The following is a 144,179-nucleotide window of genomic DNA, read 5'->3' on the forward strand; positions in this document are numbered from 1 at the left end:
CCCAATCAACATCAATGAATACCTGCAAAGAGAAATTTCCTTTGTATTCATACCATAATCCATAATCAATAATCCCTTTTAGATATCTGAAAAATTCTCTTCACTGCCACCATGTGAGTCTCTTTAGGACTCTTCTGAAATCTTGCTACAATACCAACTACATGAGCAATATTCAGTTTTCTATGACCAACATAATGAATTTTTCCAATCATAGATCTATACTCAGTTTCATCCACTGAGTCTGAATCATCTTCTTTAGATGATCTACAACTTGTAATCATAGGTTTTCCAACCAGTTTAGAGTTTTCCATCCCAAAGGTTTTCAATACCTCCTTCACATACTTGGATTGACTGATAAAGATACCACCTTTCATTTGTTGTACCTGCAAACCAATGAAAAATTTAATCTCACCTATCAGAGACATTTCAAACTCTTTCTTCATTTCTTCTACAAAATTTAGACTCGTATCATCATCTCCTACAAATATGATATCATCAACAAATACTTCTACAATTAATATCTTGTCTCCTTTAGTCTTCAAGTAGATATTGTTATCCTCACTGATTCTCTAAAATCCAATCTTTATCAGATGCGAATGAAGTCTTTCAAACCATGCCCTTGGTGCTTTCTTTAGTCCATACAAATCTTTATGCAGTTTGCATACCATATCCTTGTCTTCAGTCAATGCAAACCCATCTAATTGTTCAATATAAACCTCTTCTTCTAGAATCCCATTCAAGAATGCAGATTTCACATCCATTTGATAAACTTTGAATCCTTTAAACGCTGCAAATGCAAGTATCATCCTAACTCCTTCAAGTCTAGCAACTGGTGCAAAGGTTTATCCATAATCTTCGCCTTCTTCTTGTGCATACCCTTTGCAAACTAGTCTAGCCTTGTTTCTAACCACCTCACCATCTTCATTCAATTTGTTTATGAACACCCACTTAGTACCAATCACATTTTTATCAGATGGTCTAGGGACAAGTGACGAAGTGTTGTTCTTCTCAATTTGATCAAGCTCTTCCTCCATAGCCTTTATCCATTCATCATCCTTAAGAGCTTCTCTTACAGTCTTCAGTTCAACTGTGGAAATCAAATAAGCACTTTCTCTAATCTTTCTTCTTGTTTCTACTCTAGCATTCTTGTCACCAATTATTTGATCTGCAGAGTAATTCAACTTCACATATCTAGGTATAACCGGTTCCGATATAGAAGTCTCTTCTTGTTCTTCTTCATCTTCTACCGATTGAGTAGTATCTTCCACACTGTTTTGCTCAGCGTCAATTTGAATCTCATGTTCAATGATCACTATCTTTTTTTCTTCAACTGCATCAGAATTGTTGGTATCATCATATTTATCAGAGTATTCATCAATTTTCACATTAATGCTTTCCACAATTTTCTTAGTTCTTTTATTGAAACACTTGAATGCTTTGCTCTTGATTGAATAACCAAGGAATATTCCTTCATCACTCTTGGGATCAAATTTACAAGTATAATCGTCTCTCTTTATGTAACACCTTCTTCCAAAGACTTTGAAATAACTGAAATTAGGAGTATGACCATGCTATAATTCATAGGGTGTTTTATCATTACCTTTCTTAACCAATACCCAATTCATTGTGTATACTGCAGTGTTGATAGCTTCTCTCCAAAACATATTAGGTACATCTCCTTGTATCAAAATAGTTCTAGCTGCCTCAACAATAGTCTAGTTCCTCCTTTCTACAATTCCATTCTGTTGTGGTGTCCTTGGTGCAGACAATTGTCTCTTGATTCCATCCTCATCACAATATTTCACAAATTTTGTAGATGTGAATTCTCCACCTCGGTCAAATCTTAGGCACTTAATATTCTTACGGATTTCCTTTTCCACTAAGGCTTTGAATGCCTTAAACTTGTTGAAAGATTCTGACTTCTCCTTCAAGAATGTAACCCACATCATTCTTGAGTAATCATCAGTAAATATCATGAAATACCTATCACCTTGAAAACTTCTAGTCCTCATAGGACCGCATAAATCAGTGTGCACCAAATCTAAGATATTCTCATAAGAAAATGATTTGCTCTTAAAAGAAGAAGTAGTCATCTTACCCAACTGACATTCTTTACAAATCACATTGTTTGGTTTAACTAATTGTGGCATAACTCTAACTATATTTGACTTGCTAACCTTAACCACATTATCAAAATTCACATGACAAAATATTCTATGCCATAACCAACTGTCTTCAACTTTAGAAACCAAACAACTGTTAACATTAGTATTCAAATGGAATAAATTACCTTTAGTCTGTTTATCAATAGCAATCAGTTCTCCTTTGCATCCTAAGATCTTGCACACTCCATTCTTAAACTCAAGATGATAACCTTTATCATTCAACTGACTAACACTCAACAAGTTGTTCTTTAATCCTTCAACCCACTATACACCATAAGCATTACTTTTACCATTTAGAGAAATAGAGCCTTTACCTTTTACCAAGCATGGTGAATTGATACCAAATCTTACTACTCCACCATCAAATTGTTCAAGGGAAATGAATTTGTTCTTATCACTAGTCATGTGGTGTGAGCAACCACTATAAATAACCCATTCATCATTGTTGTCAATATGAGATACTAAAGCCTTCTTATCGGACAGATCTTCCTTTACTGCTACAAAAACAATCTCCTCATTGTCTTCATCCTCACATTCTTCATTGGTAACACCTTCATCAACTGCAACATAGAATTGTTTCTTACCTTTTCCTTTATACCTTCTAAACTTTTCCTTTTGATCACTGTTAGGACAGTTTGCAGCAATATGTCCTATTTTGTTACAAGAGAAACACTTAGAGAAAGCTTGCCTTTGTACTTATCAATGCCTCTAGGAAGTCTTTTTGCAAGTAAAGCTTCAAATTCCATCAGGTTTCTTTCATCATCCATTCCTTCATTACTACTGTCGTGATGACTTGACCTATACACATCTTTTCCTTTTCTTACCGGTGCATTAGATACAGATGCTTTGAAGGCAGATTCTTCCTTAGGAACATTATTATCAAATCTATTTAACTCAAAAGCAATAAGTGTGCCTATCAAATAATCAATAGTAACTTTGTCTTTGCTAACTTACCTCAATTCCTGAATAGCAGAAACTCTAATAGCATAGGCAGACAATAAAGTTCTTAGCATTTTACTCACCATTGTACCTTCAACAATGGTTCCACCAACACTTTTGATTCCACCAACAACCTCTTTTATCCTCTGTCCATATTGTGTGATGTTCTCTCCTTCCATCATCTTCATGTCATCAAACTTACCTATAGGACTCTCTTCCTTGGCTTTTTACACATGCTCGTCTCCACCATAAATTAACTCCAACTTCTCCCAGACTTCATAAGTTGTTTCAAGATCATGAACATCAATGTACTCAAAATCAGAAAGTGTACTTACAATGGCTTCCAGTGCTTGAATACTCTCTTGTTGCTCTTTAAGCTGATCTAGAGTCAGTATACCAATAGGAGTTGTGTACTTATTTTCAACATGCAACCAAAACTGTGCCCCCATTCCTTTGATATAGATCTTCATTCTGTCACTCCATATTCTGTAGTTGTCCTTTGTGATTTTAGGACCCTCCTTCATCATCTTTGGATCTTTACCTCAAGCGGTTAAGCTTCTGCACAAAGAGGACCAAATGCTCTGATACTAATTGTTATTATGGTGATCTAGTTATTACTAAGAGGGGGGGTGAATTAGTAATAAGATAAATCTACTAAACTTCACAAACTCTTCAAAAACCAATACCGGTAACTACTCAAATAGTCACTTAAATTGATTTACCAACCATTCACATAAGTGTTCATCAACATTCACATAAAGTAAAGATATCAAATCAACACATAAACAATGCATCAACCATATGAACACAGAGATTTTTCATGCAGAAATCCAAATGGGAAAAACGGCGGTGGGAATTGGCACCCACAAAATATTTGCACTCTTTTGGAATGTGCCTAGTTAAAGGCCTAGCCCAATTAGGAGCTTTACAATATGTCTAGTTAAGAGCAGACCATGTTAGGAGTCACCCGGTGAAGGGATTTCAACCTTAGCTCTATTAGGAGCTCTACCCTATTAGGAGTAACCATGCTAGAGGATTTTCAACTCAAACTAATGAGCCACCCGGTGAAGGGATTTACAAATAAGACATGTTAAAGTCTACCTGATTAAGGGATTTCAAACTATTGCAACTGTTAGGAAACAACAAGTAAATGATCTAGTCTCAACACTTCCTTGCTTGGTTGTATAGATTCTTTTCAGTTCAATTCTGCTTCTCACATGCAGGCTCTTCAATCGTGTTCTTAAATCACCGACACAAAAACCCTTCTCAAACTAGACCTAAATACACTTTACAATTAGGTCAGTTACAAAACCCTAGCAACATGCAAAATACATTGAATTTATATCAAGTGTGACAAAACAATCCGCCAAACACATTACAGATCATTACAACAAATTTCAAGACAATTTAAACCATTGAATGATCACTGCACATCACCACACATCGATTTGATAAACAATCAAACCCTTCTCACATTCTGCTAAGCACTTCGTTGTTTCCCAAGAAATTTGATCCTTGTACAAGCTCAAAAAACTTCTTAATATTTCACATGGATCCTGACACGTCATCACTAACTTATGAACATGATAAGATTCACCGCCAAACCATAAATCATCACGGGTCAAAGATTTGTCACTAGTATACATTCTTCTTCACAGAGTTTATGACAGTCAATCATAACTCACTCAATATGCCAAATTTGTTGATGTGGTTCCAATCATAGACTCAAACAAATGTTAGGCTTTACTGGTAGGTCTAGATGACCTAGATGACTAAACGAACATGGTTTCCATCAATGACAACACAAACAAAGTCATCAAACAACTTAACATCATCATCTAGCCAACAATCTCTGTCATGACAACATATCAAACTAACAACTTGACCAGTTCATCTTCACATCTCATCATCTCATTCATCATCTCAGTTATGTTCAATGCCAATATTCCATTAATGGTCTTAACCCTCTTAGGAGAAGGACTTGCCACTATCACATGGATGTAAGGTCTCTTAGGCCTTTGTGGGGCTGCAGGGACGTCAATGACATTCACAAACCCTTCATTTTTGTATGAGGATGTCGTGGAGGATGACTCGCCCTTTACATCTCTTTTAGGAGAAGTTTCTTATCAAAGGCATCGAACTCTAAGAGGAAAAGATCTGACATTAAGCGTTCACGTCGGGTTCACCAAAATGTAGGGGAGGATATTTGCCCCCTTCCAAGATGATGAATCTTAGAAGGCAAATCAGTCTGTCGCTACCTCTTCGAATTGGCACTAATATGAGCCAGGGGATAACAACTAAACTAACTAAAACCCAGGATTACAATGCAAGAATAATAAATATACAAAAACTAAGTTTATAGAATAATGTAATACCAAAAGAAGATTATACCTTCTATTTGGGGAGCTCTCGGGTTTCGAACGCCAGCGCAGGGCACGGACACAAGCACAGCACGCTGTTGTTCGTACAGCCTATGGACAGAAGGAGCAAAATCCGGTTTTGTGCAGAGCGCCCTATATGAGGAATCTTATCGTCACCTGCACACATTGAAACGGGGAAAATTGTTGGGGTTGTATAGGGGCCTGCCTCAATCAGACCCCCGTTTAGGTGTTTCCACCACTACGAACAACCAGATAGATAGATTGGAAAGATAAATTGGAAACTTGGTAAATTGGAAACTTGGAAATATGCAAGTAGAAACTATGCTACACTTAATGGAAGCAAACCCCTATTGCATGCATTAAATATTGAAAATATTGGAAATGTGAGAAATAATGAATATACCTAGATGATAGATATAATCAACAATGCAAAGAACTCATTGCATGTAAGTAAAATAGATAAAAGAGAAGACAAGGCATGAGGCCGAACCCCTCCTTGTTTATGATACGAGCGTGAAGAAGCTTACAATAGTGTTTGTTGGTAAGAGCCACCACAAGATGGTCGTAGCATGATATTGATAGAGTGTATGTCCAAGAGCATGAAGAGAGCAATATGATATCAAGAGTGCAATAAGAGCTAAGAGACAAGAACTCAAGATGGGAACCCTTCAAAATGAGATAGGAAGGGTTCTTAAACCCGGAAAGGGGTTCGGAGAGCCGTTATAGAGAAACATGAGTCAAGGGACACGTGTCGGCCAGTGTCCAACTCACTACTAGATTCAAGATTCCGTCAGCTTTTGGGGATGTTAGCGGAGCACACAGACATCCCCGTGTCACGATTCTGTCCATCCAAAAGTAGGCCCAAAGGGGCTTTTAAGGCATTCTAAGGCACTTTGTCTTTTGAATCCAAGATGCCAAAATAACATAATTTTGATCATGGATTTGTCATAAATGCACTAGGCGTCATGTGTAAGCGTCATAAATGCATCGGGCGCAATTTAGGACACTACAAATCTCTTTTAGGGTATATATATATATATACACTCACATATATTGTATTGAATTGTATTGGTTTCTCATTTTTTCACTACATACATACATACATAGATTCATATATATGCATTCTTTTTCTTTCATTTAAATTACATTTATATGTATATATATTAATATGTATACATGCATACATATAGGTATGTATATATAGATACTTGTATATATACATATTTATGTTGTTTTCTCATTTTTTTTTTGTGTGTGTGTGTTTTTGTATCTCATTTCCTTCTTTTTGGTTTCCTCTTTCTTTATTCTCTTCTTTTTATTTTGGGTATAGTTTTTGGTCTAGAATTTATTGTTTTTATTTATCTTTTTTTATCTCTTTTACTTTTCCCTTTTTCCATCCTTTTTATTATTATTATTGTTATTTTTATTTTTATTTTTTCTTATTTGTATTATTATCATTTATAGTTTTTTTTCTCCCCTTTAGTTCCTTCTTTCATTCCTCTCCTTCCTTGCACTGTGTGCTCCCTTTCCACATCCCTTTTCTTTTATATTGCCTTTCCTTAGTCTGCAATCTATCTTCTATCTTTTTAACAACTCTCTCATCTTGATGATGGATCATGGAGTGTCATATGAAACATTGATGCAAAAAAAAGCTCACACAGTTGAATCCAGAAAGACAACTACTATCATTATGGAATATGTAAGTCTAACATCTCAAAATTTAAAATATTTCAAGTTTTTTTATTCATTTACCTAACAATTATTAATAAGCTAACATTTTGATAACTTTTAGCTTATATGTAAGAAAAAGTGACAACAATTTTTCTCTTTGTCATTAGAGTATTGGGATGAATGGTTTTTATTGAGATGAAGAAGTTTTTATGCTTATCACCAATTCTTTTGGATAATACTTTGTTGTTGATTCAGCCACTAAATTCAAAAAGTGTCTATTGTTTACTAGATTTTGTATGCTTATGGAGAAAGAAACAAATCCTTACAAGTATTAACTTATTTTCACAACTCAGTGATTGGGTGAAGTAAATTGAACTTAAAAACGCTTAAATAAATTTCCTTTGTTCCTGTGAATGAAAAATTCACTAGTATGTTTCCACACACCCCCGAGTATTTTCCTTGTTTTGTGTTGGACTTCGAAAATTTGATTATATCGAGCAATGTGGTGTTGTGGTGGATTTTGTGGGGCCCTTTTCTAGTGAATTTGCATCGTGTGTCCACGTGTTCGATTCCCACTTCGTGAACAGCACTCCTTGAGCTCCTAATAGTACATAGTCCATGTGGCTTCCCCAAGGGACTCTCAAGGTTTTCAATGAGCGGAGCATCTCTTTTCCATGTTGTGTTGCCACATGTTCAATGGTCGGTGTCATAGTTTTATTTTTAGGGTCTGCACCTTTGCCAAGAATGGAGATTGTTAGCAACACCAGATGATAAGAGAGAATTAATGTATGATGTAGACAATCAATTGAAATACCATGGAGATGCACAAACTTCAATTGCATGTCCAAACACATGTATGGAGGTTAGAATTTGTTGAATGCTAAAGGGGAGAAGGCTTCCCACAAGTCACACTCAGAAACAAGTTAACATGGCATATACATGAGAGAAAGCCACAAAACATACACAAATCTTCAAGAGAAGTGAAAGAGCATAGAGTAGCTCAAGCCAACAGGGAGAACCCTATACAATGACGCTTAGCATCCTATATATAGAAAATTGGTCACACGGAGGAGACCATTGGTCAAAGAGGGGAAGCCTTGAACCTAGCATATGTAGAGGAATGTTAGTCCAAAAAGGTGGGGAAATGTACAGATCTGACATGGAGGAATGCAAGACACTCATCCATACCCCTGACAAGGCAATCCCAAGAAGGAAAGCACTTCTATCTAAGGTAGATTGTCTAACATTCCAAAATTAAAGCATGTAGACCAATGAAGGCCATTAAGTAACCATAAATAAGAATGGCCTTGGATTCCACTTGATGGCAATCCTACAAAAAACATTAAATGTGCCCTTGTAGCTCCATGAATGAAAGTAGACAAGTTGTAGGGTTTGGTTGAGCATTAAGAGCCTTGAGTATTGATCACGTCATCTGGAAGTGTCACAAGTCATCGGAAGTCGGACGTCAGGTCATCAAGAAAATGCTTGAAGGGGAAAGGTTCCAAGATTTTGGGGTTTGAAAGGAGGGAGGAAAGGGAGGAAAGGAGGTCCAAAAACCTAGGGTTTTGAGATTCCAAGATCTGGGAGGAAGGAGGAAAGGAGGTCCAAAAACCTAGGGTTTTGAGATTCCAAGATCTGGGAGGAAGGAGGAAAGGGAGGAAAGTAGGTCTGGAAACCTGAGGTTTTGAGATTTCAGGGTCAGAAAAGAAAGGAGGAAAGGTCTGGAAACTTGGGGTTCAGAAAGGAGGAAAGGGAAGAAAGGAGATCAACTCGAATTGCCTCCTGACAAGATAACACTTAACATTTCACGATTCCATTGGTTTTGTCCTTGATCAACTGGGGTAGTTCTAGTCCATGGAACATATCTCTTATCAGTTCTCACTGATGGACCAAGGGTGTCACAAAATAACAACATTTTAGCGACCTCTACAAGATGCTTGCTTCCTAAGCATGAAATCCAAAAGCCTTAAGCATCCATTGGGCATTAGGTCACTGGATGCCAACACTTGGAGAGAAATTAGAAAATAGAGCATACATTCTCTTAAGGAGAATGCAACAGGTGCAAAAGCACTTATGAAAGAAAAACAAGCTCTGGTCTAATATTTACATTGTCATCAAGACCCTCTTTAGGAGTAAGGCTTGAGATGAATCCCATTGAATGGGATTGCAAGAACTTCACCATCAAACCTAGAGATATGAAATGCATTAGTGTCCTTGCAACTGGTGATGACATATGGACCACTCCAGATAGCTCGAATTTGGAGTCTTGTCCAACTTTGGTTATGTCTGCATCCCACTTGAGAACTAGATCTCCCTCTTTGAAGACCCTATTAGTAGCATTTGTGTCAAATTTTCTTTTGACCTCCTCTTGATGAGCCTCAAGCATATGCATAGCCTTACTTCTAACCTTTTCCAACTCCATTAGTTCAGCTAGCCTTACTGTTGTGGCATCATTCTCAGTCAATTCCAATTGATGTGCTAGTTCAAGAGAGGGTAACTCTAGGGATGATCAGAATCTTGATTCCTTCCCATATACCAGAATGAAAGGGAAGTTACCAATTGCCCTCTTGGATGTGATTTTGTCAACCCATAAGGTTGTTCTCAACTTAGCATGCCAAGACCTCTAATTATCTTCAATGGTTCTTGTGATTATCCTAACGAGGTTCTTGTTGGAAGACTCGGCTAAGTCATTACCCTGAGGGTAGTAATTTGATGATGTCTTTAAGTATATACCATGATTAACTAACCAAGCACTGATTTGGGTTCCAACAAATGCCTTGGTATTATCTGATATGATGGTGGAGGGGACATTGAATCTTGTCACAATTGCATCAAGGAATTCCAACACTAGAAGGTGGATTTATCATGTCAATCAAATCTAAACCCCATTGTGCGAATGGATGATATTCTTGAATAGGGTGGAGAGTCGGAAGGGTGGCTAGCCTTTGCTTTCAAGAGAAGAAAGCACATTTCTTGGAATTCCTCACCCATCTATGTGAGTCACTAAATAAGTTTGGCCAGCAATAACCAACCCTCATTAATTTGATAGCAATAGCCCTTACAAAGAAGTGCCCCCCCGAAGAGTCATCATGATATTCTTCTAATAATCTGCTGACTTGGTTGTGCTCAATACACCTTAGTAAGACTCCATTAAAGTCTCTTCTAAAAAGTGTGGCATCCATTAAGACATAGGAAATGGATTGCAACCTGAAATGTCTTCTTTTCATCCTATCTAGACCCTAGGGATATCTACCTTCCATTAAGAATGTGGTCATGTCACTCACCCAGCTGAATTGAGTGTTGCTGCTAATTGGTTGATCCTCTTGTAATACAAAGGTGACCTTTGAAGGAGTCTCAAAATATGACACAAATCGTTCACATAGACCCTTGCCTCTTACAAGTTTGGTGATCTTGATTTGGATGTCATATTCCATGACCTTTCTATCCATCCAACGCTCTTCTCACTTATGTCCTTGTTTAGAAGGAAATCCTTGATGCTTGCATGTGGAACTAGAGTTGGATCCTATTGTTAAACAACATGTATCTAAACTTCCTCAATGCTCTTACAACTATGAAAACTTTCTTTACTACATAGCTATACCTAAGCTCGTAATTCTTTAATCCATCACTGAAGAAGGCAATGAGCTGCTCCAAATTATCAGTGTTCAGTTATGTCAAGAGAACTGAGATATTGGATTTTCCTTCGAAGGTATAGAGGATAAAATCCTTTTCATAGTTAGGATTCACAAGAGTAGGGGCCTGAGTAACTACTTGCTTAACTTCTTCAAATCCATCATTCCCTTCCTTGGTCCATCTAAAATCCAATTTTATCTTTAGCATGGAGGTGAGGGGTTTTACCATGGTGGCGAGGTTGGGAATGAACCTCCTCACAAAGTTGATCCTACCAAGGAAACTCTATAATCTTTTCTTGTAGGGAGTAGACGGGAATTAATAGCCTCCACTCACTCTGGATCAATGGCTAAGCCTTCTTTAGATACAATGTGTCCTAAAAATCTTCCTTGATCAATAGAAAATACACATTTTCTTGGGTTCAAGGATGCACCATATTCCCTACATTTCATGAACACCTACTCAAGATGACCAAAATGATTAGTTACATGCTTTGAATAAACAGTTATATCATCAAGGTATATAAGCACAAACTTTGCTAATGCGCCCTTGAAAGCCATGTCCATTGCTCTTTGAAATGTGGCACCTGCATTGGTTAGCCCAAAAGGCATATTACAATAAGCATAGGTACCCCACTTAATAGTAAATGTAGTCTTGTATTGGTCTGACTCTTGGACCAAAATCTAATTGTAGCCTAAATACCTGTCCAAAAATGAAAATCTTTATGAGTTATTGACCCTTTATAGAATTTATTCCATGGACGGAAGGGGAAAATGATCCTTAAGGAAGGCTCTATTGAGATCCCTAAAGTCTATACATAGTCTGATTTCCCCATTCTTCTTCCTTACAAGGACAAGGTTAGCCACCCAAGAGGAGTGTTTGATAGGGAAAATGATATTGGCTTCTATGAGTTGGTTAATTCCTTTCTCATTAGTGGATCAATTTTGGGGTTTATCAGCCTTTTCTTTTGTCTAACTGGTTTTGCATCCGAGTTTAGTTATATAGTAAGGGGTGGCCTAGGGTCAAAACCCTTCAAATCTTCGTAAGTCCAAGAAAATATGTCATCATATCCTTGACAAAGCTTAACAAAGGCTTTGTATTTTGTTGAGGAACATACCTTTCCCAAATTTAGTGACCTACCCTCAACAACAAAAAATGGCTTTTAATAACCCTTTTTGGTAGCTAGGTTCATCTTCTTCTTTAGTTGATCATTCGAGTTGAAAATGCCTTCCAAGGTAAATAAACCTTTAGGCAACTTGTTGGATTTGATCTGCATGATCTAATCTCCATATTGGTCTTGCAACATAGATTGGTTTCTAGTGGAAAATTCTGCTTCATTTTGCAAGAAATTGACATTATGTTGATCACTTTTGAACACCTACCAATTTGCTTGATTGTTTAGGATGGCAGGCCTTACAACAAGCTTGATGTATTGTTCTTTCCTACATGCAACATGCGATGTTATGTCAAATTGAGCACGCACTATTGCAAGCCTATTAGCATGCCTATTCTGAATCCTAGGAATGCTCTGGATGTTGAAGGCCTCAAACCCTTCAATTAAATCCCAAACCATGTTTTTCTATTATTTGAGTAGATTGTTCTTTGTTATGTTCTGAGCTATGGTGTCATTAACAACTAATCACTATCCCCAAATACTTGCAAAGATTTTATCTTTCTTTTTTGAGCAAGTTGGAGACCTTGAACTAGGGCTTCGTACTCAGCCGCATTGTTGGTGCAACCAAATGAAGCCTAAAAGAGAAGAAATATTTCTCCTACTTCGGAGAAACAAGAATTACACCAACATGCTCCAAAACCCCCTAAGGTCTTCTTGTGTCTTGATGAGGTTAGGAATAGGAGTATCATCATCATTAATACAATAGGTGTCAAGCTCGGTCTCCTCAATCTCAACTAATGGATCAAACTAAAAAGAACTGCCCCAAACATCTAGTAAGAAATTAGGGACCTCCTCCAAAAGAGTAGCAGGTTCACAGACAATACACTCCTCCCCTTCTTTGCACAAAGTGCATTTCATGTTTATAGGGATGGGGGTGTAGGGTGGTTTTGTGCAATGGGATTTGCTTTTATGGTAACCTTGGTATCATACCTTGTTCAAAATAGCATGTGGGACCAATTAGAAGACAAGTATCCACCTATCTTGGTGGTGAAACCTCTAGATAGATAAATGGCCAAGAAGGCAGGGAGGTCAATGACTGATATGTCTTGCAAGTCAATGCAACCAGGGCATGCATGCAGGGTTAACTTCATTTTTTTAACAACCCCTACTATCTTAATAGAAGTGCTATCCAATTGGACAACCCCCTTAGTCATAGGTTCATATTCTATACTAACAAGGTCAGCTACCTCTTAGGCATCACTGAGCTATTAGCTCTTGAATCTATCATGCAATTGTGAACTAAGTTATCTCCTATGATTAAAGAGAGATAGAAGGGTTCTAGGAGGCTTACTTATTTTGCTTGAATCTTCTTCCTCCTTGGGTTGTACCAAACCGGTGGAGACTGTCTTCTTATTGACTGCCGCATCATTACTTGATTGATTGATGTCCTTCAATGCCTCCTTAAAAAAATTCATTTGAGATGAGATGGAAAGGGCTTTCCACATAGTGACATAGAGATTTGCTTTCTCCATTTGGTCAACTATATTGGAAGGAACACCAATTGATTTTGAAGGCCCCTTCAAAGCAACAAGGTCTATCCTTGTTCTTGGGGCGACTTGGGGCTCCTCTTGCCTATTCTGACTCCTTTGAATGGTATTTTGACTTGTATCCTTGACAACTACTTTGGGCGTTGGAGTTGGGGCTACTATTGAAGTTGTGGCACTTTCTATCGCTCTCTTTTTTGTCCTTGTGTATTGTAGCATTGCATCACCACTTGTCTGGTTTATACCACAGAATTCTGCCTCTTTCCAATTGACAAAAGTAGAATCTCCTTGTATGTGAGCCTGATTACCAACGCTCAACTGATTTGGATCATATTGTTGGCCAGAGGTGATTGGCTCATTCGGCACTACTAGAGCTTGGACAAACTCTCCATTTGGTGTGCACTTGATAGTGTGGTCAATTGCATGGTTGACACCAATCCTACCCTTGGGCAAGATTGTTTTGCATTAAAACTATTGCCTTTGAGTTACCTGCAACTATAGGGCTTGCACTATTCAAGGCCTAGCATTATTCCATTGGTTTTGCCCTTGAAAGGTGGCCTATTATGTTGGTAATTATTATTTTGTGCTTGATAAGGCTTGCTATGTTTAGCCTAATGCCTATTTAGTGTCACCAACTCATTGCCAAAGTTATTCAATAAAGTCTTGACCTCATGGAGCTCGTTTGGGGATGAAGTGGATGTGGATGGCTAACATGTAGAGGCGACTGGAATAGAAGCCAAAGTGGGTTGTTGGGTAGGAGGAGCTTTTGGGAATAGAGGCATTGGCGGCCTTGGAGCTATCTTCCCAACCTATATCAAACATTTTTTTTCCCTTATGGCTATGTCATACACATCTGGTAGAGAAGTTTCACCCATTGATTATATCATGACAGCTACATCACTATTGAGAGCTCTTAGATAATACAAGAAGGCACGATTGGGAGATGGCTTTAATAGAGTCGAGATTCTATTCCATGTCTTTTGGAATTTGAAATTGAAGTCTCCCATGAATTCATGAGGTGCCCTCTTTATTGTAGTTAGTTGTTCAACAAGTGATAGGTGATCACTTTTGTCTTCAAAATGGTCACACAATTTCTCCCCTAATTCGTCCCAATTGTGAATAGAGTTAGGCAGTAACCCTCTATACCACTACAAGGCTTTTTCTTTCAAGGATGTGGCCAAGAGTCTAACAACAACATCGTCCTTGATGACATTATGGATAGAGCAAATGTTTGCAATGTCTTGAATGTGCGCTATGGAGATAGTGGTTGTCTCACCAATAAAATAGAGTAATTTTTTAATACAGCCACTGGTATATCATTTCTTTGGGCTAAAATGAGAGGACTCCCCCCATTGAAGGTAACAAATACTTGATTTCTAGCCATGTGAAACAATGGTCTATTAATATGAGTAGTGGGAGCCCTACACTACAATGGTCTTGTAAATAGAGGGGCGGAATGAGACATGGGTGATGGAATGCTTACAACCTTAAAACCCCTAACTGGTGACAATGAAGGTCTACCTCTGCATCTTCTAGAACTTGAAAATGAGAGTTCTGAAAATTGAAAATTACCTCTAGAAAACGCTCTTGTATGAATTCTAGGCATGAAATCAGCAACAAGTCATGAATAAGAAGTTGGATATGTGAGCAAAGTCGCCAAGTGCTTGAATGATGACTGCCTTCAAAGGCTGAGATGCTAAGAGAAGCACTAAATCCTTAGCATGAAGGTTGAAAGTTTGTCCCACAGGGTGTGCCAGAAACTGTTGTCACAAAAGTTTGCACCCTTGTTGAGTTATCAACAACTCAACAACCTTGTGAAACATGGAAACAACCCTGAAGAGTGGGATCTTGCGCAATGGGGTTGAATCTCCAGAAAAGGTTGACTTCCTTCTCAATCCAGGTGCAAGTATTGAACCAACTCAACAGTTCAAATTCTACTTCTAAACTTATCCTAACAGCTTGCAGAAGAAAAGGGATGAAGGAAATGCTAAAATGAAAGGAGGTGATGCACCAAGATAAGAGATGTTCCTCTCCCCACCCCAAAACAACACAAAGAATCAATCAAAATACTCTAAGATGCACAAACCTCATTTGCATGAATGATCTCAAACACATGTATGGAGGTCAGAATTTGCTTGATGCCAAAGGGGAGAAGGTTTCCCACAAGTCACACTCAAAAACATGTTAACAAGGCATATACATGAGAGAAAGCCAAAAAACATAAACTTATAATGAGGTAAGGAAACATACACAACATGCATAAGTTGAAGAGGCAAGAATGATGATTTCAATTCATTCTCAAGCCAAAAACCAAACTTATTGTTGTAAAAATGCAAGAAAATATACAAATCTTCAAGAGAAATGAAAGAGCATAGAGTAGCTCAAGCTAGCAAGGAGAGAACCCTTTATAATGAGGCTTAATAGCCTATATATAGCAAACCGGTCATGGAGAAGAGACCAATGGTCAAAGAGAGGAAGCCTTGACCCTGGTGTACGTAGAGGAATGTTAATCCCTAAAGGTAGGGAAGTGCACAGATCTGGCATGGAAGCGTGCAAGACACCCATCCATACCTTGACAAGGCAATCCCAAGAAGGAAAGCACTTCTAGAAGGTAGATTGTCTGACATTCCAAAGTCAAAGCATGCAAACCTGCCATGAAGGCCATCAACCATAAATAAGCATGGCCATGGACTCCAATTGATGACAATCTTGCAAAAAACATTAAATGTGCCCCTGTAGCTCCATAAATGAAAGTAGACAAGTCGCGAGGGTTGGTGGAGCATTAAGAGCCTTGAGTGTTGATCACGTCATCTGGAAGTGTCACAAGTCATCAAAAGTCAAACGTTGGGCCCTCAGGAAAACACTAGAAGGGGAGAAGTTCTGGGATTTTGGGGTCTAGAAGGAGAGAGGAAAGGAGGTCCGAGAACCTAAGGTTCTAGGATTTCAGGGTTTGGAAGGAAGGAGGGGAGGGAGGAAAGGGAGGAAAGGAGGTCCAGAAACCCGAGGTTCTGGAATCTCGGAGTCCAGAAAGAAAGGAGGAAAGGGAGGAAAGGAGGTCCGAAAACCTAGGGTTCTGGGATTCTAAGGTCCGGAACAAAAAGAGGAGAGGGAGGAAAGGAGGTAAGCCCGAAACCACCTCCTGACAAGATAACACTTAACATTTCATTATTCCATTGTTTTTGTCCTTGATCAACTGGGGTAACGGTGATCCATGGAACATATCTTTGATCGGTTCTCACTGATGGACCAAGGGTGTCATAAAATGACAACAGTAACCTCACTTGTTCACCAATGCTGAACTTGGAAATCATGATGAATTAGCAAAAATGATAGGCATTTTTGAAATAACATGCCCCTAAATAATCCAAAGGTCTCTAAAAGTATAAATTATAAAAATATATCAAGAATCCAGAAATTTTTGGAAATGCAAAACCTCTGGATTTTGAGGAATTTAATTACATTACAGATTTTTCCAACTTACGATGGATCCTTTATGACACGGATTTTCAGATTCAGTCCAAATTGCTTCACTTAAAATTAGCATTTCTTTTAAAACTAGCTGGTAAGGAATTGTCAGTTCGCTGCAAAAGTAAATTTTACTAGTTTCACATCTCTTCTCAGAGATTGATACCTTCTTGTTAGGGACAAATAAGTGAAGACAACAGATTTAACATCTTCTTAAATTAGGCCCATAATTATAAAAGATGCCCAAGGCAATGAATTGTTGTCAGTTTGTATGACAGCTATAAGACCCTCAACCACCATGGACCTCTCTCCCCCATTCGACACCTTTATATGTCCAGTTAGAAAATCATTTAACCATTGCCTGCCCATGACGACTCCTTTGGTTTTTAATGCAAATTTATAACAATGAGCAATTCAACTCCCGTCCATACTTTCTGAACTTTAGAAACCATAAAAACATAAATATTTGCTTGATAAGAATCTAAGTTGCCAGTTCATATTCAGGTTCAGATTCGGTTTGCGGATCCAGTTCAGCAGTTTGAAAAAAAATTAAAAAATTGGATTATGTTCTTTTACTATCATACACTTGGGCCTCCTACACTATTACTTAGGTATGGAATTTCGATAGCTTGACCTATGGACGTTGGGCTGAAATTATCAGCTTATGCTGATTCACTGATAGCAAATGAATCAATATTCAGACAATTGCTCGGTAGCTTGATTATTCTTATATCTGTGTATGTTTTGTTGTGAGCTATGTTTCTTGGATCTAATCACAATCAAAATTAGCTCAATAGTAGGGAGCAAAACAAGTACCACAATATGCTAAAGGCACAGTTGATTATGACATATTCTACCTGGCATCTGTGGAGTTCAGGGTGTCAAAATACAGCCTCTAATTGGGCTGGTTCTATTGACACTTTGTGATCGACTAGTGGACATATGTTTTCCATGAATTCAGGTGTTGTATCTTGTCAAAGAAAACTTTTCTATACAGTTTCCTTGTCTTCGACTAAGACAGAGTACAAGGCAGCAATAAGAGCAAGTTGTGAGGAAGTGTGATTAAAGCAGATTTGTTTGATTTGTAGTGGGACCCAAGTACGGTTACTCCGCTGTTGCAATAGTTTGAAGTGTTTTGAAGTTAGTGAAAAAACCAGTGTATCATGCCCATACCAAACATATCAAGGTCCATCTTTATTGTATTTGGCAGCTGATTGAGAATGGTGACTTCATTATTGTGCTACTCAGGGCACAGATTGCTGGTATAAAGAGTCAACAAGTTGGATCTAATAAAGTTTATCGAATTTCAAGGCAGGTTTGGGGTTGTATATACTAGTTTAGTTTCTAGGTAGATATATTAAACTTATTAAGTTATATTTAATTTTAAATGTTAAGTTAGTGAATGCCATTTATAGTTATGTAACTTTAACAAAATGTAAGTTACCGATCATTGAATATAAACACATAATGTTTGTGTCTCTAACTTTCATTACATCTCTGTTGTATATGTCCACCTTCCCCTTACTATTAACAAATGAATATCAACACATAATGTTTGTATATCTAACTTCATTATGTCCCTGTTGTATATGTCCAATTTCTGAAAACATATTATATCCAAGGTCAGTGGAGTTCAGGTTGTCAATATACAGAGTCTGTTTGGGATGATTTTATTGACACTTTATGATCCAGTACTGGCTATACGTTTGCCATGAATTCAGGAATTATCTCATGTCAAAGCAAACTCCACTTTACAGTTTAGTCGTCTTCTACTGAGGCAAAATACAAGGTATCCGATAGTGCAGGCTTTGAGGCAGCATCCTTGCAGCAGATATAATTTGATCTGCAGTTGGGCCTGAGTACATCTACTGCTATATCGCAGTAATTAAGTGTTTTGATGTTAGTGAAGAACCTAGTGTATTATGCTCACATTAAGCACACCAAGGTCTTTACTATATTCATCAATTGATTGATAATGATGACATTTATCTTCAATATTGTGTTACTCAACACTTGGAACCAATATAGTTATCAAATTTCTACACAAGCTTGGGGTTGTATTAAGTTAGTTCCTAGGTAGGGGTATAATACTTATAAAGTGACATTATTGTTATCCATTTTTGTCCATGAGTCAAAATGGCATCAAAGAGTTTTATTTCACTTGGCTCCCTTGGTTAGGTCAAGACAGAATGTATGTGTTTGGTGCTAGTAGTTTCCTACATGTCATCATGATCTATGTATTCCAAATGATTAAAGGCCTTATTCTTAATTTAAAATTCCAAAATATGCCTTTATATTGTTTATTCCTTGGAATGGTTTTAAGAAAAACAAAAAGGGAAATTACATAATCCTTCTTTAGGAGGGAATTAAGAGTTCTCTTTTGTTCAAAGTCTTTTTCTCCAAGCCCTAGCTCGTAGTCAAAGTAGATGTCAAAGGCTTTCAGGTTTCTGAGAGTTCAGTTTCATATTGTACTCTTCTAAAGTAGCCAAGAGAATGAGATTTCAGTTAAACAGAAGCTTCTCATAAAAGAGTAGTAGTTCTGGAAAGTTGCACCATGCTCTTTGAGTTTGCCAGGCAGTGAACAAAGTATCGAGTGCAGTTTTGAGTGACTGGAAAGTAGCCTCACTCAGTTAAAGAAGCAAGAATATCGGATAGGAGCCATGTTCTCAGTTTGCAAGTACAGATGCAAGGAGTTCACAACAGATTTTGATGTGAAGAAGGTGCAGCAATTAAAGCCCACGTGTTGAGCAATATTCAAAGAGGTTTCAGTTTCAAACTCCATGTACAAGAGAGGTTCATAGCACATATTCTCTTCTTTGGAGAGTTTTGTTCATGGGAATGACTTGATTTCTTGGAAAAAAGGCTCTATGGAGTAGTGATAATCATTTCAAGATTTGTATTACCTTTTTCTTAGATCTTGTTCCAATCACCGTTAGGATTTTGCATGAGAGATGTTTGAATATATAATCATTTGTAGCACTGGCCAAATATCCTATTTAAATCATTAGTAAGTTGTGTCTAAGTTGTGTCTACACTTTGATTTGAAAGATATCTTTAGCAGCCGTGTATTCCTAGGAAAAGTTGTTTGAGTTTGACGGGGCTGTCACAGTCATGTCACTATATGATAGAGGCAGAGAGAACATGTTCTAGTTTGATAAGAAGCAAATCCATAATAAGAACAGAAAGACAGTCACGGGTCAAAAGTAGAGCAACAACAAGTGCGGCTTCATTGAGTAATCCCAACAGGATCAATATGAGAGCAAAGTCTAAGATCAAAATGAAGGTCTGTCCACTATATGTAGGTGTATATCACCCAAAATTTGAAGTCATTAGCCTTGAGAGAAAAGTCTAAGATCAAAATGAAGGTCTGTCCACTACATGTAGGTGTATATCACCCAAAATTTGCAGTCATAAGCCTCGGTTCATGAAAACAGTAATGTCAGACACACTGAACTCAGAGATTGCAGCCTAAGGTGTAATGAATAGGGTTAGGACAGTTTTTGGGGAGCATCATAAGGCATGACAAACAAAGTAATATGAAGCTACAGCAACAATGATAATTAAGTCATTTTCATTAAGGAATATTCGAAGAACTCTTTGTCATCACAATACAACTTGTCATGTCAATGGAAGGATCAACATAGTTAAGAAAAGAGAGTTTGATTGCTTTAAATCCAGTAGCAGCCATCCAGACACCATTCACAGTTACAAAGCTTTTCTTCATGAGAAGTCAAGACCACCATTAACAGTAAAGGCATCCTGAAGCCATCATCTTGAGCCTAAAGCATACCATAGATGGGGGTTACAACATTATCCAAACAGCCAATGCTTGAAGGCATTATGTATAGCAGTCTTAGAAAGATGAAACAGTCAGAAGACACTACACAGAGAGCTCTACGCATGAAAAGAATATGAAGACTCATAGCAGCAATTGAAGACACAGGGTTTTGAGGAAATCCAACACCATAATAGCTTCAAAATAGTGACTGTCCTGGCTTTTGACAGTGAATACAAAGATAGAGCATAGCGAGGATGCCATAGCCATTAATGATCAAGGATCAAAACAGCCAATGGGGATAGCACATGAAAGGGTTTATGACAGTCAAAGAGACTTAAGGAACAATGACAAGTGGCTAAGAGTATAACAGTCAAGGTAGAGTCACAGGGCAGTAAAAAGAAAAAAATATTTGTCTCAGTCATCACAAGGCCAAATGATTCAGAACATTATGACAGTGGGCAAGAATGCGTCTCAGGTCTACTAAAGTTAAAGACAATCATGAATGGAGCATATTCAATGAGTTAGTGAGTTATGGAGACTTTTTGTCATCAAGCAAAGTTGATGCACGAAGAATAAGAAATACAGTCATATTCAGTCAAAATGTAATCTCAGATTCAAGGAACAGTAGACAAAGGATATATCAATGAAGGTATGAGAAGATACTTGAGAAGACCATAGAAAAGGACTGTTACAGAGGACCACACAGTAGACCAGCTAATCCGGCAGTTAAGAGTCAAGAATATACAATGACATTATCACAGATAAGAGCAATCAAAACAAAGAATAGAGTTGAAATCACATTGGCCATCAAAGTGATAACACAGTAGGAAAGGTCAAACCTGTGGCAGCATATTTTAACAGTTAAATACAAGAGCAATCCTCCAAAAGAACAGTGATAGCATTATAGACAGTTAATAAACATCAATGTGCAATATTTGTCCTCAAGCTGGGCTTAAATACTATCATGCATGCTATAAATTATAGACCTCAAGTTTGCAGTCTATATCCATGGCACGAAAGATGTCATCCTCATGTGGAAATGAAGTGAATAACAGTCATAGTAGAGAGACAAAAAAGAGTTTGAAGTCTTGAAATTTTTGCTTCAAGAGATTCATGACAGTGTATGAAGAAGTTTGAGCAGTCAAATAAGCAGTGTTGTGAGCATTTGTGAGGACAGTCACAGGAACAAGAAGGTAGCCTTATGATACAGTCTTCAGTGTACATGATTTAGGGGTCTAGTTTACTGTCAAAGGCAGTCCCTAGCCTTTTACTAGTAATGCAATATGTGTAAGAAGAATGCATAGCTGGGAGTGGTAGTCATATAGGCACCGTGAGCACATTATACACTGGAAAAGAGAGCAGGGATTTGACAGTGATTTAGAGCCTTGAAGAATTACATACACAGTCCAAAGGATGATTAGGGTGCACACACAGTGAGCAGCATAATAAGGCATTATAGCAGCAATGAAATAAAAAGCCATCAAAGAACAATGTAGAGACTGCCACAGCAAAAGGTACAGTTAAAAGACTGTCATAAATGAAGTTTAAAGGTTGTCATAAAGAGTCATTTGCATCCCCAAAAGACACAGTATAAAGTATCAAGCAAAACATTGAGCTAAGAATTTTTGGCAAGACACAGTCCATAATAGACACTGAGAATCCCAGCCATGTAAAGGAGCCTTTCGACGGTTATCACAGTGAAAAGACAATCAAAATCCAAGAAAGGGTAGACACAAGAATAGTATCACAGTCCCATAAAGATCAAGCTAAAAAGTGTAAAGTTAGCCATAAATAACTGGAACAGTCATTATAAAGACAATAAGCCATATCTCAGAGATCATGAGCAGTGCTAATAGTCAATATCGTCAGTCTCATGAGAAAGTACTATGAATGCAATGCCTTGAGGTTACAACAATGACAGTTATGAAGAGATATTGCAGAGCTGAATCAGATCACCAAGAGTATAAAGGTACACCCAATGCAGAGTCATAGTTACATGTAAAATACAATGGCCTTTTCTTTGGTATCAGCAGCAACTCAGTGCTCAGTTCATAAATGGTGAGCATACTTGTCATAGAATTATCAGCAGTCCCTTAACAATCTCATTGCAAATCAATGACCAATACATTCATGAGCAATATAGGGATAGGTTTCAACTAATGTCATAGGGCTATGAATGAGGAGCAAGGTTTGAATTTCAAATTCAAATAAACATTAATGCATCCCATGTTCAGAATTCAAAAGAAGCCAAAGGGGGTCGCCTGAGAACAAAATCCCTTGATTTGAGGAGTATTTATAGGCCAAATCAGCAGACTAACCCCTATTTTGAGGGCCCCCAAGGGTTGTCTATCAGTCTAGGGGAGTTTTGAAGCGGTTAGAAGCTACACATCTTCAGTTCCAGCCCCATTTTGTAGGCCTTTCAAGTCTGCTCGCCCAGCAAGACTATGATTTCAAAATCAACAGCCAGTTGGACCTGATTTCAAGCACGAGGAGCTGTCAACATTATCACAACTCAGTCATGAGAAGTCAAAGACAGCAAAGGATTCAAAATTCATATTTTTTGGAGCCTTTTCTGATATAAGTCAACCTTCTCTCATTTTTTTCTCAGTTCTTTCCTTTCTTTGCGTACTCAGCAGTGAATTGAGTATTGTAACTCACTTTTTCTGAAAATTTTCCGAGTTCTTTGATTTTAAATTTTTAAATGTAATCAGCTGTGTTACAGCTTGTAACCTCCTATACATGAAAATCAAAGTTGTTCATATATGTGTTGTAATCAGATTCTTTTGAAAGTCAATGAAGAATACTGTTGCTGTTCCTACTCATTGCTTGTCATTTATATTGTATTGTGCAAAGCAGTCACTGTGATTTGTCTTTGAATCCTTTGTTGTTTTATGCATCTGTATAGTGTTTTAGAAAACACCTTTTGATTTGACCAGGTTATATATAGTGCCAAATATTGTGTTTCAGCTTGTAAGATTGTGTGGTTTATATCATCTTTCGTACAAACTGAAAAGAATGGCCTCTATATGAAGTGCTTATGATCATCATAGGGATCAAATGAGTTGTGAATCATATGTTTATTTTCATCGAATCAATTGTAATCAGTCAGTTTTTAAACATCAGGAAAACAAAACATTTTGGGTGCATCACCACAAGTTAGTAGTAGGATTTCATTTTCAAAGTTTCCTTGTCCCTTTTCTTTGTCAAAAATTAGTAGTTTTAGGAAATTTTAAAGGGAACCAGCCCTTCATCTGGAGGTCTACTTCCATCATAGGGTACCCACAACCTGGAAGTAGTCCCATGTGTCAAAGGTTAGCTGAGTCTAGGCTTAGCTAGGGTGCAGACCTTAGTAATAACAATTATATTTTTAAATACAAGGTTAGTGAATGTCATTTTGTAATATATCTGTGTACCTTAACAAGAAATAAATTTCCATCTATCAGCCGTAAATAACTTCTTCTGGTTACTATTAATAAATGAAGATCCACTCTCAGTGCTTGTGTCTCTAATTTTGTTACATTTTTGTTGTTTTATATGTCCAATTTCTACTAACAGTTAGGGGAAAGGACACAAAAAAATGGAATCTGAAAAATTCATTTTGCAGGTGCTGACAAAGTTCCTAAGAATTGGAGAACAAATCATATTTTTGGATACCTTATTTTTATTTTTAGTTGCTGTACACATCTTCCCTTTGTTGTGCAATTTAATTTTTAAATTTGGAAAACCTCAAAATACCTAAATCTTATAGTTGCAGGACATCTTAATGCCTTGTAAACCAATTAAATTTACTATGAGTTTGGGAATTGTCCTGAAAGAGTGCCCCTTGTTTTGCTAATAGATTTGTAATGCAGAGCTGAATTTTTTCAGAAAAATACTTTCTGAAATCTCTCGAGTTGAGGTAAACAATGGTGAAGACAACCCTAATTTTTTTTTGAAAACATACTTTGTTCAAAAATTCTGTAAGGAATCAGCGAATGTTTATGTTTCATGAAATTTTTCTACCATGCGTCTTACTGTTTTTTCCCCCTCCAAGAGTAAGCCAACCAAGAGCGAAGAGGAAGGGGTTTGGCAGGTGGTGGAAAGGAGGAAGACTAGACGTCGGAGGAACGTCCATCATGTCCTTACAGGCCCTAATTCAGTACCCCTGGGGGCGACGACCTACTCTACATCCTCTTCCATCCCGTTGCTCGGAGGCACTAAATACGCCTGCTTTCCCCCTTCCTTCCCTCCCCCCGAAGGCCATTTCAACAGATCGGTGGGTCAAGCCAGAGAATTTAGGAAGGTGTTAAATCACAGATGGCTCAAGGCGAATCCTACATCACGAGGCTTTTCATGGCAAACAACAACAAACAAATACAGGAGAGCAACTCCCCCTCACTCTGCGAAGCAAGAAGATTGGTCGCGGTCATCTCTACCAAACCCTAAAGGACGAAAACTTGAGATTAGGTTGAATTCAAAAATTCTCTAGCAAAACATCATCTTTTATCAAAGCAATAGCTTCATTGCTAAGTGGTGAGGTTCTCATCATTCCTTCGAAGATGTCAAAGGTTGGTGGGAGACTAAATTTCATAACCTAGTAAGTACCTTCAATTTGGGCTCTCAGTGCATTCTAATTACATGCATTGACTCTAGTGTTAAGCAGGATCTACTCAGAAGCAAGGAGAAATTGCTTAATGGTTGTATTTTTCACTGCATTGACTGGGTTCCCAACTTTAACCCTAAAACCCTTGTATTCAATAGCAACCTACATTGGGTCAATATCGGCCCCCTTTCCTGTCGAATTTCATGTCTCAAAAATAATAGAATCACTTGCGATAGGGCTAGGGAAATGCCTGGCTATTACAGGTATACAGGATAAAAAATTTGAAAGAGACATAAAGTTACTTATCAATCTCAAAACTACTAACCCTAACTTGAGCCCTTTTGAATTAATTACCTCAACAGGGAAATGGGAGATCATCCCTTCAATCTATAATGGAATTATTGATGCTTCTGAAATGGCTATCTGTCATAAAAGCAACACAATTAAAGAGACAGTAATCAATCATAGCTCTGTTTATAACAACCAAAACATTCACATTAGGCAGCCAATCTCAACCCCTGAGTCTCACCCCAAACCTCCCCCAACCGCACCCTCAGTCGGCCCGTCTCCTAATAAAACCAGGGCTAAGTCGTCTTCCTCTGTACCACCCTCTCACCCCTCAGTAATGGCATCCAAGAAAGCTAAAACCTCACAATCTACTTCAATTAGCAAAGGAGAACATATCTCCCCTCTTAGGAATCCACTTTTAGACCCATCTCGCTCCCCCTTGGACAATCGGAATTCGAGCCATCCTTCTCCTGTCAAGCAATATCATCCCAACATAGTCCAGGTTAACAACAATTTGGACAAACAATCTATCTCCCTTAACAAAGAAGCCCTTAGCAACCTACTTGAATTCACCAATGCCTTGAAAGCGGATATAGCAGAACAAATAGAGATTGTGGAACACACCTTGGCTGACGAAGATGAACTCAGAGGCAAAGACCACATTTCAGATTTAGGAGGCCCAAAGGATTTCAACCTCAGGGACGCTCAGTTGGATTCAGTAATCAATACCTCTCTGCCTCCACCATCACTTCGGTCTTTGACTAAATTTGAGATTCCTAGAGAAGCCTCCCTTGATCTTTGTATTGAAACCCCTTTGGAGGTAGGCCCGCTAGGTCTAGCTCTTAATTTGGTAGGCAGGAATAAGCCGGACTGTGGATCTTCTCAGAAGAGAAGGAGAAGATCAAATTCGGAGCTAAGGCTCATGGATGGGAAGGCTCTGGACCAATCTAAGTTAACAGACGTTTTCAATGTAGGGAGGGGGAAGTTCCCTCCCACATCGCCATGAAGTTAATAACTTTGAATGCTAGGGGCATTAACGCCCCTAACAAGCACCGCATCCTCAAACGCTGAATCTTCAAGGTTAAAGCTGAAATAACTATTATTCAGGAAACAAAGCTAGACACTGATGGAGGAGAAACTTTTGGCAAATGTTTAAGAAGATTCAATTGGTCAGGAATCCCTGCGGTAGGGGCATCTAGAGGTCTAGGTATTATATGGGATCCCAGACGTATCTCATTAGTAGCTTTAGAGACTAATAGATTCTGGATGGGATTAGAAGTTAAATGTATTAGCAATAACCTAAGTTTTAATCTGATCAATGTTTATGGCCCCACCCCAAATGATTTAAAGCGAATAGTCTAGGGGGAACTTTCCTCTTTCATGAATAAATACAAGAACAGAAATTGTATCATAGGCAGAGATTTTAAAACCATCTGCAATCTCGCTGAGAAATCAGGTGGTTGCTCTAGAGAACCTCAGTCTTTGGTAGATTTCAGAAACTGAACCTTCTAGAATAACCTCGTGGATATTCCTACAGACAATGGAGACTTTGTGTGGACCAATAGAAGATCTGGATTCAGTATGATAGCAGAGAGACTAGATAGGTTCCTTATTAAGGACAACTTAGGCACCCTCAACAACAACCTAGTTAAGGCTTCCATACTACCTATCTCAGGTTCTGATCACTTTCCGATCCAACTATCCATAGCCGAAAACCTAAAGCCGATGAACTGCCCATTCAAATTTGAGCTCATGCGACTGAAAGAAGAAAACTTCATTGGCATGGTAGAAAAATGGTGGTCATCATTTAAGGTTTCTGGATCTAAGCTTTTTTGTTTTGTATCTAAGTTAAAAATGATCAAACAATCTCTCCTAACATGGAATTGTGAAAAAATTGGCAACATCTTTGATACTAAACCTAAAATTGAATTAGAGTTAAAAGAAGTAAACAAATCTGTGATTAAACTTGGAATGGATCAAGACCGATATATGCAAGAAAAACTAATTATGAAAAAATATGAAGATGTCAAAAGAGGAAACCTTCTAGAAACAAAAATCGAGAGAAACCTGGCCACTTGATAGAAGATCCCGAAGGAATAGCCAAATTAACTGTTAACTTCTTTCAACTCCTTCTCAACTCGGAATCCTCCAACCTTGTATTCCAAGAAAGTCTTCTTCAGAACATTCCTAAATTAATCACTCACGAGCATAATATGTCTTTAAATAGAAGTTTCACAGCAGATGAAATTGAGAAAGCAGTTAAAGAAATGCACCCAAAAAAAGCACCTGGGCCGAATGGCTTTCCAACTGCCTTTTTTCATTCGTGTTGGCATTTTATGGGTTTGGAACTAGTGGACACTCTTGAGGGCGCCAGAAAATCTGGCAGGCTCCTACGAGAGATTAATAATACCTTCATTGCTCTCATTCCAAAAAAGCTTCAGCAGCAAACCTGGAAGAGTTTAAACCTATCGCCCTCTGTAATACACTTTATAAAATCCTTACAAAAGCACTAGCTAATAGACTGAAAACCCTCCTCCCAATTATCATCTCGGAAGAACAATCTGGTTTTGTTCCTGGCAGATCTATTTTGGACAGGGTTATCCTCACTCACAAGGCAATCCATTCCTCTCAAATAAACTCCAGTCCTTCAATGCTCATTAAGTTAGATATTAAGAAAGCTTATGATAAAGTGGACCGAAGGTTTTAATGCAAGTGCATGGCAGCCTTTGGTTTTAACAAAAGTTGGGTCAACCTGATATTCGAATGCATCTCAACTCCTCATTTCTCAATTTTGGTAAACGGTTCCCCCCATGGCTTCTTCACAAGCTCCCGAGGACTGAGACAAGGGGACCCTATATCCCCCTTCCTCTATATTATTATGACAGAAGCCCTAGGTAGGACAATCCAGAAGTCTCAAGAGCTTAGCAACATAAAAGGGATTAGAGTCACTAGTAATGTCGATCCAGTAACTCATCAGCAATTTGCGGATGATACGCTTCTGCTGGGTAATAGTTCCCTTACTGAAGCCAGCTTCCAACTAAATTCTAGATTGGTATACAAAAGCCTTTGGACAGGAGGTGAACAAAGAAAAAACCAAGGTTTTTTTCCTCAACACTAATGAGAAACTAGAAAAGGAGATTCTTAATCTTCTAGGCTTCCATTCAGGAACCCTTCCATGTATTTATTTAGGACTCCCATTGGACAAAGGGGTTAGAGCAAAAAAACTTTGGGACAGTGTGCTGTCCAAACTGGATTCAAGATTGCAATGATGGAAAGGTAAATGGTTGTCGCTAGCAAGAAGAATTGTCTTGATTCGTTTTGTCCTCTCAGCAATCCCACAATACTACATGTCCCGCCTGCAACTCTCAGGGGGTATTAGGGACAGACTTACTAGGATCTTGAGGACCTTCCTATGGCATGGTTTGGAAGATAAGAAAAAGTTTGCATTAATTGCATGGGATAACCTGTGTTTACCTAAACCTAATGGAGGATTAGGCTTTCAAAACCTAGAAAGTCAAAATAGGGCACTTTGAGCCAAATTAGTATGGAGAATCTATAAAGAGCCACAATTGAAATGGGTCAAAATAATTAAGGAAAACTATCTGGGCAATTCAGACCCATCCAGCATCTTCAAAATTCCTTCCTTCCCCAAAGGTTCTAGAATTCAGAACTTCATTTCCAATTGCATAGGAGTCCTCTCCGATCAACTATCTTGGAATATTGGGTTAGGGGACAAAGCACTGTTTTGAGAGGACTCCTGGGGTGGGTATCCCCCTATCAGTAGTTTAATCCATGATGACTCCCTGAAACAAGAATTGGTAAACTCTGTAGGTAAGTTCGTCAGAGATTACGTCGCCTTCTCCAACTTGGACCCTGCTCTAGGCTGGAGTTGGAAGCCTTTAATCGTATCTTCTCCTAATCAAAGAGGGTTCTCTCAACTTCTTTCTATTCTCCAGTCTAGAAAGCTCTCTTTCAACTCAAGCCAAGATAACCTAAATTGGCTAGGTTCCCCTAACGGAGAATACAACGTAAAATGGGGCTATAGGATCGCACATAAGTTAGAAACTAGAATGATCTCCAACCTTCCCTTGTCCCTCTGTTGGCATAAATCTTGTTCTCCAAAAGCTGGGACCTTTCTCTGGGCTGCTCTGCAAAAAAGAATCCTTACAATGGATTGGTTCTGGAAATTGGTCTATGCTGGCCCCTCTAGGTGTCCATTATGTTGCAAAAGGGATGAAGATGTAGACCACCTATTACTCACCTGTGAATTCATCACATCTTGCTGGCATTGGCTCTTTAACAAACTTAATTTAAGTGTGGCCTGTCAATAGGACCTTCTTTCCTTCCTACAGAGTTGGCCAGTCTCCCAAAATTTCGACTACTACGAGCATATCTGGATCATTTCCCCTTCGATCCTCCTCTGGGAAGTCTGAAAAGACAAGAATAGAAGAATTTTTAAGGAGAAATCCCTCAATTCTGCAGCCCTTCTTGTTAAAATTGAAGCATCCATTATAGAGATTGCTAACAACTATATTAGAAAATACCCTTTGAAGAACTCAAAATTTTCTCTTAGGGACAAAGCCATAAGGAAACGCTAGGAAGGTATCATTCTTCCCCTGTATGTCGGTTTAGGGGAAAACAATAACTTGTTGGCTAGAAAGCAGTGTGTTTGGGCCCCTCCGCCTCCCGAATGGTTCAAACTCAACTTTGATGGAACCTCCCGGGGCAACCCTGGCACAGCAGGTGTAGGCTGTGTTATCCTCTCTTGGACGGGAAAGAGGTTGCTGCACTCGCAAAACCTTTAGGGATAGTTACTAATAATGTAGCAGAAGCTAAAGCAGTAGTAGAAGGTATGTTGCTCTCCCACAAGCTAGGAATTCAAAATCTAGAAATCGAAGGAGATTCTGCGATCATCATAAACTCTCTTAGATCAGGAAAATCTTTCAATTGGAGAATAAATAATTTAATTAATAGGGCCAAGGATTTACTTCCACACTTTAATTTCGTCCTCATCAATCACATTTATAGGGAAGGTAATAAAAGAGCAGATGAACTAGCCAATGAAGGAGCAGATGGCAAGGAATTCGAGAATCAAGGCATAAGTTAGAAGCCCGGCTTGTTTAGTTTTCCATTTACTCTCAAACCTCTTCTCCTTCATCCTTTAAGAATTCGCATAAATCTACTCTCAGATATTATTCAGAGCTTAAAACTATATCTTGATGATAGGAATATGGATATATATATGGATAGGAATATGGATGTCATATATATGTACATATATACATATGCATTCCTATATTTACATACACGTATATACTCATATATACCTATAACAAATTTTCATAAGCCGGATAACCATGGTCACATATAGAGCCATACATATTTAACTTAAAACATGTAGTCACATTTCAGCTAGACATTACACTTAAATCAATAATACGTATATATATATATATATATATACATTCATAAGCATAGATTTAGATAAAATTGTTTCTCCATATATTCATAAATATGCAATTTTCATAGATTCTCAGTATTTCATAACCAGTAGAAAAATACATATAAATATCCACACTTTTAGTTTACTATATACATTATTTTCTTCTCCACATAGATATATTCTACTCACATCAGTATATACAAATATTCTCAACATTCACTCACAACCAATTCAAAATCCTTCCCATCTCTGGATATTTAAATTCATCCATTCATTAATATAAAACATAAATACATATTCACAAAATATACTCATGCATATTCGTAGTTGTGCATATATTTATAATATATACATATAAATATACATTCATATATATATATATATATATATATATATATATATATATATTAGTATTCATATAAGCATATATATAATTATGTCAATATATATATATACTCACACATATCCTCTCTTTCGCTTATATATTATTAGATCACAGATACATATTTATACCTATATTTTTTACATTAGATGATCTCTAGCACATTCCCTATTTCTATAGGTTAAGATCACAGCCTTATTCACCTGCTAGTTAATCTAGAGCTAGAAACGTATAGGAGTATTAACTCCCATTCAATATCTCATTAACATCCTTTGTTTAGTATCCTAATCTCTTACCTTCCCCGTCATTTCCCGTCTCTTCTTCCTCCTGTGTTCTTCCCTTCCGCACCTATAACCTTGAATTCTCTTCCTTTCACGGTGAACTCTGATGACCTTATCCTACCGCCATGCATTTATTTGTCTCGAATTTTGGAAACTCGGTGGTACCTGCCTCGATATTATTTCTATCTTTGGCTGCAATGCTTCAAACATTCCTTCACACATGCCATTCATGCAAGGTTTTAATTATACACTAAGCATGTGCGGCACCGGATGATGGGAATTATGAGAAGGTAATGGCAATCATTTCTCTGCGATTTGTTACTTGGGCTAGGTTGTCAAGTACCTTAACCCAACGTTTCATAATGAAGGATAATCATTTCGGCTCAAACTAAATATTCACCATCGCATCTCGATTTTCTATCTCCTCAACCGACCCTTTGGCTTTATAAAGGCTTCTCCCCTAATTGCAGCATTTAACTTTGACAAAGAGCGCAATACAAGAGATATGGACACGGTCCTAAAGCTCAAATGCTCCAAGAGACAAATGGTTGTAATTGGTGAGAAGGCAGCCCAATTGAAAGGTATTGTCAATTCTCCTCATGACCTGGTTATTAACGCCATTTTACAAATCCTAAGGGACGATTTCATTTACAATGAGGATAGAACCAGAGCAAACTTTGATATCTCCTCCATGTTTTTAGCAGTAGTGTTTCATTTTGAGCCTAACAAGGAGTTTATCAAGAAGCTATGCTTAAAGTTCTTTAAGCACAGCATCCTAGGAGAACTTGACCGAGTAATGGTAAACATTACCAATGATCTTCTGGTCCCTAAGCCCCGGCATTATGACATTCTAATGTGGAATAATCGTCAGGTTTCTCGGTTCCCAATTCTGGCAATCGATAATACTGCAAAATTCGCAAACAGGCGTCGTATCATTCAAAGGAATATCAATTTCCTCATGTGGTGGCTTCATGTTGAATCTCCTCCCTACAAGCACTGGCTGGCTGTATACCTCCAGGATGAAGGACTAAACATGGATTTGGTAAAAGGAATGGAAAAGCCTGACCTGAAGTCTCCAACCTCTCCGAAGAATTCACCATCGGATCATGCAGGGATCCAAGGGAAAGGATCCGCCACTTGTAGTTAGATTTGTGAAGATGATCTTCTTTTAGACTTTTCGTTTCTCAGACTCACATATACTTTAATTATCTATAGTTTGCTGCTGACTTTTTTTTGAAGTTCAGAACCTTCCATGGTGTTCTTCGTAACTATATAGCTGCCTCCTTTGTTAACATATCTACACTTGGACTCATAATAGATATATACAAATATATGCTTAATTACGCCCTATTTAGATGCTTTCTCTTTATCAAATTATCTTAATTATGAATTGGGATATTTTCAGAATTACATTACAAATGGGTTTTCATATATGTAGGCATATACAGATTTGTATTTCATTGGTATATATATATATATACCGACATACACATAAACACATAGATGCAGGTGTGTATATATACTGCTCTACAGAGATATATACACATCTGAATATATGTGGATATATATATATATATATATATATATATATACTCATGTAAATATACTCCCATTTCTCATAAGCACAGCTATAGACACTTACAGGTTTTATACTCTCTGCCATTTTCAAATATATTTCTGGTGGCCCAACCCTAGTTATATCTTCATTAAGAGTTAACTATTAAATTGGATTAGTTTTTTCATCATTAATCGGAGAACCTATAATTTATTCTACCCTCGATCCTTGCTATGTTGGTTTCCCTTATAAAAAAGAATCCTCGTCCTATATTGCAAGTTGGCTTATTCTCCATGTTGTTCTCTCTCTAATCTTCCATTCTATTCTCCAGTGGTCCACGGCTGTAATGGCCCTGGTCTGTTTTTTCTCATATAATCTTTGGTTTTAGGCTCTTTGACAAAATGCCAATACAGGTTTCAGCCTCTACACTTATTTTCAGGTTCACTTGATAATGGCCAGTTTAGGGCCAACAAGGAGCATTAAGGACACACGACTCTATGTCTAAGGTTCGCTTTATGAAGTTGGGCAGGCTTTTTACCTTCCCTTGCTTGTCAATTTATACATATTTTCAATTTAATTCTTCTTCAAGATTAACTTGATCATCCAGGTTGCAGGAGAACCATGTTTCAGTGATTCGCAGGTTCCATAGATAATCAGGTACCCACTTCCTGATCAGAGCAACCAGGCTTGAAAGCATTTCTTCTAGATACTGCAGATCAACTATTCTTAATTGGCAAGTCTCTATCTGTGATCTGGAATCTCATCACAAAAGGTCAAGTTTAAAATCGATGTCAGAGGGACTAATGATTTATGTAATCTCCCAAGCAGCCATCCATTGGCTATTTGGCTCTCTGGGATATGTATTGTTATTCTAGGATTTACCCTTGGGCAAGACCGGAGGTTTTCTTCGTTCGGTTCTTTCCTACCGGTGCCCACACCGAACCAAACTTGTATTAACTTGTAATCATTTATTTTAATTAATAAAATATACGGGTACGGCCCATTATCGATCAAAAAAAAAATGAAGACAACCCTGAAAAAAAATGATGCGGATGTTTTGCAATCCGTAATCTTGAATTTGATGTACTAAAAACTCTTTAGCTGATATCTTTGTGATTTGGCAATAAGATCCAACATATTGATATTCTTTGGAATTGACTTTTCAGAGAAAAATAACCCACAACAGAAGATTTTTGAAAGAATCCTGCAGTTTCTTGCTACAGTTAAAAGAATATTTTGATCAGTTGCAATAACCTAATAAGCTTCCACTTTTGTGAAATAGTTGGCAGGCCCTGTTATGCTATCGCTTTGCACATCATTCTAGTACCTTCATATTTTTGAGAATATTCATACACATAAATATCTTCACTGTAAAAATCAGTGCCTGATCTACAGTGATATTCATGTTCCAATCCTCTTGTTAATCAACTAAACACCATGTCTCCAGTGTTAATTTTAGACTTTCAGATAAATACAATGTTCAGAAAATAGAAATCTATCTAAATTTTAGATTAATGTCGAATGTTGTTAGGATTTCCAAAATTAAGCATAAGTAGAGAAATAACCAAAATGAACTCACAACACACAAGTACCCTGGGAAAACCTCCTAGGAGGAAAAACCCAGCCAAAAAGATCCTCAGATCTGATTATGAATTAAACAAAGTTTTCTGATTAAAACTTATCTCTTAGGCCTTTGGTGACGCAGTTCACTTAGCAAATAGGTCAGCACACAAGCTGCTCCAATAGGTCTGTAGTTTGTTGTCCAGGTCTGCACTTCAACAATCAGATCTGATCTTTCAATATACACAGTCTGCTACAGATCTGAGATTACATGCAAGGGCCAGCACCTCTACTTGAATGGAATTTGCACTTTCAGCAGCAGAGATGATGAAGAAGGAGGAGCTACAAAGTTCGCAGTGGACTGGAGAAAATTCGCACCTTTCTGATGTATTTCGCATTAGCTAATGGCAGACTGAATTTCACAAATGATGTGTATTTTGCAAGTAACTAATGTTTCACTTTACATCTTTATTTATACCCATATCATTCTTAATTAAGTCGGCCTTTGAATAAGGTAATTTCGGTGCCAAAGGTGTAGCGTGTCTTTTAGGAGGCTGGGCCTATTTGGGGTTGGCATGTGAGAAAGGGCCCAGCCCTATTTGATGATGGTGTGTGGGAAAAGGGGCCCGGCCCTAGAGAGTGGCGTGTGAGAAGAAGGATCCAGCCCTAAAGGGTGGATTCCAATGTTGCCTTAGGCAATTGGACTCCGCTCTTTTCCCTAATTAAAACCAACATCCAGTACACTTTCTTTTTACTAAAAAGTAAAAAGGCCAAATCAGTACTGAATATTTATTTTTTCTGCACATAAAATGTCAACAAGGGCTTTACAAATATTTGGCTACAAACAGTCATTTCATATGGCAGTGCCTCTTCATAGGCATCTAACCATGAAATTTCACAGCCCTTACGCATAAATGTGACTAACATTCTTGGGTTTATGATTGCTTTCTTTTCCTGAGAGTTTGATCAAATGTATCTGCGGTTCTTAGTCTTCACATCTACTTCTAGTTCATTTTACTTGCTTTGGAACCTGCATTTTTATGATTTTGCAAGTAGTTCAATTTTATAATGGGGAAATTTATGGTATGTGGTCCAAACAAGGGGAAATGATCTAACTCTGTTCAGCATGAATGGCTCCAATTTTTTCCTAATTTGGATGATATGCTCATGTTTGAATTGTGTGTGAGATTTACTATTATAAGGAAGATGTCTCCTCTCGGTCCATGTTATTGATCCTAACTATTTCAATTGCTGAATCACACTTATTGAGCCTTGACTTCAGTTGATGACTTTTAACGCCAAAGGAACCATCACTTGGTTTCGAAAGCAGTATATCCTGTGAAGATTGTTGGATATGCTTTTCAAAATGAAGTGTTAAGGCAAAAATACACCTCTTGCACTGAAAGCCCTCTTTAATAGCCTTCTAAAAGAAGGATTAGGTTTCTAAAGTGGGATTGACAGAACTCTTACTTTGCTAAGAAAGTAATAGCAACATCCCATTTAAATTTGATATCTCTATAACATATTACATTTATCCTCATAAATTTTCACTTCGGGGTATCTGATTGCTTTCGCTACTTAATTTGGGTTGAACAGGATAAAGGGTAGCTGAGATGATATATCCAGCAAAAGTAAAATCTGTGCTCTCCGTCAAACTCTCAATCAGTGTCAAAATCAAATTCAAAAGGACAAGCAAACAATGATAATACATTATCTGATTATCATACTCATCTGAAGGTCCATCCAATTCTAATTTCCCTCATTCTTTGGCCAAAGTTGAGCTTGATGACAAGAGCTGTCTCTATGAAAGGTTGGTGGTAAGGTTCAAGCTTCCTTTATTGGACTCATTCTATTGATTCTTTCGAGTGGCTCTTTGTTAAGATACTTAAAATGATTTTATTTTAACAAGGTAGTTCACATCACACTGCCACTTTTTAAACTATGTGCTGATTTAATACTTAGATTGGAGGAGATGGTGGGCGTTCTCAGGTCCAGTCAATGGCAGGCTTCCAAACTAGTGGATGGGACTACAAGCAGCATGCTCTTATTTGCACTGTGGACCTTGACACTAAAAACCAAACTACATGGCAGAGATTTTTACCAACTGGTCCTCTGGCACTTCTGCCTATGGGAAAGAAATTCAGCAATATTGCAAGGTCAACTACTCCAGAACAAGCAGCGCAGCTTAAGGGAATGACTCGGAATAAATTTGTACAACAAGTGAACAGCACTTTACAGCATGACTGCAGACCTCATCTTCTGTCACAAATCTCTAGAGTTCTAGACAGCACACCCTTGATATCAGAAACTTTTCAGATCCCTCCAAAAGTGTGTTCTACAGACCTGAAGGTACTCAATTTTGTTTCTTTCATACAATTCAGCTTATCACCATCACTGCATTAAAGCATGGGAGCTTACTGTTATATGAGGCCCAATTTTAATGTGGGAAAATGTTTTATGTATTCCTAAATTGTCATAACAACCTAACTGGTAAAACTATTGAATCTATAATCTTGCTGAGATGCCAAAATTTATAAATCATTATGTCCACAATCACGGCCATGTGATTTTACACAATATTATAGCCTCATTATGTTCTCATTTTCAGGACATTGCATTTTTTATAGACACAAGTAGAGCATGTTGTTGATTTTATTTTATTTTGTACTTTTTCTAAACATTGAAAATTCCTATAATTTTCAGGACATTGCATTTTTTATAGCCTCATTATGTTCTCATTTTCAGGACATTGCATTTTTTATAGACACAAGGAGAGCATGTTGTTGATTTTATTTTATTTTGTACTTTTTCTAAACATTGAAAATTCCTATAATTCTAGCAAATTATTTCAATCGCTTGTATTAAAGAGCTTGTGTAGTTAAATAGAGCAAATAATATTGTATATTTTTAAGGTTATATTTTTTTATTAGATATCCGCATTAAGCGCTTCTGGAGTGTATAGTGTGTCCTATATTGAAAGACTTAACTTCCATTTAAAAATGACTATCAAATAATTCAGTGACTAATCAGATCATTAACTTGACATAAAAATGATAAAATGCATCAACTCAGGATGTTCAGATGTCAAATGCCCAATGGAATGGCAAGGACGCTTGATGCAAGGAAACATTACTATTTGCTATGAAACCTATGATAATATGGTGGAATGTGTTGAAGAATAATCTGTAATTGACAGGGAAATTTCAAGGTTCCTTCACATGGATTTAACTTTACTTAGTGCTGATCCAATGTAATTTGCCACTGAAAGTGACAAACATAGTAGGGAGGGGAGAAATTGATGCTGTTATATCTATGGGCTCCCATTTACATCTTTCATTCAAATTACCATGTGTACATGCTCAAATTCATGCCTATGCTACTAAAAATCAATCTCATATACTTGTGTGATATCCTCATACTCAATGTTAATGGTGTAAAACTGATGTAAAAGCCGATTGCTGCTTTGAATGAAGAACAAACTTAAAATCAATCAATCATAGATTTTGGTAATTTGCTTACTTGTTGGAAATGAAAATGGCTGAAGCAAGGAATGAACAATCGAACAAGTGAAGAACAAACAACTTCACTTAAGAAGAGGAACATAAAATGTACCTTTGAGAAATCCAATGTCTGTGATCACTCTAGCTAAGTGGGGTTCTGCTTCCTTATATCAACTGAATTAGAAAGATTACAAACAATTGCCCTTTTTTGGAGCCAATAAGGAGACCATGGGACTATGTTCACTTCTGCATTGCCTCTTCCTTCTTGCTTAGCTCTTACACTCAGGTAGTGGCATTCAATGTTACTGGAGCCAATACCAAATCAACTCTAGATTAAGATAGCTGGCATTGCCATCTCCCCTTCCCATCTTTGAATCCATGTGAAATACATATGTATAATTTGCAAATATGTCCATTCACTCACTCACATTGACTTTGGAGTGAAGTTCTGGATACACAGTAAAGCCAATAGATGGGGATGTGAAGCGTTTTTATTGCCTGTGACATCCTTGCTTCCATTTCTTGTTACAGTGATGTGTTCAGGCTTAGATTATACACAACCTCAGCTCAGACAAGACGTACCTTCAACGTGAAAAACTTAGAAGATAATAGATCAGTATAGAATTTTAATATTAAAGTAAATACTTTTTCAAAACTTGAGATAATGATTTGAAAGATACAAGGCAGGGAGTTAATGGAGACCATAAAGTTCAATGAGGAATCAACCCTTCTATTCAGAGTAGTTATTTAAACCAAGACAATACAACAGATCAAATATAAAAATAAACCAAGCCAATTATGCAGGCTCCAAGAAGAATCGCAAATTCTGGTTGGATGAAGCTTGTATTCCCTTTAATCTGACTGTAATCAAATAAATTACTCAAACCAGAAAAGTGTGGTGTCAATCTTCTAATATTCTCTGCCTTAGAATTTTTTCTGCATTTCCTGTTGATATTTTCCTTATTCCATATTGTCTCAAGTATTTCAATTTAGTCCCATCCTTTCCATCTTTCACATCTGAAGATGGAGCAGATAAAAATTTTCGTAAAAGCTCTACATCAGCAGGTGGCATGAGAAGTAGCCGTAAAGAATCACTTAGAAGTAGAAAAAAACCTGCAGGCCGAGCACAAAATGGCTTAAAGACTTGGAATAACGCATGCACATCAACCTTGAACTGGGAACCACCATGATTGGAAAATGTAATATTGCTTATAGGAATGTTGGTAAAGAGTAACTGATCTAAACTACTAGCTAAGCTTCGCCAAAGTTCCATGAAATCCACTTCATTCAGAGCCCCTTTTAAATTCTTTAGTTGACCATGCAGGACATCCAATGCCTCAACAAATGCTACAGAAATAGAAACTTCAGAATTTGCGCACTGTGTTCCACTCTCATCAATTTTCATGGTCTCTTCTGGCATATCCATGCTTTGTAATTCCTGCTTGACAACTTTTTCCTTCCATTGTTTCTTGTTGCGTAAATATTCTCGGCATCGAGCATCAAATCCTCTTAAAATAACAGCAATGAGCTTTCCAAGCCAGTCTCCTTGAAACTTCTTAAAGTTCTCAATTTCTTCATCAAAAATAGAGCCACACAGATTGGAGCTGTTCTCTATATTCCTTACCGAATCTATACCAGCCATTATGTCAACAGTTTCCCTCCCTTCTGACTCTCGCGCAAGTTGAAGCTCAAGAAAAAATATATCCTCGCACCATTCCTGCAGAATGCATTCACAATACCTAGCAGCATTAATGGAAATGGCAACTTTTAACATGGCCTCATCATCTGCCAGAGCAGTCAAGGCTTCAGCTTCCTGACAACGTTGAAGCAACAGATCTAGATACCCTGCTAAAATTGGAGCAGCAGCGGTCCTGATAAATTGGAAGCGCAAAAGAATATCAGGTAAAGTACGACAGCGATTTACCACAGCCCATGTAGTTGAAATTACAGATTCTGCCCCTGAAGGAGCCTTGTAATCCTCCCAAGTAGAGAGCACAAAACTTCCACGAGTGCTTCCATTAGTCAACTGACTATTGAGACCAGATAAGAGATCTGTCTTCACATTGATTCCCCAGGATCTTTCTGTTTCAAGCACACCTTTCAGTTTTTCCTGCGCATCCTTCAGCTCTATGTCAGCCCAAAGTTCTAACCAGTCAGGACGGTCACAAAATACTGTCATACATGACATCCTAAGTTCCAAAATATTTGGGGAGATTCCCAAGGTCTCTGTATCCTCAACATGAGAGGGTGTGACCCCTGACCTCACTACAACCGCTTGCATTCGCCTATCAAATGCAATAATAAGGTCAACAAGATGAAGCCATGAACTCCTTGCCTGAGCAGATGCTTCCTGCTCCACCAAACTTGTCAAAAGGTCAGGAAATATTTGCTTTGCAAGATAGGTTGTGATCATGGATACCGTTGCAGAAACCCATTCTTCTCTTGCACTGTACCCTACAAGCCTTGCCCTATCAAGAAGGGGCTGCAAAACATTATCAATAGTATCAATAAATTCTTCACTAATTCTGTATCCAAATGCAAAGATCAATTCGGGATTTGCAGTCCACTTTGCGAAATGATGCTCTGCCCTTGACATAACTGGTGAAACCAATTCTTCTATAGTCCAAAGTGCTTCATGCAAATTCAGCTTCAACTTAGCACTCTTTCTTTTAATCGCAGAAGTGTCACTACCTTGTTCAAACTGATTGAGCTGACGCATTCTACGGTGCAACTGAACCGATTGCAGCATAGACAAGGCTAAAAAGCTCTCACTGTATCTTTCTTTAACATTTCCTTGCATTTCAAAAAGTGGGTTCGGCATTCTTATGTTTTTACCTTGGTTGTCACTTCCAAGATTTGTTGTTGCCAGGGAAGGCGGCCATCCAAGAGAGGTTAAGAGTGCACGATGGTCTGCAATAGCCAGAGGCCTCAGGGCAGCTATTGCCCGATCCACCCTGATATCCACAGCAGTCAGAAGACGTTTCCACTGGGGCCTTGACTGTACAATTCCATCTAAAACATCCTCTATATCCTTAAGAGCCTTTACAGCCACCAATTGCTTCTCTTGGGGTCCTGCAACAATCTAAAGCCAAAACCAACACAAACGTTATTGTACAATTGCACATTGCAATATGATTTCAAAACAGCAGGCAAATCTTACTAATATATTATATATATCTCTACAAATGCTCAAACTTCCTTGAAGGAAAGTTCTGTAGAAGAACAAATGATCAAACAATGCTTATTTCCTCAATATACAAGATAAAGCTCAGCGGCTGAATATACATCAAGCCATATTAATTACAGCAAGCAAAAATGATAAGATTTACAATTCCAATCTACATATCCCTTCCAACAAGGGCACAAATTCATCCCTTCCTGGCAATCAAGAAAAATGCACAATAACAAAGTAAGTGTCTACTGTTGTATTTGAAAATGTATCTAATTTCCTAGAATATATATTTTGTTTCCTCAAACTGAACATTATTTTATGTTAAGTCTGCTTCTTATATTTCCTTATTTCGACACGTTAGTTTAAGCAGCTTATTATGGATGTGCACCCATAATATGCACTATCAAGTAGTCATTTTCGAGACAGTTACTAACCTCAGAATCACTCAAATTCAAAAGCTTTCTAGAGGAATACTTTCTCGACTTCCCAGCCATGGCACTGGAAACTGCATCTTCAAGATCCCCAACTAAAGCCTCCAACTGTATTGCAGTTTCTGCGAACAAATTAATTTCAAAATTCCTCATAAAAAATTAAAGAGATCAATTGAGTTGCAGTACTAATAATAATTAAAGAAAAAAAACAGGGAAAGTGGTGGCAGAGATTCTGGGTCCATACCTGCATAGATTCTAACTTTCTCAACACTTGCTACCTCTCTTGCAAGTTGTGGCAGCTCTTCAACCAGAATTTGTTCATTTTTACTTGATGTTTTGAACCCAATTCCCTCTGTTATCGTAAATTTAAACAAAACCCAAATCATGTAAGTATCCGCGAACCCTAAAATCAGCTGTGCGTGTTATAAATCTAAGTAAAGGTCTGGTTATAAAACTCTATAAACCTACCTGGGCTCAGGTTGGCTTCGATTGTGTGAGTGAGATCTTGAAGTAAGCTTCTAATTTGATGGGAATGCGAAGCCCATTTGAAAATTGCTTCTGTAGTTTTGCTGTCAATGGTATTGAGATTGCTCTCTAGTTCTAAACATTCATTTTCCAAACTTGAGGCCAATTCAGGAGCCTTTACGAAATCATCATATGTCTGAAATTGTCGGTCCAAATAGTCCAAAGCAGAGGCTGACAACTTGCTCGGATCTGGCAGTGATTCAGAGGCTTCCATTGTGAAAAATTCTTTAGTCAAATCATAATCAGCTTGCCTTGTCCATTCAGGTGTCGGGTGATATTTTCAGACTTCGTTCTCAAAATACAGGAAGAACACAAGGATTATAGGGTTATTGGGCCTGCAATTTTACGGAAGCCACCATTGTTGGCTGCTATGGCATCACTTCTAGCAACCCTTAGCCGCTCCCTGACTTTTCATGGACCCCTGCTCCTTGGCTTGTGTTGTGCCCTGAGAATGAATGAGCACCCAAATCCTTTCCATTGCCAGGACCATCGCTGTCTTTTAACCGAAAGAATGTAAAGCTGCTACTCACAGACAATTTATCAGCGTTGTATGGAAATACAATTTTTTTAGTTTGATTTAATTTATGAAGGTGTATTATATCATGCTCCTCAAATATTGTACTATTTACTTATTATTAATAATATATGTTATTTTTTAATTAAAAAAATATTGTAGTGATTATTTTATTTAAAAAATAAATTCTACAATGGATTTAAAAACCTAAGGTTTTCATTAATTGACTTTGGGGTTTTTATGATTTGTGTAATTTTTATTTGTTATAATTTTGAAGATTTTTTAAAATATTTTTTTTCTTAAATTTGTTAATTTTAATATTTCTTGTTTTTCAATTTTTTTTTTTTTTTTTTAAATTAAGAATATCTTAAAGATCTAATTTGTTTTGTTTTCTTATATATTTTTTATAAATTGGGTTCATTCTCCTAACTTTCATTCATAATATATTATAAATATTCTAACCAAGGCTACTATTGTTTAAACATTAAGATTTTTCCCACTACTATATGAAGAATCAAATGCAAAGTAGTTTTTAATAATTATAAAGATCATGAAGATTTTGCATTTTGAAAGTTTTACTAGACATATTTTATTGTCTTACATCTCTTTTCTCTCATCTTAGGAGGATTTTGCATTTTAAAAGTTTTACTAGACATATTTTATTGTCTTACATCTCTTTTCTCTCATCTTCGGGAGGATTCCATGAAGAATTTAAAGCTAAATTTTCAAATTCTAAGTATCAAACGTAAGTGAACCAATTGCTTAAAAAGAGGAAGCTTTGTATTGCTCAAGGTTTAAGGCTTCTCCTACTAAATTAACCTCTCAAATGGTTGTTTTTCTTGTTATTGTTATGATGATCCTACCAATTGTAACTTCTTGATCATAGTTATGGGATGGTTGTTGCTCAGTTTTGGGGGTACTATTTATTCCAGTCTTCCTGGTCATGTTTTGTTGTTATGTAATGAGCTTATTACTCAGTTGATTTATGCTAGTCATAACTTCTGTTGTGATGGTTTATGTTTTGTTGTTTTGTAATGAACTTAATTGATTTATGTTGGTCATAACATGTTACTATTATGTTTTCCAATTGTAGTATCTAGCTATTGTGTCTTCTTTATTCTCTCATTGAGAGTATTTTGACTATCAATATAATGTAATTGTTTTCTACATTATTAAAAAAAAAAAAACATATATTTGCTCAAATTGGGAAAAATTGATGAAACAGGTGGATGACTAGGATTTGTTCTTCTATTGAGAGCTTATCCTATGAAAGGTGGAGTGGATGAAGATAGGTGGTGGCTATTAGTAGTTACTTAGATTATCCATGTATTTATTAATTTATTTATCTCATATAGATAATTGATTTTTTCCTTTGGAAGGTTTGTTAACCATTTTGATCAATTACCTAATTAATTTGATTTATTGTTTTTTATTAGATTATTGTGGATAAATTATTTCTTTAAACTAATTTAGATATTTGTGATGAAATGGTTCATTTAAGTTAATTAAATAATAAAATAGTATTTAATCGGTTTTATTTTGATGAAGTGGATAATGTGAGATTTATTATTTAATGAATGAAGGTTGTTAGGCACTAAGATGGGGATGATGATAGAGCGTTAGCAAGATTTCAGTGCCCATAATTAGTACTCTTTCGTACTAGTTGTTAGTGCCAATTTTTTTCATGCATAATTTGCTTGGTCCAAGTCCCTTTTTCCACTTGGCATTGTTTCTCCCATCATTTATAACCAATCTAAGAAATCTTCAATTAGACTCCTTTTGGTCAAATTTGCATGTGTCTACCCTTCATCATCCCCCATTTTCCCTTCAGGTTCTCAAAGTTGTAGAGCTCCAAAAAGTTCTAAATGTGTAGTTGTGTCATCATTTTCATAAGTTCGATAAATTCATGAAATGCCAACAAATCCTCCTTTCAATTGTCTCGCTCTTCAAATGACATCAAAATATTGTCACATAAAATATCAAATGTTTTCAAGGTTCACTAGTTGTTGAAAATGTCGACAATGTTAGCCTCAAAACCAATTTTTTTATCAAAGACTCACCAAGCTTCAATGTCAACAGGTTCACAAGTTCAAAAAATCACCAAAATGTTGACCTCTAGATAAAATTGCAATAATTTAACAAATTTCTAAGTATGGAGTGTTTTTATTTGTTTCTATGATTTGTGTGAAGTTGCAAACTTTTATTAAACTACTAGATATTTTTTGCTAATCCAATATCCAACTCCAATGTCAAGTCCTACATGAAGATTTTGCAGAGTCTTGTTTCTTCCCTTGTTCCTTCCATTTCCCTTCTTATTCACCATTTGCAGGGTTTCAAATGAGATTCAAATATTGGTCTCTCATCTCGACCCTGTCTACTTCCACATCAATTTTATACAAGCTTTCATTTCCTCTTTTTGTGAACTTTTGGGGTTTGTTAAGGTTTCCCCTTCTCCTTTCTACATCCTAATCTTCAATACTTCTCTACTTCCAATTCCCTGAAACCCTTAATCCCTTCTTTCTACTCATCCTTGCAAACTTTCAAAGTGGATTTGGACTTATTTCCTATCATCACATGTACTTCTCATGTCCACTTTGCAAGCTTTCTCCACATTATTCCTACTCCTTTCATGAGATTATTTTGAGTGTCACATCCACTTCATATTGTTTGTCTCATCCTTCCTCCTTCCCCCTCAAAATTTTCTTTGTAAACTTTAAAGGGACATTTCAACATCCATTCAAATGTGCATATCCTATGTTCTCTTCCACATCAAATTCATATACATAATCTTAAGGCCTTTTCCAATGTATTTATTCTAGTGTAGAGGTCAATCTAACTTCCAAACATCTAGTTACACACTCATACATCTCATCCCAATGTCCATTCCCTCATTTTTCTTCTAGCACTTTCTCCCATGCATTCCATTGATTACTTACTTGTTCTATGAAGTTATAAGGGACTTTTGAACCTTCTTCTAATGTCTAGTTCCAATGTTTAATCCCACGTCAAAATGTTTCATCTCCCATCCTCACATCTTGCTCCACTTTAAATCCCTACATTTTTTCTAGATCACATCCACCACTCCCATGAACTTCCCAAAATTTTATTCTGGCCAAATTTGACCCTACAACTACCCAATCATGTTTTTCCTATGGAAAAACCATTGTTTATCTTGGGACATGAATTCCAGTACAAATCCAATGATGGAAAATGAGGGTGACCATGTCATCATTAATGATCTTGGTGAGTTTCAACTCCCAATGATCTTCTTGTTGATTCGTAATCATTCATCTCATGGATTTCATGGGCTTTTCTTGTAATGCACTCAAAGGTGGCAATGTCCTTTTTTTGTCCAATTCCTACAAGAGACTGAAATGAAGGTTATCTATGTTCCTACATGATTAATAACACTATTAATGACCTAAGAAGGATGTGAATGAACAAAAGATGTCTTCGTCACATCTCCTAGTAGTTATGAACCTTTCTAGAGTAGGATTTTTAAACCAAAACATAGAGTTGATGGTGTCAAAGGCATAAACAACCTCTAAATTTGCAAGCAACCATGAATATTTTTGCAAGGCTACTCCAATATGCTAAGAGAGATAATTTTGCATGTTTTCATTTTTTAAAGAGGATGGGAAGAAAGGTTGCAAATAAATGAATAGGTAAAAGGGGTTTCAAACTGATAGCTTTTTTCCTCCAAACAAAAGGTTGAAGTTTTTTCATATTATAATGATCTAGGTTTTCCCCCAAATGTGTAACATAGTATTGTAATCCCATAACAATTAAAATATGCATATCTAATATCTTGTGAATGTATCCAAGTGAATTGTGTATGCTACTAAAGATTTCATACACGTTCTTAATCACACTTTGGTAATTTGAGTATTACTTTTTATTAGTTAGTCCTCAAAATGATTGTAACATCTTTGTAATGCTTTTGCAAATTGTCTTGTCATTTCAATACAATAAATATATGGGTCTATTTACGATAAAACTAATTCATGTTTATTTGGATTTTCTATAATTTTATTTTTAGTTTACATGCATTCATAGAGCCTAAGTTGTGTGTGGACTTAAAAGGTGTAGCCTTTAGCGATATCTTCATTAAGGTCTCACAAAGTGGATTTTAGTCTTTGCATCATCTATGTATAAAACGTGTTGCCCAGTTGGGTAAAAGCACCTATCCACCTTCTACTCAACCTCCTATTGCACCAACACACTTAAAACAAATGAATATTAAACTTCAATTTTTATTGTGTTGATTGCATTTCATTAACATACATTTCTAGATGTGCATAAGAACATTAGCAATTATCATAGCCACATTATCAAACACTTCACATGGTAATTTATCTATTTTATGAGGGTGTGAGACCTTGCATTATCAAACCAACATACAAATAGTTGACAAACAAATAGGAGTATAATATACACTATGTATGATTTGTGTCAATTTATGTGTCCATTTCCTATATTTATATCTAGCAAGGCATCTTAGGGACACTCTCTCTTGGCCTAGCAAAGTCTAAGATCAAAGATATTACCTACCTTAGTGAATTGGTTTGTAGTTGGCATGTCTACACTTAAGCATAAAGTTTTCTTCCTTGACTTTTACGCCCTTGGTGCTTAAGAAAAATTACATTTATGGATATGGGAAACTACAACTTTGAGCACCAAGTCGTTGCCGAGGAGGATTAATTTCAAAACATATTTCAAAGACCCTAGTGATCCAATATCTTTAGTTTTTTATTGGACAAGTTTATATTAAATCAACTTGAACCAACATTTTAGCACAACCAAGAAGATAAGCTCTTAATTAAAATTTTGAAGCTCTTAATTAAAATTCGGAAGACTTTTATTGATAATGAAATTTTCATCTCTCCTAAGTGGAGAGTGGCAATTTTATTTAAGGTCAAGTCCAAAACCAACTTTCAACTCAAATAATTGAAAATGGAAAGACGAGGTCATTCACGAAATGCACAAGGATATGAAGATGTGACAACCCAAGCAAGGAAATATCACACCACTTGGAAAGCTAAAAACATAGGTCTGTCTATTGGATTCATTCATTAAAGAAGTGATGTTGGTACTTCCAATGCAAATAGTATATTTGTTGAATTGAAAGATCAATACCCATATACCTACAAATGATTGAAGTGATAAAATGATTAGAATTGGTACAAGGCATCTTAGACATGAGTATTGCATAAATAAAATAAATCTAAATATAAGATATAGTGATATGTCCCATGAGTTGCATACTAGAGGCATGAACCTACCCAAACCTCTATATGTGAGAACTATAGGAGTGAGTTTACACCACAACTCCCCTATGTCGTGACACATAAATTATCAAGAGAAAGACCCTACCTTCCATGATGTTAATGTAGTTGCATTATCAAAATCTAAATGTAGGGGAAAAAATGATTATATAAACTTGCTTGACCAAATCAAATTAAGGTAAAATGAAATCTTAGCTAAGATTGAATTGTAGCAAGCCCCAATTGCCCAAAATTCTCGATAGCTAAATTAAAATGGGAACAATTCTCAATGTATTCCAAATCAATAGATACCTAATCAACAATGCAACTAGTAGTACAATGTCAAATAAAACATGGGAGTTCCCCCTTTAAAGACAATCTCAAAGGTTCATACCACCAAGAAAACCATTAGGCATGGCTAGATTTAAACAACTAGAATTTTACGACATTCCAAATTATTCTAGTCTAATACCAAATAAGATTAAAGGAAAAGTGTCAAAATTCTAGAACAAAAATGTTGTCACTAAAGAAGAGCATCTTAGATGCTTCATCAATGTCGGTGATGAGTGTGAACTTAAAGATAAAGATGTCATGATGAAATTCTTTGAGCCATCATTGAAAGAAAGTTCTAAAAAATGGTATAAAGGCTTTTTAGACAATAGAATAGATTCATGAGATGAATTTGTGAGGATCTCCATATTGCAATATGGAATGAGCATCAATCCCAATTTTGCAATCCATAAGCTAGCTAATAATATAAAAAGGCCTAAATGAGAATATTATTGACTTCAATAATAGGTTTGTAATGATAATGAGGAAAGTGTCTCCCCTTTGGAGTCCATATGAATCAATGTGTTTATGTATATGTAATATTTAATGCAAAACTAGGATATTGCTTTTGCGGTAAGAACCCTCAAACATTAAGACGATCAACATAGATAGCAATATGAGAGCACTTGGTAAATATGTTAAGAGAGTTCATGTTAAGATCTTAAAACTTAAAAAAGTACTTCAAGCAAGACCATCACAACTGAAGATAAACTTAACAAGAATGAAATTGTAATCTAGAAAATTTATGAAATTTAAATGTACACAATTTCATCCAAAAACTCTTTTAAATCTATCTTATAGGCTGTAGAAATCATATGTTGACCACTGGTACTAAAAAATGTTTATTCTTTGATGTTCAAGTGGGAAGCTTTTTAACAAAGCATTTGACAAAAGCATACAAGAAAATAGGTCGTAATGCAAACTTTTCATGTGCATTTGGAGAGTACAAGACAAAAGTTAAAATTCAATGTATGATAACATTAACCCTACTATGGTCAAAGTGATGTGTGGCAATAGGTTAAGCAAATAGGTGGTAATGCAAACTTTTCATCTGCATTTGGAGAGTACACGACAAAAGTTAAAATTCAATGTATGATAACATTAACCTTACCATGGTCAAAGTGATGTATGGCAATTGGTTTGGCCATAAATTCAAATCAATGTTTATTTGTGTAGGTTAGATCCTAAACAATAATATATGGATGTTTAAAGCCAGCATTAATGAACTAGTGAGTCATTGCAAGTGAGACTTTGAATAAATAATATTCGCAAAATGAAATCTATAAACCTAGAAGAATCTATTAAAGACAATTTGAGAATTCAATAAAGAGTTTGATGAGGCCTTTCTTTATAATTTTAGTCAAGGTGGAAGCCAAATTGGAATGTAAGCCTTATAAATGGACAAATAGACACAAAGAAACAATCTAATTTGTTGAGTTATTTTGATGTATAATTGAAACAATTAGAGAAGCTTATATTGTAAGTTCTAGTGCATTAATTGGGAGAACATATGAAGGCATGTATAGTTGTATAGTGACATTCAAACTAAAAATGACCAGAAAACCTAGGTCAATTTTTTATATCTAATAATTTATTGATGCAACTAAGTGTAGGTTAATAAGAAAAGGAAAATCTTAGTCATTTGATGTGTATATGAGTACAATGTTCTCATTGGACTTGGATGGTTATATCTTATTAGATGATGGAGTTTGCTACATGGACATGATGAAAAAGAGTCTAGATGATTTGTTGGTTCACTTAAGGTTTTCCTATAACCAATGGAGATGCCACCCCATTAAATAATTGACCATTTCAAATATAATCGCTTTAGCATGTAGCATTGCCTAATGTGTGACCCTATATCAATATTAAACACAATTATTCCAAAATAGACATGCAAATTAATTTGATTCTCTAAAGCACACATATTTGAAAGCTCAAAAACATTATGAAAGTGAGTAGTTAGAAAATATTATTTTTGAGTATTAGTAATTATTATGTTGTTTAAAACAATTAGGATGGGGCAATTGATGATAGAAAAAGTAACATTTTAAATCAATGAGAGATGATTAGATTTAACAATTATGCATTTTAAATGAAGATTGGCCTATTTTTTGAAGTCATTATAACACTATTAATTGTCAATACATATTATTTAGAAGAATCTCATTTGAAAATTGTATTGTAATGCCCGCCAAGAATACCCTACAGAAACTAACTAGCTATCTAGAAAACTAGAGATTTTTTTTTTAGATGGTTGCAACAACACATAAAGTTTAAATTAAATACTTACATTTAATTAATATGATTACATAATCTTAAGTGCACCGGCGTAATCAACTTAAATAATATTTAAATTTCTTTCCCTAGGGTAACTTAATGACATTACTTAGATACAACATAAGTAAACACATGTGCAACATTAGTTAGCATTGATACATGATTTTCCCCTACTTAAGCTAATATTCATTGCATTGAATAGAACATAGGAAAGTAACCATTTAACCCATTGAATACTTAATCATGAACTATATCATATTTAACACTTCTAACACATTAAGTCCATTTTCATATCCAATTATCAAATGTTCCTAAGCTAATGATCCTAATATACAAGATTGTCCATACATCCCTAAAATATAGTCGATGCCTTTTTGTATAAAAGAATTCACATAAATCATCATTACATTACATACAAGAACCAAAACACAAGGCAAAGGTTCAATCAAAAAATACAAACTCACTAGAGGCTTCTACAAAAAACAGAGGTTGAGGCCCTAGGAAACACATAGGGAAGAGTGTCATCATATGCAATTAACATGGGTTTTCTTGGTAGTCTGACCCTCTCCAAACTCCAAACCCTGGCACCCATTTGATGCACATGTGAAACCAAACAATCCTTCCATGGAGGCAAGGAAGTCAATCTATCATACAAGCCTTCCCAATCTCATCAAGAGCCTAAACAAGCACTCCAAGTCATGAGATCTTGTCATTTGCCTACATGACCACACGAGGCATGACTAGGGAACCAACAATTATCTTATTAATGTGTGTTCAACCCAACCCAATTCATTTCATTTAATGTTATCACTTGATTAACCAACTCTCAATGAGATTCCCTAGTAGCCACTTGAGGGCCCCGACACTCGCTTGAGAGCCACTCCTACTAATATGCTCTTTCAAACTAGGGTACAACGAGAAGACCGCAACAATGTCATAACATCCATGGTTTGCATAACAAATTATCACAACCACATCTTATAAGAAAAGACCTCATAATTCCACATAAAAATTATCAAGAATGCAAGACCAATAATCCCAAATTACATGCATAAGGAGGATGAAATAACACATAAATTCCTCAAATTTAATCAATTAGCTTCTAAAAAAGTCATTCCAGAAAATAAAAGACTCCCAAACAAGCCTCTGGTTTATCCTAAACTGACATGAAACTCAAAAACTAAGCTAGAAATACAAGACTATGAATTAACGCTTTTGACAAATCTTTTAACACATATATAACATAGAGCAATGCATATATAACACATAACAATGCATAAATAACCCACAACAACACATAAATAACATAGAACAACACATCGATTACATAGAAAAATGCATAAATAACACATAATAGCGAATATATAACACAGAACAGTGCATCAATTACACAGGATAACACATAAATAACACATAACAATGCATATATAACACAAAACAACACATCAATTACACAAAGTCGTGCATCAATTACTCTGGGTACAAAATCTGACTCTTACCCAAACGAAACAGTGGTAATTTCCTATCTAAAAACATATTCAACAAACTCTATGACCAAAACTTAATCCACAAATGTATAATCAACAAACAATATCAAGTAATACGAAAACATTTTATATCCAAATAAACAAAACAATAACCAATTTTTTTTTTTCAAAACTTCAAAGGCAACTTGCAAACACACAACAAATAATCTTTTCTCATTTTGAAGAAAAAGTTCAAAACAAAAGAGGATCAAGGGATCCACCAACCTAGACAAACGTAGAATTTGAACCAAAAACTTGAAAGAAAGATGTATCCACGCGATCACCTCTTCACACAACAAGCAACACACAACAACTAGCTTTCTCCAACACAAACACAACAACAAAAAACTCCAAGAAGCTCCTTCAACCACGCTAAAAAATGCACAAAAAACTTATACAAAAATCCAAGAGAAACATTCTATAAATCCAAAACTGCAGACCTTCAACACATCAATCCACCATCTCCCATTTTCGAAAACCTAAGCAACCAAAAACCCTTCCCATGAAGATTCTCTCCAAAACTTCAAAAAACTTCTTAAAACTAAAAATCTTTGAAAATCAAATACCATCCCTTTCCTAAAACACTGAAGAATAAAAATAGGAACTAGAAATCTTAAATCCTTACTCAAACGTGAGATCTATACAAACAATCTTTTTCTTACATACATGATCACATAAATAAACACTCAAAAGTTCTATTTAGTACAAATACATCATTGGTTAATGTATGCCGAAAATGTGGGATCAACCTAGAAGAGGAGAAAACAATTCAAACACGCCAATGAAGCATTGCATTAGATGTTAGAAATCAAAACGCAAATAAATTAAAAACACTAAAATCACCTCATTGTCCTCTATCTCTAAAGATCTCTAAGATTCAAGGTGGCCATCACTTGGAAGAGCACTTGATCCTCAAGATGACCACCTAGAGAACGGGTTTTAATTGATTCTACGATCAAAATGGATGCAACTATGATCCTAGTGAATGATCTAGATATGAAACTAGATAATGATATGGTGCAAGATATTGATATGAAGCTAAACTAATATGAAAATGATACTAAGATGAAGCTAACATGATATGAGATTAACATGATATATCTAAGATTATAATGCTATCAAAATGATCTAAAATGTTATTTTATCAAAGAGAGATAATATGCTTAATGTTATGAGACTATAATGTAGATGCATAAAAGTTTGATATGGAGAATGAAGAATGAGAGCTCTATTTATATGGAAAATAGGGCAATGGAGGGTTGAGATTGAATAATCTCAACAAGGGCTAGGATTGAAAGTTGTCAATCCATATAAAGAATTCCATCCAATCCCAAGTTGACAAATGTCGCCTTGAGATTGCTTGAGAGGAGATGCAAGAGAGATTAAATGCCCGAGGAGACATGGTGGTTACCTTAGGAGGTAAGGTTGTGGTTGGGTTAATGGATAATCAATGGATAAAGCTTTTACCCAAGGGGTAAACTCTTGTGCAAGGGTTAATAGGATAACTAGGGTCAAAGTCATGAGTGCTTGATGAGACCCTTGAGTTAGATGAGGGTTAAGTTAAAGAGAAAGTCTCTAACCATGAGGGGAGCTTGGATTAACCATTAATGGTTTGGAAGACTTTGGGGACAAATTTGTAAGAGTCCTTCCAAATTTGGGGAACTCAACAAGTTAACTTGTTGAAGAGATAAAGTCTTAAATGCATTTAGAAGACTTTCTTCCAAACTTGAGAAGTGACCTCCTAAAATTTAGAGAAACGACATGATTAAGAGATTAGACATGATTAGGATGGGATTAGGAGGTTTCTAGAAGGATAATTAGGAGGCAAGTGGGAGATGTAGGATTTTGCAAGTGGGGGGATTTTCAAATAAATTTAGATTTATTTAAATGCAAAAGGGGTTTTAATTAAATGTAGATTTAATTAAAATGGCTTGAGGGGGGATTTTAAGTAAATGTGAATTTAATTAAAATGGCTAGAGGGGGGATTTAATTAAATGCGAATTTAATTAAATGGCTTAGATAGAAAAATGGGAATATCAATCAAATCTTTAATTTCATTAATAGGCTAATTAGAAGAATAGGGATATTAATTAAAACTTAATTAAATTAATTGAAAGAATTAGGGATAATTAAATGAATAGAATTTACTTAATTTGTTGTGCAACTTTTAGGTGTCTACGGTTAACATCCTTATATTTCATATCAAGATGGGAGAAGATGGGGAAAGAAAAGATATCATTCAACTACTATATATATTTATACATTACATGCAAGTTCTTCACATACACATCATGATCTATACTAAGTCATATTCATATGTAGAACACAAACACTTCATCTTACTATTCATAAGAAATGCAATGCATCACTCCAACATAATAAGCTAGTCATTTGAACAAAGCATTAGTTAAGGGAATACACGCAGTTTTCTCCTAATCTATAACATGATCATTTGCATACTTAAAACAACCTTTAACATTTGAGTAAGCACTAATAATTACAAGGAAAACCAAGGCCGCATAGAATCATATAAACATTGCTTGCATCAAGGAGATGCACAAGAAATAAATACACATATTGCACACAATTATGATTTTCAAAAAGAATGAGAGAGGGAGAGCACAAACAGATGCATCTAAAATCTCCAAGGTCCTAAGGACCCTTTTCCAAACATAAATCTCGAAGGACACACACAAGACAAAGAGAACACTATAGCACACCACACAAGACTAAGAGCAACAACCTTAACCAGAGATCCCAATGTTTACAACACGAGCTTTGATACCAAATGTAATGCCCGCCAAGAAAACCCTAGAGAACTAAGCCAACTAATAGTCTAATCGAACATTTTAAAAGGAAAGAAGATAAGTAACAATACATTTAACTAAAAGGATCACATCCTCTTAAATAGTGAATAATCATGAAGCTAATCACAAACCTAACTTCAATAATTAATCCATAGAATCAACATCATCATAGTAATCAAAATGAATCCACTAATATTAAAGAGAATATCAATATAAGGAGTGAAACAAGAAGCAAGGAGTATCAAGAACACAAACAAGTCCATAAGTATCTAACACATCCTATCATAAAGGATAAATCAGGGAAGGGCACTACATGTATATTGGTTTTTATTAAATAAGCAAGAAACAAGGTTCTCAATCTTTTACAAAGACTGCCAAAGGTTGAGCAAAACAAACCCAAGCTAGCCAAAAACAACAAAGAAAAAGCATGACCAAAAGAAAGATGTACAACTACAGCCAAGCTGCTAAAACAACAACAAAGAATTGGGACCTCCCAAGGTCCCAATGCATTGGTCTTTTGCCCAACACTCGAGTATGAGTTTGGGAGAGGAAATTAGGAAGATCTTTATTCCTTCCTCTTACAATAGTCCAAGAAACATTATCTTCTAAATTCTTTGCACAAGGGGAAGAAGGGGGATTCCCCCATAAAGAGCCTATCAACATGCGAAGAGAGTGCTAAAGAACATTAAGGTGAAGGGTAACCTTCCACTACAATAATAGCTACAGGCTAATCCGAAGTGGTGGGCAAGATGGGCTATGAGGTTGGGGCAAGAATTTCCCAATTAAGTCTGAAGAACACGATAGAGCCACACCAGGATCTAAGGACTCATCATCATCTTGCAAGTATGGAGGATTGGGAGCATGAACAATCAAGTGATCCTCATTAGCATTCCTCCACCAAGTAGCAACGCCCTTATGACATGAGAGAGGGAATTTGTACCCAAATGGCTGAAGGCATGGCAATAGTGGCATTTGGCATCTAAATGGGAGACCCTTATAATCAAGAGGTTCAGTCCAAGAACTATCCCTGACCATCAAAACCAAATCCTTAAAAAGTGGCTTGGAGATGTTGAGGTCCACCAGAATACAAGCAAAAGTAAAGTGCCCCATGTAGGATGTAGAATAACCTTCAAGAAGTAACAAATGGAGTTGGCTATAGCCTCATAACATGAAACCTCCCAAAACTAGAGGGGGGGGGGTTCGAAAATCTAAACCAATGCAAATTTAGAGGCTTAATTAGAGGATTAAAGGAAGTTGACCAAGGCTTAATAGAGAGAATGCTCTTCCCACACCCATAACTTACCCAACACCAATTTTTGTCCTAAAAAATGCAGAGGAATGAAAAAAAAATTCACACGGGAAAAGCTCAATCACTCCCACACCAAGAAGACTCCAGGAAACAATCTAAGTTGATGCAATTGCAACAAGTTGAAGTAACTTGATTAAAACTTGAATAGTGAAATGAGGTGAGTAATATAATTGATTTGAAATAAATGCAAAGATACTTATGGAAAAAACCTTTTTCAATGTGGTTTGCTAACAATAGAGAGAGTGGCTCAAAATTTTGGTAGACATGTTTAATCTTTGGACACAAATTTTGCAATTGAGTAATCAAATTCTAGAGAAAAACATAAACTAAGAATTATTTAAAAAGATGAGTAAGACGGTCAAAACAAGCCATGATTTCATACACTTTGATGTTTTTAAATTACTGAAATGAAAATTAAATAATCATGTGGTAAGACAACTTAACATATAGGAATATGGTTAATGATATGAATTTACATGTAAAGCTACTCATCCCACTTGCAAAAGAGCCAAACCGGGTATTAAATATATCCATATAATAGCCATTTTCCTGACCATTCATAAAACCAGCAGTACGGTCAATTTATTTGTTTTACAGTTAAACAACAGAGTAAGTTGATGAAATATAGGCTAGTATCATGAATGAGGACTCAAAATTATCATGATGTATTGTTTGTTGCATAATAAATCGTGTCCTTGCATAAGCAATAAAATTATTGTTTTGGAATGTATCTTCTAGAATCCCTGCAAACCTAAGCATGGCTCATTCTAATGTTTTTTAATTTAGCATATTTTTCTTAATCTATTTCGAAAAATCTAATTGATTATTGCATTCTTTTGGGTGGCATTTTCATTATTTTTCTCAGCATAAAATAAACATAATTAATAGCATATAACAAGAAGCATAATCTAGAGCAATTTGTATGGTTCCAAAGTGATTATCTATGATTAATCTCAAAAATAGTGCAAAGGCCAAAAAACAACCAGGCACCTAATGTTTCTATGCATTTTAGAAGCCAAATGCAGAAAAGGACATTGTTGGACACATGGGATCCAGCTTTTATGTGTTCTTCTGTATCTGTGGCCAGCTGGGCTCATCTCCAACAGCATGCAAGCTGATCACCCAGATAAAATTGGGCAAGTCTCTGGACTCATTGTAGTTATCAAATAGCTGGCCCACAAGAAATAAATTATAACTGTGCAGATCAAGGGATGCCTCTCGATCCCTATAATGCTTTTATCCTGCAGTACTATCTGCATAGTGGAATTGAATTCGATAACCTTCATCCTAGTCCCTTTCATCGCAGAAGTATCGTTCGCAATGTAATTTAAAGCAAAGGGCAAATTAGAGAGAAAATTGGTCTTATATGTCCCCTTAATCCAACCAAAGTAATGTGATTGAAAAAGAGTAGTGGGCATGACAAAAATGATATAGTGTTGATGGAAACTTTGAATGTGGTATTGTTGGGGCATATGCAGGTTTCGCTTTTAGGGCATGGATTTTGTCCCAGGGCTATTGTGAATAAGATTTTCACTCAGGTCTGACGAACTGTTGCAGGACACTGCATTTGCCAGGCTTTTTATCTTCAGGGAAAGGACATCCATCAAAGTATAAAGCATAGAGGATTAAAATAGCAGAGTTCGAAGAGATTATCTGGCATGTTTTTTACCTAAAAACCCTATCAGAATTGAATCTGCCCATCTTCTGAGTGTAGGCAAAATATGCCGTCTCCTGGGCCTCTGCTCTGAGATGCTAAACTTGTGACACCTCTCAGACATGATAACAGTGTTTGGTCTGCCAGTTTTCTGGCAAGCAGTCATCCTGCCATGGCCAACAAAAATGCGCAATAAAGAAGAAAAAATGTGTTTGCATATTGTCTAAACTGAGGCTTCGTTATGTAGCAACTCATAAAAACAGTAATTTAAGACAAACACTCTAGAACAGCACGAAAGAAGAATCAGCAGGTTACAGTAGACAGCTGTACAGAGTGAAGAATTCATATGATTTCATTCAATGATGAAAATCATATCAAATTGTCTCCGCATGCTCATAAACCATATTGTATTTTTCAATGACCTCCATAGCATAGACTTGTTTAGAAGTGGTTGAAACTTGTTTACCGGCGGGTCAGCATATGAGACAATTTGCCAGGTGAAAGCTCACACAAAATATGACCCATCGGCCCATCATAATTTACTCTCCTGTCAAATGTAGTATAAGCCAATGTAGTATAAGCCAAAGATAAAGAGATAGTGGCACAGATGGCATCAAGGTAAGGCACACTGTAGTCCAATTCAAAGGGGCTATAGCTGAAATGGATTCAAGGCAAGAAAACTAGAAGGTGCAAACAACAATAATTATTAACCCATTTTGGGTTTGCTGTTCCAATCATATTAACCTTGCCGAAAACAACAATAATTCAAAACTTTCCGTGAGGTGGCCCTTTTAATCTTAATCAGCAACCATGATTATGAGTTGAAACCGAAATCAATAAAATTTGCTTTTTCTTCCAACAAATCATTTTAAAACAATACTCAAACATAGCAAGCTTGTAGTTCTACAAAGCAATAGACTTTGTTTTAACTGCTTCTAACCTTAAGACTCCTACACAAAAACACTTGTGGATAGTTTGATATGGTTCACCAAGTGGGAGGTAGAGTTTCTCACCAGCACCATATGAGATAAAAAGTAGTAAATAGACAAATGATTCAAGAAAATATCGGGTGGATAGTTTGATATGGGTTGTTTATCCCAATCCATTTGTTTTGCTTAAATTCAAAATATTTGATGAATAGAAGATCTGTGAAATTCCGATTGGTACCAATATAAGATACAATAGTAACGAGTTCAATTGGCTTAGTTGATTGATCTAGACATGAAGACCATCATGGTTGCATACATTACGAGTTTTTGAAACCATTTTAATACCATCCAAAATTGAAAAAGTATTCCCTCGAAAAACTATTTAAACCTCTTCAGCCACAAAATTTTGGTAAGCAACTATATATTAAGATTGTACATTCTGCATTGCATACAATGCCAAATTGTTGCCCAAATCAAACTCAATGCTTCAAACACCAGTAATTCCTCTGTAGATGAGCAGCCCTTTTGGTGTAATGTACAAAGAGATATTCTCAATTTCTTGAACCTCATCCAATCCATTCCACATTTTCGGTGACGTAACAAGGACTGAGACAGATGGTGATTGAAAATAATTTGTGAACATAAAGAAAATGAATGTGGAGACTCCCAAGATTTTGATGAATAATCAAAACCCTTTCCCCATAAAACTATATTTACTTTAATGAGGATGCCTTCTGATTGCCAGCTTGCTTAACATTAGCTCCTTCAAATTAGAAAGAACAACAGCAATAGCCTTGAGCGTGTCATCAATTTCTTCTTCCTTTTGCTCATATATGTAGAATGCAGTAAACATGAAAATCAAACCTGCACAAAAGAGAGGAAAACATTAGAACAAACGCTTAAATAATTTCAAAGAGCAAATGAGTCAGGTCTTCTATCTTTCCTACCTGCTCCAACTAGTGTTGATAAGGAGAATGCTCCAAGAAACTTGAGAAAGAGGAGAAACACCATTGTCTAGTCACAGAAGTCATAGGCCAAAATTAATTTTTGTACGAGATTTCACATATGGAGAATAGAAAAAATCAGATAGAGGAAATGAATCCATCAACTTAGAAGCCATGTAGAAACCTTGCATATTCCTAATAAATCATGTCTTGCACAAAATGCAAATCTCTTCATAGTAACCCTGACTTCAATTACCTTAAAAAACAAGGTCCAATCTTTCCCTTGAGCTAGAGTTTTCAAGATGAATACTCCTGAATTCCATGCAGATGCTAAATGAAGAGATACATGGTCTACATTTTCTTCATTGATTTGAAAATAGGAAGAAGGAATTTGTTTGATTGTGAAACCAAACCTGTAGAGTGAATTTATGTTATATTAACAAAAATTCCAACCGATATGAGATAAAAAGTAATAACTAGACAAATGATTCAAGAAAAGGTCTATAAAAATACTAACATTGAGGAAGGTAGAAAACTGTGGATGAACAAAATCAGAGCGACCAGCAGAAGAAACTTGGCTATAACAGACATTACTGTATACCCAGAGACAAAAAACAAGTAGAAAAAGGTTACTAAAGTAATTGCTATTGTGGCTGTCTTCTTCTCATCTCTCCACAAAAGTATATTTGCAACTGCACAAATAACAAGGTGAAATTTAGACCATGCCGCGATTACCATTATCCTCAAAAGTATAACAAACTGAATCGGGTAATTATGCACCTTTTTCATTTTTGAGCATTTTGCAAGCCTTTGATGGTACATCAATGTTTCGACTCCTTATGATAGGTACATCAGCTCTCAAATGTGAATAGGATTCTAATGTAAGTTTGATTCCTTGCTGCAGATTCAAAGCAAAGATTTCAGGTGTCAGAATGCAAAATGCTATTTGAAAGTTATTGTGTCAAGCCAATAAATAACAGTGTGTAATATTTAGTTTATTGATCATAGGTCAACGCCAACCTCAAGAGGTACCACCGGTGCATATCCTAGAAGCTTCTGAGCTCTCAAAGAACTGAATGTTCGAGAACAAGTAAGAAGCCTCATCCTTGATGGTGTGAACTGAGGCAATGGCATCCCATATGGAGCCAGCTTTCTGTAAATCCATTCAACCATACATGCAATTGGCATCATCACTTTTAAGGGAATGTGAATCCTGGGCCTGGAATCCAACAGGTGACATGAAAGAATATAGTATTAGCAAGCCAAGGTGTAATCAAAATATAAAGCCAAAAAAATAATTGGCACCTGTAATATCATGGTATGAATGTAAAGTCGAGTGCTCTAATACAGCTAAACACCAACAGACACCAGATTCAAGCAATTCAAGTCCCTTAATATTTAAACCATTAAAAGTCATAAGATGAATGTTGTGTATGAACAAAGACAAAACAGACCACATCGGACAAATTGTATATTAGAAATTTAGAAGAGGTAAATTAATAGCCAATTGGTGGTATGTTTTAAGACCTATTGAGCCATGTCATCATATAATTCTTGACGCTTGTCATTTCAGGATCTGATTTACAAGGGCATGCACACACTGCTGAGTGATTCTTTACTTAGTTGAGTGCTTGAGAGTTATGTTTTTGAATCTCTGGGGGCTGTTTCTAATATATCTGGGCAAATCTGAAGATGGGATTGTCCGAAGATCAGAAGATAGTTCATCACAAGTGCACACCAGTCAATCATTGATGATTTACAATATTGTAGGTTATAACAGTGAGGAAGGATAGATGACTTTCGGATTGAGTTTGATCATTCAGATGCATGCATATGAATCAAAATAACCCTTCCATATGTTATTACACTACTGGGGTTATTTATTGAGTTCAATCACTTTAAAACAATTTAATTCTTTAAAGTACAGTCACAGTTGAATATGGTGAACAGTAGGAGAAAATCTTTTTTTTTTATTTGAATCATAAATCCATTCTAGGTCTGAATACAGTGATACTCTTGTTCAGGGAATTAATTCAGAGTTTTCAAAACATAGATGGACAGTGAAAGATCCCTGATGGATCCCCTTGCTGATCTGCTGTAGTTTCTCCTCTTGATCTTCTGGCTTGGATAAGTCTTTATCCTCCACAAACTAAAGAAGATCATTTTCTTGAAGTACAATAAGCACTCTAAACTTTCATAAAGTGAAGTTTGATGCGCCTTCAAGCCTATCCTCAACTTTAAGGCCGTTCACCATTTTCGATACTCTGAAGTTTCTCCTTGGAGGTGAGAGATGAGAGAAAAGTTCTCAATTGTAGGGAAATCTGATCACGATCTTACTTCGCCGTGGCTCTAATACCATGTTAATTTTAGTGATCAGATCAGATAGACAATAATTCAAACACAATTGCACAGTGTATACCCTAGGAAAACCTTCCTCTTGAAGGTGAAAAACCCAGCAACAAATGTCTTATAATGTATTAGCAAAAATGTATTTACAAATGCTTCACACTTTGAAGCTATAGATTCACTCTAGAACCAAGTGATGAATTATAGATTCAATCTGCTTAATATGAAGATCACAATTTGCTCAATAAGTCAACAATAGGAGATATCAAACTGCTGAAGATGATCTTGCTGAAGATATACACGATCTGCTAGGATATGAATCGCTGAAAGAGAAATACGAATCTGCTGAAGAAGGATATGAACTGCAGAGATAAGATGATTGATGATTCAATGCAAAGAAGGAAGATATAATCTTCCTTTATATCCACCGATGGAACCCTTCACCCAAGAGTCGGCACTCTTCCAAAGAACACGACTTCTCAATATGCATCGTGTACATTCACCAAGGGTGGCAGATATCCAAGTAGGCCGAATATGTCTTAGTTATACATAACAAATCGTATTGCTTAAATTAGATCTTTAATTGTTTCTTCTGACTTCATTTAATCGGGATATATATAAATATTAAATCGGTACACATAATCACATATGAATCGAACCCATAAAATGTCTAAGGCCGATAGGCCAATTAGACATTTTCTCTGTTGGCCCATCGAAGGATACCGACCAACGCTACAAACATCAACAAGGTCACTTGTCTACAACTATCGAAGATTCAAATAAAGACTTTTTAAAGACATGCTTGATACAGAAATGAATTATTGTAAATAAAAAGAGATTTTATTATTTTCAGGGTGTAAATCGTACCTTTGATAACCCAAACCCCCCACTATCGAAGATACAAACTCCCAGAACTTCATTGATTCCATGTTGGTTATGAAAAAAGCCTGTACAGTTTCAGTAACATAAAATTTAATCAATCATCAGTAACTTAGTAGCTCGTTGATAGATAAAATATGCCACCAGGAGGAACCTAAAATTTAAAATACATAGAACTACAAATACCTTGCCTGCAGCTGAATCTTCACTATCAGCTCGAACTGAATCTAGTGCTTTTTCTGCACATATATGTGCATGGGCCACATTCTCCACATAAGTGAAATCATACATGTTTTCTCCATCACCAATGATAAACTAACATAAGAGTTCCATGAATTAGAATTGCATCCACAGATCAATAACAGAATACAAGAAAGAAGAATATAATCCAATGCAAAACTTCATAGCCAAAACAATCCAAATGCTATATGAACTAATGATTCAAGAGAATCAACCAGTAAAGTCAGAGATTTCATCATTTCAGTTGCTCATCTTAACAATATTTAATATTCAAATGATGCATGACGGTCTTTATTTAGCCAAATTTGTGGTTGGAGGCTACAGTTCAGTCGTTGTCAGCTTCATATCCAGACTGCTACAGTTAATGTCTTTCTTTGGCACATCAACAATTTTCTCCACAATATTTCCATGCACAAAACCATACGTTGTATTCCCAAATTAACATACAGATCTCAATGTCACTCATTGAGACCCAATCACACATAAATATCTGCTTCCAACATACAATCATTAAGGGACCAACTTATAAATAATAGTTGCAACTAGTGTGAAAGCTATTGCAGAGGCTTCGAAGGATAAGGAGAAAACCATGAGATAATCTGAATATCATAGTTACCAAGAAACAGGGACTAGTACTGATACAACATACAAGAGATGGGGAAAGCTGCCAGTTTGCCATTTTCAACAAAAAAGTTGGAGGCAGGTTCTTGGAGATGGCAAAAGTAAAAAAAATATTATATACATTTAGAAAAAATGGTCGTACAAGGGATATGCAACTTTAAAGAATGTAAATGTCAAAGGGTTCTGATTAAGTGGTTGGGCAACTTCGTTGTCATGTTGGAGACCAAGGTTCAATTCTCCCCAAGTGACATCTTAGAGCCAGCAGGCATGCTGAAACTGTAGTCCAGCTTCAGTTGGTAAGCATGAAGTAGTCTAATAGGTGATGCTCGTGGAACATGCTGGCGTAATGCAGAAGGAAAACGGATGAAGGGAGTAAATGCCCTGCAGGAGAGATTGGAGGTGAGAATGTGAAAAGTGTTCAAGCTGGAGGAGCACACTAGAGGGACATAGGAGGAAGAAGACAATGACGCCTTTAAGCTAGAGGAGTGTACTGGAGAAATGAAGAAAACAAGAGGTGAGAAGTGGGAGGAGCATTCAAGCTGCGCAAAGAGGAGGGACTGAAAAGTGGTAATCCCGTAGGAAGAGGAGCCAATGTAGAATCTAGAGAAGACTGTGGTATCCTTGCTGGTAGAATTGTAAGAAAGTGCTATCCTTGCTGGTAGAATTGTAAGGCGAACTGCGATAGTTATAGTGGTATCCCTGCAAAATGAACTGTAATTGCAGCAATACCCCCCACTTATAGAGCATTAATTAAAGCAATATCTCCCAAGAAGAATGGAAAGTAGGTTCTCCGAACAAACCCTCACAATTTCAAGGGCGGGACCCAACAGAAAACCCAACTAATTAATCTAAAAAGCTTTAAATAATGTAAATACTAAAATGCTTATGAATTAAAAAATATATATATAACATTTCAAAGCATAGTTCAACTCTCCATCATCAAGTACTTGGCAAGTGCAAGTATTTTCAAACAAGCTTTTTTGACTTTTGTGTTTTGCAAACCGAGTTTTCTAGGAGTTATACCCTTTGATTCAAAAAAAGTAATAACAAGCACTGCACAAGTCCAACGGTAAAACTAGTGACATGCAAACATGCAATTCAGTGTGTTTAAGAAAATGAAAATACATGGTTTTTTGCCTTCTTAAGCCCTACACCAGAAAGGGGTAAGATCAGAACAACATTGAGCAATCTCGAGTGAATTGGAGTGAGTTTATGGCAGATTCAAAGAACAAATTTGAGGAATTTTGAATTTCAAAGGTAGTTAATTTTTCTTTTTTTCTTTTTTCCAATCACGTGTAAATTCTTTCTAGCATGTCAAATTCTTTATAAAATGTAATTTTACAATTTTATATGCATTGAATTTGATTTAGGTAAATTTTATTATTGATTTACACAAGTTTTTGAAAATGATTGTTGTTTTTTCTAAATATAGGGTTTATGCTTTATGATAAAAAATATTTTTGTTAAATTAATGAATGCTATTGCCATCCAGTTAGTAATTACATTTGAAATACATTTACATGATTTTGTTAAATTTCATGTTCAAATTGCTATATCTTCTAAAACACTATTTTTCTATCTTTAGAAGTACTGCAGGTTAGCATACAATGTCATCTAGCTCAAAATCAGCAAGTGGAAGTTGTCAAATTGGAAGCCATCCTACTGGAAGTCATGATGGCATTTGGTAAGATGCCACATTTGAACTACTCCATGGGAGAGTGACTTCCCTCTTCTACAATAAGAAGCATATTGGAGGCATCATTCACATCAATTGCCCTATCACATGAATTCCTTGCCAAGGCACCAAGCCCTGTGAAAAAGCCATAGAAGAGGCAATACAAGAGATGCAAAAAACCCTGCATTATTGGATGAGAAGAAACTAGAGAGGATAAGGGCACAAATAGCTATAGCAATAGCCAATTTGGTAGTGAAAACTGGGGTACACATGGAAAAGATTGTGAGCTCTAGTTATGGTCCAAACATTCAAGATATATCTATGTCATCCAATTCAAGTAAAGGCCAGTCACATGGTTTTTTTGAGCCTAAAAATATATTTTGGTGCACAACCTTCATTGCAAGGTATACAAAATCTTTAGTATTACAAGCATCTTCCCTTCATAGCAAAGAGCCCATATTGGGATTATATGGTGACAACATCTATAGCTGCAAGGAAAGAATACAAGGCACAGTCTCTAAAGAGCTAAGTCGGAGGTTGTTATAGGATGTTGTTGTAGATGCAAAGACAATTCTAGAAAATTAAAAGCAGTGGCAAAAGTTTAGATCCACCATCCTTTTAGATGGGTTGACACATGGAAGGAACCACACAATCCTCAATTTTTTGGTGGCTTCAAATGGTGAGTTGGTTTTCTTGAAATCAATTGATACCTTTAACTAATTAGATAATGCAAAAAATTTGAGCTTGACAGTGGAAGAGATTGTCTTACGCCACAACAATGCAACAGCATATGTGTTAGCTAGAAGATTTCTTAAGACAGAGATTTGTTACTCTTTTGGGTCTTCTATGCAGCCCATTTTCTTGACCTTCTTTGGAGAATGTTGGCAAAATTGATGAGATCCAACTATTTGTAGAAGATGCAAGGAGCATCACAAAATACATTTATAATCACCTTTGTGTTCTTAACTTGATGAGAGATCACAACAAGGGGAAGAGTTTCTATGAATAGGTGCCACGAGCTTTGCAACTAACATTTTAACATTGCAAATCCTTTGTGCTTCATTGACATCCTTGAAATAGATGTCAGTGAGCTGATTCAAGCATGGCTATGGAGCCCATTGCCTTGACCTTCTTTGGAGAATATTGGCAAAATTGATTAGATCCGAATCTCCGACCATTTGTAGTAGATGCAAGGAGCATCACAAAACACATTTATAATCACCCTTGTGTTCCTAACTTGATGAGAGATCACACCAAGGGGAAAGAGTTTCTATGACTAGGTGTCACAAGCTTCACAACTTTCTAACATTGCAAAGCCTTTGTACCTCATTGACATCCTTGAAATAGATGTTAGTGAGTTACTCAACATATTCAAAGAAAATTGATGTAGAGAGGACTGCACAAACATTTTTCATTATGCCTTTGCAAAAAAGAGACTACAAAGATCATCAAGGTAACTTCAAGTTTTAATTTAAATTTCAAATTGAATCCTTTCTTTTTCATTTTTTTAAGTAAATATTTTAATTGTAACTTGTAAGTTTGTAACTTTATTTCATTAGTACTTTGTAGGTCTTTGATCAACTCCAACTACTCATTCAGGGTACAGTACTCCCTCAAACCCGATTTTTTCTTCTTTGATAACTTCACAGATACTATTGGGGTGATTGTAGGATTTTGCCAAGATCAAGGGCACAATGAAAGGCATAAAAGAGATACAATAGAATGATAAGAACAAACTGTATTCTCATCAATATGCAAATGATCAACTGGATTAACCAATACAATGAATATAGGCCTGCTTATATAGGCAAGGCCATATGGATGTACGAGCACACAATTATGACATGTGGCTCAATGAAAAACAAGGGTAGGTAAGAAATACTAGGGGTAGGTAGGAGAAATAATATAATATTCCACAAGAGGTGGATGCCCCACCGAATGTGGAGTGTAACAGCAAAATAAGACCACAAAAGATGGAATTTCTCCTACAAGCTCTATCCCTATGTGCACACTTCCCCAAGTGTCTCAAATCCAAACTACGAAGAGATGCATTATCCTAAGTTAACTTAAGTAAAGTGTAATAATATCCAAAATGAATATTTATTTACACCAACACCCCCCCTTAAGTGCAACTGAGGAGAATGAAGACTCAAGTCAACAATGCAAGATGGGTCCCGGCTACTAGGCCATGATAGGTACCCATGTACAATATGCAAATGCAAGCAAAACCATGCAATGCAATCTCTCACAAACGGAGAAAGGGAGAAAACCCAGTGGGAAAAAAACTCCCCCCAAAAGAGAGATGAATGTACAAAAGACTCTCAAAGAAGAAGGACAAAACCTCAAAGAGGAAAAAGTCCCCCCCATAAGAGAGGAAGGAGAAGTCAACTGACCCCCCCCTAATGACACATCCTGCACCCCCAAGAGAGCTTGCAACTGCTGGAACTTACTCTCGGTGAAAGGTTTGGTGAATATGTCAGCAACCTGCTCTGCTGTAGGACAATGCAAATCAATGACCTACTCCTGAATGAGCTCTCGGATATAGTGCATATGAATCTCGATGTGTTTGGTCCTCTGGTGCTGGACTGGGTTCTTCGAGATTGCAATAGCACTCTGATTGTCGCAATGTAGAACTGTCAGCCGTGGAGTGGTGAATCCAAACTCTGTGAGAATCTGCTGGAGCCAAATGGTCTCAGTCACTGCGTTAACAACGCCTTGATACTCAGCCTCAGTCGAAGAGAGAGCAATAGCATGTTGCTTCTTGCTCTGCCAACAAATGGGGCCCGAACCAAGGTGAAAACTGTAACCAAAAGTAGACTTACGATCATCAAGATCGCCAGCCCAATCAGAGTCTCTGTAACCAACCAAGCGAAGTCCTGTGCCTGCTACATAGTGAATCCCATAGTGATGTGTACCCTGAATGTAATGAAGGATGCGTTTGGCGGCTTTCCAATGAAGCTCATGTGGTTCCTGCATGAAGCGGGAAACCATGCCAACGGCAAATGAAATATCAGGGCGTGTATGGGTCAAGTAGATGAGACTACCCACAAGCTGACGATACAAAGTGGCATCAACTGGTGGAGAAGAACACTGAGCCTCAAGCTTGACTCCTGAAAGAAAGGGAGTCAGGGCAGGCTTACAATCAGCCATATGAAAGCGTGCAAGTAGATCAAGAGCATACTTGGGCTGGGATAGTGTAATCCCGGAAGGTGACTGTGAAATCTCTATCCCGAGAAAGTAGTGCAAAAGACCCAAGTCAGTCATAGCAAATCTGTCATGCAGAGCAGATTTGACCCTGCTAATGATGGATGAAGTACTCCCTGTAATGATCAAGTCATCAACATAGAGCACAAGTATCAAGTGAGAGTCATCCTGTCGCAAAATGTAGACATTCGGATCGGAATGACACCTGGTGAATCCTGCGGAGAGAAGAAAGGAATCCATCTTGGCGTACCAAGCCCTGGGGGCCTGCTTTAAGGCCATAGAGGGATTTCCTTAGTCGGCAAACCAAGGAAGTATCCTGGATGAAACCATGTGGCTGCTCCATATAAATCTCCTCATCAAGATCACCATGAAGAAAAGCACTCTTCACATCCATCTGATGTACAACCCAACCATGAGCTGCAGCAATAGCAAGTGTCAAACGAATGGAGTTCATCTTGGCTACGAGTGCAAAGGTCTCAATATAGTCAACACCTGCAACCTGAGAGAAACCTTTCGCAACAAGCCGAGCCTTATACTTATCCACATTACCATCCGCTGCGAACTTGGTCCGATAGATCCACTTACAACGAACCATCTTTCTCCCCTTAGGGAGATGGACTAAATCCCATGTGTTGTTCCTCATCAAGGAACTATACTCTTCCTCCATAGCTTGGTCCCACTCAGGAACCCCTGATGCTTCCCTAAATGTCTGTGGATCGGAAGCGGTAGCAATGAATGCATGTGGAAGATCCTGATGTTGTGATCGAGTTCTCCGTGTATCTGAAGGATCCCCAACAAGAGAACCCGCGGACTCAAGTGTCTGTCGAGCCCAACGAGGTCTAGGTGGAGGTGGAGAACGAGGCTCCTCAACTACAAGTGGACCCAGCGGAGGTGTAACCCTACGAGTCGGAGTTGAGGGAGTCTCATCATCTAAATCACTAACATCACTATCCACAATGGAGGAAGGTGGAGGAGGTAGAGAGGCTAAGCTAGGAGAGCTTTCCTCAAAGTGAACACTCCTCTCAATGAACACCTCATGTGTCTCAAGATCCATCAATCTGTATGCCTTAACACCCTCAGGATATCCAACAAATATGCAAGGCCGACTCTGAGGTTCCAATGCCTTGCGTTTCTGTGGAGGTATGCGAGCCCATGCTGGACACCCAAAGACTCTGAAATGTCTCACAATCGGTTTCCTACCAGCCCAAGCTTCAAAAGGAGTAATACCTTGCAAAGCTTTGTGAGGAACCCGATTCTGGATGTGTGTGGCACAACTGATAGCCTCTACCCAAAAGGCGGGATCAAGAGAACGTGCATGTATCATACAGCTAGCCATTTCTTTGAGAGTTCTATTCTTGCGTTCTGCAACCCCGTTCTACTGTGGAGTGTATGCGACAGAATGCTGAAGGTCAATCCCCTCAAATGTACAAAAATCCTCAAGTCTTTTGTTCACATATTCCCTTCCATTATTTGTGCGAAGAATCTTGACCACTTTCCTTGATTGCTTCTCCACACGAGTCTTGAAGTCCTGAAATCTGTCAAATACTTCACTCTTATGAATGAGAAAGTAGACCTAAGTGAAGCGGGAGTAGTCATCAATGAAGGTGAAGACATAGCGAGCCTTACTAAATGAAAGTGCTGGAAATGGACTTGCTACATCGCTGTGAACAAGTTGAAGAACTTCCAAAGCTCTCCAAGCTTTCCCCTTATCAAACTTCTCTTCGGGATGCTTGCCCATGGAACAACCTGAACATACACCCTCTGAAAAACTGATTCGAGGTAGACCTGTGACCATGTCTTTAGTGCTGAGCTGCTGAAGATAGCGGTAGTTGAGGTGACCAAACCACTCATGCCATAGCTTACTTTCTGAATTTGAATGAGTAAGCAAGGCCCTCGAAGGTGAACTTGGCACAAAGTGGGAGAATGAATAAAGCCTTGAGTTGTCATTGACTTGTCCCACTGCTACCAAGGCATCATCATCAAGTTCCTTTACCACAACTGAATCTGGTGTAAACTCAACCTTTTTCCCATTCCCATAGTGAGTGATTTGGTAGATAAAGAGAAGGTTGGTAGACAAGTTAGGAACATAGAGAACATTCTCAAATGTTCCATCATTCATGTCAACTGAACCTTTCCCTTCAACCTCTACTTGTGTATCATCACCTATGTAAATGTGAGGTACCTTAGATGGCTCCAATGAAGAAAACTGCTCCTTTGTAGAACCCATGTGATATGAGGCACCCGAGTCAAGTATCCATTGTTGTGAAGAACCTGTTGTAGCCACAAATGCTTGCCCTTTTCCCTTAGAATGTGAGGAAGAGGAAGGAGATGAATCCTTCTTTGTGTAGGCAGATGGCAAGTTGATGTTGTTTTTCTTAAGAAGATTAGTTAACTCATCAACTTGCTTTGCGTGGCATCGATGCTCATCATGACCATACTTCTTGAAATATGCACAAGTTGGTTTATACTTCTTAGGTGGTGTCCCCTTCTTGGAAGAGGATGAAAAATCACCTTGTGATGGAGAGGATGATTGTCCTTTTTCCTGGTGTGGCTTAGACTTAGAGTGCTTCTTCTTCTTGTTGGAATCTTTGCCTTGACTTCCTTGATTCCCTTGATTAGCCACCAAAGCCTTGGACTTTGAAGACTTGAGAAGTCCCATGTTCAACAACTTAGATTGTTCCAATATTAACATTTCTGTGAAAGCATCAAATGAAGGAATAACATAGGAACTCCCCACTGTCAAACGATGAGTTTGGAAGCTAGACACAAATGCTGCATACTCTGGTGCAAGCTTGTCCAACAAGTTGAATATCAACTGAGCATCCTTTTTGTCAATTCCACAATCCTTAAGCTTTGCTCTTAGCTCATTTGCTTTGGTGACATAATCTTGGATTGTATCAAAACTCTTGGGATCCAAGTTGGTGAGCTCATTGTCAATTTTGTAACCTCTGATTTCATCAACTTGACCATACAATTTCTGAAACATATCCCAAGCCTCTTTGATTGTTGTACACTTTTCAATATGAAAGATGAGGTCATCTGAGACATACTTGCGCAAAGTTCCAAGAGCCATGCAATTCTTTGTGAGCCATTCTAATTGAGCTTTTGGATCAGCCTTAGGATCAGGTGGTACTGTTATTGTTCCATCTATGTAATGTGTGACACCCTTTTCCATTTATTTTACTCCATACTTTAATTTTCCATGATGCATAATTATGTGGAGTTAAAGGTGGAAATTTATGAGGACTCATTGCAACAAAAATGGAAAGAGCACAAAGAGAGGCACAATCACACAAGACACCCCCCCAAATTCACTCAATCAAAGAACCCCCCCAAAAGTGATGATTTGGCACTTTATAATTAGTGCGTATACAATGGGCCACTTGCAAAAAATGGCAAAGTGGACTTCTGATTACAATTTTACAACTGCCTCAATAAGGCCAAAAGAGACTCAAATTGATAATGCAAGAGATCTAAACTAAGATCCAAGCACTTTACAAGTATCTAATAGGCCAAATAAGACCAATATCTGAAAGTACAAGTTCCACTCAAAATCTCTAAAATCTGATCATAGATTATGAAAGTAGACAAAAAAACATGCACTTTCAAAAAAAACGGCACCTGAAAAGGAGGTTGTATGAGCTCAAACGAGGCCTTTGAAGTTGCAGAATTGAGGATTGGACAGGTACAACTAAGAGAATCCGAAAATTCCGAAAAACCTGTGCACCAAAATCAGAAAATAACCACACCATTGCGAAGATTATGAAATTTTAGCCCATTTCAAAAAAAATTGCACCAAAAAAGAAGCAAAAATGAGCAAGATATGGCCTTTCAAAGTTGGACTGCAAAACTGAAAAGCTCAATGAAGAGGGGTTGAAAAATTTCAAAAGTCTGCTAATGTGGTGCTGACGTCAGCAATTTACTGTCTTAAATTTGACGACCGTATGACCATCGCGAAAACTTCACCTCCCTACTCACTGAGCGTCTGTACCGTACGGACTGTTGACTGGGCGTACGGACTGCTGACGTGGCGGTCTGCGTCAGCTCTGCGTGGCAGTTGACTGGGCGTACGGTAGTCAACCGTGGGCCAGTGGCCGCCTGCCACGTGGCGGGCGCGAGTTCCGTCAGTTTTCCTGCTGACGGGAGGGAGGCGTTGCCGACGGCGGGAGAGCTGGGCGGCCGGCAGGAGGTGCAGAGCAGTCGGCAGCGTGCGGAGCGAGGCGGCGGCGGGAGCTCCGACAGCGGCACAGTCTGCAGCGCCTACTGCGCGATACGGCCTGCAACACGCGCAGGGTACTGCGAAGTACAGGGGGGTCTACGGACCCCAAAAAAACAAACAAAAATTTAATTTAATTTTTTTTTTTTTTTATCGCTTTTTTTTTGAAATTTTTCTCTTTTTTTTTTTCGAAAAATAATTTAAAAAATTTTGAAATCTGTAAGATAATAGCCAAAATAGGGAAAAAAAAATTCTCACCAAAATAGGTCGACTTTATAGTCGAAATTCATGGAAACGGCCTCCCGGATTCAACGGTGATGTCCAAATCGCTGTACGACGCCCCCAAAAAATGAAGATCCCCAAATCCGAAAATAGAAGCCTCCAAAATCTCTCCAAAAAACCAATCAATGAAGCCCCAATGGCTCTGATACCATGTAGGATTTTGCCAAGATCAAGGGCACAATGAAAAGCATAAAAGAGAGACAATAGAATGATAAGAACAAATTGTATTCTCATCAATATGCAAATGATCAACTGGATTAACCAATACAATGAATATAGGCCTGCTTATATAGGCAAGGCCATATGGATGTACGACCACACAATTATGACATATGGCTCAATGAGAAACAAGGGTAGGTAAGAAATACTAGGGATAGGTAGGAAAAATAATATAATATTCCACAAGAGGTGGATGACCCACCGAATGTGAAGTGTAACAACAAAATAAGACCACAAAAGGTGGAATTTCTCCTACAAGCTCTATCCCTATGTGCACACTTCCCTAAGTGTCTCAAATCCAAACTACGAAGAGATGCTTATCCTAAGTTAACTTGAGTAAAGTGTAATAATATCCAAAATGAATATTTATTTACACCAACAATGATCAAAGAGGGTCTTTCAACATGAATTTAGAAGATTACATCTAAGGTTGAGGTGAGAGACCTTAGTATTTCAAAGTTATAAAATTACAAGCATAGGAAGAGACTTTTCTTTGCCACTCCCTACCCACGAGAGATCCACCCAAATGCTAGGTAACAAAAATTGGAGTATTTTTCTAGAATCAGCCAATGGATCTGGCTTACAGGTGGCTTGGTACATCTCTAGGGACTAGTCTCACCTCAGCTCGCCCATAATGGGAAACCTGTGTCACTAGGCTGAGTCGCGGGGATACCCTGGACTACCAAAAAAAAAAAAAATGGAGAATTTTTATATCTTACACATTACAAATGACAATTATTAATAAAATATAGCTTACTTACAAACTTTTAAATATCTTATTTGCAAGTTCTTGGTGGGAAACTTAGAGTGGACATAACCCAAATCTTTAAAAGCTAGCCCGCTAAATTTTGTTTCAACCTTGTAGCACTTCTATTTACGAGTGTAATTGGAGTTGTTTGACACCATTCACATGAAGAAACACAATGAGTTGCCTAAACAACACTTCAATGACCTAAGTTGTGTGCATTACAACCTTCATCTTCACATAAGAAAGGTGGAGAACAAATCAAAGGAGCTTATTAGTTCAGATGAGATTGATCCCTTATAATGATTGGATTATGCAAGATGAGAAGTGCTCCTTGCTTATAGAGGATGATAGATCTAGCAAAAGCAAGAGATATTGCATTGGATGACATCAATGTAAACAATGTCAAATATAAGTCAAAGGAAGATCACTGCTGTCTAGTAGCACAAGGGAGCCATAGATGTAACCTTCTAGGCTTTTTAAGGAGCCACACCAATGTGCAAGGACTAGACTCTCTACACGATTTTTTAAATAAAATGGAAAAGAGGAAATTGCAAATTCTATAATTTGTAACTTCCATGGGTATGCAATTAATGATGATGATTTTCAATGACAATCATCATAAATTTATATCAATTATCAGCTAGCTATTTATTCCATCATGATGCAATTTTGTACTCTATTTGTATTCAAAATTAATAGAGAACACTTTCTCAACTTATATAGTCTAATTTGATAAATTTTGTAAGTATACTTTGCATTAAATTTTTGTTTTTTAAGAAAATTAAATATTTATTTAAGTTGTCAAATTTTTGCCAAGTTAGAAAATTTTCAATCTCTCAAGTCCATTTTAAATAATTGAAATAGATATCAACAAAAGCAAAGATTAACTATATCCATATGTGAAAACGATCATCATCATACAAAATATTATTTTAAACCTTGATCACCTAGAGATGGTAACTGGAAACTAAGAAGGGAATGCCATTATTTTAAAGAAATGGTATGTCATTACGAGGAGATAAACATATTTTCAATCAATTGATAAAGCTTCAATTCTATACACATATTTAGTCATATTATTGTTTTCCTTTGTACTATTACCTTTTTGGGATTTGATTAAAAACAAATACTTCAAAAAAATTTAATAAATAAAATAGAAATTACAAGTCTATTTGTTTATTTCTTTAGGTCTTTTAGCTTTTGTCAACCACACATGAACAATTTAGGAGAACTTTGTGTAATTTATATGATATGTAAGAAACATCTATGGGAAGTTTCCTACTTTTCAAGGGATGACTCTAGGAGACATATAGAGATGCAGATAAACTTAATATGACGTCTCCTAATGTTCGGAGACATACCCATATAGGTCTTCAAGATGGGGATGAGTTTCTAGTATGGGAGACAAGTACCAATGGTTAGGGTACAAGTCTTTGGTTAGGGTACAAGTCTCCCAGTAACTATGGGCTGTTTACTTTTGGAAGTTGTTACTTTGTCCAGCTGAAAAAATTGCAAATATAATACAGCATTGTCGATTCAACTCACCTACAACTCCTTGAACACCTTGAATGATACAATTTATGAATACACCAAGTCTTCTGAAACTAATCCCTCTATTTCACTCTTTAGACAATCATGAAATATAAAATGCATTAATGTAATTTTTTACTGCTATAAAAATTACTGCCATGATACTTGAATGTTCAAAAAAATTGCAAAGTTGGTTATATCCAGTGCATTTATTTACAATTCAGAACTATAGATGGCTATTTCTCTTCATTGATTTATCTTGCTGCATAAAATACCAACCCAGAAATCCTAGTGTCCCATAGAGGTTCAGAGGTTTTTATCACACTCCAGCTTAATTCCACAAGCAATGATGTTCTCTCAACATTGTTCCAATATAAAGCACATTTTCTCTACTCATCACAACAATTGTGAAGTTTCCAGACTACTAGCTATTAATGACCTGCTCTAACTTTTGCATTGTAACCTTCTCTCTATTCTTGAATTCCGAGTGAGGAAATCTATATTACATTTTTATCCTCTCATGTTGCATAACTGCATCAGCTTTCAGTTTTTGATTTGCTTGTAATCTACGTTTATTTATAGTATATATAGTGTGTCATGAAAATTTCATTAAAAATAGTGTAAAGCATCAAATCTCACATGTAAATCATTAACTGTTAAGATAGTTTTGATACTCGGGGCAATTAAGATTCCCTCATAACAAATCTTCATTCTCTGCGATTCCCAGGAAATATTAGATTAGATGTAGAAGCTAAAAGTTATAAGAACAAGAAATGAAGAAGGTGCAATTCAGATTATCTAGAAAAAGATATTGTTGAAGGAAAGAAACATATTATACCAAAAAAATTGAGAGCACAATACAGAAAAGCTGCTTCTTACTTTAAGTTTGCCAGCCCTTGCTGCTGTCACCAGAGATGGAACAAAAAGCTTGTCTCCAGGACCAAATATGCTGCTTGGACGTATAGCACATGTAAGCAACCCTTCTCTTCTATTTGAATGCAACACTAAAGCCTCTGCCTCTGCTTTCGTCTCAGAATAAATATCATTGTGCTACACATTCAGAAAGGGCCAAAAATACATCAGCAACCACAGAATGCCAAGAATCAAAATTCTCTTTATTCTGTGGCAATGATGCTACTCTGACTAACAAAATGAGAAGGTGAAGGCATGAAAAGGAACTATAAAAAAATTAAAAGAACAGAGATAAACAGTTTGCAAGGAAATCACCTTGTCTGGATAAGGTAAAGATTCGTCACCATTATATATGCTGTGAATACCATCAAAGACAACACTTGGCGAGCTAGTGTAAATAAGCTTCTTGACTTTGCATTCAAGACAGGCATTTATTACATTCTTTGTGCCTAAACACCAGTGAAATTAAACTCTTACAATGCTGCTGAACTTTAAAAGTTGAAGAAATTAGTATTTGCATCTTTCATGGGTTGAAGATGTGGACAATAGTTAATGTAAACTTTCTCACAACCAACCTTGAACTGTGACAGCATAATGAAGATCGAAACTGTTAATAGATGAATTAGGTGCAGCCATGTGGAACACAACAGATGCTCCTTCAAATACTGCAGAAACCAGTAAGCAAGTGGTAAGTAATTAACCATTTTTGAACAATTTAAAAAAATCATAAGTTTGCAAAGAAAATAGAGAAACGATCACATAATTTATAATAAATATGTCATCAGACATACACTCAACAAATAATGAGGAAAAGCGGAACAACCTTTTGCAAAGAAAAATGTTAAACTGCAAAAGGGATTCCGACACACAATATTTGTCACTCTTTTCCTTGATAGCCCTTTACAAGACCATGAGAAAAGCTTCTTGCCCAATTCCTACAAAATCAATCACTTGCTACAATAATTAGGTACTCCATTGGCCATGTTTTCCCTTGGGACACCAATGCCTACTGGCATCTATTATGACTCTACTTCTGTGATATTTGACATTCATAAGGATCTTTCTATATCGTGCAAAACCATCCACTAAAGTCACGGATGTGGCGTACTGCTATATATCAAAAAAGGTCAACTGACTTTCAGAAAAATGTTAGTGCATTCTGTAGACATATAAAAATGACCACTTTCCTAAGTGAATATTTAGCATTCATTTTAACCTCATTCCTCTATTTAATTAAATGAATTACTTAATTTATTTAATTAAGTTCACCTAAGCCTTTCATAGCCTTTAATTAAATAAAACACTTTATTTAATTAATTCTCCTTTCTCCCCTTTTAATTAAATTTCCATTTGATTAAATTAATTCTTGCAAATAAATAAATCTAATTTATTTATTTTAATCCCCCACTTGTATTTATGCAAATTGCATCTATTTTTGTTGAAATAAAGTAATTTATTTTAATTAAAATCCCCCTCCATCCACTTGCAAAATCCTACATCTCCCACTTGCCTCCCTAAACCCCTTCTAGATTCTTCTAATCACTTCCAATTTAGCCTAATCCATCTCCTAAATATTATCACATCCCTAAGCAAAGGGAAGTCACTTCTCAAACCCTCAAAGTCTTTGAAAACCATTAAAGGCTTTATGTCTTCAACAAGTTAACCCTCAAAGTCTTCCTAACCATTAATGGTTAACTCAACCTTCTTCCATTATTAGAGACTCTCTCTAACTCAACCTTCATCTAACCCAAGGGTCTCATCAAGCATTCATTGCTTTGACCATGGTTATTCCTTTAACCCTTGCACAAGAGTTTATCCTTTGGATAAAAGCTTTATCCAATGGATAACCCTAGCTTAACCTTAACCCTTACCTCCTAAGGTAACCATCATGTCTTCTCAAGCATTTAATGCTTCTTACATCTCCTCTCAAGCAGTCTTTTCATTAGTGAGAATTGTAAACATGGATTGATAATTTTCAATCATGGCCCTTGTTAAGATTATCCAATCTTGACCATCCATTGCCCTATTTTTCTTATAAATAGAGCTCTCATTCTCTCATTTTCAGATATCCAAGTCTTTAGTATCAAACTTATAGACATTTTACTAAGTATACAAGTTTCATGCATCTAATCCATAATCATTTTTAAATCAAGCATTTAGCCTCTCTTTGAATAGAAATCATCTTAAGAAGCATTTCCATTATCATAACACTCTCATGTTAGACTAGTATATCATGTTAGGATAGGTTTTACTAATCTTTTATCTTATCATCATATCCATGCTAGTTTAAATTATATTAGATTTAATATCATGCATAATTAGGAATGCATTCATATTAAGTTGATCAAGCATCCCTCATTCTTGGAGTTGTCATTCTTGAAATCACTTTGCTCAGTGATTTGAGAGCAAAGGCATTGACTTGAGGGATCTTGTGAAATAGAGAACAATGGAACGTCCCTTGGGGAGTTGAGCTATTCAATATAGTTCTATAACTTGCACCAAGAGTCCCATTGGTGTGTGGACCTTTTTGAAACCGAAATTTTCGTTTCTTTGCACCACTTTTCTTGCACACACATTCATTAAATGAGTTTGTTGCATTATGAATTCAACATTGTAGCAAATGCCCCAACACTAATTAATCATGATACAAATTTTCAACAAGTCAACTCAAAATTTAATGCTCTCTGTTTCAGCCATTGTTTCTAGAAAGCCAATCACAACACAAATTGGTTGGCTGATCTCAGAATGACACGGGCAGCTTTTCAGTAAAATAACCGTGTCCTTTTAGAAGACATGCATGGACATCAAGTGCAGCAACTCAACCCAAAATTTTTATAATTTGGTATTTGATTAGGGGGATTGATAAGTAGCTCACATATCCGAGAGATCTCAACCTTAAGGTACCTATCTTATTTTTTTGTTATTGCACGGATTCAAAATTTTAGAATAGGTAATTTTGGGTTGATATCTATCAACATTTAAAAGATATCTGTATATAAGTCTTAAGATATCTAAACTAGTTGAACAGATATAAATTTGGTTGTGGCCTTTGATTGTGGTGTTTCTCGTGTTCAATACTTGACGTAGATTTTATTCTCACACTGTTGTCCCTCTGTAACTGCTTTTTTATTTGAGCCTTATCTTTTTTTTAATATAATAATGAGCTTTCAGTTATTATTTAAAAGAGCACTACACAAACTAAGGTGTCATTCATTCATTTTGGAAAAAAATTTAGAGTTTCATTCAATCAAACTATCTCTTCAACTTGCCATTGATATTTTGTAAATTACAAGTATGATAACACATTGAGTGACAAAGCTCCCAATGGTATTAGGCTAGCTACTTCATATAAACAAAATACACACCTTGCTCTGCTCCCCCCAACACAGATCCTACAAATTATGTAAGTAATGTTCTGCAAACCGATAGTGCTTAGATTGTTTGTGTGTGGAGAAATAGCCACAATAAAGTATGAGACCGGACAAATAATATCATGATGCATCACATTTACAACAAAACACCTTTGAGAATAATACCTAATCATAAATCATAAAACCACATCAATCAGAAACCAAAACTACTGAATCCAATACAGCATTTACAAATGTGGAGTCTATTACAATTATACAACACTTTCACAAATCCCACATCCTAAAGGGTATCTCAAATCTGAAGTTAAAAAGCAGTAACATTTAATTAATTATAGAACCAAAAAGTACTTTTTCTTTTCATGCCAAAAAGTAGACTGATCGGATAGAGGGAGCTTATGATGTCTAGAAATGTATCATGTTCTTAATCCATTAGCACGAGAAAGGGAGAAAAGCAAGGCCAAAAATTATTATAGTCATCTAACGTACAGCCTTGATCTAATGGTTGTTGAACAATTTTAGAGTAGGTGGACTAGCAAACATGCTCACCTCATCCTGCACCACCTTTAATAGGCAGACAAAGGTTTAATTTGCTTTTCAAATTATTACCATTGCTCTGCCTCAGCCAAGCACTTGGCCCAGCTTGATAAATGTGCTTTCTTCTCTTTTTGCGTTGGCTCTTTTGTGTATGATAAATGCTTATTCACATAAGAAAACGATACTCTTACAGCCTCTTCACCTCTCCCAACTCCCACTGTAGAACACATCTTGGCATACTAATTTCATTGATCTCACTTAGCTGCTTAGAAACCTTTCAAAGTTTATAGATTTAAAATGTTGTAGAGGATCTTGCCCACCCACAAGGACTATTGAAGTTAAATTTCGATGGGGCCTATTGAGGCAATCCTAGGGCCTTTGATGCAGGTTGTATATTGAGAGACGAAGTGGGAGTCCTCATTTGAACAATGCATATTGAGAGGTAAGGCAGGAGTCCTCTAAACAATTGCCAATCGATACTAACAATGAGGCTAAGTTTGGTCCCCTCTATGAAGGCCTCAAGCTGTGTGAATAGGAAAACCTATGACCATTGGATATCAAAGTGGATTCAATTGCATGACTATTAGATAGGCTAGAAACTTTCACATGAAACACATATATAGCGAATCAATATGGTGGCAAATCTACAAATGCTCACTCTTGCAAATGCTCTGAGATTGGACAACTATTTGTTATCACTATGCCATTGACCAAGGGGGAAATCCTGGCAACTATGGGGCAAAAACTGTTTGATGTGGGACATATACATGATAATGTCATTTTGGAAGAGCTTGTGCTAATGTTCATTGACATGTTGGCAAGAAAGATGCATGTGTAATGTCCCCACTTTAAAATATAATTTAATAATGAATAATAATAATAAAATTAAAATACAAAAGAAAAAAAATTAAAAATTAAATTAAAGAATAAAATAATATAATTAAATATAATTAAAATTTGATTAAAGTTAATGAATGGTCAAAAGGCATGAAATGATAAGTTGTGACTGCCCCAAATATGAGGTATAATAGGGAGAGGAGAATTCATTTGAAGGGGGGATAATTTGGGAATCAGAAGTGCAGATCTGATTGTGAAAGGTTGTGTCCCTTTCAAAGGGCAGAAATAATGAAGAGTTGCACTCTTTCAAAGGGTGCTAATGGTGAAAGGGTGTGTCTTTTGCCAAAGGGCATACATGATGAAGAGGTGTGACCTCTCCCTCACATTGAGAGATATAAAGGAAAGGAATCAAAAGAATCCAGTGACATCACCATGGATCAGATCAGATCAGAACTGTTATTAAGTTACAGGCAGTAACATCCTTGTTCTTGGTGGTATGCATCGGGATGTGCTTAATATGTATGCTTAATATATGAAGCCTGATAATGTTCTTATGCAGAATTTAAATAGAAATATTAATATAGACTGCAATATGTATGGCAGTCATACTTAATTTCATATACATTCATAGTACAACAAGATATTGACATATTTACAGTCCCAAGTTCTTAACCAGTTCTAATTTCTTTTTCCTTAGGAGTGGTGTAATGTTGTTAGGGAGAGGCGGAGCAAAACCATCTCATGGTAGATGCGTCCCAAGGGTTAAAGAACTCATGATCCTGAAATCTGGGCTGCGGGCCCCAAGGATGAATGGACTGAGGTTCCGGTAATCTGGGCTGCATTAGGGAGATGATATCATCACGCCCTAGACAAGCAAGTCTCCCATCAAGGATTAGAAATTAGAAGGGGATTAAGATTAAGCCTGAATAACGACAATGCTTAACTGTACTATGAGCAACTCTAGTCATTAATTTGTGATTACTGTAACATGGTGGGTAGTAATGTATGTTTCCCTTTGGGAATTGACAGCCTATAAATAGGGGAAATTACAGTATGGAAAGCTCAACATGAACAAATACGTTCATCCCAACTAGCAAAAGGCCACAGTGGAAGCAATCTCAATCTATGATCATAAGACTGCATCTCACAGTCATGGAGGTATATATGGAAGAGAAGCAATCAAAAATAATGCAAATCTACAACATTGATTGATGCTTTTTTGGGAAGGGATCCACATAAGCAATACAGAAACATATAAAAAATATGTGGCCAAGAAGCCAAGTCTCCTCAATCCCCAATAGCTTGACTGGCTAGAGGAGCTTTGGGAAGGTTTGTTGTATCTGCAATTTAATACGAACTGAAGCCCCTGTTCTATCCTCCCTCAAGGGTATTGGAATTTTTTGATCCCCACCTTCCATTGCTTACTTGGTCTACTTATGGGTAGTGTATTGTGTTGATTCGGAGCTGTTCATAATCTATTATTCTTTGTCCATTGCATTCCCCGTCTGCCCTCCAGATAGCAAATGTCAGTCAACCAATGACAAGCTGTTTCTTTCTTTCATGTTCAAGAATATGCCCAAGCTTTTCGCACATGGAATAATGGGAGAAGGTAACTTCACTCAAAATTTACCAAGCACAATCAACTAAAACGATGTCAACTAGTGCATGAATGGTATCAATTGATTGCAAACCATTTGGAACTAATCGGCACTGCTCTATACCTTTTTTAAATTATTTTTCTTCCTTTTCAACTTTCTTTTATTTTAGGTAAATTTCCTTTCAGGGTGTGATTCAGCTTAGATGCTGTCACTGAAAGGTATTCCCACTTCCAGAATCAGCTGGGGCGGTTAACCCGTTTCGACATTACCATTTTTACATGTGAAAATGTGTGTTGTCTCTTGGGAACTATGAAAGCCAAATGTTTTACTATCTCATCCCATTTGACTAGTCTTTTCACCACTTACACTAACCGACATTCTGTCTTTAAAATCCACACCTATGTTTTCAAAACAGTCCATCTTGAAAAATCCAATTTTTCTCAACACCAAATAACAGTCGAATTTCAATATCGAATAAAATCCATTTTTTCAAAACCAACATGATTAAATTTAAAATCAAAGGGTACCCATCTTTTGAAATAGAAATCAAAGAACACCTCTGTATTCAAAACATCATCCACATTCGAACTCCAAGAATTCAAATTTTCTAACCGTGCAACACTCCACTTTCAAAATGGGTTCTTAATTAAAAATCAGAGGACGCCAATATTTTCAAACAGAAATCAAACTACTTTTCACCAAATCAAACGAAATCCCCACTATCTAAAAGAGTACCTTTTAGCAATTGCGACTTGTCCCTAAGATCCGCACCGCTGTAGACTGCATGACCCGATTTCAGCGCGTGGCCGAGAATTCCATTCTCCTCATCCTCATCCAGAACAATCGTAGGACCCAAATCAGCAATTCTCACAGTCCAGCGGCCTGACTGAATAAGCTTAACCACCAAATGCCTCGCAGCAAAGCCCCTTCCTCCTGTAACCACGCAGCAATCTCGCTCCATTGAATCGCATTGCATTTCCACCTGCTCCACAACATTCTCATCCTCCATAGCTCTAAATTTTCTAGGCTGGCTGAAGTTGTGTTATGGCTTTGCTGTAGCTCCAGCTATGACCTGAGCCAACCTGAGAAATCGAAAGAAAAGGAAAAAATAAGTGGAATTAATGAGAAATCGAAATATATTTATATGTGAACGAAAAGGAACGACAACGTTTTATTATTTTTGTTTCTGTTATTTTTGGACAGGATCTAATTGGACCATGTGGGGCTTGTATTTTTTATAAATTAAATAATCAAGGTCACGCCACCGTAGAGCAGCAGACCATTTGCCCTCGCTCACTTTGTTTTATTAAATTAAATAAGTTAGGAAAGGATAAATTGAAATCCTAGTTTAGGAATTAAATATAAAGGGGTAAGGGTTTTGGAATAATAAAGAAGAATATGGTTGATGTTGTTTAAATTTTATTTTTTATAATATAAAAATTGATAATTTCAATATGTTTGTTATTTCGGTTTATTAATGGGGTTGGTGTGGGTTAATCCATTTAGAATCAATGATGAGAAAGTTGAATGGATGACACCAAAGGAAGGATGGATCAAAAAAAAAATTGTTGAAGTATAGAAAGAGAACCCAAGCTCGTTAGGGGTGGGATGCGTAGCAAGGGATTGGAGGGGAAATATTCTAGCATGGAGTGTGCAAAGGCTCGAGCATGGTATGAACAACGAGGCAAAACTAAAAGCAATGTTACTCGTAGTGAGCTTGGCAAACAAAATCGTAGTTTCTAAATTACACTTGGAGGGTGACTTGTAGATAATCACAAATGCTACGATCAAAGGTGAGATGTGGGGTTGGAAGCTGGATAAAATAATAAAGGTAATTAAAAAAAAGTATAAATGTGTTTTTCTCAATTTTAAAATCACCCACATCAAGTGTGATGGAAATAAGGTGGCAAACCATCTCTCCAAGTGGGTGGCACAATTAATGAAGGAGAATAAATGAAAGATTTGAGATGATCTCTATGAAATAGATATTGAGGAAGTGGATGTACAAGAGGAGGGAAGCAATCAAGCGAAGATAGTGTATTGATGGTATTTCATTTATTGCTACATCCTCCTCAAGATGGTTGTGTTGTGCAAGGCATTCTTTAAATTGCTTCAAAATTGGCAAACATCATTCATTAAGGAAGCGTCAACATAAGAAACATAGAGGTTGAAAAAATTGGAGGAAAATGCAAGCAAATTTCTCCCTACACACGATGAAGAAAATGGTAGCATTTTGGGGGAAGGTCTCGAAAGAGAGATGGAATGTCTTCAAAATTGAAGATCCTATGTTTCTTTAGATGTTGAGTATAATGCTAGGTGATGAGTTCTTGAAGGCGAAGTATAGATACCGCAGCAACATTGACATTGAATTGCTATTTTTAGCATGGTGCCTTGAGTTAGGAAATAAGGAGGAAGCACACTGGCTTATGAACAAGTGCATCAAATATGAATAGAGCTAGGGAGCTGGAGAATTCATTGCCATTGCAAGACCGGGTGAAGGTTTTGTGGCTTTAGGTGGAGATTGATTACATGTTGCAAAATACACACACAATTGCGCCCTTCCCTCACTTGGAGCACATCATACGACAAGGAGGTCTGTCAGGCAAGGGCTCAAATTGGTTGAAATTATGTGAAAGAATACCTCAAAGAGAGAGAGGTGGAAGAGTAGAAAGGTGGTGAAGAGTAGAAATGAGTTGGGAGGAAATGCCTAAAGTTTGAGAAGGACTACTGGGATAGCTAGCATAAGGAGAAAAATCAGAAAGAAAAAAAATACAAATTATTTTAGTGTCGATAGTCGTACATTTTTATATACAATTATCAAATATTTTGCTCAGGTTAGGGGATAGGATGGTAGTCATAAGCTAGGTTTTTTGTCATACATAAATGTATATTTGTATGGCATTGTGTAGATGTCTGATAGTATGTTACCAACGTTGAGATATTCTGAATAATAGATAGATGGAGAGAGAAAACTGAGACACTTCAATGTAATATTTTTTTATTAATTAATATATACAAAACACTTTATTGATAAAAAAAACATGTTTATTATTTCAAAATGAGAATAAATTCAAACTTTATCATGGAATAATATTGAGTGACTTAGAGTTAATTTCAAGTAGTACATATCGATCCTTCGATACATAGATTTGATTTCACAAACAACGATCTTTTGTTACCTAATTTTTTGTAACCTATGATATAGATATATTTAAAGATGGTAGCATTTAAAATATCAATAGGAAAGTTGTCTATAATGGGTTCAAGTACTCCTACATCAAGCCTCTTAAGGATAATATCATGGCCTAAGATGAATATATGAAGATAACATACATAAGCATGCAAATGTCCTATATGTGAATTTCGATGTAATTTATTTGTTTTAAGTTCCAAATTAAAATATTCTTAGAATAGTTTTCTCCTTTATTGTCGACCTAAATCAATTGCACATAAATGCCTTTAAATACAAGCACATAGCAATAAGTTGCACAAACATGTACCAAGTTGGCTCTCAACAAGTAGTTAAAAAGGGCAAGCAGATTAGGATTTGAATTTTAAGTTAGGGTTTGTTGGGGCTTTTTCTTGCAACCCTAAATTTAAAGGGATGAATTACAATATCTAGACCCAGGATCAAATCAATCAAAACAAAGGGATAAATCTACAATTAAACTAATGACAAGAAAATATCAATCAATAAGAGTGGGATAGCTCTTCTACACTTTTAAGCCCTACTGAGCTTAGGAGAGTGCTCCTAGAGACCTTTATAGAATGGACATAAATTGACTGATCACATAGCTTAACCAAATCCTATGCATAAAGAGATTTCTAAAACAAGTTGTCACTTATGACTTCATACTAGTTTACTAAACTTGTAGACTACAAATCTTTTAACAAGCCAAACTTATGTTAAGTTATGATGCAACATCAAATATAAAATAATTTTTATTCCCATAGATAAGTTTACTCATAACCATTTACTTTTATCAATAATCTTAATATGAAACGTGTGTGCAATCAACCCTAAAGATGATTTGCAAATTGCAAATTCACAAAATATTCAACAAAGATAAATACAATTGTATCTTTGCACATTAACATAACATAACTAACAAATAATTTACCAAAACTATGTAAATTATTTTTATTTAATTTTAGAATATCATATCAACAACAATATGTTGGAGAAGCCAAGATCATTTAGTCGCATCCAAAAAATCACTCATGAGGTGTACAAATCATAAATGGGTCAAATAACAATCAACACACCAATTAACACAAAACTTGATGAAGTACATAGTGCAACACCCGCATATATACAAGGTGGATGTGAGGTGAGATGGTGTAAACAAACTATGACTAACCCTCAAATGTGAATGAGAGATGTGTGCACATGTGGAGGGTAACAAACAAATGTCTCTAACTCCCATAAAGTAAGGAGAGAATATCTCCAACCTCTAATGAGGTGAGATGTCCAAGTGACTAACATCATGTGTGCACATGTGGTGAGCCAAAAAAGCATCTATAATGTAAAGTGAACTTAACCTTTAATGTCAAGGTTAAGTTAAACCTAGCCACTAAGTGTGACTTAAGCCTAGGTGTGGGTTGGGTAAAACCTACACTCTGACGCCCCCCTTGAGTTATAAGTTTAGGGGGTAAAAATGCTCAAAAGTAAATATGGGGCCTAAAAACAAACCTTCATAAGGTACCCATGTACAAATATCTCTTAAAGTGGAGAAAAAGGAGAAAACCTAATGGGAACAAAACTCCTTTCCAAAAGAGATGATACAAATGCTATGAAATGTACAAGTGAAAGAAGAGAAGTGATAGAAGGAATGACTCATGATGACCCCACAAGGAATACTTCTAGCACAAGTATAATATTTTTTCCTCCATGGGAGAGAAAGAACAAAAGGTCATGTGAACCTCCCAAAAAATGTGAAGTAATGAACTCCATGTAAGGAAATACTCCCCCCTGAAACTGATATGAGAAGAAAAAACATGCAACCCCCCCTCAAAATATTTATTTTAGTGTTGGTAGATGCTCGATGGTAGATACTGAAGATGATCCACAAATACATTGAACAACATTTCTCTCCTTGGGATGAAACAACACTATAAATCTATGCAAGATGACCTCTCGTTCCCAATAGGAAGATGTAGTAAGTATAATGAATATCTCCAAAGTCTGCACATGTTCCAAAGACTAAAGTGATGCCCATGATGGATGCTCAATGATCCCTACACCAATACTATGAGGTGACAAATGATCATAAATATCTTTACACTATGTCACAATAGAAGTTGATGTTAGCGAGGCAAGAACAATATCTAAAGATGGCAATGGTGATGCAACTTCATAGTTTTATCTAAATTATTAAGGTGGAATTCTATGAAAAAACATGAAATATTGAAAGTATCTATGCATCTCACTGAGGTGGATCTGGAATGAAAATAGCAATGTCCTCATGTAGAAATCTCTAGGAGTCATGGATGATTCAACATTGGATTCAAATGTAGCAACGAGTAATATGGGAGATAAGTCCTTCAATGCAAGTTATGTGACTACATTGATCATCCCCGAATGATGGTGTCTCACAAGATGCCTTAGTGAAACCATATGATGGTTTTCCAAGTGCTTGAACTAGAGGCTTAGGTAATAGAATACCATGAGCAAGAAGAATTTGCTCCAAATCAATACTTTTGTGAATGATGCAATCATCTTCTATATGCATTTTCTTCCCACAATATCCACACTTTATTTTCCATTTATTATGTTTTTTTATGAAGAATACTTAAATGGAAGGGATTCATAGTGAGAGATGTTATCAAATGAACAAACAAACTCAAAAATAAGAAACACCCAAATTAGCCTATGAGCAGAGAGACCCCTAGAATTTGGCATTTTATAACAGTGTGTTTTACAATGCAAACAATCTCAATAAATGGTAAATTGGAAAATACTAACTTTTGCAAAAAACCGACACTCAATCTTGAGTTACCAATCAAAAGTTATTAAATAATTACTTTCCCGTAAACTAGGCCTATTTAAATTATAGTTACACTTAAAGTTAAAAATATGTGCTAATGAGGGAAAACTAGTCTTCCAACCACTCGTTAGAATCTGCAAGAAAAGATCTTTACAATGAGTATTCACACTCAAAAAATACCTCTCTATTTGTAAGCTATAACAAAAATAAAAACTCTGCCATATAATTTACACTTACTAAAATGATTGCTTGATAGCTTAAAATGTTAAATTTTTTGCAAGGTAACATAAAATGCTAACTTCAAATAAAATGTTACCTAACTACAATCATTACAATATTAATATGTAACATTATACAAGTCATCTTTGACCAAGTTAACATTGGCAGCAGGGTCACTATCGCTGACCTTGTTCATTGTAGGCAGAAACCCAATGAAAAGGTCATAAATTTTATCTCAAGATATCAGTTGATCTCTTCCAAGATCCCCTTTGCCCTACCAGATAGTGATTTGCAGAGGATGTTCATTGGCAATTTGTAGTCAAAATTCAGGGAGAATCTATCTCTTAATTATTATCAAAACTTTTCCAATATGTGTTTCATACTCACAAACTATTAACACACCATTTTGTAGTTCACAGATTCTACTTCAAACCCTCGCGGTGGGTCTTTTGTAGGCATGCCCACAAAAGGGTCTAGAAAGAACAAAGTTGTAGCTAATGTTGTGGTTGTTTTGTTGATGGATGCTACACAGGGGTCACAAAAAAATAGAACATTCACTACATTGAATGACTTCTACCTAAGCATAATGGAGTGATTAATAAAAGATAATTTGATTACCCTTCCCAAGGTTCGACCGTTGCCTAATAATAGACCCTATCTGCATTGGTACGATAGGTTTTTTTTTTTTCATTACCATCATGTACCTAGTCATGACACTGAGTGATGTTATCATCTTCAAAATATTGTCCAAGACCACATCGATAGAGGTGCAATTAAAGTTGATGTGCAGAAGCATAAATCAAACAATTATGTTGATAAGACCAATAGTGATTTGCATATCTACACCAACCAATTTCCTCCTCATTCAACAAATTTCATTTCTGCATTAGATCCTCCTTCGAATGATGGACCATTTATAAACATGATCACCATCACTCCTATTTATTTGCCTCTTAGCTAGAAGGAGAAGGTGTCTAACACATCATTGTCATTCACCCCTATGGATGCCCCGTATTGTGGAGAACCTGCTCCTTTATACATCCCTGCTAAGTTGAATGATCAAACTGTCATAGGTGTGATGGTTGACCTATCATGTGCAGTCTATGTCATCACAAAGGAGACTCTATTTGTGAACAATTGGCATAGGCCTACGTATGATGAATGTCAAGCAACCCTAAGGACACATGATTGTTTGTCTATCCCTCCTTTTGGCAGCATCACCTTGACGATCCTTGTTGGACCCAACATTGTTTTGTCAACCTTTGTTATTATTCCTGAGTCAAACCTCTTTTGCATTAAGCTGGGTATTCCCTAGTTGATAGCTGTCGACTTGGTCCCCTCAGTGGTGCATAAATGTCCGAAGTTCTCCCACGAAGGTTTGGTTCATGTCATCTAGGACACTGGATACCGACAACTTGTAGCTCACAAAGATTTCTTGTTAGATCATTTATGGCCTGCTCTGGTGGGGCTCATGCTTCTCTGTGGTGATTTTATGTATTGTTCTTATTATCAGTATAAGATGGGGGAGTTAACCCCTAAGTTGGTGCAACCTAGTTATTCGTTACCACTTCTTGCATCGACTTCTGCTTCATCTATTCTAGTGTTAGAGCGGGTGGTGTCTTCTACTCCATCATTAGGGGCTAAGGTTAAACCCCATCCTTCAATTAGACATCCTTGTTCATCTCAGACTATGCAACCTTTGATGATATCTTTTGTTACCATGTATGCCCCTAATGCGGACAATAGAAAGGCGGTCGTGACACCCAAGTTTGCGACCTGCCCTCCCTTTGAGCTCCCGATATTGGCTGATATTCCTCAGCCTTCTTGTTATCCTAAGAAGAGGCATTCTCCTCATTCTAATTCATCTCCATTAATTTTTTCTTCATAGACCATGTTGGTTCCCCTTGTTCCTCTAGTCGCTCCTCGGGTGAAGCAGTGTAGGGCGCCCCTCACTGTGAATGTCGTCTCAATCGCATCCACTGAGATTTCTCCTATCCATGTCACAATTTTGGAGGCCCTTCCCATGGATCATGATGCTCCCGAATCCTCTCAAGCTTCAGTTGGTTTCCCTCATCTTTGTCATAATCAGCGTATACGTGAGTGTAAGCACTATCGATGGGCCATAGATTGAGAGCGGGATGCTACTGTACAATCTATTGGTGCATCTGCAACACCCATTTATGTCGCATCAGATCTTGTTTTGTCGAATGCTCCTCTTTCTGCATCATCTTCAGTTTCACTTATAGCTGCTTTGGGGCCTATTGATGAACCTCCCCCTAAGTAGGTGCAAGTTTCCATTGCTCCTTTGGAATCACCCCTCAATACCGCCTTGCGAGACATACCTTTGTTGTTTTGGTTTGTCGATATGTTGCATACGCAGTTGGTGTCTAGTGCAACTTTGTCTACTCCCCTTGCAATGCAATCATTTCTACATCAGATTTTTCCTGGGGTCATTTAGCCTACTATGGTTTATTAGAGATTTTTTACTCCTGTCCATCCCAAACGCAAGTTTGAGCAGGGCCCCATCCAAGAGTTTTGACAACAAAAATCCTCACAAGTATGTTCCTCATCCGTTTCTCTATCTATTTCAATGTATTTTTCTTTTCTTGTTTCCATGTGTGTAGTTGAGAAGGCTTCGCCTTCTCCTAAGTTTGTCACTACCCCTCTCTTGGAGGTCGACAGTCCTATTATTGTTTCATCTTCTCTGAGTGAATCACATGCTTCCTCTATGGAGGCTTTCTTGTTTGGATCCTTGGAAGACATCCTGACATTGTCTACGCTCTTTTCTTGATCATCAATCCTTACCTCCTTTGAGCTTGTGGACGCAGACGTTGCTGCTACTTCATTCCTTTCCCTTGTTGCTGGTGAGGCGCTTGGTGTTGTAATGGTGGAAAAATGGTGAATGATAGATCAAGCGGAAAGCTACCCTTTCTCTTAAAGAGAGATGAGAGTTTCACTATTGATTACCCTTCAAACACTTTTCACCATTTTACATTAGAAAGAGGAGAGGATAATTCACTAGATTCAATCTCTCCACGTGAAGATGGTAGATTGAATTTTGAATGAATTGGGAATGTTAAGTTTATCCCCTCTTCCTCGTTGGAAATGGAAAAGAAATTGATTGAATTATGTAGTGAAAAAGTGACAAAGAACTAATTATAACTTGAGATCGGAATATGGGATGAAGTTGTGCACTTGGATCTGGCAGTAATATGTCGAGATGAAGTCACCCTACGAATTTCAGGAAAAGTTGCCCAGACCATGGTGGGAATGTACACGGTCCTCCAAAAAATTTGCGAAAGAAAAATGGTTCTTCTATCACTGCAAATGGAGCCTGAATCTGAAAGTACAGCGGCGCACCTACAACCTACACACAGAAAAGAGAGGAAAATGGGTTGGGATTGGGGGTTTGCCTTTAGGTCAAACCCCAATTTTGGAATTAACCAAGCAATGAAAGAAAGTATTTGCAAGTAGCTATAAATGAAAGACTGAATTGTAAATCACCTCAAGGGAGGTTGTGTTAGCAATGTTGATAGAGATTCTTGTGTGAAATTGAATGTTGAACTCAATCTTCTCTTCAATGGTTGAGTCCTTGACTTGAATGCAACACCTACCCTTGAAGGGAGACTTGAGAATGCTCAATGCTAGAAAAGAATGCTTGATCGCTTATGCAACTTGAATCTATCAAACTTCAGGCTATCCAACTTATGAAAATGAGAGGACAAATGCCCCCTTAAATACATGTTAGTGGATCTTATTTTCATCACAGGCCGACTTCAGGGGAGTTTCCTGCTAGATGCACAACCATCAATACAACCCTAGGAAGGGTCCTTCCTTAGAATAGGGCAGGAATAGAGACGCCATGCTCTTGTCTTGGGAGGAAAAGGGTGCCACGCCCCTATCCAAGGGGGTATAATGGAGCCATACCCCTTTCCTACCCCTTTCTTCAGGGAAGAGTGTGGATAGGGTGATGCAAAGGCCAAGGAAGAAGCTAATTTTGAAGGTTGGGCAATCTCCAGTCTTCGATCAGGCTAGAGGATTCAAACTTGCTTGTGTGAGGACCCTAATGCAGTCAAAAATTGCTAGGGTCACAATTTTATGACACTATAGGTGTCACTCTTACCATTGTCCCACTTCGATCTCATCCTCCTTTCCTGTATGATCTATATTGGGAGGATGATGACCTGGTCCTTGAAGGCCTCTAGGGCCCTATTTTCCTTTATCTTGTAGCTTATTGTGTGTGCATGATTGTGTTCCCCTGTGCTTGCTTTATATGTTTGTTCCCTCTTAGAGGACCCAGATTACTCCGTAGGTGCTTGGATATGGGAGGTTGAATATCTTTATCTTTTGTTCTCTCTTGGAGGACTCGAGTTACTCCGTAGGTGCTTGAATACAAGATATTTTTTAGTCGTGCACCTTCTTCTATTTGTCTCTCTACTTCTTCTATCTATCATATCTTGCTTTGTGATGTTCAGGAACAATGTAAAGCATTGGGGGCAATTTTGGCCTTCTTCCATGTTGACTTGAATTTTTATCTTTGTCTTCACATGCTCTTCTTCAAATCTAATAACTTCAGCACTAGGACAATATACCCTTCTCATAGTTGTCTTACATATTTTTCTCACCACTATGGGTTCCGACATTGAACTCTTAGATCCCCACGTCCTCTTACATTCATTATTGATGTTGTGGAAATTTATGTGTCACCAGCTAATGGTGGCAATCCACAAAAAACATCTTGCTATGTTGGCATGCCACAACTGCTCTTCTCCTTAGAATAACATGTCTTTCGCACATATTATTCTAAGGGGGGGCCATCATATCTGCATTTGTTATTTAGCCTCTTACATTTATGTTCATTGTTGATTGCTTTTTCATGCTTCCTTAGGTGGGGTCCAAACCACTTGATCTTTTCCTTTATCATATTTGTATTAGGTGGGGGCCAAACCACTTGATATTTTTTGCCTAGTTGGGGCCCAATCCATTTGATTTATCTCTTTTGTTCCCATTTGTAGGGGCCAATCTACTAATTATCAAATCTATCTTTGATCGCCTAATCGTATGGCTATCTAGCGTATCACTACCCATGCCAACCAAATCTCACCCTATTGTATGGCCATCCATACTAGCATGATCACACAATCATAATTGCCCTATCGTATGGTTATCCATATTGACATGATCTCACAAATATCATTGCCCTATCATATGGATATCTAACATAATGCACTTTTCTATCCATACTAGTGCATCTCATCTCATATTGCGGTGGCTTATTATCTTATATCTTTAAGTAATATGAGGCTTTCCTCCAAGTGAGGTTCATTTCTGTTATGCTATCTTATCTATCATCCATCTTAATCTATCCATTATCTTATCATTTGACATGTTGGTTTGCAACTAGCATGTTTTTGATGTATTGGTTAGATATATCTATTTCAAATCTCAACTTCATCTCGCTGGGAGCAACCTCATCCAATCAACAAAATTATGCCTCCTCATCATGACTCTTTTCTTTATCTTCCTCTACTCTAGCTTCACATCTCTTAGCAAAGACATGCTCGCTAAAGTGGGGACAAAATATAATATAAAAAATCACACCTTGTACAATTCAACACAACAAATAGTGCCTTCCTCCATGTCATCGAAGGTCATGTATCACCGCTTTTGTCTTATTATCCATCTAGATCACTTTGTCAACTTGCGACTAGAATCTTACCAACTCTATTGACTTGTCATCCTTAGGACACTAGCGTGGAGCAGAGACGTCCCACTAGCATCCCACAAATCTGACAATTTGCAGGTGGTTGTTTAAGCATTACACTTGCGCCCTGAAGGAATGGTAATGCCTTTGCATGCATCCATTGATGTTGAAATTAATTTGGGAGGATATATCTTTCATGTTTCTAGCCTTTCTTGGGATTTCTAGATTATTTGGAGATATGTCGAGCTCTTGGCATCTATTTTCTATTATTTTGCACAAGTTTTCCAGCATTTTGAGGACCACCATTGTTGCAGTCTCTCGAATATTCCGCGATGTTGTCTTCATAAGAATTCGAAGGGGATTTCTCTTACTTTCCTTAGTTTATTCACATATTTGTTATCTTTCATTTCAATCTATCTATTCTCTCAATCATGTTTCTTTCATCTTTATCGTTCCATTTCCCCATTGCTATTACTTTGGGTTGTTCATGAAGGTGAAAACACTAAAATAGGGGTTTGACTGAGGCAGACTCCAAAACACAACCCCCAACATTTTCCTTCTTGCTTGTGTGTAGGTTTGTATTTGTGGGAAGATGGTCATTTTGTTGGGGGCTTCAATCGTGGACCGGTTGTAAGTTTCTTTTATCTCTTCTCACTTTATTCTAGTACTTGGCATTTTGCACTGTTGATTTATTTTGTTACAACATCATTTGTGTAGTATTTTTATCATAGTTATCACTTTTGTACGACTTTTGTGTTATGTCAGTACGAGATGACAATGTGTCATGTTGGTGTCCCAACTTTGGGCGCTCGTCCCAATGATAGAGACTCAACAAATTCATGTGGGAGCCTCATTTTGTAATCTATTAGCTTAGTCTTGCATTTTCATCCCCTAGCCCACCCTTAGCACCAGGCTAAGTGTGATGAATAATGATGAATAGATACCCTAACTAGTACTAAGAGGGGGGGGGGGAGTGGGGGGTGAATCAGTACAGGCAAAAACTTTCTCCACAACTTATCAGGTTAAAGCAATACCAACTGGTTGTCACCATTACTGAACTTAACCATGGCAATACTGGTTAAACATAGTAAGACATCAGATACTGTAAACTGATAAGTCTGAACACTTCAAATACGATCAATACTTGATATCAACTTCACCCATAAACATATGCATGCGGTATAGTAGTAATACCATAACCTATAAACTCTGCATGCATAATATTTCAACCAAATAATTCATAAACATCACATGAAAAATGCATAACACATAACACACAGATTTTTCACATGGAAACCCAAATGGGAAAAACCACGATGGGGATGAATACCCACAAGCTTGTTTTTGAACTCTTTTGAAGCTTGCCCTATTAGGAGCCTAGTCTGGTTAAAGACTTTACAATAAGGTTCTGCAAGGAACCGATCCTGTTAGAGATCACCCGGTTAAAGGATGGCTATATACCTTGTTAAAGGTTGAAACCCTGTTAATGGTTACCTCGTTAGAGGATTTGAAGAACTCAATGATCTTGAGTCACATGGTTACAAGTTTTACAATAAGTCTGTTAAAGCTACCTGGTAAAGGGATTTTCCAACTGTTGAAATGATTAGAAGATCATAGGTAAAACTTCTGATCTGATAACAACACTACATGCCAAGGTAGATCCTTTTCATTTCCTCTACTCTGCAATGACACTCTGTAGTTTTCCTCTTACTGGTCTGGCAAGTTTCTCATCACTCGGATACACACACAACTTTTGCCAACAACTTTACAATAACAAACATCATCGACCTTATAGACAATAGTCAGGTCGGTAGCATAAACCCTAAACCCTAAGCATCTTAGGTTTATAACATAGGCAGTCCAATCCTGACCGTCCAAACACATTGCATAGAGTATTACAATTTCAAACAGATCACAAGACAATCTACATCGTTCATTCATCACCACACATGGGAATCAGTAACCCATCATGCTTTCTTCTCATACCACTAAGAAGAATGATCATTCTCGAGGTAGACTCCAAACGGAATCGATCTTTTCATACAAGATCCTCAAGGAAATCCTTCACGCGCACAAGGCAGACGTGACACCTTGATCTCATTCACATCTCTTAACTAACTCATCATAGAGTATCATCAATTACATCACACAAGAAAGATTTCCAAACTAATAACCCTAGAGCTGAGACTACCAATCGGTAGTCATACTTAGTGAAACCTTGACACCGATTCACTACATATCTTCATGCCTCTTCATACCGATTCACCAACTTCTTTCAATCTGCATATCGGTTCACTTACACTTATTGACATCAATGACAACATACATTATCATCATATCAACATGTTGGTTCATCATATGCCAATGATATCCAACAAAGTGAGGTAGCGATAAATAGGTTTATTTTCAAGGATTTGTCATCGTAGAGGTAAGAAATATCCTCCTCTACAACAACACATTCCTCTGCAATATCCAAAAGCTATACAAACTCTACACTTATCCATTTGAACATAACTCAACATTGACCAGACCAAACATAATTTACATATACTCAAAAAACACACTAGGTTAAGGTTATTTTCCATTCAAAACATCTTTAGATGGACTCTGACCATCCAAACAACATCTAGTTCATACATACACTGTATGTGCTCAACTGAACCACTTGTACAGGACCATACTACTTTAGTACTAGAGAGTTGACATCAACGATAATTTGAATAGCATATTTTTAACAATCACCCCCTTTGTCATTGATGGCAACACTTATGCCAATACATATCCTTATGAATACAAAAATTCCTCCAAATCCAAAACTTCTCCCCCTTTGACATCAAAGACAAAGGGTACACAAGTACTATACAATTAATTTTCCCCCCTATGTACACCACTCCATCAATAGAAATACTCCAAGAAAATATGTACACAATAAAAGAGAAAACCTTACCAAAGATTCATCTAGTCTTATTGCAAGGCAGGGGCAATGCTAGCTTTGTGAATAACCTTAATTATTTCTAAGTAGAACTCCAATCTACTTCTATACAGATTAGAATTTTGACCTGACTCTCCATCTCCATAATAATATGTTTTGCAACATCACAACTTTCTAAGACAAATATAAATGCACACAATGATTGATAATCTTTTAGAACTTTCACCATGCTAGATGAATGTATGTCAACAATGTCCCTTAATCTATACAAATCTTTCTTCACATTTTTTTTTCTCCACTAGCCCATTCAGCTATTTATATTGTTTTTTAATCTCTATTCTTCCCTTTGCATCCTCCTCATTTCTCCAATCATTTTCCTTGGACACTTCCAATATTTTGGCTTCTAGAGTATCAATCTCCTTCCAAATCTTGCTTGTGGACTTGAGAAAAGAATGATAGAACTTGTAAACTTAAATCATGCTATCCACACTTTGCTCAAATACTGCAATGTTTTCCTTTAGATGCTTGTTTGTCTTTGCACACTTATTCATTAGCCACTGTAATCTATTATCCATCAGTGTCTTCTCCACAACATTTACAATCTTTATTTTAAGGCTCAAAGCTTGTCCCTTTAATTGTTCTAATAAACATGTTAATTGGTCCTCATCACTCAAGCATATCTTCAAGTAATTCTCTAGACACAACACTTTTCTTTCTAGCTTTTAGATGCAAAGCATCATCCAAATTGAAGCTTTTGATAGGGTGAAAGCTTGTTTAGATAAATCTTCTTGTGTTATCAGTACCTATAGTACCTCAGATGTTATACCAGGTTCAATGACCATTTTCAGCTTAAATGAATTAGAGATATTAGAAAATTTTGCCATGCATGTTTTCTCAATCTCTTTCTCTTTCTCCAGACTAATTTGATCTTTATTTTAACATGTCTCATCTTGTTGGTTGCTCCAATTGGTTTCTCAGATTTACCTCAAAGTTATCCTTCTTCTATGAACAAAAATTTGATATCAATGGCCAATTAACAAGAATTACTCAAAAAGTGAGTAATTCTTCTACTCTTTGGGATTTGCAATACCTAGGTAGGTAAATATTTTTAATATTTATGGATTTCAAATAATTTACGGAAAATATTCCATACAACAGATAACTCTCAACATGTTTGGCTAGAATACATAAAATTTCATCCAAAATTGGCTCTATTTTGGTTATATATCATTCATGCATACCTGAGAGTAAAATCCCTACTCTAATTCTACACTAAGCAACATGAAATTAAAATTGATTTGGATAATTTGATTTTCTACTTCTGAAACATATCAAACTCGGAATAAACCAATGCCTATTTTGGGCCACAGGGTAAAAAACAAAATGTAATAGATTTGTACATACAATCCTATGCATACCAATGGGTCTCATAACTGCTAATATCTTGCATTAACAAACACATTTATGCGATCATAAGACTACTCACAAATCAAAATCATACATCCAATGTTACCGCCATACGATTAAAGAATTTTAGTTTTCCTCTTCAGAAAAGGCAAGAATCATACAACACAAGGTCAGAGGAAATGAACTAACAAATTCAAATATACCTTATATGTTGAATTTATATAATAGGGAAATGTACAACATGGAGAAAACATTATGATTTTATTACTTATATTGCAAACTAATATCATTTGTCCATAAGATAATCCTTTACAATCTAAATTTACTACCTGCATCCTTTAAAACAGTACTACTCTATTCTACCATTTCTTGATACCAAATTCTCAGAACCCCTTACCCACGACCATGATATTCCTTTTATAAGACAAGGAATGCAATAAGCTACCAACCAATTACATGTGGCAATTTCTCATTTTCCATTAATCCACTCTCAAGAAAAGATTCCTTCAGTCAAAAAACGTGCTGCCCCTATTTTGTCCTCGAGTGAAATTGTCAAGCCATGTGGAGAAATACATGAAATCATTGGTGCAGAAACCCAAAATTAGAGAAACAAACTGTCCCTTGAGTTGTGGCACCATTACACATTTGTGGCTCTTAGTGAAGAGAGTTATCAAGATGCAAGATTCTCATTGCATCTTCTGGTAGGGTAGAACTTTGAGAGTTATGATCAGACAAACATGCCTAACTCCTAACTCACATCTTTTGTGTTCTTGCCTAGTACCCTCTCCACAATCCAACCTTCATGAGGAGAAGATGGAAATTGGCAGAGAGATTCTAATTATTTGCAATTGCAAGTGAAGCTCATAGTTGCACTCATACCTTATAACATCCCTTTAGCTACCTTTGGCAGTTTTAATATCCGTTTGGCTACAAGGTACTTTGTTTGTCTGCTTCACATTGAGGATTTTATATACCTTTCACGATATGGTTCCTCCAACACCATTGGACCATTTTTCTTTATGCCAAAACCTAACTTCACTCTTTATGCACTTTTTTTTGCAACCTTTGCAAACATAAGCAAGAACACCTCCAGGCAAAAATAAGTTGTTTATGAAGACACACTTATCTCTCAAGGCTTGATGATGCAAATTATAACATAACCACCCAAATTAGGAATGATGAATGGAGGTGATTTTTTTTCCATCTCATCTAATTTCCTTTCTTTTCAAACCTCTAAGTGACTACAACTGGATATCAAATCTGCACAATGTTATATCTTTGGTTTACCCACATACTGCAACAATCCATGTGACTTGTACTTTTCTATTGTTTCTGAATATAGAATGCCAGTGAAAACATGCTTTCATTCTCAAATAGTGGCCATAACTCTAACATTTGCACTTGACTCACTGATTTTGAAATCTCTCACATTGACATACATGGGCCTTTTGAAGATTTATTGGGATATTCTCAATTTTTTTGTAGGAGAACTAATGGTCCTCGCATGTCATCGATCGTCAAGGCCCTCCATAAGATGATAACTCCATATTTAATTACTGACTACATTGTCATCTACACTCTTCCTAAACTAGCCAATTGAGATACAACCATCTCAATGAGTTCCAAGTTACCTCATACATCATCATATAGCCATAACATCTTGGACACTTCACCAAGGCACAATAAGGCTCGAGATAAGGAAAGGGCCTTGAAGCATTCCACTGAGTGCTTGAGTGGTAGCTGCTTAAATTTTTTGTGGGAATAACCCACTTGGAACTTGACAAGATAGTTAGAAATACCTCATTGATCCCTGAGCTGTCATTTTGAATACAGTCTAATTGCCACATCAAAAATAACTCAACACTCACAAAGACGCATGACTTCACCAAGCTCCCAAGTACATTAACCCTTATATTGTCTTGGCATGATCTTGGGACTCAACAAAGGTTTGAAACAATTTTCCGAGCACCTGAGCTGCACAGATGGACTCCTCATGACTGATAACATCACTCGAAACTCGCTAAGATATCGTTACTTACTTCACTGAGTCTCGAGTTACCTTGCTGAATATATTCAAACTACCACATAGGACTTAGAGCCTCGACAAGATGTGAAATTACTTCAACGCATGCCAAGAACTTTTGAAGTTGTGGCCCATCTAAAAATAAATTTGAAGCACATGCACATGTTGGCATATGATGAAGCGGTGATAATGTATGTTGTCATTGATGTCAATAAGTGCTAAAGTAGGTGAATCGGTATGAACCGGTATGAAGATCAGAAGTGGTTATGGTCAACTAGGATGGAGTGGCCCAGTGTCAGGGTTCACTAAGTATGACTACCGGTTGGTAGTCTCAGTTCAGCTCTAGGGTTACCGGTTTGGCTTGTGCAGTGCAACCGATGATGTTTTGTGACCAGTTAGTTAAGGAATAAGGATAAGGATCGAGATTCCACATCAGTTGTGTGCACATGACAAATTTTCTTGTGATTCTTGTGCGTGAAGATTGAATGCCTACCTCGGGAATGAGCATTTTTCTTAGCAGTGTGTGAAGAGAGCATGATGGGTTATTGATTTCCAGATGCGGTGAAGATTGGATGATGTAGAATATATTGAGATCTGTTTTAGAACGTTTCATTCTATGAAATATGTTTAGACGGTCAGAATTGGACCGCTTGTAATTGTAAACCTAAAATATTTAGGGTTTAGGGTTTATGCTACCGACCTGTTGTTGTCTATAAGGTCGATGAGTTTTGTTATTGCAGTGGTTGGCAAAATTTGTATTTGTGTCCGTGTGTTGGAGATTTGATACTTGTCAAACTAGAGTGAGGAATCTGCAGAGTGTGATTGTAGAAGAGAGGAACTGAAAAGGATTTGCCTTAGCAAGAAGTGTTGTTATCAGATCAATGTTTCACCTGTTGTCTTCTAACTATTTCAACAGAAGGTAAATCCCTTGTCTGGGTAGCTTTAACATGTTTTGTTGTAAATCCTCTAACCAGGTGGCTCAATTTCATTGAGTTATTTAATTCCTCTAGTGAGGTAACTCTTAACAGGGTATATAGCCATCCCTTAACCGGGCGATCCCTAACAGGACCGGTTCCTAATGGGACCTTTATTGTAAAGTCTTTAACCGGACTAGGCTCCTAACAAAGCAGACTTCAAAAGAGTTCACAAATAGCTTGTGGGTGTTCATTCCCACCGTGGTTTTTGCCATTTGGGTTTCCACGTGAAAAATCTGTGTGTTATGGGTTGTGAGATTTTCATGTGATGATTGTGTGGTTTTGATTAAGTTAGATATGCATGCATGATTAAATGGTTGTGGTATTATTGTTACAACTCATGCATGATTAGATCAATGAAGTAGTTATCAAGGTTTGAGATTTGTTGAATGTTGTCTGAAGTATTTTTGTTTAACCAGTATAGCTTTGGTTAAGTTCAATGGTGAAGATAACTGGTCAGCTGTGTTTTGATATGACAAAGTGTTGAAGCAGTTTTTGTATATATTGATTCACACCCCCCCCCCCCCCCCCCTCTTAGTATCAGTTAGGACCTTAGTAGTTCATCATTATTCATCAATTGGTATCAGAGCACATCTAGGTCCTCGGTGATATAAGCTTAATCGCTTGAGGCAAAAGATCCTATTTTAATAATGAAGAGGGAAGGTCCTAAGTTTAACAAGGACAACTTTAAAATATGGAAGGACATGATGAAGATATATATCAAGAGTTTGGGTGCACTACACTGGAAATATGTTGAGAATGACTATGTAATCCCCTTTGACACTCTAACCGATGATCAGAAAAGAGAGATACAAGAAAATGGGCAAGTCATGGAAGCCCTTATTAGCAGCTTGTCTGATGTAGAGTTTATTGATATACAAGATAAGGACAATCCGAAAGAAGTATGGGACAAACTGGAATCCATTTATGGCAGTGATGAACATGTCAAGCAGGCTAAGGAAGAAAGCCTTAGAGGAAAGTTTGAAGATATGAGGATGGTTGAAGGAGAGACCATTCAATAGTATGGCATAAGAATCAAGACAATGGTTGGAGAGATCGAGAGCACTGGTGGAACAATTGATGATGGCACTGTTGTCAGTAAAGTTCTGAGATCACTTTTACCGGTCTATGCAATCAGGGTTGCCGCTATTCAGGAACTAAGGTCTATTGACAAAACCAAGGTATCTTTAGACTCTATTATTGCAAATTTGACTGCATATGAATTGAATGGCTATGATGGTAGTGTTCTGAAGACAGAGTCAACCTTTAGAGCATCTACTTCCTCCGCACCGACCAGGAAAGGAATAGAGGTCAATACTAGTTATGAATCCAGGCCAAGCAGAGATATGGACGATGAGTAGATTTTGATGGAGTTTGAAGCTCTTCTTGCCAAGAGACTTCCAAAAGGCACCAAAAAATATAGAGGTAAGCTTCCTCTGAAGTGTTTTTCTTGCAATAAGATAGGACATATGGTTGTTAACTGTCCTAACAATGACAATAAGGATAAACCAGAGAGGTTTAGGAAGTATAAAGGAGTAGGTAGGAGAAATTGTCTTGTTGCAGTGGATGGATGTGTTACCGATGAGGAATTTGAGGATGAAGAGAATGAGGACATAGTGTTTGTGGCTGTTAAGGAAGAGTTGTCTGACCAGAAAGAACTTGTCTCACATATTGACAACTCTAACGAGTGGATCATTGATAGCAGGTGTTCTCACCACATGATCGATGACTGGAGAAAGTTTCAGTCTCTTCAAGAATATGATGGTGGTGTTGTTTGGTTTGGCAATGATGCATCTTGCATGGTGAAAGGAAAAGGATACATCTCACTAAATGGAAAGAGCAGTGCGGATGATGTCTACTGGGTGGAAGGCCTTCAGAATAATCTTTTGAGTGTTGCTCAACTAAACAACAAAGGACTCATACTGGAAATTAAAGGTGGAGTCTATAGAATAATTGGAAAGAGTGGTGAACTTATTGCCATCGATAAGCAGACTAGAGGAAATCTATTTCAGCTTAATGCCAAGATTAGTCAGTGCCTGATGGCAAAATTTGATGACAGTTGGATATGGCATAGGAGACTTTGTCATATAAATTTTGACAATATTGTAAAAGCTAGTAAGATCAAGGCAGTAAGAGGATTGCCTTTGCTGAACAAACCGGAGAATGCCTTGTGCAGAGAATGCCAACTTGGGAAGATGTCTTCCTCAACATTCAAAGGTAAGTCTTTTTCTGTGGAGAACTTACTTGATCTAGTGCACACCTATTTGTGTGGTCCGATGAAAACTAGAAGCATTCAGGGAGATCGGTACTTCATGATTCTTACCGATGATTGCTCAAGAATGATGTGTGTCATATTCTTGAAAGAAAAATCTGAGGCATTTGGAAAGTTCAAAGCCTTTAGGGCATTGGTGGAGAAGGAGAGCGGTAGAAGGATAAAATGCCTAAGGACCGATCAGAGAGGTGAATTCACTTCTGATGAATTCAATAAGTCTTGCGAGGAGAATGGAATTAAGAGGCAATTGTCTACCCCAAGGACACCACGATAGAATGACATAGCAGAAAGAAACAACTAGATCGTGGTTGAAGCAGCCAGAATTATGTTGATCCAAGGAAATGTCACTCACACATTTTGGAGAGAAGCAGTGAGCACTGCAGTCTATACCATGAACCGACTACTCATTAAGAAAGGTAAAGACAAAACCCCCTATGAATACTGGAATGGGAGAACTCCCAATGTGAGTTATTTCAAAGTGTTTGGGAGTAAATGCTATATTAGGAGAGGTGAGAACCTGAGTAAGTTTGATGCTAAGTGTGATGAAGGAATATTTTTGGGATATTCCACTAAAAGAAAAGCTCTCAAGTGCTACAACAACAAGACTCAAAATATTCTTGAGAGTATCAATGTCAAGGTTGATGAATCCCTTGAGAAGCCTGAGGAAACCGATAGCAAGCAAATGGAAGATGAACCGGGTTTAGCCTTCTAGGAACCAGTTAATAAAGAAATAAGTGACAAATAATGCAAAGACCTTAGTGTTTCTGTACCAGTAGAAGCTTCAATGGGTGAAGAAGAAGATGAAGTGGAAAAAGAAGAGGAAAAGCAAGCGAAACCTGCTACGGTCATTTGTAGGTATGTAAGACTACATCATGATCCGAAGAAAATCATAGGGGACAAAGATGCAAGAATACTCACAAGGAGAAAGGTGAAAGAAAATTCTTTCAGTATTTCAGAATTTGAGCCTAAGACTGCTAGAGAGGCACTTATCGATGAAGACTAGATAAAGGCAATGGAGAGGAGTTGGAATAGATAGAGAAGGATGCAACATGGTCCTTGGTACCCAGATCGGAACACAAGAATGCCATAGGTACCAAATGGGTCTTCAGGAATAAGTTGAATGAAGAAGGCACAGTGGTAAGGAAGAAGACAAGACTTGTATGCAAGGGATATGCTCAGGAAGAAGGAGAAGACTATGGAGAAACCTTTGCCCCAGTGGCTAGACTGGAAGGTCTCTGAATGCTACTTGCATTTGCAACATTTAAGGGATTTAAGGTATACCAGATGGATGTGAAGTTTGCCTTCTTGAATGGAATCCTGGAGGAAGAAATGCATATTGGCAATCAGATGGGTTTGCTTTGTCAGAAGATAATGACACAATGTGTAGATTACATAAGGCCCTGTATGGATTGAAACAAGCACCAAGGACATGGTATGAATGGTTACACTCTCATATCGTGAAGATAGGATTTTAGAGAACAAGTGAGGACAACAACATCTACCTGAAATCTGAAGGTGGCCAGATTCTGATATGTGAAGTATTTGTAGATGATATAATCTTCAGTGGAGATGATGATATGAATCATGCATTTATAGATGAGATGAAAAAGGAGTTTGAGATGTCTCTAATTGGAGAGATAAATTTTTTCATTGGTCTACAGATCCAGTAGATGAAAGAGGGTATCTTCATCACCCAGTCCAAGTATATCAAAGAGGTATTGAAGACCTTTGGAATGGAGGAGAGAAAACTGGTTGGAACACCGATGGTGACCGCCTGCAAACTAACAAAGGAGGATGATACATCGTTGGTGGATGAGAAGGAGTATAGGTCAATGATTGGTAAGCTGCATTATGTGGTGCATAGAAGAACGGATATTGCTCATGCAGTGGGCATAGTGGCCCATTTTCAGAAGAGTCCAAGAGAATCCCACTTGGTTGCAGTAAAGAGGATTCTTAGATACCTGAAAGGGACAATTGATTATGGATTGTGGTATCCATACAATGACGAATTTGATTTGAAAGTGTTTACCAATGCAGATTGGGCAGGGAATGTGGATGAGTGGAAGAGCACAACCGGTGGAGCGTTCTTCCTTGGTGGAAGACTAGTCTCATGGATGAGCAAGAAGCAGAGTTGTATTTCCCAATCTACAGCTGAAGCGGAGTATGTGGTAGCATTTATGAACTTCACTCAGGCAATCTGGATGAAGCATGTACTGAATGGATTTAGAGTGATTATATCTGAACCGGTGAGTATATTTTGTGATAATACCAGTGCAATAAATATTTCCAAAAATCCGGTATTGCATGCTAGGACCAAGCATGTTGAGCTCAAGTATAATTTCTTGAGAGAAAAGGTTCAAAATAAAGAGGTTGTATTAGAACATGTTTCCAGTAAGGAGCAGCTAGTAGACATATTCTTTAAGCCCTTACCGAAGACAACATTTACCTATTTGAGAGGTGAATTAGGGGTTTTGCCCCTTCATGAAGTAAATTAAAGTTGTGTTCTCCACATTAGTCAGGTACTACAATGTCAGATCTTACAGGATTGATGTGTTGAAGGATGCTACTCCATAGGGGGAGCAACATAGTGGAGACCGGAAGCTTGTGCCTCCACTTTGGCATTGGTGTCAAAGGGGGAGAAGATATCTGATGATGAAGATATATGGGGTAGAAGATATATGTTTGAAGGACAATATGCAAGTGTGAGAAGTGATTATGCAAAGCGCACACTGACCAGTCCTGGTGGTGGTGGTGATCTGTTTAAGTTGAACCGGTATATGTCAACCGATATATGTTATTGAGCACGGTACAAATACTCAGCACAGATATTGAGCAATGATTACTGAGTATTGCCATCAATGCCAAAGGTGGAGATTGTTGGCATATGATTAAGAGGTGATAATGTATGTTGTTATCGATGTCAATAAGTTCTCAAGTAGGAGAACCGATATGAACTGGTATGAAGATCAGAAGTGGTTATGGTCAATTAGGATGAAGTGGATCGGTGTCGAGGTTCACTAAGTGTGACTATCGGTTGGTAGTCTCAGTCGAGCTCTAGGGTTATTGGTTTGGCTTGTGTGGTGCAATCGATGATGTTTTGTGACCAATTAGTTAAGGAATAACGATAAGGATCTAGATTCCACTTCAGTTGTTTGTGTTGTTCATCAAAATTGATTAACCCAAGTACACCTGCAATTGATCTATGAATTAGCCAATTCAATCTATGAAGAACCTCAAGGCTTGGACAACATGAAAAGGATATGAATCCTTCTACTCTTCAGGCTCTGCAAAACTTAGGCGGGTGTACCTTTGATTCTTAAAATGAAACCCATTACACACCTATGACAACATCAACAAAAGCAGATAGATCTCACCAGGGCTCAACAGCAAGTGGGTTACTGCAGATGGGCTAGATCTACACATACAACTCAACTATGCTTGAGCATGAGATAGATGAAACATTTCAAAACATAAGATAAAATAAAGATACTCTAATTGGATTTTAAATTGGTTTGAGAAGCCCCTTAATTGCAAGATCAGTGCCTTATCCAAGGGCAACAAAGTCACAAATCAAACTATAGATGAAAACTTATACTACAAATCCATCTTCATTCTTAAGTATTCCTACATTTAATGCCTTGCATAAATGCATTACTCAACTCATCCACAGAAAATATCAGATCCAAAAACATAAACCCTATTTTATTAATGTTTGCTCACAGAGTTTAAAATCTTCCTTGAAGATTACCTACAAACCAACATTACACTCACAGACACAGCTGCTCATGACCAACTTGATCCTCCTTAAGAATTAGATTTGAATAAAATGAGAATACATTTCAAAGACAAATTCTATGCAAATTTGTGCATGCCTTACATACACAAGAACCCGCAACTAATAACACCTACAACAAAGAATTGAACTCCATTACTGAAAGAAAAGCCCTGCCCTGTACAATCTTGAAGAAAACTCAGAATTGGAAACCATGAAAATATGGAGTACTTCCTCCAAAACTCTAGAACCCTAAAAATGAGAAGAAAATGAGAATAAGCAGGAGAGGGGAAAATATCAGGTTTGCAACAGAAATTGCCAAGTGTCTCTTTTTCCAATCGAATTTCATTTCCTTCCTCTTTCCCATGGAAACTTCTCTCAAAATATCCCAAATCTATTAAAATTAACTACATGATTTGATTCCTTATCCTGAGAGCTTTTTGATGATATATAATACTTGATATTTTGGGCAAAAATGAGCCTCTGGGCAAATTAATCCTTTTATGCCTCCATCATTTAATTTTTTTGAATTTCTTATATAGTCTCAACTATATATAAAATTTGATTTTAACTTTGATTTTTCCCTGATTTTAGCCTGACGCCCTACCACGTGGTAGCCTCCGATTGGCTGATGGGGTCCACTAAGCACCACCTCGGATGACACCTCATCAATCTACCACTTGTTTGCCTTGTCACTACCACTGGGTTGCTTCCTTGTCGCCACCTCAGTGCCACCTCAACGCCATGGACAGGACCCATGAGTTGGACCTCCACCTGGACCTACCACCTATGTGCCATGTCATCTTTCACCACTTCGTAATGGCTAATAAACGTGCATCTTCAGGTCACAAAATCATGCAGGCTGTTGGATCTTGCTGAACCTGCAGGCTCTTTAACACTTCGCCATTTTGTGAAGCTTAACCGACGAGTATCTTCGCTTTGTGAAATCACGTGCACCGTCGATCTTCAAGGAACATGCTCGATCTTTATTTTTTCGCTGCTTTGCGATGCTTTAATCTCGCACATCTTTACCCTGCGAAACAACTCGCGTCGTCGGATCTCCTACAACTTGCTCACTGGTTAAGTTGTTCTTCCTCTGCAAAACTCATCTGCCTCGGGAACCGTGCCTGAGTGGGGTCCACCTGACTACCACTTGTCAGCCTCCTTGGCCACCTGCGGAAGCATGCGCATGTGCATGGGGTCCACCTTGGTCACCCAACCAACACCATCGACCAAAAGCCTCTTGAGGCTTTGACATTATAGATGCGTGGAACTCTAGTTATAAATATCAAAAAGTTCACTTGCTTACCGAATGTGGGATAAATGCATTTTCTTGAGACTACATTTTGAAGAGTTGTCTGAGACTTTAATGGATCCTCTTCCCTTAACCATGAAGGGGATGTTAGCTCTTTACCTGCCATTTGCCTTTGTTGAAAGGTTTTAAACCCCTTTTAACCATTCGTGCCACACACAGCCAAACCGCATGCAAGGGAGGAGGAAGGTTATACACCTAACAAGTGAATTTGCAGAAAGTTACTTAGCCTCTCCATTATCCATACCATGCAACACCATATGCAGGCCCACGCAGGGGGCTTTTGGCGATACACCAACTGCAGAAATCTCCAATGCCTTTTCAATGCCATGCACCAACGGAGGAAATCGGTTACCTGCCAATTTGCATTTGCTTAGAGTTTTCTAATTAACCCTCCCCACTCTCCATGTAGGGATGATGCTGGCAAAGGCCATGGAATTGCATTAGCTGAAGTTTGTTTGAAATGACCTCCAAACAACATACCTCGCAAAGGGGACTGCTGCCAAGGGTCGAATTTGCATTTTGTCTGAAAAGCTTGTCCTCCACCTTCTACGCTGCCTGCTGCACATTTGCATTTCCTTGGAAACTTTATGTTCTAATTTTGCCCCTTCAAATACCCACCACGTAGAGGATGATTCACATTTTGCTGGATCTGTATTTATTACCCACAGGTTAACTATAAGCCTTATTTTCTCAGGTATAATAAATCGGTCAGGTCCCACAGTGCAAGCTTCTGTAGATTCATGGGGTAGCATCAATGGCCCCGTTGGGTATCTTAAGGTCTCTTTAACTACACAATGCAGGTATTCCATGTTGGGTAGATCAGATTCTCTTACCATCCAGTCTTTGCCTATTACAGAGTCAATTTCTTGCTCCAACTTCTTAGCTACGTGGGTATTTCTCAGCATCTTTACAATGGCCCATTCTAATGAGGCAGTTGTTGTTTCTATTGCACTGAAGAGCAGAACAAATATTATTGATTTGATGTCAAGACTATCATCAGTCTCTACCATGTCCAGAAGGGCATCAATGACATCCTCCACAGTGGACTTCTGACTGCTCTTAGCATCAGCATGTTCATCAATTACGTTCTGAATAAGTCTGTCAAATGAATCATTGGCCTCCCTCCAATTTTAAGAATGTACTGCTCTGGTGTGAGGTCAAATCTTGTCCCAAATTATAAAGGAAATAGTTGGCATGCTCAACATTTTTTCACAATAGCATCCTCCCTCCAAACACAATTTCTCCGCCTTCCTTGTTTCACTTTATACTTAAATCATGCAAACATATTTTTTAAGATATCAATTTAAATCTTGATTCAAAAAACATCGTGAAGCAACAAGTCAGGTCAGGCCTCAAATTGGGTCCAACTAATTTTTTTTTTGTTTTCATTCAACTGACCTTAGAAATTCCTCAGGAACCTTAAACATACCTCTAGAATCGATCAGCACCATTTTCGGATCGTCAAACTGAGTTTTGCAACTTTCAGGCGCCTGTGCCACATTTTCGCATGTAATCGCGAAGACGTAATTTTCAAACCTGTCAGGCGTGTACTCTAATATACAAGCATGAACTCAACCAAGTGGTTTTTCAAGACGAATCTCGAGTGAAGATAAATTAATTGTCAAAAATGATCAACTAGCTTTGTCGGCACTGCGGACCTGATGAAGTCAATGCACAGGCAACACATGATGCCTTTCTTAAAAATATCAAACGGTCTTCGTAGACCCTCAAATTTGAGACATAAGTACCTTGAAGTATATGTCAAATATTTGAATGCTCAGTTTGACCAAAAGGATGACTGGGTGCAAATGGTGCGCTCATGAAAATAGCTACATTAACTGATATAGCAATGAAAGTACAAATCACTGAATAAGGTGGCTCAAGAAACCCTTTTGAAAACCGATTAAACGGATTGGCAGGAGCTTGAAACTAGAAACATAGCTTGTAATTTATACCAACAATAGCCCAAAACAAACATTCTGACATGACACTCACTGGGGCAACTTTTACACTTATGCAAAACAGGACTCCGTCTAGCAGCTGAAATAGGGACTTGTCAAACAACACCAACTGCAAACGGATTGAGCTTTGAAAACTGAGCAAATGGATTCATAAGGACTTGAAATTTTGCATGCTAACTCAAATTTATGCATATAATTGAATCCATTTTGAAATTATTCATGACAATCAACATGGAAAAAGATATAAGTACTCAAAGTAGGCTACTTGGTAAAATCTGCATATGTGCCTAAAATGCACTTTCACCTCACCCCTTGAAATGGGTACTTGATAAACTGATCCAAACTGATTTCTAAAAGTTGCAACATACTGCATAAGCTAAATGAAAGGTTTAGGATGTGCTTCCCAAGCCTTACCCTTTCAAAATCAACTGGCTCCATTTTACCCTCTCTTTAACTAGGCCATTCAAAGTGACTCATTTTATGATCATTTGGAAATGTAAAGCAAAATTTTGAAATGGGCCTCTAAACTTGACTCAAATTTAATGAGTCCCAATAGTGGCTCTGACTGGGGATGGTTGATTGCAAGATCAATAGAAGAATTCAGAATCTATGGTTAAGCAGACCACCCAAAAACAGAATACACCTCTTCTCTTCTAAAAAACAAGGCTCCTTATTCTACCCAAACAACAGGGCACTTTATTGAAAACCACACAACTAAAGAAAAGCAACTATGCAAGATATACAAACATACTAACAACTGAATATAAACTGCTCCACTTAATCAACATTTACGTTTGTCAAAAATCTGATTCTCATCACTTGATATCATGATCCAAACAAAGGAACCTTTCAACAACAACAGAGCATAATCCTTATAATCAACCTCTTTCATCTCATTTCCACAACAGTTGGTGTGCATACCTTTTTCCCGATTTTGAACTTTGTAATCACACACTATTTCAAAAGTAAAATCATGAGATAAATCACAATAGAGGCCTTCCCACAAGCTGCCATACATTTCACTATCCCAATCAACTCTATCATTTGCAAAGGCATCATCATGCTGAACTTCAAAAATAAAACATTCATTCTCACCACTGTAGCTTTCATCAACACTCACCTTGTTATCATTTACATTCATAGAATGAGGGATATTAACAACCAATTGATGCAAACAAGGAACATAAGTATTTTGGTTCAGATGTGATACTTCACTATGCCGATCACACTCTATACTATCCTTGTTTATCAAACTCAACACATCCGCATCCTCAACATCCCAATCATGGAAAATAATGCATACCTCTGGCTGAAGCAAATCCTCAGCTGAATCTTTCTCATTCAAACTTACATCTATCTGAAAAACTTCCATCTGTGGTCTGAAGTAGTCATCACACAACCCATGCCTCTTATCTTCCTCATGAAGTAAATTCTTACAACACATGCTATTGCTGTTCGGAACTTTATCAGCATTAAAAAATTGTTCAACACAAGGGGAAAATTCAGCATTTTCATCAATGAGATCAGCACCATGAACACTAATATCAAAGGCAAAGAACTCCATATCTAGTTCAAGCATACTATCAACATTCATATTCTCTTCATGGTACTTCAAATTCTGAAAGCATTCATATACAGGTTCATTTAAATCTGAAAATAAAACATTATCCGCACTGTCACATATGTTTTTATCTTCAAAAATACTTTCATTTTTAGATTCATGACTGAAGTATATAACTTGGTCTCCTCCTATATCATCTTCACAAGATGAATAATAAGAATTCTCATAACCATCATCAGCTGCATGACTGGCATTCATTTGCTGATCATAAGAAAGTGAATAACTCGTGCCAAGATCACTCTCATTCTAAAAATGATCTTCATTGTTCATTTGTATACCTTCAAGGCACTGAAAATCGAACTTAGTATCCTCATAATTAGTAGCACCACTCCATTCTGAAACACATTCATCACTGGGTATACTTGCATTGAAAACACTATCAACATCATCCGCAATTTCATTTTCAGCTTTATCAGACTTAAACAAAATCTGATTTACATCGTATTGCACATCTTCACTTGCATAGTTAACAACACTTGGTGATCCCTCAGTATTTGGTACTTCAACATCAAATACATCAACAACATGTAAAGATTGATGGTCATCATCCTCATTAATTTCATTATCATTATCCTTGGGAGATGCATGATTAACTTCATAATTTGCAGTCACATAATCAGCATAACCGGCATACAAATCAAATGGTACATATCCTCTATATATATCTACCTCTGTATCAACATTATCACAAAATTTCCTACTGATCATTCCATCATTACTGTGAGAGACAACCGACATTAACAACAGAGATTCTTGACTCTCATTTAAATTTGAAACACATATATCAGCAAAACCATTTGAAACTGCAGAGCTTAATGCACCTTGACAAGGAATGATTTGTTTAGCTTCACATGGTATTTCACCATTGAAGGTACTTTGACAAGAAACAACAACAAACACAAATCTCTTGGATATCCCAAATTTCAAATTATTTTCAATGTCCCTAGTTGTGTTAAAAGCTCCATACAAAGTTTTGGGTTCTTTGTTTCTCAATAAGAAACCCATCTTCTTACCAAAAGCACTCATATAAATTTCCAAACATACTTTATCATCAAACTTATACTTCCTGGAAATTTTAGACAATGTTTGTGAAAACCTGATATTAAATGTTGGTACCAATTCATCTTCCCTTATTTGTATGTACGTGAATTCTTTTAGCATATCATAATCACTCACCTTTTCAGCAAATTGGTCTATGAAGTCTGAAATTAATTCTTCCCATGAGGAAATACAATCTGCCAGCAAGAAAGAAAACCAATCCCCTGCATCCTCTCTTAATGACTGGATGAATAACTTCATGCACACATCTTCTTGACAAATTTCAAACTCTCCCATCAAATCTGAAAATCTTTTAACATGTTGACATGTTGATTCTGATTTCTTCCCACTGAATATGGGAAAATATTTTCTAATTTCCATGGGTATGGGATTTGGGTAACCCGGAATACCTTCAAAATTTAGAGCAACATAATGGTTCATGATGAAACTTTTCCTATTACTTGGTTGTTCTGGTTTACTGGACATGGTCATATGTGGCAAAGATTGGGGCTGAGCTAATTGACTGCACATTGTGACTTCTCAAACTTCATACACAACCCCACCAAAAATTCAACAACTTCTAAATATGTCAAGCTACAGATTTATCTTCTTCACTTTTTGACATAAAACTCATGGATACTTGCATATCATAGGAAAACATATAAGATCTTGAAACTTAACAACACTTTGAATATGCAAATATTTTTTATCGTCTTCCCTTTCAACAAAGTGCAAAACACTAGATAGGGAAACTATTTTGCTCTTTCAATTTTTCAGAAGAGATGATTTGCATTGAATCTTCTGAAAATACCTGGGTGTTTGTAGCTGTAGGACTTCTAGATCTGAAGATTAACTTCCACTTTTAGCACGGTCTTTTACCTCAGAGTCGCCACCTCTTGCATAGAGGATATTTTGAACAACAGAATGCCATTCAACACAAATTTAATTCTTTGTTTCTCCTTTAATCTCATTGCAACCAATTCACTCCAGGCTATTTAACACAAATATGGAAAATACATCAGACTTATGTATGAACTGAAATCTTTTACTGCACTTCTCTACAAAACTTTTATGATGAATAATTTATTTGTAAATCTGCATTAGCAGTGATAACCCATATCTCTGCACTATACATCGAACCATAAAAACCTTATACAATACTAATTGCATAGACATTCAGCACTGGTATGAACCATAGAGTCGCCACCAAAATATGGAATTAGGGAAAAATTTGCATACAACTGCAAGGACTTGCTCACAACTCAGCAACATAAATTTACTGTTACTCTTTTATAAAATATGACATGAAAAACATATCATTCTACAGATCTAGAATAAGGAACATTCTCTTCACCATTAAATAAATTTCAAACTCTGTGCATACACAATGGACTGACTAACTGGATGAAATTAGGCAATTTCTATTCAGCTTTCCCAACAGAGTTGCCATTTTTGTTGTGGTGATTCGGATGGGATAATCTCAACATTATATGAAGCAAATTTTCTTAACTAGAGACTCTTAACAGTTCACATTCTCCCCAGCAGAGTCACCATTTTTGTTGTTCATCAAAATTGATTAACCCAAGTACACCTGCAATTGATCTATGAAGTAGCCAATTCAATCTATGAAGAACCTCAGGGCTTGGACAACATGACAAGGATATGAATCCTTCTACTCTTCAGGCTCTGCAAAACCTAGGTGGGTGTACCTTTGATGCTTAAAATGAAACCTATTACACACCTATGACAACATTAACAAAAGCAGATAGAGCTCACCAGGGCTCAACAACAAGTGGGTTACTGCAAATGGGCTAGATCTATACCCACAACTTAGTTATGCTTAAGCATGAGATGGATGAAAAATTTCAAAACATAACATAAAATAAAGATATTCTAATTGGATTTTAAATTGGTTTGAGAATCCCCTTAATTGCAAGATCAATGCCTTATCCAAGGGCAACCGAGTCACAAATCAAACTATAGATGAAAACTTATACTACAGATCCATCTTCATTCTTAAGTATTCCTGCATTCAATGCCTTGCATAAATGCATTACTCAACTCATCCATAGAAAATATCAGATCCAGAAACATAAACCCTATTTTATTAATGTTTGCTCACAGAGTTTAAAATCTTCCTTGAAGATTACCTACAAACCAACATTACACTCATAGACACAACTGCTCATGACCAACTTGATCCTCCTTAAGAATCAAATTTGAATAAAATGAGAATACATTTCAAAGACAAATTCTGTGCAAATTTGTGCATGCCTTACATACACAAGAACCTGCAACTAATAACACCTACAACAAAGAATTGAACTCCATTACTGAAAGAAAAGCCCTGCCCTATACAATCTTGAAGAAAACTCAGAATTGGAAACCATGAAAATATAGAGTACTTCCTCCAAAATTTTGGAACCCTTACAATGAGAAGAAAATGAGAATAAGAAGGAGAGGGAAAAATATCAGGTCTGCAACCGAAATTGCCAAGTGTCTCTTTTTCCAACTGAATTTCATTTCCTTCCTCTTTCCCATGAAAACTACTATGAAAATATCCCAAATTTGTTAAAATTAACTACATGATTCGATTCCTTATCCCGAGAGCTTTTCGGTGATATATAATACTTGATATTTTGGGCAAAAATGAGCCTCTGGGCGAATTAATCCTTTTATGCCTCCATCATTTAATTTTTTTGAATTTCTTATATAGTATCAACTATATATTAAATTTGATTTTAACTTTGATTTTTCCCTGATTTTACCTGATGCCCTGCCATGTGGCAGCCTCCGGTTGGTTGATGGGGTCCACTGGGCACCACCTCGGATGACACCTCATCCATCCGCCAATTGTTCACCTCGTCACTGCCACTGGGCTGCTTGCTTATCGCCACTTCAGCACCACATCATCGCCACCTCAACGCAATTGGACAAGACCCACGAGTTGGACCTCCACCTAGACCTACCACCTATGCACCATGTCATCTTTCTCCATTTTGCAATGGCTAACGAACATGCATCTTTGGGTCACGAAATCGTGCAGGCCGTTGGATCTTGTTGAACCTGCAGGCTCTTTAACACTTTGCCATTTCGCGAAGCTTAACCGGTGAGCATCTCCGCTTCGCGAAATCGCACGCACTGTCAATCTTCAAGGAACATACTCAATCTTTAGTTTTTTCGCTACTTCACGATGTGTAACTCTTGCACATCTTTACCCTGCAAAACAACGCGCGTCGTCAGATCTCCTACAACTTGCTCATTGGTTAAGTTGTTCTTCCTTTGCAAAACTTGCCTAACTCGAGATCTGTGCCTGCATGGGGTCCACCTGACCGCCACTTTTCAGCCTCCTTGGTTGCCTCAGGAAGCACGCCCACACGCCTGGGGTCTACCTTGGTCACCCAGCCAACACCATCCGCCAAAAGCCTCTTGAGGCTTTGACATTATAGATGTGTGGAGCTCTAGTTATAAATATCAAAAAGTTCACTTGCCTATCGAATGTGGGATAAATGCATTTTCTTGAGACTACATTTTGAAGAGTTGTCTGAGACTTTAATGGCTCCTCTTCCCATAACCATGAAGGGGATGTTAGCTCTTTACCTGCCATTTGCCTTTGCTGAAAGGTTTTAAACCCCTTTTAAACATTCGCGCCACACACTGCCAAACCGCATGCAAGGGAGGAGGAAGGTTATACACTTGGCAAGTGAATTTGTAGAAAGTTACTTAGCCTCTCCATTCTCCATATCATGCACCACCATATGCAGGCCCACACAGTGGGCTTTTGGCGATACACCAACTGCAGAAATCTCCAATGCCTTTTCAACGCCATGCACCAACGGAGGAAATCGGTTACCTGCCAATTTGCATTTGCTTAGAGTTTTCTAATTAACCCTCCCCACTCTCCACATAGGGATGATGCTGGCAGAGGCCATGGAATAGCATTAGCTGAAGTTCATTTGAGATGACCTCCAAACAACATACCACGCAAAGGGGACTACTGCCAAGGGTCGAATTTGCATTTTGTCTGAAAAGCTTGTCCTCCACCTTCTATACTGCCTGCTGCACATTTGCATTTCCTTGGAAACTTTATGTTCTAATTTTGCCCCTTCAAATACCCACCACGTAGAGGATGATTCACATTTTGCTGGATCTGTATTTATTACCCACAGGTTAACTATAAGCCTTATTTTCTCAGGTATAATAAATCGATTAGGTCCCATAGTGCAAGCTTCTGTAGATTCATGGGGTAGCATCAATGGCCCCATTGGGTATAATATCAAGGTCTCTTTAACTACACAATGCAGGTATTCTATGTTGGGTAGATCAGATTCTCTTACCATCCGATCTTTGCCTATTACAAAGTCAATTTCTTGCTCCAACTTCTTGGCTACGTGGGTATTTCTCAGCATCTTTACAATGGCCCATTCTAATGAGGCAGCTGTTGTTTCTATTGCACTGAAGAGCAGAACAAATATTATTGATTTGATGTCAAGACTATCATCAGTCTCTACCATGTCCAGAAGGGCATCAATGACATCCTCCACAGTGGACTTCTGACTGCTCTTAGCATCAGCATGTTCATCAATTACGTTCTGAATAAGTCTGTCAAATGAATCGTTGGCCTCCCTCCAATTTTAAGAATGTACTACTCTGGTGTGAGGTCAAATCTTGTCCCAAATTGTAAAGGAAATAGTTGGCATGCTCGACATTTTTTCACAATAGCATCCTCCCTCCAAACACAATTTCTCTGCCTTCCTTGTTTCACTTTATACTTAAATCATGCAAACATATTTTTTAAGATATCAATTTAAATCTTGATTCAAAAAACATCGTGAAGCAACAAGTCAGGTCGGGCCTCAAATTGGGTTCGACTAATTTTTTTTTTATTTTCATTCAACTGACCTTAGAAATGCCTCAGGAATCTTAAACATACCTCTAGAATCGATCAACACCATTTTCGGATCGTGAAACTGAGTTTTGCAACTTTCAGGTGCCTGTGCCACATTTTCGCATGTAATCGCGAAGACGTAATTTTCAAACCTATCAAAACACCTTTCTGGACCTGGCCATCTAACAGGCGTGTACTCTGATATACAAGCATGAACTCTGGCAAGCTGTTTTTCAAGATGACTCCCAAGTGAAGATAAATTAATTATCAAAAATCACCAATTGGCTTTGTCGGCACTGCGGACCTGATGAAGTCAATGCTTAGGCAACACATGATGCCTTTCTTAAAAATATCAAACGATCTTCCTAGACCCTCAAATGTGAGACATAAGTACCTTGAAGTATATATCAAATCTTTGAATGCTCAGTTCGACCAAAATGATGACTGGGTACAAATGGTGCGCTCACGAAAATAGCTACATTAACTGATATAGCAATGAATACAGATCACTGAATAAGGTGGCTCAAGAAACCCTTTTGAAAATCGATTAAACGGATTGGCAGGAGCTTGAAACTGGAAACATAGCTTGTAATTTATACCAAAAATAGCTCGGAACAAACATTCTGACATGACACTCACTGGGGCAACTTTTACACTTACACAAAACAGGACTCCGACTAGCAGCTGAAACAGGGACTTGTCAAACAACACCAACTGCAAATGGATTGAGCTTTGAAAACTGAGCAAATGGATTCATAAGGACTTGAAATTTTGCATGCTAACTCAAATTTATGCATATAATTGAATCCATTTTGAAATTATTCATGACAATCAACATGACAAAAGATATAAGCACTCAAAGTAGGCTACTTGGTAAAATCTGCATATGTGCCTAAAATGCACTTTCAGCTCACCCCTTGAAATGGGTACCTGATAAATTGATCCAAAATGATTTCTAAAAGTTGCAACACACTGCATAAGCTAAATGAAAGGTTTAGGACACCCTTCCCAAGCCTTACCCTTTGAAAATCAATTGGCTCCATTTTACCCTCTCTCTAACTAGGCCATTCAAAGTGACTCGTTTTTATGATCATTTGGAAATGTAGAGCAAAATTTTGAAATGGGCCTCTAAACTTGAATCAAATTTAATGAGTCCCAACAGTGTGCACGTGAAGGATTTTCTTGCGATTCTTGCGCATGAAGATTGGATGCATTGAATGCCTACCTCGGGAATGATCTTTTTTCTTAGCAGCATGTGAAGAGCACGTGATGGGTTATTGATTTCCAGATGCGCTGAAGATTGGACAATGAAAGATGTCTTGAGATCTATTTTATATCATTTCATTCTATGAAATGTGTTTAGATGGTCAGAATTGGACCGCTTGTAATTGTAAACCTAAAATATTTAGGGTTTAGGGTTTATGCTACCGACCTGTTGTTGCCTATAAGGTCGATGAGTTTTGTTATTGCAATGGTCTGAAAAAGTTGTATTTGTGTCCGTGTGTTGGAAATTTGATACTTGCCAAACCAGCATGAGGAATCTACAGAGTGTGATTGTAGAAGAGAGGAACTAAAAAGGATCTGCCTTAGCAAGAAGTGTTGTTATCAGATCGGTGTTTTTCCTATTGTCTTCTAACCATTTCAACATAAGGTAAATCCCTTGTCCGGGTAGCTTTAACAAGCTTTGTTGTAAATCCTCTAACCAGGTGGCTCAAGTTCATTGAGTTATTTAAATCCTCTAGCAATGTAACTCTTAACAGGGTTTCAACCTTTAATAGGGTATATAACCATCCCTTAACTAGGTGATCCCTAACAATATCAGTTCCTAACTGGACTAACTAGGTGATCCCTAACAATATCAGTTCCTAACTGGACCTTTATTGTAAAGTCTTTAACCGGACTAGGCTCCTAACATAGTGGACTTCAAAGAGTTCACAAACAGCTTGTGTGTATTCATTCCCACCGTGGTTTTTCCCATTTGGGTTTCCACGTGAAAAATCTATGTGTTATGGGTTGTGAGATTTTCAAGTGATGATTGTGTGGTTTTGATTAAGTTAGATATGCATGCATGATTAAATGGTTGTCATATTATTGGTACAACTCATGTATGATTAAATCAGTGAAGTAGTTATCAGGGTTTGAGATCTGTTGAATGCTATCTGAAGTATTTTTGTTTAACCAGTATAAATTTGGTTAAGTTCAGTGGTGAAGATAACTGGTTAGCTGTGTTTTGATATGACAAATTGTTGAAGCATTTTTTTTGTGTACTGATTCACCCCCCCCTTCTCAGTACTGGTTAGGACCTTAGTAGTTCATCATTATTCATCAGCATATAATTCATGTCCCTAGGACATCAAATGAATGGGGCCAAAACTTAGGATAAATCAAATGCTAAAGTTACTAGCTAAAAAATAAACACTAGAACTTGGGGCTGATTTTTACACGACAAGAAACCAATGAGGAAAGAACTCAAGCCATGGGTTACCAAAATAGAAAGTCACTGATCAAATTTAAAATTCCCACCAAAAGGAAATTTTAATGTGCTTTATAACCAAGGCAAGGTTCAAGACCAAACCCTAAATCATTTAACAAAGGCTCTTGCACAGACACATCGATGTGCATGGTTTTTATTTTCACATTGGGCACCAAAATTTTCTAAAAAATTATGCCAACACATCCTTCTTTCATTCTTCAACAATTTTCTTTTCTATTCCATCTCATGTCTTACTTATTTCAATATTTTCTTTTGTAGTTACCTCTTTTCTACTATCCATTGGCATTTCCATTGTATCATTTGAAAACTAATTTACATCATTTAGATTCTCAGGTGCGTTCTCTAGAGTAGTGACCTTAATATTTTATTGCTCTATGACATCTATTGACTCCTATTCAATTTTCTATTCGTTTGCATTAATAGGAACTTTCTCAAATTGTACTTGACAAATCAAAACTGCTTCCTGTCAACCAGTGTTAATATTTTGATCTCCTACTTCCTTTTTTAAAGCACATACACTGCTACTAGATTCACCAATACATAATCCTCTGTTTATTTTCTTTGGAGGAGAAGACAAATACTTCACCACCTCTATTGTAAGAAACAATATCATTTGATCATCTAATGATCTTTTTAATGTCATCATGGTCTTTGCTCATTATCAAATTTACCCTTTATTTCTTTCAAAATCTTGTGTTAAGTATTTGTTAAATTTCACCTCTAGTGACCTCTAATAAAGGACTACAAACCTTGTCAATAATAGCTACCCTGATATCATTTTCTTTTGATATGAACTTCTTTCTCCTCTCTATCGATGCTTCATATAAAATTTTAGGAACATCATCTTGAATATCACTAAGATTTTGGCTAATGATGATCATGCATCTAATTACTATTTTCAATTGTTTCTTTATGAATCAACAAAGATTCATCATAATCATCCATAATATAATCTAAGGATTTGTATTCACAAATTCAGTTAACGAGGTTATCTAAATTAAGGGGTTGATAATGTGGGTCCACCTCTATTTTTTCTTTCTTTGCTCCTTTCTACTAATTCCTCTTATTTGGTTCACTTTTCTCGGTAGAGGTCTAGCCTCTTTCCTTCTTTGTAGGAGGTGTTGTGTCTTCTTCTTCTACATCCTCCATCTTAGTCCTCTTGATTCTAGGATTGATAATAAGCTTGTCTTTCTTAGTTTGTTCTTCATTGCTACTTTCAATCTCTTCAACTAAGGCTTCTTGAATGATAATATTTCTTTGTGCTTTTTCTTTCTTCTTTGATGCCTTCTTCTCACCAAATGAAACCTTATCAAGAGTTCTGGAGGAACTCAACATTACTAGAGGCGATGCAGACATGGATCTCTTCATCCTCTATCCATAGATCTCTGCAACTTTGGGTAAGACCAAAACATTAAATACCTTCTTGATCCTCTTATCAAGTCCCTTTCTATACCTTTCATCTTTCAACTTTGCTTTTATTTCTTCCATAGTTTCAAAATAAGGTTTATTAGGGTCTCTTTCCAACCCACTTATCTCAACAATCTTAGATTTAGCCGATTCTTTAGAAACTTCGTATTGAAGTTTGGGAATCCATGCAACTCTCAGTTCAACTACCATAATGTAAGAATTATCTTTGCTTAATAGGAAAGTGAACAAATCTTTGTACTTCCCAACTAAATCTGGAGAACTTGGAAATTTTAAAACCAACTACCAAATGTTTCTTCTATATAACTTATCATCCATACTATAACTCTCAACATACTATCCAAATTGTGCTCTAATAGGTGTAGACTTTTCCCAGACATAAATGTCCCTTTCAGGAAGTTCATATATGTACACAAAAGTAAGTTAGATAATTAAACAACCGTATTTAAATAGGTACTTACTTTTCCTTTGTTTATCCATGTTCTCCATCAGTTGTTCCAACATCAGTTTACGTAGGTTAAATTGTTCTTCACAAACCACCATTCAAAATGTGGTATGAATTGCAATAGTAGTTGTAGAACCCTCTCGATTCTAAAAATAAACTTTGTACGTGATCCGTTTGGTTGCATGTTTCACTCCTGGATCCTTGATATCTTCAACAACTATTTCTCTTTTGTTTGATCTTGAACCAATCAATTCTATAATAGTATCATTTTTCACCGATTTCTTTATCTAAATGGTATCATTCGCACATAAATTGGTCAAATCCCTCATATCATTCTTCATGATTTTGAATATTTTTTCCAAGTACATCGTATCTTCATAAATGCAACTCAGAATAATCTTAATCCACTCAATGTTATAAGAGAAATTAGGAAACACCCTTGTTACCCCATTATTTTGTCGATAGTTAAAGTCTTTGTCTTGAGCAAAATAAAGTGTCATTAATGTTGCCTTCCCCATTCGACTTGATCCGTCCTTGGCTATGTGCCTTTTTCTTTGCGATTCACTTTTTATGTCTTAATGAACCTGTATGTTGAACCCGCGTCTTGGTTCAAGGTTCAAGGTTCAACTAGTGCCTTTGTGTGCCATGGCTCTGTTTTGTTGTTAAGTGGGCAAGCGTCAATGTGTTAAGTCAGCTTTGAACTTGAACCTTTGAACCATTCTTAAAGCGGTTCAAGGTTCAAAGTTCAAGGTTGTCCTTTATGTTTGTCTAATGTCTTCACTAATTCCTAGTTTAGCTATGTTGAGCCGCAAGCTGGTAGTCCTTTTGTTCTCTCATGTTCAACTTGAACCATTGAACTTCTTGTTAAATGGTTCACGGTTCAAAAGTTCATTTCAAGTTGGCTCCGAAGACATTAATAAAGTAAAGGTGGCACAACAAAAGGAATATTCTGAGCATATCGTGTTTTAAAATTCTAATTATGGAAAGAAATCATGAAAACTCAAGTCATTTGTGCGGAGTTGATATGTAATAAAGAAAGTTGTCAGAATCCCATCAAATCATGGGTTATCTCACACCCTTGAATGAATTGTTATGAGGCGTGCGTAGGTATTATTCTGTTTTTCCACCTCTTGATATGTAGGTTCTCAAATTGTGAATTTAGTAGTTGTTATTGTTGGAGAAGCAAAGGGCGCCAAAGGTAATTTTAGCTCCATACTTCTGAGGGTGACACATATTTAAAGGTGGCAACATGTGAGTTTGATAATTTATTCTTCATTGTGTTACTAGCTCAGAAAGTTAGTATAGTAAAATTCTTTATTTTGGAATAGAATTATGTCCTTTCTAGAAATTGTTTGATGAATGCAAAAGCAGCCATCATGAGGCCGACTCTTCCAAAGCTTGGTTGCACATCATGCTTAGTCAGTGCACTTTCAGAACTGGATGACACTTCTTTAGCCCAAGCTGACTTAGGATTTTTTTTGGAAGGAGCTAGAAACCCTGAGGCTAACTCAATGATTCCTAGCTATCACCCCTTGCCTAGAATTGGTGATAGCATGTATGAACAGGTACGATGCCGGTAGCAGGTGCATTAGGACCAACAGTGATGAATTGTTAGTAGAAATCAACAGGGAAATAGTGATGGCCGCAATTGGAATTCCTCATAAGGAGCCATATGAATATTGGTCCATTGGTATTTCATACGCATTCTTCTCTGAGAAGAGAAGAACCTACAAGAGTGTCATTTCCAGGAATTGGCTCCTAAAAGTTCATAAATGAGGTTCATGATTACCCAAACCTTTTACAAGAGAGCATTTTATAACGGAGGTGCGAGATATTGTGATTTTGTTAAACAGACTCAAATGGAATTCACATGCTTTCTACTGGGAGGACTGGATGTATTTTTGCATTTAGGTATTGTTGGCTAGTGAAAAATATCTTGACTGGGCATAGGTTATTGCTGAAAGGCTTCATGAGGGTTTGAGTAATTTTGTTGGAATGTCTATTTTTTAATGTCTTTATATCTATTTTATATTTTGTCTTTTACCAGAGAGTAGCAAGGGTTACATCATGAGCCTTGGGTGGATGTCATGAAGGTTTATGGTTATTATCCACACCTATAACAACAGAGATATGCCGAAAATGTTACAAGATGGAATGATGTTTTCGCAGGTAGACTTGTCTTTAAACTGTAGGGATACACAAACAAAAGAATGTCATTCAAAGCCATGGAGCGAGTCAGCATATATGGAAGCTATTTTACTCAATTTCCTAGATTTACTTACATCAGAGTAGGGGGATTTGAAGGTGAACCATTCAAATTGCCCAGGTATGCCTACGATAGCTATATACTTATCGAAGTTTGCAGACAACTTGCCCACATTGATAAAAAGTTAGGGGCAAAGAGTAAATCTTGAGTAGCCTTCCCAATTGAACTTGGATATTATAGTTGCAAATCTATTTCTAATGCTTTCAACCTAGAATTAGAGTTCAAGAAACTGAATTTACAGCCCTACATTGCTCGACATAAGTTTGATAGTAGAGGCTATGTTGTGGAACATTTAAATGTTGATGCAAATTTCTTTCATGAACCCCAATTAGAAGACTATTGGGAACATTGCTGCGATGAATTTGAGGTTAGAAGGAGATTGTGGTCAAGGTTCACTTTGCAACAGATTGTTACAATGAGATTGTCAATAAATGTGGCATGAATACAAGAAGAAGAGGGGGAAGATGTGTTAAGACCCTAAATTCAATGTAAAGGTTCAAGGGAAACCCATCCCTAAAATTGATTGGGATATAAGAGAAGAAGAAAGTATCCACACCAAGTCCTTCAATGTTATAAGGAGAATGGAGAAGTGGTTGAGGGATTGCAAATTTAGAAAGGAACCAATCATTACTCCTAAAGAGATAACAGTTGGTCCACTTCATGTTGCAACACAAATTCCCACTTCCTCCTCTAATGTAATTGTTGATATTGTAGGTGCCACAAGGCCGAAAGTTGGAGAAGTTCAAACCAAGAGGTCAAAGAAATCCCCATTGACCTCTTCAGCGGTTCGAGTCACCTATTCTAGGAGCAGAAGGAGAAACAAGGAACCAACAACGAACTAGATTGTTGTGGACCTAGCTTCGAGCGAGGAAACCCAGGTGGCCATGGATGAGCAAGTGTCAAATAATCCTTCAGTTCAAGATACAGATAGAGAGAAAGAATCTAAAGAAAATCCAAACCCAATTAGCACCATGACTATTGATAATCTACAGCTCCGACCAAAGAATCTTCCAGTGTTTCTCGATGGCTTGGAGCTTCTATTGGAAAGAAACGCAACGTGGTTCCTATTACCATTCCCATGGAAGATATGGTTAGTAAGTGTCTTGGAAAAATATCCAAACCCAAAAAGCTTAAAACAGAGGCTATGATAGAGGTTGATGATGACACAGGGGACTAGGTAGCAGAAGTGTCAAAGCCTATCTCAGATAAAGACCCAGAAAATGCCATTGGAAAAGATTTTGTTGTTGAGAAAATTGACCTAGGAGTTTCTTCAAGAGCTGTGGATGCCAAACATTTGGAATCCTCCACCAAAAGAATGTTATCTAGAACCTGGAAGGATGAGAAGGACAAGCGGGAATTGAAATAGGTTGTTATACAAATGGCAGAATATATCAATGTCATACATCACCTGAGTCCTCAACCTCTGTCGCAGACGTCATTGTCTTTTGATCCTAAATCACCAGTAAACCAAAAGCTATTGGATCAGGTTCAAAGAAGCCGTGTGATAGCTAAGATTTTTGATGAATGGCTTGACTCCATAGTGAAACAAGGCACAAATTATATTGCTAGCTTAATCAAGGTGTATGAGAATGCTATAGCCCCGAGTAAAGAGCTGGAGTTAGAAGCTATAACATGGGACAAAGAAATAAATAAATGGGTAGCATTTTTAGCACTAATGAATGATTTACAAAAATTTGGGACCATGAAATTTCTTGTTGAGAAGCCTGTGGATAACTTGGATGATAATGTAATGTATGTATCAAAGAAAAACATTGAATGGAGAAATTCAATCATCAAACAAGGTCACGAAGAATCCATCAAATTATTAAAAGGATTGAAAGAGCTCATCGATACGATGCAGAAAGATTTGAAATGCATTGATATACAACTCCTGAAAGATGATGGACATACAATCAAGCATGCAGTAGACATGGTCAAAACTTTCAAGGAAAGAGTGCAGCTCGTTAAAGAAACAAAATCTCTAACTACAGATGACTTCTCCAAGTTGGCTAGGATTGAGTCAATGCTACTAGTTTGCTTTGATCATCTAGAAGCACATAAAATAAAATTCATGCAAGTAAACATGGATAAAGAAGTCTAGAAACAATGCATTCTGCATATTGGGCTCCCACATTATCAGGTCATCCTCAACTTCTCAATGACACACTTGGAGTGGCGGAATGTATGTGGCACTACGACAAAATAGGATAAACCATTTGTTTCCTCTACCACGTTGGAATCTTGACCGGGTTATCAATGAGCTGTCATTTAGTCCATAGCTCTTGGTCGTTTAAGTTTTATTCAATTTTAAACAGGACAGTTTCTTTAACTCTAGGACAGAGTTAAAAAATGAACTTTGATTATTTCAAAAACTATGAGCCTGGAGGCTATTTATGTAAGTAAGTAATTTTTTAGGGTGGTCCGAATTTTTTTGAATTGCATTAGCAGACTTAGTTTTTTTTTGGGATTTTCAGTAAAGACATTTTATCTGTGAATGAAATGATATATTTTGCACAACCTTTAAATCTATATGTTTGAATGAAATAACAAATCTTTGTTGGGATATATGTTTGTGTGCATAATATTTTACTTCTTTGATTACCCATTTATTATAAGTCTGTGAATTTATTTGATAAATGAAATTAGTTGTTTGCTACTGGTTTGGATGTTCTGATCCCCCTTGTCCTTTGAGGTATGAGTGAGTCTTGATCAGAGTCTATAATACATTGAGCACACTTTGTAAAGTTAGTTTTATAAGAGTGAAATTTTTGAAGTTCAAGTCTATGGGCTTTACATTATGAATAATTGTTCCATAGCATTCATATCGTGTTGACAAATGGATGTGAAAATCCGTTCTCTCTTTCTGGTTAAAAGTGCATTTCTTTGTGATCACTTTGCATAAAAAATCATTGAATAACATACGGGAAGTTGCACCCTTATGCAGAGGGTAAACCAATAATCGGTTCACCCAACTGTTGGTTTCTTTTTCTTTTCAGCAGGGGTATGCATGAGTCATTATAAAAAAAAGAGAAAGGCAAATCTGCTAACCAACAACCTTCTAGATATTGAACCATAACTATGAGATATTCTTATATTGGCTCTTAGGGGCAATTGAGTCATCTTATATCAAATCCTTCTAGAGATCATTGAATTTAGCATGACTTACCTCTTCCATTTCAGCATGGATATATGCCCTAACATCTCCAATACATAGACAATAAAATTGAACTTTAAAAAATGCACCTCCTTTAACTTTGACAGCCATCACATATAGATATAGCTTGAGAACAGGTTGTGGCTTCAACTTAGGATCAATAACAACTAAAATTGATATATTTATGACAACTAGGGTTTAATTTTGGCTAATGCTTAAATCACACTTGATCACACAAAAACTCTCTTTGAATAGGGGCTCTCAAAATATCAATTTACAAGTGAACAAATAAGCTCAAAAATCACAATATATTCATATCAACTATGGTCGAACAGTCATTAATAAACTCGTACAAATGTAATTTAAAATGTTGACAAATATACTATCTTTGTCTCACTTAATTACATTATGAACCAATCAGATCATCCAAAGTCTTCTAAAAATGACTTCCTTAAATTTGTCATACTAATATGAGCACAAGATTGAATAATACGAGGGGTTCTTAAGATATTATTTTAAGTTCCCCTTAAAACCTAGCTATCTTTAATAGTTTTCAAAAGAGGGATCAACACCCACAATAGGTGCAAATCCATCTCTAATATTCTCTTCAACCTTATCTTTTGATTTCTTTACCCAAGTCATCTTCATTTTCTCCTTCTCCTGATTGATATCAATTTTCTTTATGGGACCATTAGACTTCTCAATCCAGCTTCTGTAATGTTTCGCAATATGTCCCATCTTTTTATAGTTGTAGCATATCGAACCTCATTGAGGTTCACTACCATTCATTCTGTCATTACTTGTTCTTTTAAATCTCCCATTTGTCTTGCAATCAACTACTTTGTGCCCATATACATTGCAAGCATAACATATTCCATTGAAAAATTGACCATAGTTCATATTTCTATATCCATTCCACATTATCCTACTTTTGCACTCAATAACCTTATGTCCAAACTTATTGCAAGAATGTCATTTTACATTAATGGACTGGCTTATGATGTGCCTCCTGTATTAGCTCTATGTCCAAATTTATAGTATGAAAAACAATTACCATTAAAAAAATACCTCAATGTAGCTAGAGAAAACCTTTTGTCATTCTTCTTGAATTTTTAGCCTGGAAAGAAATCATGTTGACTCTTATCAGTAACCTTGACCTTTTCTTTTCCTTTGTCTTTAGAACTTTGACCTTTATCAAAACCAAGCCCATATTTATCCTTATTCAACTTTTGAGCACTTAGAATGCTATCAAGTACTTCACTTCTACCTTTTAGCTTTAAAACATTGTCAATTTGTTCCTTGGCATCTTTTAGTTCCTTAGTTTATGCACTTCCTCTTCAAATCTATTACATTCCTTAATTTTTTTGTTTATCTTTGTGGAAAGATCATCCATTTCTTTCATTCCTCCATCAAGTAGCTTTATTAGATAGGCAACTTTGTCTTCAACCTTTTTGCATATGAATCCGCTTTCATCCAAATGTGGCAAAGTAGATCTCAATTATCCTTCCATATCAACAACAACTTCAACTTCCTAGTCATGTTGTTCCATAGCATGGATCCATATTCTCAAATTCAAACATAATGTTCAAATCTCAGATCTACCTTAGTGGTTAAACTATCTCTTCAAGAATCAAAGCCCTAATACCAATTATTGAAAACTACCAGATGTTGAGAGTGAGGGTGAATTAACATATACTAAAACTTGATTAGATTGAAACACTGAAGCCATACAATCCATTCAATATGTGTGCATGAAAGTAAATAACTAAAACAACAAATGCATCCACACAAGAACACTAAGATTTTTATGTGGAAAAACCAAACTAGGAAACACCACGGTGAGAATCTATCTCACAATAAGTTTATAAAGTGTTTGCAATAATTTAGGCCATAGGTCAGTGAGCTCACCATTTTGGACTTGCAGGATAAAACGCACAACCTTAGGACAAGATACAAAAGAGAGACTTGCACCACTAAAGATTACTTCTTCAAGGCAAGATACAAAACATATATCTAGATATAATAGGAATAATAGATTGAACTGCATGTAGGAGAATAACATCGATCAATATGCAGATAACCATTCATTGATTACTAGTCATTTGACTTGATCTACATTATAACACATCCAAACCTTGGTTTCACTTCAAACTCGCATAAAATTCACATAATATATCTTACTACCTTATCTTCATGTACACTTTTCCCAACCCAATTGATCTATCCTATATAGACAAACCAGATCATCGATATTCTTCATGAAGTTGACCTAAAGAAGATGCATTGTATATATTTATCATAAGACCAAAAATGATTTATACAACTCTTGCAAAAGCCAAAAGATGTGTAGAAACCTATAACAAGTCAGCACACCTTCCAAATATCTCTAAAAATGATTTTATGTATACCACACAAAACCACTCTCAAAAAAATCTTCTCAAGACAAAACATTGTTCACAAACTCTTAATCCAAACCTATAATTGAAATAAGAAAACCACCAAAAAAAAAGAATGTAACACATTCCTCCACAAGATCCATAAATTGCACAAAATCTACACTTATTCATATAAACACAACACTGCACTGATCGAATTAAAAAAATTTCACATATACTCTAGAAACACATTATGCTAACATTATTTTCAATCCAAAACATCTTCAGATGGACTCTAACCATCCACACAACATCTGGTTCATACATGCACTGTCTGTGCTCAACATAACCACTTTGTACACAATTGAACTACTTCTAGACCAGAGAGTTGACATCAATGAAAATATAAATAGCATATTTTCAACAAGGTTTGGGTTGTTCATATATATAAAAAAGACAAGGAACATCATGGTAATTGATAGATGTAGTTGTTGATTAGATGTGCTAAAAAAGTCAAAAAAATCAATTTTAGTAAAACAACCACATCTCCCTCATTTCTTAACAACATTCAAATCTTTTAAATGATTTGAAAAGATTAAAATGAGATATAAAACCCCATTAAATCATTTGAGATTATCCACAATACTTATGGACCATGATTCATTAGAAGTTGATTGAGACAAAACTGGCATATTTGGAGGAAACAATTAAGAAATGAATTATAATTCAATTTGGAATCTTCTACTTGTTGATGACCTCATGCATTTGGACTTATTTAAGTCATGGAACAAAGGAGAAACCTTTGAGAATGATATATCATGACTCATAAATGATTATAACATATTTTTTACACATTTCCAATCATAATTGTATTTTGTTGTTGTAAGAGTTTGATTTAGATTGTCACACCATCAACTCTATTTAGTTAAGTCTTTATTATTAGTTTGTTGAAGAATAAATTACCTCCTTCCTATTGTGGAAGAGTTGAAATTTGTTACATGCTGATTTTAGTCTTCAATTAATCCAACTCTAGGATTCTATCTACAAATATTGGATCAAATGGAGTAGAGAAAAGAGAGAATATCTAGTTAGTGTTGAGTCTTGTTAGAAATTTCTTTGTTCAATAAGAAAGGTTGTTGTCATTTCATGTATTCACTTTGATTTGCAATAAGAATATGAGTTATGACAATGAAGCTTATTTATTGGAGACTGATTGCTAATAACTAATATTATAGCCACTCAAGTAAGGGCTATTACAAAAATGGTGTATCAACCATGTAATGATAAAATATTACTGTTGATAAAAGGTTCCTATTGATACTTGATGACAAGATTTTAGGGGCTTGCCCTTGACTATCAGGGGTTTGGGGTTAGAGCTCTCTAATTGGGGGTTACAAGGGGTTCCCTCCTTTCTAGGAAACCTTATTTTAAGAGGGGATTGTATTACGACTATTGTATTGTGATGTTGTTGGAAAATGCACACTCCAATGAGAAATTGTAGGCAATTGAAGGTATTGTCATTGATGGCAACCTTACAATCCTATGGCATCAAAAGGCACAAGCTTCAACATCGACAGACTCTACACTGGCATACAGTTCACCGGCGGTGAAAAGATGATTACTGACACACTGGCCGACAGGATTTTGTTTATTACATAATGCATTTTATTGTAATATTCTTTTTGTAAGCTGACATGGCATATTGTAATAAGGCTCATATATAAGTATGAGATCTTGTAGAACATTTGAGAGGTAATAGGTTATGCATAGATGGATATTATGTGCGAATATTGAGGTAGATTTTAGAGTAAGGTTTATGATTATTGCAAGAGCTTAAACCGGTACTGAACCTGTCATAGCAGATGTTGAACTGAAGCAGTACATGATATTGGATTTACATAATCCATTTTTGTAAGTCAGTGAGACTTCCCCTTTTGTATTTAAGTAGTGAGCTTTAGGCAGTTGGCCTTCCTGCATTTGCAGGCCCCTATTGTATCAGTAATATTCACTTATTGGCCAGTGAGCGAATATTGTGGGTCACCAATCCCACCAAGGTTTTTCCTACACCAGGTTTCCTTGTTAAAAATATTGTGTTATGGTGTGATTTCTATGTTGTGTTTATTGTTCTTATTTACTGCATTAATTCTGGTTTACCGGTACACTGTTTTGGAATGCAATTCATTTAATAAGTTCAAAAAATCCACTAACTGATTAGATACTAATTCACCCCCCCTCTCAGTATCTTTGGGAATCCTAACAATTGGTATCAGAGCCTGGTCCTCTATTTTCAAAAGCCTAACAACTTGAGGAAGATTCTGACATCGGTAGAGATGGAAAACTTGAGAAAGCAATTGGAAACAACTCTTTCAGACTATGATGGAGAAAAGTTGAAGAATATCAAACTTGAAGATGATCTGAAGGCTGCACAGGAAATCATTCAAGGACTTCAAGAAAATCTCACTATTGCAAGGAACAAAAGAAGAGAGCTTTATGAGAAGATGCAGAGTGATGATGAAGAAAAAGAAACTCTTAATGACCTTGTGAACAAACTGAGACAAGAAAACAGTACAATGAGGAATGAGATGCAAGATATGACTATGAGGTTTTGTAAAGACATTGAAGATAGAAAGAAGAATGAAGATGACTTGGTTAGAAGACTAAATGATGCTGGAAATGAAAACACAAGACTCAGTCATGAAAATGATATGTTGAAGACAGATTTGATGCATACACAAAATGACATAATTGAACTCATGAGACATAAATGAATCTTGGAAAATGAATTGGCTGCTACAAATCAACACAAGGACAAATTCAAGAAAAGTTCATAAGAACTTGATGACATGTTGAAAAATCAGAAACCTAATGGAGATACTAATGGCCTTGGCTTTGAAGTTGGTGAAAGCTCTCGTACTGCAAACAATCATGATCATAGTAAACTAGTAAGTCAACATAGTTCTTACAAATTCAATGGAAAATGCTTTAACTGTAACAAGTATGGTCATAGAGCAAATTAGTGTAGATCTAGAAATTATCAGAACACTAATGCACTCACCGGTCAATATTCTAAATGCAATAAAACTGGTCATAACTTAGAAAACTGCAGAATGAATGTAAGATGTTATGTTTGTGAAAGATTTGGACACCTATCTAATCAATGCAGGACACATACCGACATAGGATATGGAAAGGCTATTCAGACAAACAATGTGACTTGTTATGCTTGTAATAAAATTGGACATATTGCAAAATTTTGTAGAAGTAAGGCATCACTAACAAATAACAAAGGACCCAGCTTGAAAGGTAAAGAAAAGGTTGAAGAGGTAAAGCAAGAATACTCAAAACAATGGATTAGAAAGTCAGATCAAAGTGTTAGTGAAGTTATTCCTTCACTAGTAGAACAGAGTATCACTCCACCGACAAGAGGTTCTTCATCTAACTGAAGATAAATCCTTTGGGGTTATGGCAACAAATTGAAAAACATGCTAATTTACCCTCGGTCGATGGTGAGAAGTTGAATTACTTCTTTACCGGCAGATGTGTTAAGTTTCACTTAACCGACAGACATTAAATGTGGTAGTTGAAGGAAATGACATTATAAAACAAGTATCTTTGGCTCTTTTTCATTCACTAAGCATTCAAACTTCCTGAGAGCATGAAAATCCCAAGCAAAGGCATCCATAACGAGAAGTGAAGCAAATCATTCAAGCACTCATACCTAAAGGCAAATTAAGGTATTTATATCAATGCATTCCTCCTCTGCACCTGAATTAATTGCAAACCCTACTGTATTTGAAGTTGTTAAGCACCCTAGACCCATATTTAAGATTATTCCCGAAATTTCGAAGAAAGATGATACCCTAGGAGCATTCTCAAAAATACCTAAAGGAGTTGCATATGTTGAGGATCCTAGAATCTACATACATTGTCATATAGAAGAACTAGGAGATGATGAAATTAAGAACATGTACAAGACTGTTATATGTGATGTAAATGGAAATGTTAAACCGGAACATAAGATAGTTGAAACCCTAGGTTTTGTGGAAATTCATAGTGTAGACACCTAAAATTGTCATGTCTAATTAAATAAATATTTTATTTATTTAATTATTTAAGCCTAATTCTTCTATTAATTAAATAAATCCTTATTTATTTAATTCATTCATTTATCCTCTTCTAGCCTTATTTCTCATTTAAATAAATACATTTATTTATTTAAATTATCATTTTCCTAAATTAAATAAATATTTATTTATTTAATTGATCTCATTTCCTCTATTAATTAAATAAATCTTTATTTATTTAATTAATTCATTAACCTTTTCTACACATGACACATGTCATTCATCTCTTAATTCCTACACTACCTACCTCTTTCATTATTTTATTATTTCTTCTACCTACCCTCTAATCATAGCCGACCTCCTTTTTACACCTCTCAATCTTATCCCTCCATTTCATATAGTGTCTTCTATTTAAGGAGATGCAGCTCTTGTGTTTTTGAAGTTGCAGATCGGACATTTTCGGCAGCATTTTCGGTATTTTCGCGTCTGCGCACTTTCGGATCGCGTTTTTGATTTTCAGGCGCATCTGCGACAACTGGATCCGCGTCTGTGTTTTGTCAATATTTCATTTTGCAGGTTCCAGGGAGGCGCGTCTGTGTTACAGAAGCACGTCTGTGTCATTTTTACCCGCGTCTGTGTTGGGAAAGAGCGTTTGTGATTTTTACTCGCGTCTGTGTCTCACAGAACTGCATTTGTGTCTCAGAGTCACGTCTGCGTAGGGGGTAATCACGTCTGTGTATTGCCTGTTCCAAAATTTTAAAATTTTAGTGATTCAGTTTTCGGATTTTGCATTTAGGGTTTCAGATCTGGTTTATTTTGAGCTAACATTTGCAGATCTAGCTAACAAAATTGGTGCAGCTTACCTTGGAAGCTAAATCGTTTGGTTGAAGGCCCCTATTTTCACAAAGTCTTTTGGGTTTTAAAATTTACCTAACTTGTGTGTTTGCAGGAAGGGGTGATTATTTCAAACAACCCAAACTACTAATAAATCTTTGTTGCAAGTCCTTGGCAAGGGTTTTTTTTTTTTTTTTATTGTGTGCCTTGTTTTCATAGACTAGCAAACACTTCAATTGGTGCACTAAAATTGAATCATTGTCTTTTGTGTCTTGAGCAATAGGCTCTTTTTGTTTAATCTTTAGAGGGTTTGTCTTCCCGTGTGGTCATTAGGACTACTAGTGAGAAGAGAACGACCCAAGTGGTAGCAAAAGAAAAGCCATCTTCTTCCGAACCACTATAAATAAATGTATTCATGGTGAAAACTATGAATAACGTGTGCTGATTAGTTCATACCAACACTATGTCTCCCCATAAACCCATTTGATCAAATTTATTTGATCATTTGTAGGGCATAACCCCTACCAGCTGGGAGCCTTCTGTATTTACAGAGCTGAAAGTGCCGCATGTATGGCCACACGAGCGGATGCCCTTACTAGCACCATTTTGTTTTAGAGGCCCAAATCATTCTAGTTGTTGGGGCAGGAGGTCGGACCTCTGGTAGCAGCCCACACACATATGGTTCTTAGTAGAGATACAAAGTTCGCCATGGGGAGTTTTCATGGGGACTGATGCTTGGCTGACCCGAGAAGTGAGTGCCGAGGGTGGAGCCAGTGAGGTCAAGAATCTAAGTATCCGCTCTGAATAGCGTAGCCTCGGGGGTAAAACCCCATGTGGGATCAACAACTATTGTCTTGGCCAGCCATAAGAATTGTGCTTGACTTATTTTAAACATTCAAACATTCAAGACCAAACAGCAAAACATCGTGTCTTTTGTGTCTTCAAATGTATGCAAAACAATTTTAAATCAAACAACACACTTTTCTTGGAGTCATTTTGGAGTCTAAACACTTGCAAACATTGAGCCCTCATCAACATTGTGTCCTCTTGTCATGAAAAACAGTCAAATAGTCAGATTTGGTCACAACAAAACGACTTCACAGATTGGAAAAAATTGCACAAATTTTACAGAAACGCGTCTGTGTCTGTTTTAACTGCGTCTGTATTGTATAAGCGCGTCTGTGAAGGGCAGAATAGCGTCTGTGTTTATAACGGCGTATGTGTTGAATAGAAACCCGTCTGTGTCGGATAACCGCGTCTGTGCAGTATACAGTCGTGTCTGTGTCCAGAATTGCAAAAAAATTTACAGTCCAGCAAACATAAACAAGAAAATCTCAGAAGCGCGTCTGTGTTAAACAGAGTAGCGTCTACTTCAGATAACCGCGTTTGTGCAGTATACAGGCGCGTCTGTGTTCAAAATTGCAAGAAAATTTCACAGTCCAGCAACAAAAAGAAATCAGTTTCGGAATACTTGAGCTTCCTAGGTTGTTTCTTCAGGTTTCATCTAGCATTCAACCTATCTTTGGGTCTCACAAAGTCCATCATTGCTTCACATCTCATTTTACATTCATACTTTTCTAAACTTGGGTCAAAAGGTCACTTGCTTGTCCTCATCATACTTTGTCAACACACTACATACAACAACACTTTGCTAGGTGGTCCCTCATCAAGGTTTCTTACCTTTGGGTCTCATTTGGTCTTACTTAGGGTCAAGGTCAGCTTACCTCATCAAGAGAAACTATCCTCTCTTTGGAAGTCACACCTACTCTACTACATACATACTTGGTCTTACACTTTGGACATTTGCAAGTACACCTCAGATTCATTTACACTCCATACAACTCTTGGTCTTCCATACTTTTTCCATTTTCATCTAGTCTTACACATCTTGGTCAATTCCTAGTTCATGGTTGAAACCCATCTTCAAAAATCTAGGAGAGAAACTAAAGAGGCTCAAGAGTCCGCAAACATGAGTTCTTATGAGTATGACAATGATTTATTTTTCAATACTGATCACACTACATTGCTGGACATGGATGTCTATAGAAATGTTCCAAATGTTGAAAACACAGGCACTACAAAAAAACAATGCTACACACAATGATAATTTGGACACCTTATCAATACACTCAGCAGATGTGGAAGAATCCATTATGAATCCTCATTTCAATCGATTGGTTGAGGAAATAATGAGAAGGGATAGACAATACTTCTTACACATGATGGCACAAAGTGGAGCCAAGATACCTCATGATTTTGACATGTCTCAAATAATGGAAAACCGACCTTTGCAACAACCTCACTCCAATATGGATCAAAGGAGACCTAATAGTGAAGGAAATAGAGGACCACGTATGGTACCTGAATCACCATTAGTTTTGCTTCAAAAACCAGAGGTCCCACATACACATGGTCAAGTATATGATACCCACCTTCGCAGACCATTATGGAGGTCTTACGCAGATAGATATGCTCAATCACATACTCAAGCTAAGGATCAACCACCAAAACAATGGGATATTCCAAGGCATGCTCAAAATTTGGACACAAGGAAACCTCATGTCAAATTTGGGGGCAACACAATGGAACATGACATGCCTGTAGAATATGACATACATGCACAAAATAAATATGGTGTTCCTCAACATGAATTTATACCAAGTGCTCCATATATGCCACATCAATATAGACCTCCTCCATAAGAACATGTGTATGATCAATATCATCCATATATGCAACAAGCTCCTCCTCAAATTGGTGTCTCAAACATGGGATATGGTCCAAGAAGTTGATCTCCACCTAAGAGCAATTTGGAGCAACAAATAAGGGACTTACAAAAGAAAATGGAGGACATAAATACACCAAGGCCAACATACACAATGAGAGACATATGTCCTTATCCATTTGACAAGAGCATTCCAATGCTTCCATTTCCTACACATTTTGTGACGCCTAAATTTGACAAGTATAGAGGAAAAGGGGATCCTAAGGCACACATAAGATAGTTTTTCACAGCTTGCATTGAAGTAGTAGTAGAAGAGACATATTTGATGAGATTATTCCCACAAAGCTTAGGCGATCAAGCTATGGAATGGTTCTCCCAACTCCCACCTGGTATTAAGTCATGGGGTGACTTAGCAGAGGCATTTATTCAACATTTCTCCTACAATATAGAGACAGACATATCAGTCACTACTTTGTGCAACACCAAGCAAAAAGAGGGAGAATCTTTTGCATCATTTTTACAAAGATGGAGAAATCTAGCCAGCAGATGCTCTTGTGAAATTCCACAAAAACAAATGGTAGAAATGTTCACCCAGAATGTTAACAAAGACATTGGTTATGATCTAAGAAAAGCTTGTTTGTCTACCTTCAAGGATGTCATTGAAAAAGGCTTAGCGACAGAAAAGGTCCTAATTGAACAGGGAGTCATTAAGATATTCAAGGAAAACAAAGATGACTTTAAAGGAAAAGACAAGCCAAGATTTTGGAATAAAAACAAGAACACAGTCAATGATGATGTTGTTGATGCCAACACGGTGTGACCCAAATTCATCTTTCCAGGATCAAGTTCTACAAACAATCAAGTGAATACTCAAACAACTTCTAGATCACGAAGGAAGTACACTCCATTGGGAGAACCACTTGAGTCAGTCTTCAAAAAGCTAGTGGCAAACAAGGTAATCACAGTTCTAGATTTTCTTCCATATGAACCAAAGGTTAAACCAAATTGGTGGAATGATGATGAGTATTGTGAATTTCATAAAAGCAAGGGTCATAAAATAGGTAATTGTCATCGACTGAAGAACATCGTACAAGATCTCATTGATAGAGGTGACATTGAGATTGAGGGACACTCATCCAATCAAGAACATGAGATGTTTAAGGAACCATTCCCAAAGCACGACAATGGAAAAGCTAAAGTCACAGATGATCAAGCCACCTATACTAGAGCACCTTACAACTATGATTCAACTATCAATCATATCTCGATGGACAATCATATCTCTACTATTACCATCAAGAACAAAAACCCTGAGAATCCTCCTCAGCGACCTAAGATTGTCCTAAGAGGTGTTGGATCTTCTTCCAAACCTACCTCTAAGTGTCATGTTACAACCCATCGAGGTAAAATTACTTTGCCAGGTGCTTCAACTAAAAACACCACTTCTTCATCAACCAAACCTGAGTATGACCTTGTAGAACAGTTAGGGAAGACACCCGCGCTCATCTCCATACTTGAACTCTTACGCATATCCCCAGCTCATAAAGCTATTCTGGACAAAATCTTGAGAGACACCACTGTTCCTACTGATCTGAACGTGGACCAGTTTCAAGCTATGGTGGGATACCTTTCCATTCCACATTCCCTTACATTCACAGAAGTCGATGACACCTCCGTAAGTCAGCCACATAATGCACCATTACATATTGAAGCCTTCATACACAAACATCGAATAAAACAAGTCCTGATAGATGGAGGAGCTGGTCTAAACATTTGTACATTAAGCACTATCAAACAATTGGGATATTCTGATAAAGCTGTGAATTCAACAAATCAAATCACCATCAAGGCATATGATGATGAAGAGCGCTCCTCCAAGGGCACAATCACCTTACCTCTATGAATTGGGCCAGTTACAAAGGATGTGGTTTGTCAAGTCCTGGATCTAGACCTCACTTATAATATATTGCTAGGACGTCTGTGGATTCATGAAATGAGGGCAGTCCCATCGACATATCACCAATGCATTAAGTTTCCTCACAATGGAGTCAAAGTAACAGTTAACGGTGATCCTAATCCATTCATATATTGCAATAACCTGAGATCACATACGGAAACCATCATTCCCAGTAATCGTGAAGCTGTCCCTTCTTCGGCATACATTGACCCTGAGTCATTGAAACCTTCGACATCAAAACAAGGTGAACTTAAAGGCAGATTTTAGGATAAAGGCATGGGAGAATACACTTTAAATCAGACCATGTATTTACGACAAGTCATGAGCTCTCCAAAAGAATCTGGAAAGCCACATCCTAACAAGCAAATATCCATCATAGTATTCAAATGGGATCCTACTACCTTTCAAAGATGGGGTGAATTGGAAGAGGAAAGTTTATACAAAATGCTCTACAAAGACATTGAAGATGACACACAAGATCAGATCAATATACCCTGTGAGAAATATGGCAAAGGCTTCAAGATTCTACAAAAATTCGGGTATGATGGAAAAAGCCCTCTTGGGTTACGAAAAGAAGGCGTTATGGAGCCCTTACAACCTGAATTGACTATAAAAAGGGAACGCTCGAAGGGACTTGGTTTTCTGACTTCCAAGATCCACAATAAAAAGATAGAAGAGGCATCACGAATCAAAATTGCCAAAATTCAATAAGAGGATCGCTATTCCACAGACTCCAACGAATGGGAATGGGGTTTAGACAAATCCTCCAGTGACTATGAGCTCACCGAGACATTCAGAGAGCCAAATGAACCCACAGAAGAAGAGGAATTTTATAACAAATTCAGAGTTGGTCAAGAAACAACCCATGAGGAGTCTACACAGTCCTTGTCTCAAGGTTCTAGGTTGAAATCACATAGGATGAGAACACCTATTCCGAAATGCGCTACTAGTGATGACAATTTGGATTCGTTCGCGATCGAGACTGATGAGGAGAGTGCCATCGATGACCTCGATAATTACCTTGACATACCCGAATATAACCACATCTTCACTCTTAACCCCGCAAACTCCAAAAACATTAAAGGCCTTCCCCTTGTTCACCACCAACTCATTGACAGGGATTATGAAGGACCAACACAGTTTGACACATTCCAAAATGATGAAGTTGTTATTGACTATCTTGGCATACGAGATGATCTTCCCCTTGGGGACCATAAAGCAGGATACACTATAGAACTCAACAACATGGCATATTTTGGTGAGGGTGTCAGACCTTCCAGTCGCAAAAATGTGAAAATAAGAACAAATCAAGGGTCTTATGGCGAAAACCACACTGTGGCGCTATCTGATCCCAAAAAAGTAAAAAAAAAGGATGTATCTGAGGGCGAAAACCTCTTTGAGGCACCCGAAGATGGAAGGCTCGACATTCTCCCAGCCTCGTATGAGGAAAAGTCATCCATGCTGGTAGAGGAGACTATCAAAACAAACATTGGTACGGAAGAGGTTCCACACAACATATTCCTAGCTAAATCATTGACAGAGTCTGAAAGGTCACAGTTCATAAGTTTCTTCAAGGAATGACAAATCAACTTTGCATGGTCATACGCTGATATGCCTGGACTAGATCTGGATTTGGTAATGCATCATTTGACAGTCAAACCGGGGGCAAAGCCAGTAAAACAGAAATTAAGAAAAATGCATCCACAAGTGGCATTACTAGTCAAAGTAGAGCTGGAGAAGTTATTGGATGTCGGATTCATATGCCCAATTGATTATCCTGAATGGATCTCCAATTTAGTACTTGTCAGTAAACCAGATTGCAGTATCAGAATATGTACAGATTTCAGAGACATCAACAGAGCTTGTCCAAAAGATGACTTCCCATTACCAAATATTGACTTGATTGTTGATCTCACAGCAGGTCACGAAATGTTATCATTAATGGATGGATTTTCTGGTTATAATCAAATAAGGATCGCACCCGAAGATCAACACAAAACATCATTCACTTGTCCTTGGGGAACTTTCTGTTGGAATGTCATGCCTTTTGGGCTAAAAAATGCAGGTGCTACATATCAAAGAGCAATGACCACTATCTTTCATGATCTCATGCACATAACTATGGAAGATTATGTTGATGATCTCTTGGGTAAATCAGTAGATAGAAATACACATTTGGACATACTTTCAGTCGTCTTTGATCGGTTGGAAAAATGTGTCTTTGATCGGTTGGGTAAGTCAGATTAAACCCCAAGAAATGTGTCTTTGGAGTAACCTCCGGGAAGCTCCTAGGATTCATTGTGTCCAAAAGAGGAATCAAAGCCGATCCAGCAAAAGTCAAGGCTATCTTGGACATGCCGCCACCCAGAAATATCAGTCAATTTCAATCCTTACAAGGGAGACTCCAGTCTATACGAAGATTCATAGCACAACTGACAGATAAGTGCAATCCTTTTCAACACCTGCTACATAAAAATATCAAATTCAAATGGGATGATAACTGTCAACAGGCTTTCCAGACGCTCAAAGATTATCTTCTAAATCCGCTAGTTCTAATGCCACCAGTTCCAGATCAACCACTGTTATTATACATTTCAGCTACTCCAACAACACTGGGAGCACTCTTAGCACAACAAATTGTTGAAGGCAAGGAAAAAGCAGTATATTATATCAGTCAAACATTGGTGGGATATGAGCTAAACTACACACCAATTGAGAGCACATGCCTCGCTGTGGTCTTTGCTTCACAGAAATTACGACATTACATGCTTACTCATAAGACAAAGTTAGTTGCAAGGATAGACCCATTGAAATACCTCCTCAATAAAGCAACACTTACTGGGCGACTGGCCAAATGGGTAATGATCCTTAGTGAATTCGACATCGAGTATGTGGATAGAAAAGCAATAAAAGGACAAGTCATCGCGGATCAATTAGCAGATGCCCCCATGATTGATGATGTTCCTCTAAATTTAGAATTTCCAGACGAATCCATTTTAACAATATCACATGCAAAGCCATGGCAACTATACTTTGACGGCTCATATATACAGCATGGGGCAGGAGCTGGTATTCTCTTTATAACTCCTCAAGGAGATTCTATACCAAAATCATACCGCTTATCATTTCCTTGCACTAACAATATAGCAGAA

At 37.0% G+C, this 144,179-nt stretch overlaps 2 protein-coding genes across 4 annotated transcripts; both read right to left on the reverse strand.

Moving 5' to 3' along the window:
- Window positions 1-38,987: 38,987 nt before the first annotated feature.
- Window positions 38,988-42,968, reverse strand: LOC131060083 (RINT1-like protein MAG2). Of its 2 annotated transcripts, XM_057993183.2 has the most exons (4): window positions 42,350-42,968; window positions 42,126-42,233; window positions 41,885-42,003; window positions 38,988-41,360 (listed from the first exon to the last, which is right to left on the reverse strand). In XM_057993183.2, the coding sequence occupies exons 1-4, from the start codon at window positions 42,618-42,620 to the stop codon at window positions 39,180-39,182; spliced, it is 2,679 nt and encodes an 892-aa protein (XP_057849166.2). In that variant the 5' UTR covers window positions 42,621-42,968; the 3' UTR covers window positions 38,988-39,179. The 2 variants fall into 2 exon arrangements, with proteins under 2 accessions (XP_057849166.2, XP_057849167.2); XM_057993184.2 differs by lacking the exon at window positions 42,350-42,968 and having other exon boundaries at window positions 41,885-41,989; window positions 42,126-42,236.
- A 16,175-nt stretch (window positions 42,969-59,143) lies between these two features.
- On the reverse strand, window positions 59,144-84,323 carry LOC131060084 (3beta-hydroxysteroid-dehydrogenase/decarboxylase). 2 transcript variants are annotated; one of them, XM_057993185.2, is made up of 13 exons: window positions 83,911-84,323; window positions 77,411-77,500; window positions 77,151-77,284; window positions 76,803-76,973; window positions 76,563-76,637; window positions 63,375-63,503; window positions 63,177-63,256; window positions 60,984-61,182; window positions 60,744-60,861; window positions 60,481-60,655; window positions 60,220-60,376; window positions 59,967-60,033; window positions 59,144-59,883 (listed from the first exon to the last, which is right to left on the reverse strand). In XM_057993185.2, the coding sequence occupies exons 1-13, from the start codon at window positions 84,182-84,184 to the stop codon at window positions 59,738-59,740; spliced, it is 1,815 nt and encodes a 604-aa protein (XP_057849168.2). In that variant the 5' UTR covers window positions 84,185-84,323; the 3' UTR covers window positions 59,144-59,737. The 2 variants fall into 2 exon arrangements, with proteins under 2 accessions (XP_057849168.2, XP_057849169.2); XM_057993186.2 differs by lacking the exon at window positions 76,563-76,637 and having other exon boundaries at window positions 83,911-84,320.
- Window positions 84,324-144,179: the final 59,856 nt, after the last annotated feature.

This window comes from Cryptomeria japonica, chromosome 1, assembly GCF_030272615.1.
Source record: "Cryptomeria japonica chromosome 1, Sugi_1.0, whole genome shotgun sequence".
Taxonomy (NCBI): Eukaryota; Viridiplantae; Streptophyta; class Pinopsida; order Cupressales; family Cupressaceae; genus Cryptomeria; species Cryptomeria japonica.

Excerpts from the sequence above, each read along its gene's own strand:
- LOC131060083 (XM_057993183.2), bottom strand. The coding sequence starts at position 42,620 with ATGGAAGCCTCTGAATCACTGCCAGATCCGAGCAAGTTGTCAGCCTCT. Across the intron at positions 42,234-42,349 it reads CGAAGCCAACCTGAGCCCAG|AGGGAATTGGGTTCAAAACA; the intron begins GTAGGTTTATAG and ends TTACGATAACAG. Across the intron at positions 41,361-41,884 it reads TGAATTTGAGTGATTCTGAG|ATTGTTGCAGGACCCCAAGA; the intron begins GTTAGTAACTGT and ends TTTTGGCTTTAG.
- LOC131060084 (XM_057993185.2), bottom strand. The coding sequence starts at position 84,184 with ATGGAGGATGAGAATGTTGTGGAGCAGGTGGAAATGCAATGCGATTCA. Across the intron at positions 61,183-63,176 it reads GGGGGTTTGGGTTATCAAAG|GCCCAGGATTCACATTCCCT; the intron begins GTACGATTTACA and ends GTTGGATTCCAG. Across the intron at positions 60,034-60,219 it reads ATTGGACCTTGTTTTTTAAG|ACAATGGTGTTTCTCCTCTT; the intron begins GTAATTGAAGTC and ends TTCTGTGACTAG.